At 32.6% G+C, this 144,179-nt stretch overlaps 8 protein-coding genes across 14 annotated transcripts; 3 read left to right on the top strand and 5 right to left on the bottom strand.

Moving 5' to 3' along the window:
- The first annotated feature begins 4,541 nt into the window (after positions 1-4,541).
- Positions 4,542-10,103, top strand: LOC139490951 (putative inhibitor of apoptosis). The gene is made up of 3 exons (XM_071278104.1): positions 4,542-4,593; positions 6,270-6,892; positions 7,712-10,103. Exons 2-3 carry the CDS (start codon positions 6,295-6,297, stop codon positions 7,834-7,836), a joined length of 723 nt encoding a protein of 240 aa, XP_071134205.1. The 5' UTR covers positions 4,542-4,593; positions 6,270-6,294; the 3' UTR covers positions 7,837-10,103.
- Positions 10,104-21,839: 11,736 nt separating this feature from the next.
- On the bottom strand, positions 21,840-32,387 carry LOC139490950 (putative inhibitor of apoptosis). 2 transcript variants are annotated; one of them, XM_071278103.1, is made up of 3 exons: positions 32,229-32,387; positions 23,782-24,149; positions 21,840-22,589 (listed from the first exon to the last, which is right to left on the bottom strand). In XM_071278103.1, the coding sequence occupies exons 2-3, from the start codon at positions 24,146-24,148 to the stop codon at positions 22,462-22,464; spliced, it is 495 nt and encodes a 164-aa protein (XP_071134204.1). In that variant the 5' UTR covers position 24,149; positions 32,229-32,387; the 3' UTR covers positions 21,840-22,461. The 2 variants fall into 2 exon arrangements, with proteins under 2 accessions (XP_071134204.1, XP_071134203.1); XM_071278102.1 differs by lacking the exon at positions 32,229-32,387 and adding an exon at positions 24,715-24,840.
- Positions 32,388-33,151: 764 nt separating this feature from the next.
- On the bottom strand, positions 33,152-35,068 carry LOC139490949 (putative inhibitor of apoptosis). Its single transcript, XM_071278100.1, has 3 exons — positions 34,954-35,068; positions 34,307-34,725; positions 33,152-33,681 (listed from the first exon to the last, which is right to left on the bottom strand). The coding sequence occupies exons 2-3, from the start codon at positions 34,716-34,718 to the stop codon at positions 33,509-33,511; spliced, it is 585 nt and encodes a 194-aa protein (XP_071134201.1). The 5' UTR covers positions 34,719-34,725; positions 34,954-35,068; the 3' UTR covers positions 33,152-33,508.
- A 6,361-nt stretch (positions 35,069-41,429) lies between these two features.
- Positions 41,430-46,943, top strand: LOC139490948 (uncharacterized). The gene is made up of 3 exons (XM_071278099.1): positions 41,430-41,723; positions 42,556-42,735; positions 45,956-46,943. The coding sequence occupies exons 1-3, from the start codon at positions 41,486-41,488 to the stop codon at positions 46,150-46,152; spliced, it is 615 nt and encodes a 204-aa protein (XP_071134200.1). The 5' UTR covers positions 41,430-41,485; the 3' UTR covers positions 46,153-46,943.
- Positions 46,944-51,835: 4,892 nt separating this feature from the next.
- LOC139490946 (baculoviral IAP repeat-containing protein 7-B-like) lies at positions 51,836-70,232 on the bottom strand. 6 transcript variants are annotated; one of them, XM_071278093.1, is made up of 5 exons: positions 70,074-70,232; positions 60,433-60,929; positions 55,108-55,353; positions 54,515-54,619; positions 51,836-53,772 (listed from the first exon to the last, which is right to left on the bottom strand). In XM_071278093.1, the coding sequence occupies exons 2-5, from the start codon at positions 60,914-60,916 to the stop codon at positions 53,519-53,521; spliced, it is 1,089 nt and encodes a 362-aa protein (XP_071134194.1). In that variant the 5' UTR covers positions 60,917-60,929; positions 70,074-70,232; the 3' UTR covers positions 51,836-53,518. The 6 variants fall into 6 exon arrangements, with proteins under 6 accessions (XP_071134194.1, XP_071134197.1, XP_071134199.1 ...); XM_071278096.1 differs by having other exon boundaries at positions 70,099-70,210; XM_071278098.1 differs by lacking the exon at positions 70,074-70,232 and adding an exon at positions 69,940-69,960.
- A 7,811-nt stretch (positions 70,233-78,043) lies between these two features.
- On the bottom strand, positions 78,044-92,400 carry LOC139492714 (baculoviral IAP repeat-containing protein 7-B-like). The gene is made up of 9 exons (XM_071280867.1): positions 92,287-92,400; positions 86,661-87,183; positions 85,994-86,239; positions 85,534-85,644; positions 84,688-84,897; positions 82,566-82,599; positions 80,596-80,873; positions 80,136-80,246; positions 78,044-79,500 (listed from the first exon to the last, which is right to left on the bottom strand). Exons 2-9 carry the CDS (start codon positions 87,166-87,168, stop codon positions 79,289-79,291), a joined length of 1,710 nt encoding a protein of 569 aa, XP_071136968.1. The 5' UTR covers positions 87,169-87,183; positions 92,287-92,400; the 3' UTR covers positions 78,044-79,288.
- An 8,397-nt stretch (positions 92,401-100,797) lies between these two features.
- Positions 100,798-112,111, bottom strand: LOC139490945 (threonylcarbamoyl-AMP synthase-like). The gene is made up of 5 exons (XM_071278092.1): positions 111,864-112,111; positions 111,050-111,245; positions 108,083-108,317; positions 101,814-101,950; positions 100,798-101,241 (listed from the first exon to the last, which is right to left on the bottom strand). The coding sequence occupies exons 1-5, from the start codon at positions 111,955-111,957 to the stop codon at positions 101,178-101,180; spliced, it is 726 nt and encodes a 241-aa protein (XP_071134193.1). The 5' UTR covers positions 111,958-112,111; the 3' UTR covers positions 100,798-101,177.
- Positions 112,093-138,512, top strand: LOC139490944 (mitochondrial tRNA methylthiotransferase CDK5RAP1-like). The gene is made up of 12 exons (XM_071278091.1): positions 112,093-112,523; positions 113,824-113,927; positions 117,786-117,930; positions 119,410-119,538; positions 120,612-120,693; positions 121,378-121,498; positions 122,420-122,650; positions 126,235-126,388; positions 127,118-127,248; positions 129,583-129,732; positions 132,392-132,532; positions 138,331-138,512. Exons 1-12 carry the CDS (start codon positions 112,196-112,198, stop codon positions 138,448-138,450), a joined length of 1,836 nt encoding a protein of 611 aa, XP_071134192.1. The 5' UTR covers positions 112,093-112,195; the 3' UTR covers positions 138,451-138,512.
- The last annotated feature ends 5,667 nt before the right edge of the window (positions 138,513-144,179 follow it).

The following is a 144,179-nucleotide window of genomic DNA, read 5'->3' as shown; positions in this document are numbered from 1 at the left end:
GTTCTAGTATTATTGGAAAGGATGCAAGTTTGTACAAACTATCCGATGTGAATTTGTCATATTGAAATCTTGTTATGTTATTAATGATATATAACTTTTGACATGCAAAATTGAACTGCACATTGGAAAACAAAAGGAATTTAATTGCATGCAGTCGAAAAACAAGCAAGCTTGCCTCTTGAAAGAAAGAGAAGCAAATCCAAAGGAACATGCATGACCAAAATATGTAAATCACGTTACGAACATCCGATGCTTTTTGTGGCAGTAAGTGTCAACCGGGGCGAGAGTGCCAAAATAAGATTTAGAAACACAATTAAATTCAAAATTATTTGATTTCAATTGATTTATTGCTAACTTACTAGTATTCACTTTATTCATCGTGTATATTGTAATCATATACTTATTTGATAAATGCTTGTCTAAAGTCCAAATACATGTATGGTCCAGCTCGTACTATTTGTGTATGAGTAATATACTCGTACAGACTCAGTCCGACCGTATTCGTATGCTCGGATCCTAAGAGTAATATAATCGTACAGACTCAGTCCGACCGTACTGGTATGATCCGGGATCCTAGGAGTAATATACTCGTACAGTCCGACCGTACTCGTATCTTCGGATCCTAGGAGTAATATACTCGTACAGTCCGACCGTACTCGTATGATCGGATCCTATGAGTAATATACTCGTACAGTCCGACCGTTCTCGCGTTTGATCGGATCATAAGAGTAATATACTCGTACAGGCCGACCGTAATCGTATGATCTGATCCTATGAGTAATATACTCGAACAGTCCGACCTTACTCGTATGATCGGATCCTAAGAGTAATATACTCGTACAGACCGACCGTACTCGTATGATCGGATCCTATGAGTAATATACTCGAACAGTCCGACCGTACTCGTATGATCGGATCCTAAGAGTAATATACTCGTACAGTCCGACCGTACTCGTATGATCGGATCCTATGAGTAATATATACTCGTACAGTCCGACCGTACTTGTATGATCGGATCCTAAGAGTATCAGACGAGTACCGTCCACTGAAATACTTATATGGTCTGGAGCATTTACACCATATACGTCTCTGCTGAACCATATATAGTTTCTGACGGAAAATTCTTTGGCATATGATAATCATTCACTAAATCTGTAGATTCTAGATTCAAACCGGGGCCTGGCCGGTCTAGGGTTAGCCGATAAGATGACTATGGTACAGTATAAATCTAACCCTAACCTAAGTCTAACACAATAGACACAACCTACGGTGCAGCTCGGTGACATATAAACACAACCTACATATTTATTAGTCTTACTATTACCATAACTCTAACCCTTAACACAGTTAGATACAATAACATAGCCTACGGCGCTAGGCGGCATATTCACACAGCCTATGGTGCTAGAAGGCACATCAACACAGTCTACGGCGGTAGATTGCATATTTATTACAGTCTTACTGTTGCCTTAATTCTGACCCTAACCTTGGTCTGACAATGACACAATTACATAGTCTACGGCGCTAGGCGGCATATACACACAGCCTATGGCGCTAGAAGGCACATCAACACAGTCTACGGCGCTAGATGACATATTCAATACAGTCTTTTTATTACCCCAACTCTAACCCTTGACTTAGTATGACACAAAAACATAGCCTACGACGTTATGCGGCATATTGACACAGCCTACGGCGCTAGTCGAAACACTGACAAAGCCTATGGCCTAAGAGGGCATAATCAATACAGATTTACTATTACGGCCTAACTCTATCCCTAACCTTAGTCTAATACAATAACATACGCATACGGCGCTAGGCGGCGTATTGACACAGCCTTCGGCGCTAGAAGGCATATTTAATACAGTCTTACTATTACTCTAACTTTAATCCTAACCTAAGTCTGCTACAATAACATAGCCTACGGCGATAGGCGGCATATTGACACAACCTACGAATCTGGAAGCCGTATGTATTACAGTCTTACTGTCACCCTAACTCTAACCTTAACCTTAGTCTGACACAATAATACAGACTTCGGTGCTAGGCAATAAATTGACACAGCCTACGGTGCTAGAAGGCACATCAACATAGTCTACCGGACACTAGATGGCATATATTTAATACAGCTATAAAAAAAAGATTTGTATAGGCGCAATTAAGCCGGCATATATTTACGTACTACAGCACAAGCAGGCACATTGAACTCTCTTTCCTTTAATATTCATTTGATAATAATTTTTGAAATAATTTTCATGTTGGTTTACTCATTTCAGTTTCTTCATTTTAATGTTCTATATATACTACCGTCATAAACTGGCTACTATAATACACATGTTTGTCACATACATACGTTTCTCTCCTGAAACTGTTGCTATAAACCTTCTTCAAACTTGAATTAATGTTAAAAATGTTTTATCAGTGTTAAAAGTCTTTGAAACAGCAAATTCCTATGCTTCAACTTTTGTATATTTTTCAATTGTGTGTACATTTTATGTTCACTACACTATTCTCCGTACCCATTCTGACATGTATTATTTTCATAGAGTTTATCTCCATCAGTGCTGAAGTGGGAAATACAGTAAAACAACTTATTTTGTTTAATTTTTATAAATAAAATTTATTAAAGGGGCACTAGCTGTCAAATTCATGGTCACCGATTTGACTCAAATTCTCATATTTGATTTATAACAATGTAAAACATTTATCCAAACTATCAAAAGTCTAAAATAAACAGTTTACAGAGCATGGGGTAGATAATATATAGGTTTGTTTTGTATGTATTTTAGTCCAGACGCCATCTATTTAACTATCGATTTGACCTCAGATTACCATATAAGCGATTTAAACATAAATAAGGATATGAATAGATTAAATCAACACGTGCAATTGGATTTTTATAGGTCTGTTTGATTTTATTTTAAAGATTAAAAATAGATGTTTCTCATTGTTTTTAACCGTATAAGAATGATTTTATGTGCATCGAATTAGTAATCAAATGATTTACCGTAGTTTCACTTTCATTGTTGACATTCTTTTTCTTTAAATAACCAGTACACGTACAATGCATGCGTTGTCAATCTCTAGCTAGGGGTTAAATTGAAGTTCACGTGAATACGGATTTAAAGAGGTCGACTCATTCACTTGCAAGTGGATAACTAATTATCAATGTTTCTTAGCGCAATTTGACAAAATTAAACCTTTTTGGCTGCAAAAAGCGAATTGTTATTTTACTATTTCACTTTCATTATTGATTGAACAAAAAAATCAAACTTTAGATTTTTTATATATCTCGTAGCTAGTGCCCCTTTAAGAAGTTACAATTAACAAATTGGAGTTGATTGATTCGACATATGACGTTCAATAGTTATCGATCGTATCTAGCGTTACAATCGAGTCTTCATGAAAACACATTGAGTTGATTGATTCGACCTATGACGTTCAATCGTTATCGATCGTATCGATCGTTACGATCGAGTCTTCATCAAAACACATTGAGTTGATTGATTCGAAATATGACGTTCAATCGTTATCGATCGTATCGATCGTTACGGTCGAGTCTTCATCAAAACACCTTGAGTTGATTGATTCAACATATGACGTGCAATCGTTATCGATCGTTACGATCGAGTCTTCATCAAAACACATTGAGTTGATTAATTCGACATATGACGTTCAATCGTTATCGATCGTATCGATCGTTACGATCGAATCTTCGTCATAACACATATGCATTGAGTTGATTGAATTGACAAACAATGTTCAATCGTTATCGATCGTATCAATCGTTACGATCGAGTATCCATTATTAATAAATTGAGTTGATTGAATCGACAAACAATGTTTAATCGCTATCGATCGTATCTATCATTAAAGATTTGTGGAATAAATCGATCGTTAATGTGTCTATTCAATTCATTCTTTTTAATTGAATTGAATTAAAACCTGAGGGAAAAATCAACTCTTGTCGAATCAATCGATTGTCGAATACTGTACCTCAATGGATAAGATTTGTATTTGTGTATGCCGACTGATTGTACACACAGACATAATACTGTGTGACGTAAAGATATAATATGTCCGACTTTATAATGGAGATTGAGGTTATGGAGGACATGTAGGAGAATATTCATGATCATTTTATTAAAAAGCAATGACTAGCTAAATAAAAACTATGAACGGTCTGCATTTTATATGTCTCTGCTCCTACATGGCAGTCTTGATTGCGTACTACGGAAGCCTTTAAGGGCCATGCTAATTTACTTTTTACAATTTGATATAAGGGACAACACTTTCAAACTTCAAAATATTCTATCCACACTGATCTGTGTCCACACTTATTTTATTATAAATATTTATAATGTTAATGGTAACCACTCGTAGACTAGTCATTCACCATTCGTCTCAACTCGGCCGATTCCGTACCCTCATCTATGAAGATAGAAGGAGAGTAGCGGATTCTACCGAGGATTGCCGAATCGTCATTCACGAGAGTTGTCGAGAATATAACGATTGCGAAAGTTCCCAATTCTAAAAATAACGCCTTGTAATTACCCTATCCTTTCCGCCACTCGTGACACGCCGAGTAAGCAGGTATGTAAAATATCTATATAATTAAATGATTTAAATATTATTTATTTTGTCATGAAAAGTTTAAAACTTTGAAAAATGCCTTTATTTAACCTTTAACTTTCACTGGGTAAGATTTGGATTTCTGTTACATGACTTACTTTCGACTGAGACTTCTAACTATCTGTTATAGATTAGTCTCAGCTTTCGACAGAGACATACAACCCTTTCGATTAGTTTACCCTGAGAACAGTATATCTATATCATGGTTTAGGCATAAATTAGGGTTCTTAAGTCCAGTTACTGTGTACATGGTGTAAAGCAAAATGTTGTCCCCAAAGCCAATAGTCCATGACTTTGTATCATGACACTTTGTCCCCGTTTATAATATTGTCCAGTCTGGGACTTTCTAGAATTTTGTTCTTTAACCAATCTGGGAATAGGATATGTCTTTTTTAAATTTTAAACTTATATGTTCCTGGTTTATACATTCTGTGTGTATTGCAACTTCTTTAGAAAGAATTTGTCTCATGAAAGAGAGGTTTAATGATATCAGAGACATATAATACAATTGTATTATATGTCTCTGATAATATCATTAAACTGTTTTATTTGAATGATTATTTCTGTTACAAACCTGCATAATCATAGACATACATGTATAATATGATAAATGCAAATCTACACATGTTATTGAATAAAAATTGTATAATGTATGTCTTTGCATGGCAACATTTCAGTCAGGTTTAGTTCTTCCAGTGAATAAATACTTCATCTGTTGATATATTATATATAATATATGTGCATTAGTCATGAGGAGAACCACCAAGAGAACCACTATTACATGTAGGGATAATCTTATAAGATCTGTATCTAGTTCTACATGATCTCCCCTTGATTGTTGTGATATGAAGTCCCTCATTGCTGTGCACTGGTCATGAGGAGAACTACTACAAAATAAGAAACTATGTTTCTGGTTCTGTTATTTTCTGTTATCATGGTTATTAAATTTTATATCTTTATTTTCTTTTTAATTTTTTTTTTAATTTTTTTTTTTATAAAACCGAACCTAATTTTACAACTAAATGCTTCTGTAATAATTCTGTAATAATTCCTACATTTCTCATATCATCACTTTATTTCTAAGTGTGTATTATAATAATCATGATAAACATTGTATTATCTTGTCCGACAAAGGCCTATCATTGGTAAAATAAAATGATGGCTAATACATGTATCTATACTGTGAACATTTTATCAGAGACATATATAATACAATTGTAGCATATATTTCTCTGGTTTTATGAATAGCTATTTGAAAGATGTGCATTATTTATGTCAAATAAGAAAAAAAAATACAAATTGTGAAGTCCCTGTTACAATGTATTAAGAAACTTGTTTGCTTTTCGCAGCTATTTTTGCTCAATAGGCGCAATTTAATTTGGGTACTGACTACTGTGACATTATGAAGCAGGAGGTCCTTGCTAGAACAAGAACCTTCAGCCGGAGAAATGGCCATTTAGAGTTCAAACTCTCAACCTTTATAGGCAGGCCAATGATTGTTTGTCTGTTTGTCTAATTCATTTTTAGCCATGGTGTTGTCAGTTTATTTTCGATTTATGAGTTTGACTGTCCCTCTGGTATCTTTCCTCCCTCTTAAAATCGAAAATACTCATTTTTTTTAATTTTTATTTGCATAGTTGAAAAGATTGTAATCCATCCAGAATGCTTTCAACAATGAACAGACTGAATATACATGATCACCATAGGGGATATGATGAGGTACCACAGCATCCTTTAGACAGATTAGAACCTTTGAGAAATAGTGAAACAAGAAGAAAAAACACTTTTGATAGATGGCCAAGAGATGCATTAATCAGTTGTAATGATTTGATTAAAGATGGATTTTATTACTTGGGAGTGAGTGATAAAGTTCAGTGTGCATTCTGTGGGGGAGTATTAAGTGGGTGGCAGAGAGGTGATAGTGTTCATGATGAACATAAAAGACATTTTGGGCAGTGTCCAAAGGTGAGGGATGATATTGTGAGTGATGATGAAAATGACCTTGAGACTGATGGTAGGGGATATTTTGATGAGAGTGACAAAGAAGATTATACACAGCAAGATTCACATGTTTATGAACCACATAATTTTGGATGTCAGAATGAACAAACAGATCTGGTGGAAAAATCTAAACCTGTGCCAAAGGTTTATAATTCAAAATATTCATTGTATAGTCAAAGATTGGAAAGTTATGTAAATTGGCCAATTGATCATCATCTAAAACCTGATGAACTAGCATCTGCAGGACTATATTACAAAGGTTTGTTTGATGTAAAGATATAAAAATATCATAACCTTTCCCTGGTTGGAATAAAATTGAGAATGGAAATGGGGAATGTGTCAAAGAGACAACAACCCGACCAAATAAAAAACAACAGCAGAGGGTCACCAACAGGTCTTCAATGTAGGGAGAAATTCCCGCACCCGGAGGCGTCCTTCAGATGGCCCCAAAACAAATATATACTAGTCCAGTGATAATGAACGCCATACTAATTTCCAAATTGTACACAAGAAACTAAAATTAAAATAATACAAGACTACATGAATCATCCTGTCTGTTAAATGTGCAGCTTTAGATTTCTGAATGCAATGTATGTGATGTCATGACATCAACAGTTTAAGCTTTATATTATTGGTCATTGTTAGTTGGATTACTACTAAGAGCAATTCTCTGTTAAGCCACCAACCATTATACATGTTATATATGGTCATGATGATCATGGATCACGAAAAATATAAAAAAAAAAAAAAAATCTGTAGAAAAACGGATCACAATAGCGAAATTGCGCTGATTACAAAGAACAAAAATAACCCATCAGGCACCTCATCATACTTTCATCACCTGTATGTTTATGAATCAAAATGCAAAGGTATACATTTTATGGACCAAAAAAAAGCAAGTCAATTAAATATTTTCAATTTGTTTTAAAGATTTGATCCATGCTAAATTTAGCATTTTATTTTATATTTTGTTGTTACTGTAAAAAATGTTTGCGTAAATTTATTAGACAGTATGTATATATAGTTCACCTTGAAATCTAGAATAATAATAAATTTACTGTTCTTAATATGTTTTAAGGATCAGGGGATAAGTGCCAATGTTTCCTGTGCGGCGGCATACTAGAAGAATGGGATAAGGGAGACATACCAACAGTAGAGCACAAGAAATGGTTTGCAAAGTGTTATAATAGCATTGACGATTAGTGAAGAAATCTGTTACAACTAAGTCTCATAAATTTACAATAATAACATCACTTTTGGAATTATTATTATTGTAGGTTTATGAAAACCACTGATTTTTATGTCCAATGAAGTATAAATTTTCTATAATCATGTATTACTATACTTTGGCAAATTTATGAATTCAAATGTTCATGAAAAATTCATAAAAGTAAGAATCCACAGTTAAAGGTTGACATTTTAAAGTACAGAATTTTTGATCAGTGTTCTTAAAAAGAAATGGAGTAACCTGACTAACCCCCTCTTTTTCAGAAATATTAAATAATTAAGATAAAGCAGGGCAGAAATATTAAACACATTTTGAAATGTTAACAGTTAAGAAGCAAAAAGGTGAAAAATAAGTTCTATATATACTCCTGGGCAGAAAATGCTCTAAATTTTCAGTATCCCCAGAATTAACATGTCAATTATTGGACATAGTTTGTACTTGCAAGCAATTTTAAATGAGGATTGTAAACACTTAAGTCCTTGAAATACAAATGCTCACTAGTATAAAAGTACCAGATATGGTAAAACATAAGACTGCTTTTAGCTGTAACATCAATTAATAGACTTTTCCTAACAGCATTTCCATATCAACACTTAAATTTATCAAGCCCAATACATTCTGTTTTTGTCTATATCTCATGGAAATAGTTTCCTTTTTTTTTGTTTAATCAGACCTCTTTCATTTAAGACAAACTTGCAAAGTCTGTCCTCTGGAAGGTTATCCTTTTAAAGTATGCAGTTTTTTGGACAGGTATTATAGTAATTCTTTCTCATCCCAGATCACAAAGTAGAGTCAGTGGACAGAGGGATATTCAGTTCAGTAATCATGACAATTTTAGCTGGGATGGGCAATCATTGATAATTGACATATTCATGATATTGGTTACTGATAACAATATCTAGAACACACATTTAATGTTATATATTATCCTCATAACTGAGTTCTGTTTTGAAAGTTTACAGTTAAAATCTCCATGTTCCCAGATGACACTTAAAGATTATAAGTTCAAAATGTTTTCCCTTATGCCTTTTAAAAAGATGCATACATGGAAATGAGACTTCCGTGATCTATTTATTTTAAAAAACCGAGGTAATAATACTAAATGTTTTCATTTTTCTCCTCTATGTTAAAGTCATCTGGAGTCTAGGTGATTTTTGGAATTAACTGCATTTTAGTTAATGGAAGTTACATTTCTTAGGATTGAATATCAAATTCCATTTGGATGTGACAGAGTGTGAAATCCATAGTAACATCTGTACTGATCTTCTGGCAATTTAGCAATAAAATAGGAGACAGTCATTAATAAAAGTTGTTTGAAAAATCTCCTTTAACACATTGAGCAAGTTATTCATAAGTACTGAGAAAAGTGTAGGTTATAAAACATAACCAAATTCCTGTTCAAAGTTCAAACAAGGTAGATTAAAGTTGTCAGACCAAACCCTATTTTTTCATTACAGCTAATGTTCTTTACTAGTCACTTCACCCCTTTATATACCCCTTATCCAATAATTTTCATAATTAATTCAAAGAACATGTCATGCAACACCATATGATGCCATCGATAAATTCAAAAAGGCTCCGAAGAGTTGCTTTAGGAGAAAGAAAAAAGCACACATACCTTGCAAAGTGAAAAAATTATCTTGGATGCATCAATCCATACATAAGGGACCATTGTTTCCTCCAAGTACTATATATATGTTGTTGTAGGATTTTGAGGATATTTATTTTCAAAGTTCTTGAAAAAAGTTTGTAAGCATTTGACAACAAAATGATACCTCTGTAATCAAGGTTGTAAACAGAAACAGGTTTTATGTAGATGATTTGTACATCCCCTATGCAAATCTGCTGGTTTCAGTACAGAGTCAAATATAAAGGTAAGCAGATCATATAAAGTTTTTACCAATGTATCACAGCCATATTTTAGTAAGTTTTAATACTATCATCAAAGGTGTGTGCTTTTCTCTAATTTAATCCAACGTAATATATTTATTGTCGAAAGAGACTTCTAATTAAATTAAGCATAAACAATTAACAATATGTCATCAGTTCCTAAAATTAGAAAGAATGTAAAGATATGACAAAAGACAACCGCTGATAAGATTCCTGAAATTAGACATGCATATATTTGAGGGGCCTGAAAGGGGGGTTTCTCATCACAATTCACAAGCTGATTTTTTTGTCACTCATCATGATTCACAGAAAATAAATTTCCATGATGACGGATCACGAAAATATAGAAAAACCAAAATTGTAGAAAACTGATCACGATAGCGAAAATACAACGTTCACGAAGAACAAAAAAAAGCCCATCAGGCCCCTCATATTTGTTTTTAAGTGTCAGTTCATTAGTTGTATTTGATGGTTGTAGTGTGTTCTTATAAGGTTTGGGACTATATTTACACTTCTATCATAGTGGTTAAGTACATTTAATGTTCCCAAATGTATTCAGCCACTTTTGGCATCTAAAGGAGGCTCATGGGTATAAGATTTTCAGAAAAAAATTAAACATTAATTTTTCATTACAAATTTTATTTATTACCTTGAGTAGTTGTTACTTTTTATCATATGGTACAAAAATAATTCCAAAAAATTAGTTCGTGTTGGCCCCAGGTGACTTTTAAAATGTAGATATCATTGAAAAAGCTCCACATTATCTCCCTTTGGTGCAAAAATGCCATTTTTTGGCATTAAAATTGAAATATCTTTTTTAACTCATCGGTGACGTATATTTTTTAATCGTTGTTTTCGAATAAGTTGTACATAATATTTATCTTATATAAACATGATAAACCTAGACTCTACATAGATTTTTTTCTGTCTGTAGCTAATAAACATAGTATTGTTTTTTTCCTCACATTATAATATATTAACCTTAATTATATATCAGGTAAGTCAATTTATCTTTATATAGTGCCTGCATTTCTTTAATGAAATCATTATAATTTCCATCTTTGCTAGCAAAGGGTTGAAGAGGAGGGAGCTGGATTCACTCACTCTGATTGTTACCCTTGGCTAGCAAAGATGAGTCATTTCCAACTAATTTGTTATGGCTTATTATGTAAATTTTTTACAATCATATGCATGTGATAATGTCATGTGTTTGCTGATAATTTTATGAAAGTGATAATTGTGTTGATAATTGTGTCAGATTTTGTCTAATTTTTCGTACAACATTAAATTGCAACATTAAAAGTAAAGACATCACACAATTTTTTTGAATGTATATTTATTCATTAACAGGTGTATATCTATTCATGATCGGATGTATATCTATTCATTAGGTATATTTCTACAAGAAATTGTTGTTGATGTAAAGGTTATACACATTTTTTTCCAGTCCTTTTTGTAAGCTTTCACAAATGTTTAAAGCAACAGTTAATACCGTTAAGGAAAAAATGAATGCTTGATCTGAAGTCCTAGTATTTCAGATTTATACTATTGTTTTTAGATCAATATGATATAGGTCAAAGTTTAGGACTCAAAGTATGTTCTGCTGATCATAACTTCTTTTAAAAAAAATATAGCATTGAATTTTTGCATTTTTTTTTTACATCTGTATAAAGATTTTGACATGAAGCCATAACTGAAATGAAGTTCATTTGAAATTTTTAAAATCCTGAACATCAACACATAATGTTAAATCATTTGATTAAGGAAATATCAATATTCTAGAATCCTGTTAAATTATGTTTTTAGAAATATTTAATAGAAATAGCTCAGCATTGTTAAACTATATCTGTGTATTTCAGTGTGATACATTTACTTGTGTAAAATTAAAAGAAGGTCATTGTAGATATCCTACCTTGTATAGAAATAAAAGAATTCAATTGGTTGTTCAATGTCACATGCTGACCGTTTATAATACTGAATGTTATAAGATCTGTCAAATATTCAAAGCAAGTAAAAGATTAACAGATACTCATGTTTTTTCATACTATTAGATTGTAGGTGGGATATTAATATTAAAATTACACAGTTAATAAGTGACCTAATATGGTATAGATATAGTCAAAACTTTTTATATGGAGTATCAATCTATGCACTCACTAAATATAACATTAAAAGGCTGTTTTGTACCGTATAAGGTCTTGTGGGGAATTGTGTAATATATTAGTTATGAGACATTCAAAACTAGTTAGCTTCAAGCAAAAAATTTAGATAACATGCCCCAGGGGAAATCTTCAAAGTATTTCAGATCTTTATGTACAGCAACATTATTTTCTTTCTCAATTTACATTTTCAAGAGAAAGAAGTATTTGGTATCCTCATTTATATTAATTTTCAATGTAGTAAAACATAAAAATTGCTGAGTTTCAGTCAATATACATATAGTAGTGGGAGAGGCAAAAGGTTAGAAATAATAGAATTGGTCCATGGTATAACACCTATTTGTGAAATACAAAAATCTAGAACTGCATATTTCATCCAATTAAAAGGTCCGTTGAAAAAGGTTAAATCCAAAGCACATAAAGATGACATGTTATGCAAATATTTGGCCTTTGAACCTTTCTTTATTTTGTGTTTTATCCTTCAATCACAACACAAAATGTACTTTGTCAGAAAATTTAGATACAAAATGGTTACTATATGTATAAAAGAAGATGAGGGATTAAGTTCTGTTGTTTCCTTTTAAGGATTTTCCCTGGGTATTTTATCGCAAAAAAATCATGATGTGAAATATTATATTTAATATTTGATCTTTAGACCTATTGATAACCTGAAAGGTATATATATATATATATATGTTAATTACTGAATTTGTTTTATTTATATTTTTTTCTGTTTTATTTTTTTGTTTTGATTAAATATATTAGATTAATATTTATTTTTCTTATTATTGCCATAATTTGACAAAACTAAATGGGAAAGGTTACATGATATTATAAGAATAACTAGATGTGTTATGATTGCCAATGAGACCAGAACCGATCAGAGTTCAAATGAAATTGACATAAGTAATTGCAGGCTACTATTCATCTTTCAACAATGAGAAGAACTACACAGTATAGTTGGCTATGAAAGGCCCTGACATGAGATACATGATCACGAAAAAAAAAATAACTAATGGTATAATTTTTTACAAAACTACTTTCGAAAAAATATATATGGCATATATGAACCAAAGACAACCACTGAAGTACAGACTTCTGACATATTTGAGAGGGTTCATGGTCTTTTCAGGATGTTGCATAGTTGAATCCCTGAATCTATATCTTTTTATTTTTACCGAAAGGGTAAACTGAGTATTTATAAGTGATCCTCATGGACAACTCAAGCAGAAAATGCAAGATTCTACCAGTTTTGTACACTTCCGCTAAATTATGGTTTTGTATTTTGTATTTAAAACCAAAATTTCTTTGAGGTTACTTTGCAAATATTTGACATAATTGTGGTTCTTAGGTCTTATTTCTTTAATATAATGGTCTGACCTTTGAATATTTCAACACAACAACTGTCACACCCACATAATGCTATCTATATAATAATGTCATTCCATTTGAGATTACCTTTTAATAAAAGCTATGTGTTGGAAGATTGCCATGCACAGTATATTTCATATTTTTTATCACTCCTGTGGTAAACATTAGTTTGTTTACACAAAGTTGACTGTTGCACCCTATTTTGACTACCGAATAAGACTTTTTACCGGATTTGTTATCACATAAGCAACACGACGGTTGCCACATGTTGAGCAGGATCTGCTTACCCTTCCGGAGCACCTGAGATCACCCCTAGTTTTTGGTTAGGTTCGTGTTGTTTATTCTTTAGTCTTATATGTTGTATCACGTGTACTGTTGTTTATCTGTTTGTCTTTTTCATTTTTAGCCATGGCGTTGTCAGTTTATTTTCGATTTATGAGTTTGACTGTCCCTCTGGTATCTTTCGTCCCTCTTCTTTCACATTTTTACCTATTATGTCTCTTTGTTTTGTTCACACATCGTTAACAATATAATGGAATTTCATGCGACTGCAAGTGTGAAGTTAAGCTTGCTATAAAACTAGGCTTTATCCAACATTATGTACATAAAAAATGCCAGGAATATAACAGTTGTTATCTATTCGTTTTTATGTGTTTGAGCTTTTGATTAATGTACTTTCCGTTTTGAATTTTCCTCAGAGTTCGATATTTTTGTGATTTTACTTTTTAAGTACCCTAATTAGTCCCTTATAGATAAATATTTCTATTTGTCATTGGGATGACTGAGTCTTATGTAGACTAAACGCGCGTCTGGCGTACTAAATTATAATCCTGGTACTTTTGATAACTATTTACACCACTGGGTCGATGCCACTGCTGGTGGACGTTTCGTCCCCGAGGGTATCACCAGCCCAGTAGTCAACACTTCGGTGTTGACATGAATATCAATAATGTGGTCATTTTTATAAATTTCCTATTTACAAAACTTTGAATTATTCGTAAACCTAAGGATTTTCTTATCCCAGACATAGATTACCTTAGCCGTATTTGGCACAACTTTTTGGAATTTTGGATCCTCAATGCTCTTCAACTTTGTACTTGTTTGTCATTATAAATATTTCGATATGAGCGTCACTGATGAGTCTTATGTAGACGAAACGCGCGTCTGGCGTACTAAATTATAATCCTGGTACTTTTGATAACTATTGCAAGCAAACATTTTTTTCCTCATATGAAAAAATAAGGCGAAAGATACCAAAGGAATATCTAAACTCATAAATTGAAAGTAAACTTACAAATCATAAAAAAATAATACCAAAAAGGCAAACGGAATCAATAAAACACCGCATACAAAACTGCAGACTAAGCAAAACGAAACCCCATTAAAATCTGAGGAGTACCTCTGGCGCTCCACATGTGAAACCCGCCATGATATCCAGTAAAGCATTATAAATAACAAAAATACCGAACTCAAAGTCAATTAAAAAAAGGGGAGGTCCATGAAAACTGTCAAAACAAAATCAGCCGAACGGAACGTTAATACCCTAAAAACTTGTTGACATCGACTATTAAATTCAGTCTAAAGAAGTTATAAAAGTAGAAGAAAAATTCCAGACGTTGTTGTACAACAGCAGATAATTATAGATTATCGTGGATCATCTCATCAAGATTAATTTTTTCTCGACTGTGCCGGTACGGCGAAAGTGATAAAAACAATCGAGTTGAGATGACTAATGATGATCTGTTTATTGTTATATACATATGACGACGTTGTCAATTATTTCATTGACAACGTCACATGTGCCCTAACTCAGGCTTAGTTTCTAGAGATATTTTGTTTGTACGGCACTGTACGATGCTAGAAAAAGGTAATTATCACTCAGAAAGATCTAAGGAAAATTTCGATAATACAATCTGACCACTTTTTGTCGAGCCTGCAATTTTTGTTGCAGAAAGCTCGACATAGGGATAGTGATCCGGCGGCGGCGTTAGCTCACTTCTTAAAAACTTTATATTTTAGAAAGTGGAAGACCTAGATGCTTCATACTTTTTATATAGATGCTGCATGTTACGAAGTTTCCGTCAGTCACATGTCCAATGTTCCTTGACCTCATTTTCATGGTTCAGTGGTCAAAGTTAAGTTTTTGAGTTTTTTTTTTTTTTTTTTTTATCAAATACTATATGCCATAGGTCAACTATATTTGGTGTATGGAAATATTTTATGATCTTTATGTCAGTCGCGCAGGTTTTATTTGACCGTGACCTCATTTTCACAGTTCACTGCACAGTGTTAAGTTTTTGTGTTTTGGTCTATTTTTCTTAAACTATAAGGAATGGGTCATCTATATATGTTGTATAGAAGCATTGTTAGCTGTACATGTCTGCCTGGCATGGTTCAACTGACCTTGATCTCATTTTCAAGGTTCATTGATCTTTGTTTAGTTATCTTGATTAATGTTAAGTTTATGTGACAGTTGTAATAAAGCTTAGCTTTAAGCTTAGCTTTATACTTAGGACTATCAACATAATATCAATGATTAGTATAGAAGGCGAGACATTTCAGCGTGTGCACTCTTGTCTGCTATTGCTCTAGTTACTTGAAGTTATGTTTTGAGTTTGGTAAATAAAACTTCAACTACATTATTGTTCTCATATCAAACGATTTTCAGAAAATTTAATTTACAATAACTGAAATTGCAGAACTTTCTGACACTTCATTATCACTGTTTATGTATTCGAAATTCCCTAAGGCTTAATTAAAAAAAAATAGTTGGAACTATTGTGGTTTTGTGTTTGCCCTTTAATGTAATTGATCTAACCGTGAATAATTCAACAACGTATTTGTTACACCCTTATAAAGTTTTCCAATGTGTCAGTAGGTCCGAGGTATGTGTTGGCAGATTGACATGCACAGTGCATAATATATTGTTTGTTTGGTTAAAATTCCTGTTGAAGAAATGTTTCTGCTAGTCCCTTTCGTATTTAATTCAAAGTAATATAGAAAACAGGGGTGGAAGATACCAAAGCGATGTTTAAACTCGTAAGAATAAACAATTGACAACATCATGGAAAATAACGACAAACAAAAAGTAAAATAAAAAAAACAAAAAATACAATGGAAATTCAAAGAAAAGTTCTTTAGAAAATGAGTAGATCAAACGCTCTAACACCATCAAACGAATTCAAAACAACTTTCATATCCATGACTTGGTGCAGATATTTCTTTATGTTAAAATGATTGATTAAACCTTGTTTTATATATAACACACAATAGACAAAGTACATAAGTTACATATTTACCGGATGTGTTATTACATAAGCAACACGACGGGTTCCACATGTGGAGCTTGATCTGCTTACCCTTCCGGATCACCTGAGATCACTCCTAGATTTTGGTGGGATTCGTATTGCCTAGTCTTCATTTTTCTATGATATTTCATGTAATCAATGTTTGTCTGTTTGTCTTTTTCATTTTAGCCATGGCGTTGTCAGTTTATTTTCGATTTATGAGCTTGACTGTCCCTCTGGTATCTTTCGTCCCTCTTTTAAGATAAACAAAAATAATACAAAAAAAGCCGTAGCACAATAATACAATATCGGTATGTATAAGTCACGAACAAAATATATATTATTAAAAATTCTGGATACTATCAAATGATCATAAACAAGCTTCTGTCCAAGTTCGGCAGAAATCCAGTATCGTTTAAGAAAGTTATTAAAAATTCAAAAACTTTAACCACAGAGTTAATATTTGTGGATAACACCGACGACGACTGAATGTAGGATCGCTATGTCTCGCTTTTTCGACTAAAGTCGAAGGCTCGACGAAAATGAATTTAACAGTTTAGGTATATGATGTACAAAAACGTAAAAACCCAAACAACAAAACCCAACACAAAAAACTAAAGACTGAATAACATAACCCCCACCAAATACCGAGGAATATTTCTGAAGACGTGACAGCATAAGTAGATTGTCCTCTACATGTGACACCCATCGTGTTACCCATGTAAATTCAACCGCCAATCAAATCTACTTTCCAAAGAAGTTCAAAGAATGATGATTCCAGTTGTAAAAGAGCAGATAATGCCAGATCCTATACTTAATGTAAGCTGTAGTTCCTTGAAATTAGGTTTTGTAGTTGGTTTATAAAACTACTTTGTGGTTATAAGATTTACAGAAAATTTGATTTATAATTATTTAAACTGTAGAAGTTTTTATCATATCAGTAATCCTTAATCAATAACTCCGAACTTCCTTTTGTTTTAACATTGAAATATTATATTTTACATGATGACCCGATAGTACTTCCATGGTTTAATTACAAATACTTGGAATTACAGTGGTTCTTTTTTTCTTTGTTATCTAATGTAATTGATCTGATCATGACCTGTGAATTGTACAACAAAATATTTGTAACATCCATACTATGTCATTCTGTAGGATGATGCTCTCAGCTAAGCAAACGTTTTGATAGTCACACACTTCTGTTACATAATTATCAGAAAAAGTAATACTTTCTAAGATATCGTACATTCTTAAACATAATAAAAAATCAGGATTTGAATCTAGCAATGTCGAACATCTAATTAATAACATTAACGGTACCAATGTTCCTGCAACAGATGCGCATTTCGACAATACATTTAGTAATGAAAGTGCAATGGTAAAAAGGGGTATACAAAAATCAACATTGAACTAACAAGAGAGAGAGGCAGAATATATAACTACTGACATATCTGTGGTCATCTGTAACAGAGAAATTTCATAAAGGTCAATCAGCTCATTATGGTGTCCTTAAACTTTTCGAAGAAATGACTTTAAATTCATGACTCGGAAGACTTCTCTATTGATATTTCAGCACTCCATTATTGTTTTTCTGAGACTATGATTTTCTATTATGTAATACCCATCAATACCTTCAGGTAAATAGTCCACATGCAGGCGCTGTGGGAATGTTGCTACAAAAAAACGGAAAATTCGTATTTTGGAAGTTGAAACCATCCCTTTTTTCGAAGTTTTGTTCTCAACATAACATATTTGTCAATTTCTAGACGTAAGTCAAGACATGAGACAGACTTATCTGTATCCGTTATATCTTTTATATGAAGTTCGATGACATGGATGCGTTCAACACAGTCATCATTAATTTGGATTATGTAGTAAAAAGATATCATCTACATAGCGGAACGGAATTTAATGGAGAGTTTTATGTTCATTCATCTCAAGCTCATGTGTGAGTGTATCTCATATGATAAAAGGAAAACGTCGACAAGAAGAGTACAATAAGATCCCATAGGAAAGCCGATTAATTTTTGGAGAACTAGTCCTCTAAACGCGACAATTTATAAAAAATAACGAGACTGTTGATGTTGTCAGATTTTTTGGTGATTTTATTTGTTTTAATCAAAGTTGTTTTTTTTCTCACAAAGTATGATTTATCCTTACCAAAAAACAAGCTATTTGTGTATACGCTGGCCACTATCTTTTTATCAAACAAAATTTAGACGAGTTATTATTTCAAGTTGTCAAAGTTTCAAATTGAATATACTGGTGTGAACAATAGAGATATCTAATGTCTTACGAAATTGCAAGGGGAATGAGATGCATATTAATATATACATATTATGAATTTTGAGGTCTTTTGGAAAATGTATGTGCTATATTTAGACCCCTCGACTAAGACATAATATGTTTTGCATGCACTCGTATAAAAATTGCGGTTTTTATTCAACACAATCATAGGTTTGAACGTTGTTTTTAATTAAGACTTGTACTCCAATTGATCTTTTTTTAGTATCTCAATCTGAACCAAACCGTCACTCAGTAAGCATTTTTACAGCAACTTTGAAGGGGGTCTCATTGGGGGGTTCCAATCCCGGATCCCGCTTATTGTTTTGTACGTAAGCAATTCTCACTTTTTTGTCATTTCCCGGGTCCCGCTAGACCTCTTTTCCCTTTTTAACGACACAATAATTTGACTTTCACGTGGCACGCTTACAAAACAGACAATCCCGCGTCACACTTAGACCCCAATGAGACCCACTTTGAAGCTCGTCTTTAATTGTGTATTAATTGATCGATGTTGCTAGTGTGGAATGAGGTTTCGTGGAGCACTTGAAAGACCAAGCATTTTAATGACACTTAGATACAATGAAAAAACCAAAGGATCATGCACAGAACAAGACAATTTTTATTTTTAGTTTTTTCTCTATTATATATATCGTAGGTGTACAATGTGCATTTACCAAATGAATTGTCATTATCTTATATCGATATTAGCAATGTCGTCTTTGATGATAGTTGTTGCACGAGAGTTTCCATAGTCTCATTTAGGTTTTTTGTTTTATCGACCTTACAGCTTTAACCAATTTGCAAAGAGCATCTATGCAATTTTTTACGCGTTAGGAAAATTGCCTGGCATACTTTTTGACTGCATTGATTTATGTTTTAAATTTGTGTTTCCAATTTATGGATATAAGCTCCTAGTATTCAAGCCCTTTTGGCCAACATATTTGGAAGATAAGTTTTGCTGACTATGTTCAGATACGGAGTGTAACGTGGTTAGCCAGATTATATATGAATAGGGAACAAGCACATATGCAGTTTTGAGGAGTTCACTTGAATTCGTCATTATCCAGATAATTCATCACTAGTTTATAATTCAAAATTGTAACGACAAAAGGTGTGGTATAAAATGATAGGACTATATTGATCTTCAAAATAGAGAGGTATTTCTGATTGAACTGATTTATGGTGAAGGATATCGAATAAATTGAAGGCACCAAGAAGTTTGTTGGCAAATGAAAGTATTAGAATAGATCATTTCTCCGTAACATTTTTCCCAATGCAAAATGGTAAATTTTTACACGCTAGCTATGAGTCTGTATTTGCTTGAACGTTAAGGGGGAAGGTATTGTGGAGTTGCAACAGGGATTTCCACAAATAAGTTGTTAGGAGAAGGACATCTCGTAAGGAGTGGCGAATTTAGCTTCATGTGAATACAATGAATACCCATTGGCTTTTGTGTAAATGGTCATCAGTGGAAACACTCATTAATATATGCACTAATGATCATTGCGACGAGGAGCAGAGTCGAAAATATTCCTATCAATTACAGAGCTACCAGAAGGACTAGATAAAATACATATATCACTATTTATTTTTCATTACAACTAACTGTTGTTGCCGTTCTAATTGTCTAAATAAACTCGTCATAGATACCAGGATTAAATTTTGTACTTACGCCAGACATGCGTTTCGTCTACAAAAGATAAAGTGACACTCGAATCCAAAAAAGTTTATAAGGCCAAACAAATTACGAAGTTGAAGACCATTGAGGACCAAAATTACTAAAAGTTATGGCAAATACAGCTAAGGTAATCTATTCCTGAGGTAGAAACCCTTAGTATTGCAAAAATTCAATCTTTAAAATTGAGAATGGAAATGGGGAATGTGCCAAAGAGACAACAACCCGACCAAATAAAAAACAACAGCAGAGGATCACCAACAGGTCTTCAATGTATCGAGAAATTCCTTCAGCTGGCCCCTAAACAAATATATACTAGTCCAGTGATAATGAACGCCATACTAATTTCCAAATTGTACACAAGAAACTAAAATTAAAATAATACAAGACTAACAAAGGCCAGAGGCTCCTGACTTGGGACAGGCGCAAAAATGCGGCGGGGTTAAACATGTTTGTGAGATCTCAACCCTCCCCCTATACCTCTAACCAATGTAGAAAAGTAAACGCATAACAATACGTACATTAAAATTCAGTTCAAGAGAAGTCCGAGTCTGATGTCAGAAGATGTAACCAAAGAAAATAAACAAATTGACAATAATACATAAATAACAACAGACTACTAGCAGTTAACTGACATGACAGCTCCAGACTTCAATTAAACTGACTGAAAGATTATGATTTCATCATATGAACATCAGGCACAATCCTTCCCGTTAGGGGTTTAGTATCATACCATCATAACATATATGAGAAGAACATAACCCGTGTCATGCCAACAACTGTTTTTAGAATAAATGTGTTTAGTTCCGATCCAAAGACCTTATCAGTGACTCAATATTAACGCCAAAATATGCAATTGTTAATGACTTGACAACAGTATCGTAATTATATCACTTCTTAATAAGTCTATTCAAAGGTTTTGAAAGTTTCTGAGGTGAATACTGACACATTTGTGCTTTATAAAGAATATTTCCATAAAAAATTGGATGTTTAAACTAGTTCTTTCCGCTACTGCTCTCAAATCAACCATTTATTTTATATATCTGAAACTTAAAAAGAAATCTCTTAAAAAATAGTTATCCCTTCACACATTGATAAAAAAGCCATAGTAGTTTACCGCTGCTCAATAGTCATATTTGGATTTAGCAAAAACAGATTAACAAACTAAAAAAAACGTGGGAAACACGTGAACTATTAGTTGTGTTTTTTTTATCTTTGAATACATCTTGAGAAGTATGACTTTTTGTCATAATATTCTTGTTTTTTTCCTTAAAAAGCAAAGATGTAAACAATCATTAATAACAACAATATGCAACACATGGCTTGATGGCTTGTAAATTACTAAAAATGTTGTACAAATGTATGATAAACGGATCGCTGACATTTTTGAATTCAACTTGTCATGTAAAAATTCAATTTGTTCACTGTACACAGAATTACATGATTGTCTTTCTTGAATATGCAAATACTTTACTTGTTAAAATGTACATAGCGAATTATAAAGACCATAATTCTAAGAAGTAAAGATTTATGATAACTTTACATTGAATTTAGTCTTTTAAAGATTAAAGTTGATAATTCAAAGATTAATGTTGATAATTACAAGATTACAGATGATAATTCAACGATTTAAGTTGACACTCTCAAGAGTTGATAATTTCAAGACTACAGTTGGAAATTCCAAGTTAAAAATTGATAATCTTAAGATTAAAGTGGACAATTTAAAAAAATAAATAGAAAAAGGATGGCCCTAATACGCTTCCTTTATTTCGACTTTTCAGTTGCTAGAAATTTTTTAATATAAATATTTCATAATTAAACACAATAAGAAAAAGTAAAATTAACAAAATTGATAAAAGCCGAATATGCTAGATTGCAACAATGATAAAACCTGAAACGTCGTTTCCTATGATTGTTAAAAAGTCATTACGGTTAAGCCTTTATTTGACTAAGTGGACAGTCCGGATATATTCTCGTATGTTCTTTTGATGGTACATCACCAGCTTCCCAATCACAGACACACCCATCACACATGAAACATTTACATATGTCACGTTTGCCTGAAAGGACGGAAATAAAGAAATCATTAATAATAATCTAATAAGGTAATAGTTTACTTTCCATTTACTTAGGCGCTTACATTTTGTGAATGTACCTTACCTAATGAAGCTATAGAAGTGCATTGTTCAACGCATTTCTTTTTTACGTTGTTTTCTCCAGTGAATCAGTTATTACAGTGTACCGTTTGCCATTTGTTTTTCATTCCTGATATTTTTTCTGTATATAACTCGGATGAAACTGTATACATCCAAAGATGTAATAACTGCAGTGTTTCCGTTAGTTTATTATTCAATAATTTAGTATTGATATTACTTAACTGTCATAAGTGACAATCACGAATTTATCAAGACAGTTCAGCCACTTACACACACACATATATATAGACGAGTTGTATATACATTAATATGTACACAGCCATGTATCGCCATCATTGATGGCGATCCGATGGATACATCTGTTGTAGAGTTGTCACTGACTCAGACGTACTTAAAAATATAATTATTTTCTGTGACTGTATATTACATTAATTTGTAGGATCCTTTACTATAGATAATTTAGCTGATCTGTAACCATAACATCTTCATGCCTTATATATCATGTACTGTAGTACGCCGCTAGATTAAAACTGACGAGGAAAGGTAACACGCGGCCAGCGAAAGCTCTTGAGAGCCCAGGTGGTCGTGTGGTCTGGCGGAACGGCTGCAGTGCAGGCGATTTGGTGTCACGATATCACAGTAGCATGGGTTCGAATCCCGGCGATGGAAGAACCAAAAATTTGCGAAAGCAAATTTGCTGTCGCAAATTTTTGGTTCTTCCCTCGCCGGGATTCGAATATATAAATATATTGAAAAAAATTAAACGGCACTATTCCTCATTATAGTTCCAACAGCCTGAGTCACTTTTGACCTGAGATTCATTTGACTATTCTTTATGTCTCTTCTTATAGCTCACAACGTTTCTTTTTATTTAATACCTCTGAATTTAAAACGTTAAGGTCTTAGTGTTTCTAATGAAGGTAGTACGATATTTATAAGGTTTTATTTTCATTTGTAAAATAATCCAATATACATTTTGAAGAACTAGATGATTCGATGTGAACTGTTAGGTTAATTACATCGAGAATGACTATTGCATTTGTATTAATGATTATTGTATGTCTATTTAAATCAGTTCATAGTTATAATACTTCACCTGTATAATACAAACCAGCTGAAGCTAAGTCAATTGGACAGAGTGATAGATTCGATGGACAGTTTCGAAATGAAGCAAGTCTTTCTTCATAATTTGCATACTTGCAAACTTTTCGACATTGTCCAAAATTAACAGCATGCAGTTTATGAACGTCATCGTCAGGTCTCCATCCACTCAGAACACCCCCACAAAATGCACATTGCACCATATCAGGTGATCCCATGTAATAAAATCCATCGTCACACAGTTCCTTTGGAGATACATTCTGATTGGACCATTGTTGAAAAGTGTTCATTCTCAGTTCATAGTTCTCTCTCATTGGTCGCAGTCTTTCTAATGGATGCTGTGGAATTTCATCATAGCCCATCCTGTAGTGAATTTAGAAGTATATTAAAGGCTTATTTTTGCAATTAATTAACATGTTAAATGTGTACAAAAAGAAGAAAAAGCAATTATTGAAAATATGCGTGACACATTGCCTAATGGAAGCATTATTTATGAATATAATTGGATCTTTAATAAGTAGAAAAAAGTATACAATTCTCTGATTTCGTTGTAAAAATTAAGTTTCTACATTCAAATTTGTTTCGAAGAATTATAATGTGTATAAAGGACTGATGAGAACTTGATTCTATTTTGAATCATTAACCTTACAAGATAGATAATGTATAATGTAAATAAGTAGATATAGGAAGATGTAGTATGAGTGCCAATGCCAATAATATCAATATTTGTAAAAGTATATGTTAGAAAATCTGTTTAAATATCAAATAGTTTTCAAATATTCTATATATATTATAAGATGTGGTAGGAGTGCCAATGAGACAACAAAATGGACAATGCATGATAGGTTATTTATATAGATATAGAAAAATATATAAGCATACATTTGCTTTAACAAATTGTAAGTAAAAGAAAAGTAGATTAACCTACCTATTATGTAGGATTAAGTTATTCCTTCTCGTGAGACAGTTATGTGACTGAATACAGCTTTCAATAAACATTAAGTTTCTATGCGGAAGGTTTAAATTTAATATAGGTCACATACCAACTGATTATATTTTGAGTGGCTCTGTTAAACTTGTAAATGTTTTTATAAAATTCAACATTTTTGTGGTAAACATTTTCAAAAACAATAGAACCAAATTGAAAGTAGATATCAAAGGTACCAGGATTATAATTCAGCACGCCAGACGCCCGTTGCGTCTACATAAGACTCATCAGTGACGCCCATATCAAAATATTTATAAAGCCAAACAAGTACAAAGTTGAAGAGCATTGACGACATAAAATTCCAAAAAGTGCCAATATGGTCAAAGCAATATATGCCTGGGATAAGAAAATCCTTAGTGTTTCAACAAATTCAAAGTTTTGTAAGCAGGAAATTTATAAAATGACCACATTATTGATAATCATGTCAACACCGAAGTGTTGACTACTGGGCTGGTGATACCATCGGGGACGAAACGTCCACCAGCAGTGTCATCGACCCAGTGGTGTAAATGGTTATCAAAGGTACCAGGATTATAATTTACTACGCCAGACGCGCGTTTCGTCTACATGAACGTGTTGCTCAAATTGCATGCCATGCAATATTTCCTCTTACTTTTAAAGCTATTAACAGTTATTGACTTGGTTCCCTTAAATTGTTACATTTGGTTTACGAATATTCGCTGCTATATTTCAAAATGAAAAGCTTTTTTTACAGACTGCTATAAAAGAGGGACGAAAGATATCACAGGGACAGTCAAACTCATAAATCGAAAATAAACTGACATGGCTAAAAATGAAAAAGACAAACAGACAACAATAGTACGACACATGACACAATATAGAAAAAAAAGCAACACGAACCCCACAAAAAGACTAGAGGTGATATCAGGTGTTCCGGAAGGGTAAGCAGAGCCTGCTTCACATGTGGCACTTGTCGTGTTGCTCATGTTATAACCAATCCGGTAAATAGTCAAATTCGGTAAGTCACATTCATGAAAGGGAAGGGGATTGAAGTTACAACGAAAGAAACATATCTGATCCTTTGTGAAACGGTCATTCCATAACGGTCAACCAACTCGTGATGGTGTCCGTAAATTTACAAACTTCACCATTTGGAACTCTTGGTTTAATAGCTTTCTTGAAAGCAGCAACCCTCTACCAAGGACATCATGATAGGAAATGCAATCACGAAAATATCGTATCAGTTGGGAGATATATACCCCGTATGCAGGAGCGGCTGGAATGTTGCTACTTAGAAATGGAAATTTCACAATTGGAAAGCTGAAATCATCTCTTTTGTCGTACAGTTTGTTTTCAACGGACCCTCATTATCAATTTCTAGATGTAAGTGAAGATATGAGGCCGACTTTACTGTATGTGTTGTATCCTTTATCTATAGTTGTTCGATGGGATAGATGCGTTCAACATAATCACCAAATTTTGAATTATATAGTGAAGGAACATCATCTATAAAGCGGAAAGTAGAGTTAAAGGATATTGCTACCTTCTTATCTTTCTTCCTAAGAAGTTCCTGTATGAAGTCAGCCTCATACTGATAAAGAAATAAGTCAGCAAGAAGAGTTGCACAATTGATTCCCATTAGAATGCCGACAGTCTGTTGAAAATATGTTGTCAATCAAGAAATCAAGCATCTTGAAGCATGTTCGAATCAGAGTAATCTTTTACAAAGAAGGATTTATCCCTCCCTAAGACAAGATACTTGTATCTATGTTGACTTTTAATTTTTCTGAAACAAAGCAATACCAACTCTTTCAATTTGTCTTTTAGTTTGAAATGTGAAATACTTGTGTAAAGTGTAGAAAAGGCAAATGTTTTAATACTGTTAGAAGATGAAAGTGAGTTAGATTGTATGTACTCTAAAACATTTTTGGAATTGTTTAGTATCTACACCTGATTCACGCCACCTTTGAAATAGGCAGTTTTACAATAACTTTGAAGCCCGTCTTTGATTGTTGATAAAAAAGATGTTGATAATTTAGATAGAGGTTTCGTGGAGCACTTGGAAGATCCAACAATATACTGTTGTTTGTAAGGACACTTGTGTAATTTAGGTATCCAATACAGTGATGGAAGATCCAGTTCTTCATCTTTGGTTGAAATTCAAAAAGAAACATAGATAAAGGCAACAGTAGTATACCGCTGTTCAAACTCATAAATCCATGGACAAAAAACAAAATCGGGGTAACAAACTAAAACTGAGGGAAACGCATAAATATAAGAGGAGAACAACGACACAACACTACAATGTAACTAACACACACAGAAACGGACCAAGCATCAGACAAAATCCCACGAGAATAACAAATATAACATCAAAACCAAATACATGAATTTGGGATAGACAAGTACCGTGACACGTCTTATCGCAATGTCAATTTACACTCAAAAATAAGAGAAAACAAACGACGCAACGTTAAATTGTAACACACCCAGAAACGAACTATAATATAACAATGGAGAAACGAACTATAATATAACAATGGCCATATTCCTGACTTGGTACAGGACATTTTTAAAGGAAAAAATGGTGGGTTGAACCTGGTTTTGTGGCATGCCAAACCTCGCACTTTAATGGCAATGTTAAATATAACATAGAAATGACAACATAATACAAATGAATAGGAAAACGTATTAGACAAAGAAACACTTGATTAATGAATAACAAAAAGCATCAGGTTTAAAATTTAATACGCCAAAAACGCGCCTCGTGCACACAAGACTCACCAGTGACGTCGAGACATAAAAGATCGAAAGCGAAAAAAAGTACAAAGTTGTACAGCACTGAAGATCAAAAGTTGAAAAAGGTTGTGTCAAATACGGCTAAGTTTTTATGCTTGGGATAAGAACATCCTTATTATTTAGAACAATTAATGCTATTGCAAACAGTAAATTTTATAAAATGAATATAACAGATATACATAATGAAACTGAAGTATTAACTCATTACATAAAACAAACACGAATACATAATGAATGACCTACACAGAATAGACAGATTATGTTGACCGAAATTAAATCTAATAAATGACGGCGGTGATTAATTTTTGTTTCCATAACACATAAATATAATAGAAAAGACGTCAACACATTTGACAAAATCCGATGAGAATTACAAATATAACATTAAACATTTAAACTAAATACATGATTTTGGGATAGACAAGTACCGTAACACGTCTTATAGTATGCGAATTCACACTCAGCAAAACAGTCACAATCGGGAATAAGTCACGTTTGGTAATTAAAAGATTAGACGACATAATGACAAACCACAATCTACCATGTGGTAAAAATGTCCTTAGCTAATTTGGTTAACACACATCGTATGGATCCACTAATTCGTGATGGTTTCCATAAAATTTACGGAGTGTCAATTTTAATCTGTCCTCCTCATAACTTTGTTGGAGAAGATTCTGCGTAAGTAGCACACTCCTGTATATGAAGTCCGTATAGTGTGAACAAGCACGTGAATAACGTTTCAATTGTGATATGTTAACACCATACGAAGGGGCAGATGGTATGTTACTGCTGAGAAATGGGAAATTGATAATTGGGAAGTTGAAATCGTCCCGTTTGTCATAGATTTTCGTGTGAAGTCGTCCATCTACGTCAATATTGAGGAAAAGATCAAGGTATGAAGCAGTCCTTCTAGTATCAGTAGTATCCTTAATTTCAAGTTCACTGGGATATATGAGATGTAAGTTTTGGCTGAAGTATGGGTTATTCAATGATAGAACATCATCAATATATCGGAAAGTAAAATTAAAGAATTTCGCAAGGTGCTTTTTCTTTTTGTCTTTTAGAAGGTTTTGAATGAATTCTGCTTCATACGAGTACAAAAACAAATCAGCCAGCAGGGGTGCACAATAAGTACCCATTGGAATACCGATTGTCTGTTGAAATATAAATCCTCCAAACTCAACAAATATATTGTCGATCAAAAAGTCCAGCATTTTGATAATATCATCTTCAGTATATTTTCTGGAAGATTCAGTGTGATTCTTCACAAAATATGAATTATTGTAACCCAAAACAAGAAATTAGAACAGACCTATGATTATCCAGGATTTCCTCTTTGGTAAGTGTCGTGAGGGTATATGTTGAGTTTCCATTTGAATTGTCAATACCTAATTCGTTTATCAAGCAGTTAATGTAATGAGTTTTACACACAAAAACGATGTTGTTTGTGGCTTTATTTGCGGGGACAACAACATATTTGTCATGGAGATAGGATAAGTGTTATTCAACATCTGGGTCTTTAAGGTTGACGTAACTTGTGCATTGATAGACCCATTCAGTTTCTTAATTCTGATTTGTATCAACGACCTCACTGCCTTAATCCATTTGGAAAGATTGTCTACGTCTTCGTTCTCGCGCTTAGCCCATTGCCTGGCATAATCATTGACTGAATCCATCAAAATTTTGAAGTTGTATTTCCAATTGATAGATTTAGGCTCACGATATTTCGGAACTTTCGATAACACATTTCGCAGGGAGGTGTTATTGACAATGTTGAAGTCACGGTAATAACGTGTCCAGTCGGATTATATGTGAATTGGAATCTAGCACAAGTGCAATCAGGAGGTTTAGATTTGAACTCGTCAATATTTAGATGCTGCAAAACGTGTTTGTTATTGAAAATTTTAGTTGCAATAGGTTTGGAATGGGTATAAGAAACGATTGACACAGAATGATCTTTAAAATAAGGAGATATTTTCGATTGAACTAATTTATGATGAAGGATATCGTCTAAGTTGACGCCACCTTTATTGGCAAAGGGAAGATTAAGAAAAGATCTTTTCTCTTTTTCATCTTTTTCAAAAGGGAACGGTTTGAAAAGTCTGTGACTTGCAATATCCAAAATTATATCTGTATGTTTGTATTGGTTTGAATGAGAGTTTGTAACAGTGGTTTCCAAAGATATATTGAACAGAGAATGACGTTTTGAAAGGGCTAATGAATAAAGTTTCGTGCGAATGTGATAAATACTTAACGGCTGTTGTATAAATGGCAGCAAGTCATTAATAGAGACATCATGCTGAGTAGGTGTTGTATAATGACGATGACCATGACTGCATCTACGTCGAAGAGTAGAGTTGAAAATATTCATCACATTCAACGAGCTACACGAAGGACTAGATAGAATACCAATACCATCAGTTTTGTCATTATAAACATATGGTGTCGCAGTTATAAATTGATATTATATGAACAAATGAACAAAAAATACACGAACAAATTGTGAAAAATTACAAGGATTCTATAAGATTTTCAAAGATGGCATTTTAAAATATATGTAATCAAATTATGGAACGAAAAGTAGGGTTAGTGGAAAAAATATAGAATGGCACTGCATGAATGAAACCAGATGATTCCAAAAACCTGGAAAAAATTCTAAAACAAGAGAACCAAACATCCTTAATAGTGACCTAGGAATATTTCTATATTTTGTATGGATTGTTAAACTGTAGTTACTAACATCACGTCTATTTATATTCATATGAAACATTTGACAATAAAATCGGTGTTCATACTTATTATTGGTTCAACATTTAGAAAAAGGAAACTCAGCAATTCTCTGATTTCGATGTACCAAGTCCTGCAGTCTCAAATGTTACGTAATTCAAATTCGATGCGCATTAACTAGTTCTAATTAGTTTAATTTGCATCGGAATATTTTACGTCCGAACGTAAATTTGATATGAATCACAATGCGATTTAAATTCGCTTAAATGTCAGCTCGACGTTATATTGGTATATCCTGATAAGATATGGCATTTATCAGAATAATTCTTTTCTTTTCTCATTTCAATAACAGGGCTACGGTTCCCAGAACATCTAGTTTCCCTCTATTTTTGCACAAACCATCGTTAAACGAAATAGTCGTTTGATTGATCTTTAAAACATCTTCTTTAGGGAACGACCATTTGATTGTTATGGAGGGGACCAAATTTGAAATTTTGAAGCCAGTATCTCATAAGGCTGTTATATTTTTAATCTTCGATTTTTTCAGCTTTTGTTTTTATTCTGCATGCATCCCGAGATCTTATAAAAAAGAAGATGTGGCATGATTGCTAATGAGACAAATATCCACAAATGACCAAAATGACACAGACATTGACAACTATAGGTTACCGTACGGCCTTCAACAATGAGCAAAGCCCATACCGCATAGTCAGCTATAAAAGGCCCCGATAAGACAATGTAAAAGAATTCAAAAGAGTAAACTAACGGCCTTATTTATGTAAAAAAATAAACAAAAAACAAATATGTAACACATAAACAAACGACAACCACTGAATTACAGGCTCCTGACTTAGGACATGCACATACACAAATAATGTGGCGGGGTTAAACATGTTAGCGGGATCCCAACCCTCCCCTAACCTGGGACAGTGGTATTACAGTACAACATAAGAAAGAACTTACATATCCATGCTACCTCATTTTATACTAAATTTTTGTTCCTAAATAAAGGCAACATCAGTATACCGCTGTTCAAAATTCATAAATCGATAGAGAAAAAAACAAATCCGGGTTACAAACTAAAACTTAGGGAAACGTATCAAATATAAGATAACTACGACACAACAGTGACACAACACCGAAACGTAACACACAGAGAAACGAGTGAGTCTATGAGTCCCAGATAACCTTGCATCAATAGCATTATCCGCAAAGCACTCGATAAGACCGAATGTCCTCATTAACTACCATTTGCTATCCTTTGTAAATCATTGTCGGATAAGTCGGATTTGTCGGCATGTACGCATTTGACCTCATGACTATAATGACGACATTATATATATTGTTTTCGCTGAAGATATTTCTTAGTTTTACATTTTTAATTCTAAAGAATACAGATATGCTGATAATATTCCTTTAATTTGTCCATTTAAAACACTTGTTCGGGTAATTCGAAATACAACATAGAGAGTAAGTTAAATTTGGAATCGAAGATAATTAACTAATTCGTATAAACAAAACGCATTTCTAATGTGAATTTAATAATGCGAATTAGCCAATTCGAATTTAATTTAAAAAAGAAAAGTGTGTGAACGTGATACGCGAATTTGATATACAATCGATTCGAATTTAATGTACGTGTGAACGAGGCATTATATTGATTGTAAATTTTCTCGGAATGGCATCAGCATAAAAAAGTGACATTCTGAAATTGTGCTTTTTAGGGGCACAACTAATTTGGAATATAAGAAAGCTTAAACAAGCCTTTGAAAACAAAATGTTTTAATATCTTGTGCAGAAAAGTGTACACGTAACACATACACACATAGTAAAAAAAAAGAAAAAGAAGGAGTACATGATACATTTATTATTTAGATAATTCCTGTACTGGTAGAAAAAAAGTTTATATACACTTATTTGCTTGCATAATATAATATTGTAAATAATAGAAAAGTAAAGTAGCTTACCTACTATGTAGGACTAATATATTCCTCCCATTAACCAGTTATATCGCTGTTTATAGCATTACATTTATTAAATAACGGATAAAGGAGTTTATCAGCGGAAGATTTATTTTCATTTAGTACTTAAACCAACAGATTTTGTTAAGGGTATCTTTGCTATCTGTTAGGTTTATTTGTAACGTCCTACATTATTGTCGTGAAAATATTCACTAATATTGAACTTAGTCATAACTCTAATTTTAAACTGAGCCAATTTTCTGATGGATTTTCATTAAGCTATTGACTTGGTTCCCTAAACTATTTGAATAGGTTTGTCAGGGACATTGCATTATGTCCATTTTGGTTTGCATTGTTGAACTGTAGTTTTTATTATCACGTCTATTGATATTTGTAAATAATTGTCTTCTCTTTATATATTTTTAAAAAAGATAAAAAATAAACTGAAATTTCCTAACTTTGACTTTTTATACATTAATAAATAGTAGTATTTTTTGAATGAACAAAAAATTAATGCACTATAAGGTCAACAGTCAGACCCTGGTGTTTAGATGTTGTCGTTTATTTGTTTGGTTCATTAGTATTTTTCGTTATTATATAGATAAATCCGTTGCGTTTTCTGTTTGAATTGTTTTACACTAGTATCTTTTTGGCCCTTTATAGCTTGCTGTTGAGCCTATGTTCCGTGTTGAAGCCAAAACTTTGACTTGGATAGAGAATTGGAACTCATTCCACATCTTCCTATTTATATTGGTTGTTGTTCACAAAGCTAGAACAATCTCTTGTTGTGTGTTATGTATTCTTGACTCAATTTTCCCACCCTCTAGCCGTTATATCCTTATCTCTCATCACATAGTAGAAGTCTACATTATATACAATTTTGTGTTATCCTCATTTTGGTCTTTTTGCAAGACTTATATATCTATTTAGTATCTTATCCTAAACGTTGATAACGTAATAAAGAAAAAAGCCACATTGGTTGAAATCTGCAAATATATAATACTTATTTTAAAAGTGTTTTATAATTATATTTATGTAATAAAACAGCTTGTTTGGACGTATTGCTCCAAAGATATGCAATCCTTATTATTTAACTTCAGTCTTTTTCTGGTGGCATATTTGATCCAAAGTTATGCAAGTTCCATAAATTATGTCCTTCCTGCTGATGCAATATTCTCCTCTTGCAAGCGATGCTTATAGCTAGAACACACTTTTGTGCAAATATACATGTCTATTTATGTGGGAATGCTAACCACAACTTACAGACATTTTGTGTCCTCTATCATTTAATTTTGTCTTTCAAAACCAATTGGACATATAAAGGAAACGCTGCTTTCAGATCTTTGACTTAGTGGGCACTTCGGAAACAATTGTTTGTGTTCTTTTTCAGGTATATCACTATCTTCCCATTCTGTTATGTGTCCTCCACACATGTAACATACACATATATCATGTTCTCCTAAAAAATATACACTCTTATATATCAGTATATACTTATTCAGTGAGGTGAATGTATAATGTTTCCCTGTTTTATATAGATAAGACTGTTGATATAACTGTTAAAATTGATTTACACAAGTCAGTTTGGGGCCCTAAATAGCTTACTGTTCGATGCGAGTCAACTTCCGTGCTGAAGACCTCACTTTGGCCTAAAATTGTTTACTTTTTACGCAATGAGACTTCGATAGAGTTGTCTCATTGGCAATTACACCACATTTTATTTCTATTGAATATTAATAACGCATGTATTCAATATGAAATGTTGCTCTAGAAATAAGGAATAAAAAAATAAATCAAGTTTTTTTTCGAAAAATCAAATGACTTACTGACAATGTATTAAAGTTGATCTGATTTCAGCAAAGCGATGATTAAATGATTTTATCCTGACATGGAATATAAGTCATTAAAGAAACTAGTCATATGCCAGAACGTGACGCGTTTCGTCTACATAATATTCGTACGCAATATTGGAACGAATAATAACGAAATGGAACATGTTGAAGAGAGAAACGACAAAATATTCTAGATTGTTGATTCAAATCCATACCAAGACCGACAGGCTTTATGCACCAAAAACAACTCACCTTTATAAAACAAGCCTGCAGCGGCTAGATCTACCGGATCCTGTTTGAGACTCTGTGGCCAGTTGTTGTATGTAGAAAGTCTGTCATTATACGCTGCATATCTGGTATGTTTCACCATACGGACTACTATACAATGTCCATAATGAGTAGCATGTTTGATATGAACATTATCGCCACAGTTCCAACCACTCAGAACACCCCCACAGAAAGCACATTGAACCTTATCACCTATACCCATGTAATAAAATCCATTATCACACAGGTCTTTTGTATTTATACTGGGATTGGACCATAGCTCAAAAGTACCTATTCTTAGTTCGTAGTCTTCTCTCAATGGTCCAAGTCTGTCTAACGGATGCTGTGGTAATTCATCACGACCAGGTGTTCTTGGCATGAGAGAAACTGCACACATTATAGTTCTAAAATACAATAAAAAGGTTTTCAGTTCTTTAATACAAAGATACACAGTAAACATTATTTTATACACGTATTTTGTATATACAACCGTTTTGGCTATAATTCTGAATACTGTTAAATTAGGACATAACATTGAGGATGTTATAAGAAAGTTAAAACAGAATATCAACTTAAAAGATTCTTCTATTTGCACATTTTATTTTTAGAATGCTGCATTACGTAACACTTACCTATTGATTTTAGTTCTCTGTGTGATCAGTTTTGAACAGTAAAAGCAATCTTGATTTTAAGAAATGATCGCTTTTCTATATACAAAATTCCTCAAATTTATAAAACGGCATTGCCACCTTTCAAAATTTCAAAAGTATTTTCTATAGGTAGAAATATACAAATTCCCATTCTAGTGTCAATTAAACCGTACAAGGTTTCAATTGGCCAGGTATTTATGTAAAAAGGTGTTTCCCAATAATTTCAGAATTGAAATTTTTAAGCTTAATTAACCTATTTGACAAAAATAGTAACACCTTAAAAAAAAGGAGCTATTAATATTAATTTAAAATGCATTATTGAAAAACTTAATTAAATTAATTTGGTGATTTGAATTTCACTTAATATAAATAGTTAGACTATATTCTCGACCGTTTTAGTTTTTACATCCGGGTTCGCTGTCAGCTTAAAATATCTTCAGTATCATGTTCTCAAAATAAGTACATCAGTTTCAATATGACATTTCATGATTTTTAAATTATACAGGTTGAACGTTGATTATGATGTCGTTCAGTACGAAACACGCTTCTGGTGTGATGAAACGTAAGTATCGTTGATAGGTTTTTACAACCACCGTGTTCATGGTGTTTGCGCTTCTTTTATTCACTAGAATGCAATATTGTCATCGGTATAATCATTTTCTGTAAATCAACCTCATAAAATAGTAAATTCATTTGAATCTGAAACTGAAAATTTTTCTACCCCCAGGCATAGATGACTTATGCAAGAATTGACACAACGTTTAGGATATTGTAGGTGTAAATGCTCTTCCTACGGGCCGCCGAATGGGACTCTTGGGGTTTTGTACAAAATTTATTTCTGTCATAACAAAATCATTTTTGTCTTACAAAAATATGTGATACAGACTTGTTTTATGAGAACTTCAATTTTGTGATGACAAATTTCATTTTTGTAGTGAAAATTCATTTTTGTCATGACAAAATTCATTTTTGTAGTGAAAATTTATTTTTGTCATGACAAAATTCATTTTTGTAGACAAAATTCCTTTTTGTAGACAAAATTCATTTTTGTTGCCAAATTCATTTTTGTCATGACAAAAGTAAATTTTGTCAAAAAAGGTATGCAAATATAAACTTATTTGCATACAAAATTGACTACCTGATATGGAAATTAAAACACAAAAGTCAATTGTGTGAGACAAGATTCAATTTTGTGAGACAAACAAAATTCAATTTTGTCTCACAAAAGTCAATTTTGTGACGACAAAAGTAAAATTTTGTCTCACAAAAGTAAATTTTGTCTCATAAAAGTCGATTATGTATGCAAATTAGTTCACAGAATCCAAACTTAACTAATTTGCATACACAATTGACTTTTGTCGCCCAACTTTCAAATTAGGTAACAAAAGTCAAGTCTGTGATACAAAAATGAATTTTGTCATGACAAAAGTAACTTTTGTCCACTGAAAGATAATTTTGTATGACAAAATTTTAAATTTGTAGTATGCTACAAATTTTGTTAAACTGAACTCATTTTTGTTGAACAAACCTCGCGCCCCGTACTTCCAACTTCAATGTTGAAAATTCAAAAGGTCAATTATTGAATATATATCACAGAGCGAAACCGATGCTTTCTGAGTGTAGATTTTAAGTTGAAGTCATGTTCTGTTCAGTGGCATATCAGCTACTTGTATCAATGAGATAAGTCCTTGATAATATAAGTCTTCATACTATATATGGATAAGTAACAGTGGTAACTGATAAATTAAATATATTGCGTATTGAAACAAAAAATGGAATGAAGTTACTTATTCGTGGTTAGATTATCGCGATACTTTCTATATTCCTATCTCATAAATAGGGTGCATCTAAGCAATCCCTAAATAATATACACCTTTCACCCCTCCGGAGCCCCTGAAATCACCCCTAGTTTTTGATAGGGTTTGTGTTACTTATTCTTTAGTTTTCTATGTTTTGTCATGTGTACTATTGTTTGTCTGTTTGTCCTTTTCGTTTTTAGCCATGGCGTTGTCAGTTTATTTTCGATTTATGAGTTTGACTGTCCCTCTGGTATAATTCGTCCCTCTTTCACAAATGCTACTGCTGAAATGTTGTAAATAAAGTTGAAAAGCAAACAAAGGAAAAATGAAAGAACTTTGTTGGTTGTTAAATATTATTTGTAACATACCCTTTATGTCAGTTTGAATGGTTCTGCGAAAATATGAAGCAGACCTTACTGTATTTATTGTACCTAATGTCAGGTAAAAAATAGTTGTGACCATCAGTAGTCATCAACTTTTAATTATTGAGTAGAATGAGAACTTGTTTATAGTTAACGTATCATGTTAAGCGTCTTATTATACTTGTCATACTTGTGTCCGATCCTTACACACATATTTGATATTATATATATAGTGTTGTATTTGTCGAAATGCGCATCTGGTGCGGTAAAATTGGTACCGCTAATGTTATTGTATTCAGATGTGTCTAGTATGGGCCACATACTTAATTTGTAAAGTATGTCAATTGCGCAATTCCAGGGATGAACTATATTAATGAGTAATAAATTTTTATCAACTGATTAGATAAACATAACTAGATATAACTAGATATACATTGTATATTGCTATGGCAACTCATTATCCCTAATCCTATATATATCGATACTATTTATTTGTAGTTTGGTATTGCATATTAAGTTCGTGCGGGTTTTTTTTTTGGTATTTTGTGGCTGCTGTTTTTGTTGTGTTTCGTAAAGATCTTTTCAACTAATGTCTACTGGTTTTTACAGTTTGGTTTTATTTGGTACTAGGTTATCCCAGGTTAGGGAAGAGTTGAGCACTCACAAAAATGTGTTTCATGCCTTATTCTTGATGTTCATATTCCAATCTTAGGTCAGAATCCTATTGTTCAGTAATTGTCGTTAGTTCATCTCTGACGAATTAGGCTTTGTTAAAGGTTTTGTTATAAATTTGGTCATTAGTTTTCTTGTTCGAATTTATTCACATTTTTCATGTCGGGTCTTTAAGTATCTTTTAAACATCGACATGGATTAAACGCGACAAATGCACTGTGACGCAAAAAGTATTTTTTTTAACATTACCGTTTGCTCAGTCAGAAACATATAATATTAAATGTTATCATATATATCTACCACTTTGTCTAAGTGCAAATAAAGCAAACCAATTATTTGCATACATTCAATTTGTACGATAGATGGTTGATTATAAGATAACACATTTTGTAAATTGGACCGCAAATATAGTCTTCTTGATTCACTGTGTCAATATTGTTATTATTAAACAAATTAGTCATCATATAGCAACGACTATCAAATAAACTCATCCTAGATACCAGGGTTGATTTTATTTTTCGTCAGACGCGCGTTCCGTCTACAAAAGACTTATCAGTGACGCTTGAATAAAAAACCGTTATAAAGTACGAAGTTGAAGAGCATTAATTGAGAACCAAAAATTCCTAAAAGTTTTGCCAAATACAGCTAAGGTAATCTATTTTTAAGGTAGAAAAGCCTTAGTATTTAAAAAAATTGTAAAGTTTTGTAAACAGTTAATTTGTATTCGATATTTTTACAGGAAATATTTGTATTTTTATTCATGTTTAATTCTTAATTTTGGATTTTTATTTGTTAATGGAATTATAGAGGAGGGGTAGTCGATATTCGAATAGAATATTATACATTGTATTTCCATAATCTTTAATCTTGGATGCAATAGATCTCCAACATCTTATAAAATGTACAGGTAAATGAACTGGATTGCTAGGGATATAGACAAGTCGAGATGCTGGTATAAACAAGTAGAAAGTGCTTTTCCTTGCTCCTGTCTTCATTTTCAAATGCCCACACATATTGAAAATTAAATTTTAATGCATTTGTAATACAGAGTCGCATTTATTAATTATCAGAATTGAAAAGTTTTGATTCAAATCCTTTAAACGTTTAGAAAATGTGATATTAATGGTAGATATTTGTAAAATTCGAGTACAACTGGTCAAGACCTTGAGCAAACCAGAGCTTCAAATATGACAGAAATTGTTGTCGACTATATATTTGCATTTTGAAGACCTGTTTATGTTTTTGATTTAGGTGTTGTGTAGATTTCATTTTCATTACTTCACTCGAAAGGTAGTCGGATATTTGTCGCTTGAGTTTCCATTCAAACCAGTAATTACGCATTAAGGATGTACTTAGGTCAGAGTTTGTGAAATTAAAAAAATCAAGAATTTAAAATTTATACTATAAGTCAGAATAGCATTAGTTAAGAAAGAAAATCAACTAAAAATATCGATAGGTCATGGAGCTCCTTTTTGAGATATCTGATTTTAAGAATGTGGCGGGGAAAATCTGACTCTGACTTTTACCTTATATTGCATTGGAATTATTTAGGTCTCAAATCAAAAGAAAACAAGAATGTGTCCTCAGTACACGAATGCCCCACTCGCATTTTCATTTTCTATGTTCAGTGGACCGTGACATTGGGATAAAAACTCTAATTTGGCATTAAAATTGAAAAGATCATATCATAGGGAACATGTGTACTAAGTTTGAAGTTGATTGGACTTCAACTTCATAAAAAACTACCTTGACCAAAAACTTTAACCTGAAGCGGGACAGACGGACGGACGAACGGACGGACGAACGGACGCACAGACCAGAAAACATAATGCCCATCTACTATCGTAGATGGGGCATAAAAAATCAAAAATCTTCTTAAAATTTGGCAAATGCTGTTAAGTCTTATATGAAAAGATAAATGGGTGTTATGGGGCAAAATATTTCACATTGTATTGTATGGAAAAAAACCAAGGAGTACGAACATTTGACACAAATTCCAAAACCTCACCTACGTACATCCTTAAGATTAAAAAATAATAAGAAGCAGTGCTGACTATTTTTCCTGTAATATCTTGTTCTATGACTTTAACATCTGTTGACTTTCGTATAGTGTTCCGATTTGATCACTGTAAATGCGGGATTGCAGCTTGTTTTCCAAATAAGGTTTGGTGATGTTTAACGCGGTATTGAAGCTAGTAAATCAGAAATGGATTTGTTGACAGTTATCTCGGTATATGTGTCATATTCCTTTTTGATATTATTACCGCTGAGTCATTACTATATTGAAGAGAATCAGTTCCAAATATGTTGACTTCCACAGATACAGTTAATAATATTAGATTGTCGTTGAATGATCTTCAATGCCTAGTTTAGAGAATTATCATCAATCCATGTATAGTTCTTCATATTTGGGTATTAATATTGATTCACTCATAGGATCTCTGCATCGGAAATAACCATATTCATTCTAAACCTAGTTTTTTTGCATGATACGGGTTTGTTCTTTTCATATATTTTATGATGGTATTATAATAAACCCAGACGAGATGTATTGTGCTTGGTTTTCGCATGATGAAGACATAATCTATCAATCAGTTAAATGCGGTCTGGAGCTGGCATGTCAGTAAATAAACTCATCATAGATACCAGGATTTAAATTTAATCTACTAAAGACTCATCAGTGACGCTCGAATCAAAAAGGTTAAAAAGGCCAAATAAAGTACGAAGTTGAAGAGCATTGAGGACCACAAATTTTTCCAAGTTATTCCAAATACAGCTAAGGTAATCTGTTGCAGAGGTAGAATAGACTTAATATTTCAGAATTTTTATAAACAGTTATTTCATAATTACGACCATATCAATGATAATTCATGTCAACACAGAAGAGCTGACTTCTGGGCTTGAGATACCATCAGGAAATAAAAACTCTACACAGTGGTGGTTAATACACTCATCATAGATACCAAACTTAAATTTTGTATTTGCACCAGACGCGCGTTTCGTCTATAAAAGACTCATCAGTGAGGCACGAGTCAAAAATTTAAAAAAAGCAGAGTAAAGTACGAAGTTGGAGAGCATTGAAAATAAAAAATTCCTAACAGTTTTACCAAATACAGCGAAGGTAATCTATTCCTGAGGTGGAAAAGCCTTAGTATTCAAAAAATTCAAAGGTTTAATTTAATTTAATTAAAAAAGTTAATTTATAGTTACGACCATCAGATCAATGATAATTCATGTCAACACAGAAGTGTGGACTATTGGGCTGGTGATACCCCCGGGAAATAAAAACTCCACCAGCAGATGCATCGAACCAGTGGTTGTAAATAAACTCATTATAGATACGAGGATTAAACTGCTAGTAGTCCTTTGTTAATCAATGTATCATGTAATTTTGTTTAGTTCCTTTTGTTACCTTTTCTGACATCAGACTCGAACTTCTTCGCATTTTGATGCTGATTTTGAGAGTTCGCGGTAAACGTGAATCATTTGAAAATTGCTTACTAAGCATTGTAATTTTAATCAAAATATAGTTTTTGTATCAATCGACTTTGTCCCGAGCTCCTCATGTTATAAATAGTCATATGCAAATGATAATATTGACATAACCTGATAAAGCCTAAGTAATCTAAGTATATAAATAATACAATATATCCTCTATCGTCTGACCGGTTTTACAACAAAATGGAACTATATCGTAATTTGTTTATTTGTTCGGCTATTCTAACAGTTTCTGCAATTCTAACGCATGGTTTAGCTATGGGACTACCGTACTGGATATACAGGCGAGTCAGTGTTAAAATTGCAAATATATCAGTAGATGCTCTTGCTTATGAAGGATTATTTAAAGCATGCAGAGAGTATGATGATAAAATACATATAGTAGAACATAAACATAAACATATTAAAGAGTGTATAAATAGTAAGTATCGTTATGGATTACAAGTTGATATGTTTTATATTTGTTCATTTCATGGTTGGCAGGTTCTTTAATATTTGAGCTTTATATCATAACAAAAATACGTTTTCTTCATTGAAATGGTAAAAATAGAAATAATAGTGGGTTTTTTTCATGTTATTCGTACATTCTGATTAGTATAACTATTTAATCAGATTAATAAACAATTAATTTATATGTCAAGGAAAAAAAGAATGGCACTAATAATGAGGAAACACTCTATTAAATAAATGATGACAGAATCCATGCTACTGGGTTAGTTTAAAAAAAACATAATGCAAACTTACAAGTTTTAAAGAACTTCTACGGCAAATAAATATATATACTGTGGATTCATTATTATTCGTTGGATACCAATTTTCGTGGGTTTCGTGGGTACAGGTGAACCACGAATTCAAATGTTCAATGAATAAAATATTTTTTAAAAGGCTATGTATATAGAGATTGGCAAATCCACGAAATCAAATATCCACGAATATGCAACCTTTCAGCAATCATCGAAATTTGATACCCACGAAAATAAATGAATCCACAGTATACATGTATCTATCATCTTCATGTTGTGATTTGTTTTTTAAAACAACACGTTATACATGTAATACGTCCGGAGCTCTTTTCTGTATTTTCCTTCATCAGGAACGCCCTAAGCTTAATATTTATAAGCAAATGATGTATAAAACCGACACAGTTGAAGTGCTTTAAAACAAAAAAATGACCTTAAATAAAAGTCAAATCCTTCAGATGGAGCGAAAGATTTGTATTGAATTTATGTCAAATATTAATATGAAAATTTCAGCACCTGATAGAAACTGGCTACTTCAAGCGCCTAACAAAGACTGGATAATTCCAGAAAGGTATTTGGTTTCATTCGCAATGGGTGGTCTTGCTATGACCTTCTTCTCAGATATACTTATAGCATCTGGTTTACGTAGCAGGAGACACATATTTGGATCCAGCATAAGCAATTTATCAGCAGGTGAGATATAATTATTTAAGAATTGAATGCTCTTTTTTGTAAATTTATTGGGGTGTAAAAGCGTTGACCGAAGTACATTTTGTATGAAGCGCGGAAGCGCTTCATACTAAAAATGTGCGCACGGTCAACGCTTTTACAACCCTATAAAGTTACAAAAAAAGCATTCAATACTTATAATTACATTTTTACCTATAGGATCATGAAAACACGCCTTTTATCAAGTTTTTATTTCATTTACCTGTGCACTTTATTGTGGGACCTCGTGTCATCATGAATGAAAAGTTTTATTGTGTGATACAACTGCTTAAGGAATAACACGTGATATACAGTTAGCCAATCAGAATAACGTATTATAGTGAAACATACATTTAATGTAATTATAAGTCTTTAGTTTTCTATGTTGTTTCTTGCGTACTTGTATTTGTCTGTTTGTCTTTTTTTCATTTTTAGCCATGGCGTTGTCAGTTTATTTTCGATTTATGAGTTTGACTGTTCTTCTGATATATTTCGCCCCTATTTTATAAGTCAACAGAACACCTATATCTTTGGAGGCACTAATGCTTTATGTTTTGTCAGTTGTTTTGTTGTGTTGACGTCCTTTTATTATTCATGTGACTGTCTTTGACCTTTGAAATTGTTTTGTACCAATTCGGTATATATTTAGCTCCTAGATATAATATAACTATGTTATTTTTTATTTTTTTCTTAAAAGGCCTGGAGTCTGGAGTAACAAGAAGTTTGAAGGCTTGACCAAGTTTTTATTATATCTAATTTGATGATTGTTTTTAAACAAGATATATATATATATATAACGTTCGGCCTTCCCTACGACTTTGTCACCCTGTTCAGTCACACCATATTCCTCATATCTAATCTTTTAGACGAGATCAGGCATTATCAGCGACGTCACAATGTGTGAGACGAAGTTATCACCGACGTCACAATGTGAGAGGAGATGTTATCAATCTTGTTTTCGTGAAGCGTAAAATTCTCTTATGGAGGGCGAAAAAGACCAGTAATAGAACGATAATCAGATGATCGTGTTTTCTTCTATAGATATCGTCAAATATTAGCCGCTCGACACAATGTAAAGCTTTTTTGATCGTTCGCTACGCTCACTAGCCAAAAAGGTTCACATCGTGGCTTGCAGTTGATATTTGACGGTATCAATGTGTAAAAGAAACGATAAGCTATACCTATCAAGCTTGCTTTCGTCAAGCGTAAAACTGTTTTAATTAGGGAGGGGAAAACGACCAGTAATAAAACTGTTCAGATATCACAATGTGGAGCTTTTTGTCTCCTTGGTTACGCTCACTCACCAAAAAGGTTCACATTGTGGCTCGCAGCTGATATTTTACGATATTAATGGGTATAATCTATATATAGTTTAGATAGATGAAGTAAAAAATACATTGAGATAACTCAACGTTTATGTCATCACTGCTTATCACATGGATCAAATTCTATTGAAGATGAGACCCATTTTACAGTAAATTGTCCATTATATAATGAACAGAGGAAATTATTATTTGATATTGTTATCACTTTTTGTACTAATTTTAAAGAACTACCTAATGATAAGAAATATTTCTGGCTGTTCACAAATGAGCATTTATCAACTCTCATGTGACTAGGAAATTACATTATTAAAGGTTTAGAAATAAGATCCAGATGTAAACAAAATATATGAACTATTATAATATTTTATTGTTGCAAGAAAATAGTTATTTAAAACACATGTTGTGTTAGGCTCTGATCCTGTCCATAACGTTATTGTATGGTATTAGTTTTCTGTTTTGCTTTTTCCAATCGTATTGTATTGTAAAATGATGCCCTTTATGGGTTCTTGATTAGATTAATAAAATTCTTATCTTATCTTGTCTTATAGTCTATAATCTAATATACGTAGCGCGTGTATCCACATTACCTGATAAACTGGGATCCATGCGGCATGGTAACACCATTTTTTTTTTATTATTTCTGACCGAAATGACGTTTGATTCAAGGTTCCCAACATCATGTTTGATTTTATACATGTGTATACTCGTAACTGTTGACACTTATTATATCTAATGGTGAATGTCCGAAATATAATTCTTACGCAAGAACTCGAAATGATTCACATCCATTTTAAAACATCAGGCGAGTAACTAAATTGTTTTCTCACCTGTAAAAGATACAACATTAATAGATTTATCTAAGAGTTGAATGTTTCTTTTTGTAACTTTATTGGGGTGTAAAAGCGTTGACCGAAGTACATTTTGTATGAAGCGTGGAACCGCTTCATTCTAAAAATGTGCGCACGGTCAACGCTTGTACAACCCTATGAAGTTTCAAAAAGAAGCATTCAATACTTATAATTACATTTTTTAGCTAGGATCCTGAAAACACGATTTTTATCAAGTTTTTATTTAATTTACCTATGCACTTTATTGTGGGACATCGTGTCATCATGTATGATTAATTTTATTGTGTAATGCAATTGCTTAAGGAATAACGTGAGACTGTAGTGTAGCCAATCAGAATAACGTATTATAATGAAACATACATCTATTGTAATTATTTGCGAATATAAGTTATAACCAGAGGTATCTATGCTAATCTAACAATATAAAGATACGTTATTTGTTGATTATTTTTAAACAATATAAGAACCTTATCGTACGTATATTGATCCTTTGTGTAGCCCTTTTGATTAGTTCGCTCATGCTTACTCATAAAGATCCCATTTCGATCACTTGATGGATATAGGACAACATTGAAAATCAGTGAACTCTCTTCTATGTGAAGGATTATTGTATTTTTACAGTAAAATAAAAGATATCAATAGGACGGTATAAAAGAGAAAAAAATATCAAAATTTTGAATTTTAAATCTTTAGATTAAGAAAACCAAATGTTTTCACTATTGTTAAAGTTAAAATAACATGCATATCTTAATTGTTTCATATCAGAACATTTTCTAATGTATATAAATGTTTGTAAATAAAGGCAACAGTAGTATACCGCTGTTCAAAACTCATAAATCCAGGGACAAAAAACAACATCGGGGTAACAAACTAAAACCGAGGGAAACCCTAAATCATTCAATTTCCCTTTGACTCGAAGAAATATTTTCTAAGTCATTAAAATTAATATATAATGTATATATATTACAAATGTATGGCGAGTCACATGACATCTAAAAAATCACAATTACATATGCTTTTTTTACATTTCAGTTCTGTTGCTTTTAACCGTTCTTGTTGTATACGGAATGCAATCAGATTCGTCAGCATACTATGTGGCGTTTGACTGTGAGATAATATCGCTAATTCTGTCATTCTTCAGTAGTTTGTGTCGATTTACAATCTGCAGAGGAGAAAAAAATGGACCGTATGAGCGAATAAAGGAAAAGTCATTTCGGGTAAATTCGTAGTCATATATAAATATACTTCAGAATCATCATCACGAACAATGTCAAGTTGGACCAATTCAATCCTGATTTCAAAACCGTTATCATATGCAAGTTCATAAGTTTGTTATACAAATATGTTGCAGTGGACTTACAGGATGCAAAACAATGGGAACAGCGTCTTCAGTGGAACGTTTTTGTATAACTAAATCTGGTTCTTTTTGAATGGTTTTGCTACATTTAACAGTAATGGCGCACATGATGTATATATGTGTAGTTAATGTAATGCCTTCCCCTCTATGTGTTCATATATTGTATATTGAGATGTATTTGTTATCTTTTTTTTTAATTGGTCATTAATATACAAGAATTGCTTTATATATTAATTTGTTTGAGTTTGCCTGTTCGGCTCGGAGTTTGAATAATGCCTTGGATCAAGTTGAATTGTACGTTTAAAAACAGATCTAATCAATGTATCATGGAACTGATTTACTAGAACAGAAAAAAAAACACTTATTGTATCAGCTGAACAAACAAAAGAGTAGTAAATGTGCCAGCTAAATAAGACGCAGAGGGACAAATACATTCAATTGACAGACAAATTTAAAACATATATAATTTCTTGGATATAATTTATAGTATATTATACATGTCATGTACAGTTCTAAATCATTTTATCTGTAACTGATAAATATTTCACAGTTTTGTCAAAATGGTTCGACATTTCTGCCAAAAAATATGACAGTTGTTGTCCATTCGTTTGACATGTTTGAAATTTTGATTTTGCCATTTGATTAGGGACATTCCGTTTTGAATTTTCCTCAGAGTTTGGTATTTTTGTGATTTTTCTTTTCGGTACATTTATTTTTGTAATTCGAATGCTTGGATGTATTCCAAATTTTATCTGTTCCAATAGCAATACAAATGTCAAAACGGTAGTGTGGGGTGTTGCAGAGTCATTTTTACACAAAGTGTTTGCCTTAACTTTTTAAACCTAAAATGAACAGAACATCTATCACATGATTATGTTTTAAGAGACAAAACATTTAGAAACACGAAAGACAAGCTCAGTGCACTTTACATGAAAAAAATATGTTTTATGAACATGCAATTAACGAATCTAACTCGCTGTTGTTATAAAACTTTCTCATCTGTACTTGGATAACGCTAATTTGCTTTCACGGTAAGATGACATTTGCAGTTTGAACCGTATTAGAGTATGACTATATTGACTCCTTGACAGCGAGAGACTGCAATTCAAAGAACATTTCTTCGAATGCCAATAAGATTTTAACCAATCGACCATTTTTATTTACAAAACTCAACTAAAATATAACAAGGTTATTAGTTTTCTTATTGTAACAGGTTCGTGATATTCTGATATATACAAGAGGGGCGCAATAGATATGCATGGTATAATCCATTGCATTTAAAATTATAACTACCCATTTATAGATTAATAGTTGATTGCTTTGCATCCAGTGCCTAAAATTTTATACGCATTCTCAGGAATTAAAAAAAAGCCCAGTTCATATGTACGTAGGTCTGCTAAAAGATAGACGACATATATCAAATGCAACGCGGCGAAATCCCAGTTACCATTGGTACAGTAGTCGAAGTGTGGATTTCCCACAGTTCTCTGAAGTAGAATCATAGCTAATTTAGGGATTAGCCTATTAGTAATTCAAAAAATCATTGCTCTTTATATTTTTCATAATATGATGTAAATAGAGGCAACAGCAGTAAACCGGTGTTCAAAAGTCATAAATCGATTGAAAAATCAAAGTGCTTGAAAGCAATGAGCGGTAAAGTTTGCTTCAATTTATCAATGGAAAGTAAACTTAAACACTGCATTGGTTGTTGATTTAATAGCTGTTCTAGACAAAGGAAGATAACTTTTTATAGATGAGGTTAACAATGACATAATTTATATTTTTTAGAACAGATATTATAAATTCCCTGCACCTTGCAAATGTTGTGTAATTTTCTTGACAAGTGAAACATCATTTTGTGCCTTGAATTCTAGTATCTGAGCTGTCTCAGGATATATTACATCGATAAAATTCTGCCAAAGGTTCATGCATGGATAGTATGTATATGTTATGGTCAAAGCACTATACTAGTATTTTGTGTATCAAAAAAGGTGGTGATCAGTCAGTCCCATCAGGTTTTGATTGCATTTTATGCAATCTTTACCTAAAAACCATCTCCGGGCCACAAACCAAAACCGGGGTAACACTAACACATCAACCATTAGTTGAACAACAGGAATACTGTAGTGCAACAAAAGCAAACACCAAACACAAACTTACCACTTAACAACAACATATACACTCCTGACACGGTACATGACATTCTACGAAATAATGGCGGGCCGTACACGGCCTAACGGCCAGTATAACATCCCGCCTATATGTAGTGGTTAGTGCATCGGACTACTAACACAAATGTTCCTGGTTTGATTCCCGCTCCTGGATGAACATTTCAGGGACTGAATTTTGGCTCTCCCTTGACACCATTTGCGAGTATGGTCTTCAGGAAAGATGCTAGACCGTCGGAAGGGGACAATAAAATGGCTGACCCGTGTTAAGAGAGAGACATATATCTCTTGCATGTTGAAGACACCCTTGTAGATTTAAAAAAAAGCGCAGGCTAATACCGCTTTAAGACAGCACTCGCAAAGTGGAAAGGGATTAATATAAGTTGCAAAACTTGTTTTCCAATCCACTATAAATAAATATGTTTAAACTAAACTAAAATCCTATATGACACTGCCAAAAAAAAAATTTATAGCCAAAATTACAACACTACTTGACAGCACAAACACACACAAGAACATCCATCACAGAGGAAACGCACAAAATAACAATATAATTGTCGACACAAAAGTCAAACCGCAGAACAACAATGAACCACCTCCATCATAGACAGATACCAGAGGACATCCCACACAGTGACACACGCACTTTAAATACGTAACGAAAATGCAATGATCTCGAAATTTATACAATTATTTTATCAATACCAGTCCATACTATGTTCATGTCAATAATGGTACTGAAAGGCTATTTTATAATGATTTGGACTACAAACGATAAGCCAAAACAAATTATCAATACGAAACCATAACAGAAACATCAACAATTCACATGAATGCTGGATGTAAAAAAATACCATGACACGTCGTATAGCTATGCAAATTTACACTGAATTACACTCATATTCGGGAATAGGTCACGTTCGGCAATTAGCAGATAGACGACATAGATATTAAACCACGATTTTAGACGTGGTAAAAATGTCATAAGCCAGTTTAGAAATAGATCAACAAATTCGTGAGTGTCCAAAATTTACGGAGTGTCATTTTTAATCTTTCCCCTTCATAACTCTGTTGTGGCAGTTTCTGCGGACGGAGCACACTCCTGCATATGAAAGCAGTATATTGTGAACATATGCGAGCATAACGTATCAATTGAGATATGTAAACATCATACTTAAAGTAGAGGGGATGATACTGCTGAGAAGTGGGAAATTGATAATTTGGAAGTTGATTTAAAACATTTAAAACACCAGCAACAGTCAGGCATTTTTCAATCATTGAGTTGGATTGTGGCCTATGTTTTTACAAACTTGGGTTAATATGATAACCCTGGTAAATGATCAATTTAAAATTTCCATCGATTTAATTCTTGTAGATCTTATCTAGCTGATCATTTTGCAGTTAAAAGCTTTATAATTTAGAAGGTGGAAGACCTGGATGCTTCGTACTTTGTATATAGATGCCTCATGTTACGAAGTTTCCGTCTGTCACATGTCCATAGTCTTTGACGTCATTTTCATGGTTCAGTGACTACTTGGAAAAATGTTAATTTCTTTCTTATTATGAGTAATAGGATAACTATATTTGGTATGTGCGTACCTTGCAAGGTCCTCATGCCCGTCTGACAGTTTTCACATGACCTCGACCTCATTTCATGGATCAGTGAACAAGGTTAAGTTTTGGTGGTCAAGTCCATATCTCAAATACTATAAGCAATATGTCTAGTATATTCGGTGTATGGAAGGACTGCAAGGTGTACATGTCCAACTGGCAGGTGTAATCTAACCTTGATCTCCTTTTCATAGTTCAGTGGTCAAAGTCTGGCGTAAATATAAAATTTTATTCCTGGTATCTATGATGAGTTTATTTAAGTTTATGAGGTTTTTTTTTTCTTTTTCTAAAACTGTATGCAATAGGTCAACTCCATGTATATTGGGTCTATGAAAATATCTTAAGATGTATGTCAGTCTTGCAGGTTTTATTTGACCTTGATCTCATTTTCAAGGTTCATTAGTTATAGTTAAGTTTTTGTACTTTGGTTTGTTTTTCTTATACTGTATTCCATAGGTCTAGTGTATTTGATGTATGGAATGATTGTAAGGTGTACATGTCTAGCTGGCAGGTGTCATCTGACCTAGACCTCATTTTCATAGTTCAGTGGTCAAAGTTAAGTTTTTGAGTCTAGGTCTTTTTTTCTAATACCATAAGCAATAGGTCAACTATATTTGTTGATGGAAGAATACTTAGCTGGTCATGTCTGCCTTGCATTGTTCATCTGACCTTGACCTGAGACATTTTCACGGTCCATTGGTCAATGTTTAGTTTTCTTGGTTAAGTCTGCTTTTTAGAAACTATAAGCAATAGGTCAACTATATTTAGTATATTTAATTATTGTAAGGTGAACATGTATTTCTTGTTTGTTTTATATGACCTTGACCTCATTTTCGTGGATCATGTTAAGTTTATGTGATAGGGTAGTCAAGCTTTATATTTAGGACTTTTAACACAATATCAATGATTACACAGCTACTTTTCCATAGGTACTATTTCTGTACTAAAAATCTGTAGTACTGGAAATCTACTTTTCATATTCAGTACTATTTTGTTACTTTAAAATTATTGTAATATTTAGGTACCTGTATTTTACAGTACTGTATTTGTACTTGAAATTTAGGTACTACAGATTTTTGGTTACTACTGTTACATTTTAAGCATTTTGAAAGTTTTTCTATTCTAAATCTCTTAGAGAAAATTGTGATCACTGTTGGTATTATTTCTGTACCAAAATATTTAGTACAAATCAAGTACTGTAAAATACAAGTACCTAAATATTACAATAATTTTAAAGTAAAGAAATAGTACTAAATATTAAAAGTAAATTTCCAGTAATACATATTTTTAGTGCAGAAATAGTACCTATGAAAAAGTAGCTGTGTAGTAAAGAAGGGGATACATTTCATCGTGTGCACTCTTGTTTTAATTGCATGTATATTTAAAGTTCTTTCTTAACAGTAGTACTCTGTAGTAGTTTTCAAGATAATAGCCAACAAAATAAATTGTTAAATAGAAGAATTTGATCTGATATGTTTCTCTATGTTAGTTTTATATGTCACATATAAGGCAAAAAACTTCGGATTTGTTCTTTTCATAGTTAGTTACCAAATCTGCTGGTCCAGGATTAAATTTTTACAGAAGATGCACAATGTTGATCTTGGTGAAGTTGGGTCCTATTTACTTCAGCAGTTTCAGAGATGAAGGTTTTAAAAAACTTTAACCAAGAGAACTAATCACAGATAGCAGCAGACACTTAATGATAACAGCAATACACTGATGCAAAGTGATGGCAATAAGTCATAAGGTCAAGATATGCGTATAAAACAAAACACATTTTATGAATGCACAATTTCTATTCAGGTGTTTATTACAATAATATAATTGTGTATAAAACTTACATATTTTGATTAAGGCTTAATATAAATAAGCACTACAGAAAATATAATTATATATTATATTATATATTTCATACATTTGAATGGTTTTACACTTGTAATTTTGGGGCCCTTTATAGCTTGTTGTTCGGTGTGAGCCAATGCTCCGTGTTGAAGGCCGTACATTGACCTTTGATGGTTTACTCTTATAAATTGTTATTTGTATGGAGAGTTGTCTCATTGGCACTCACACCACATCTTCCTATATCTATTCAGGCCATTATTATAGATGACTGAATATCAGCCTTCCTAGACAAAATTTTGAAATGATATGGCAAATTGTTGTACAGAGATCTAATGATGATGCATCCATTGAGTCATTCTTGTGATATCATTTTTATTTTGTTTTATACTAAAATTGATACTTTCCTAAATCAGTGGATAAGTATTATAAGTATTATTACTTTTCTGTATCCTACAAGATTTAATTCAGGGTAGAAAATAAGATTTCAATGCTTAACTTACTTTTTGTAAAGCTGAAATCTTTTTCATGACATTTAACTGAATAGCTTATAGATTATAAAACATCATTACTAACAGAAATAAGTTCTATCACAAACACAGGCGCGGATCCAGAGGGGGGGGTTCCGGGGGTTGGAACCCCCCCCCTTTTTTTGGACGATCAATGCATTTGAATGGGGACATGTAATTGGAACCCCCCCTTTGTCCTGGGTTAGGAACCCCCCCTTTTTAAAATGGCTGAATCCGCCCCTGAAACACAAGGCAAATGGAAGACAAAATCCTTAGGAGCTAGATATATTCCTTTTGATTAAAAATATTAAACAAGATAACAGGTACAAAAATAATGAAACCATAGCTTGATTGATTTATTGTTCAGAAGTGAAATATTTAAAATTGCCTCCTAAACACTGCTCCTACTTCAGTGGGTTTTTTTTTTAGACAAAAAAAGTAATTAAAGAATTGACTATTACAATGGAAAGTAATAAAGTACTGTTAATTATCATTGTAATGCCCTTTGATTATTTATTTATGAGTTGACTAAATGAGATCATAGTTCTAGATTTTGTTTGTGATATATATAGTGAGTTTCTATGATAAAATTATTTCTCGAGAGTAGCAACAAAATAGCTAAAATTTCACACTTCTTCAATAAAAACTAAATAAAGCATTAAATTTTTTCCAATATTTTGTTTTGTTTCTGGCTTACATTTTGATCAGAAAATAAGGACAAGAATTGTACATAATAAGTTAATGTCACTTTATATACAATAAACAATATAAAATAAGATGGTTTAAAATCATAAGAAAGCTAAAACAAGGTGAAATATGCATAGAAGTTCTGCAAATACCATTACTTTTCATATCATGATCCATTAACAAAGGCTGTCATTCCAATAAATAGGTGGATGAAATAACCATCCCAACAATATGTAATAGTTGATATCAAATAAAGTAACTAATAATTGGTTGTAATACAGTAAGAATTTATATTTTACTCATTTATGTGTTTATACTTTCTAATAAATATGAAAGACTTCTATCATAAATCAACTATTTAATGTAACATATTTGCACTACCAAACTTTTTTTAAAGGATAAACATAATTAATTAATTATATCATTAGGCAAAATACAGTGGTTGAATTGCTTTGATTTGGCCCCTACAGATTGGACATTCTCTCACCCTCAACTTATTGCTACAAGTTTGACAACAACACACATGTTTACATGGTAAAAATAAAACTTCTACAGGATTGTCAAGGCATATTTTACATTGGAATCTCTCATCTGTATTCCAATTAGCCTGAATGGTACTCTTCTGTGTCTTGTAGTCTGGTCTTTTACCTTTAGATTTCTGATCTTGAACAGGGGTTTCTGTAAGTATAATCATAACAGTATATAAGACAGGCATATGAATTTGATAATGGCTTAAACTGAATGATAGTTGACCTTTTTCTGATTGTTTTCTCAAACAAGTTCTTATTACTGGTACTTTAAGTTGCCAAATAACTATATGTACTTTAAGATTGTTTAGGGCTGTGCTGAAGGCCTCAGTGAGACTAAGAGATGAAGAACAGCATTAAAAGCACTATGTTTTTTGTGTGTTTTGTTGTGCATATACTGATTTTGTGTCATGGATACATCACTTCCATTTTCATTTATTTAATTTAGTTGTTTTGCCAAAGACTATAGGAAACTGTAATTTGTTGAACAAGTTATCGCTTTGAATATTATTTACAATGCATTTAAATGTACACTCAACAGTACAATGCCTACAGTGAAAATTTGACACACACTACAATTCCAGATAGGTTGTTTTAACCAGTCCACAAAATATTTGTAAGGTGTGTATGTCCATCTGACTGGGGTCACATGACCTTGACCAAACTTTCATTGTTCAATGATCAACACACAGTAGTTGTCTTTTGTGAGATGTAAAGAGTTAAACACAGCTATTAACCATGCAAAGGTAAGACATAGATAAAGGCAGATGTGGTGTGAGTGCCAATGAGACAACTCTCCATCCAAATAACAATTTAAAAAAGTAAACCATTATAGGTTAAAGTATGGCCTTCAACATTGAAATTACGAGGAAGTTCCTCTCTTAAGGGCTGACCTTGTGTGTAACCTGTTGCACCTTGGACAGGTGTTTGTGTATCCTGGGTGACTCTTAATTGTTCTAATTCATCCACAAGGTCTTCATAACTCTCAGGGCATGGAACTACAAATACATAAAAACTACAGTAATATACAACAAATCACCAAGTTAACTGTAAACCATTTATATTTCAACATCAGATTATGGGTAAAATACAAATACCCATCATTAGATTCTTCTTGAATGTTGAACATACTATAAAAAGTTTAAACTGTGTACAGATCTTTTAATAAAATAATATGAATGATCCCATGCAGTAATTAACACCAAATAAAATAGCTGGTAAATTATAATGTAAATTAATTATGAATTTTCTATGAAAATACATGAATGGATAAGGATTTGTTTCTCCCTTCAATCATCAATAGGTAACTCTTTAATTTTTTTCTTGAGATCCCCCATCCCTTTCTAATGCAAAAATAAAAAAATAAGTGTCAAAAATTCCTTCTATTTCTAGCTAATACAGCTAAATGTAAGGAAAAAAACTCAAAAGTTTATATACCAAAATTTCTAATGTTTAACTGAGAATGATCACAAAGGACATGTCTTACATCCATTTTGTATCACATATTCTTTATGAATATTCAGTAGGTCTTCAGTATATCCATTTTCCCTTGCTATTATACGATACTGTTCAATTCTCTGCCTTTTTAATGCTTGTTGACAATCTTGACCATTCTCCGTAATAAACGGACAAGCTGAGAACCAGCGTTTGTGTTCTTCCCAGGGTACATCAGGATCTTCCCAGTACCGTAATAACCCACCACAATGGAAACACTTCACAGAATCTCCAGTTCCTAAAGAAAAAAAGAAAACAATTATTTTACAAATTTCAACTGTGAGTAACTCTCAATAGAGACACACATGTAAAATCTTACCAACTAGAGAGAAGATAAATTTTAGTCTGACTTGGCATTTGAAATTTCTTTCAAATAATTATAACTAGAGGCTCTAAAGAGCCTGTGTCGCTCACCTTGGTCTATGTGAATATTAAACAATGGACACAGATGGATTCATGACAAAATTGTGTTTTGGTGATGGTGATGTGTTTATAGATCTTACTTTACTAAACATTCTTGCTGCTTACAATTATCTCTATCTATAACAGTACTTTCTGTGGAAAATGTTATTGAAAATCTTCAAATTTTAAGAAAATTGTTAAAAATTGACTATGAAGGGCAATAACTCCTTAGGGGGTCAATTGACTATTTTGGTCATAGTGACTTATTTTTAGTTCTTACTTTGCTGTACATTATTGCTGTTTACAGTTTATCTCTATCTATAATAATATTCAAGATAACAAAAAAACAGCAAAATTTCCTCAAAATTATCAATTCAGGGGCAGCAACCTAACAACCGATTATCTGATTCATCTGAATATTCCAGGGCAGATAGATCGTGACCTGATCAACAATTTTACTTCCTGTCAGATTTGCTCTAATTGCTTTGGTTTTTGAGTTATAAGCCAAAAACTGCATTTTACCCCCATGTTCTATTTTTAGCCATGGCGGCAATCTTGGTTTGTTGGCCGAGTTACCGGACACATTTTTTCAACTAGATACCCCAATGATGATTATGGCTAAGTTTGGTTAAATTTGGCCCAGTAGTTTCAGAGGAGAAGATTATTTAAAAGATTACTGTGATTTACCAAAAATGGTTAAAAATTGACTATAAAAGGCAATAACTCCTAAAGTGGTCAACTGACCATTTTGGTCATGATGACTTATTTGTAGATCTTACTTTGCTGAACATTATTGCTCTTTACAGTTTATCTCTATCTATAATAATATTCAAGATAATAACCAAAAACAGCAAAATTTCCTTAAAATTACCATTTCAGGGGCAGCAACCCAACAACGGAATGTCTGATTCATCTGAAAATTACAGGGCAGATAGATCTTGACCTGATGAATAATTTAACTCCATGTCAGATTTGCTCTAAATGCTTTGGTTTTTGAGTATAAGCCAAAAACTGCATTTTACCCCTATGTTCTATTTTTAGCCATGGCAGCCATCTTGGTTGGTTGGGCGGGGCACCAGACACATTTTTTTAACTAGATACCCCAAAGATGATTATGGCTAAGTTTGGTTAAATTTGGCCCAGTAGTTTCAGAGGAGAAGATTTTTCTAAAAGATTACTGAGATTTACGAAAAATGGTTAAAAATTGACTATAAAGGGCAATAACTCCTAAAGTATTCAACTGACCATTTTGGTCATGTTGACTTATTTGTAGATCTTACTTTGCTGAACATTATTACTGTTTACAGTTTATCTCTATCTATAATAATATTCAAGATAATAACCAAAAACAGCAAAATTTCCTTAAAATTACCATTTCAGGGGCAGCAACCCAACAACGAAATGTCCGATTCATCTGAAAATTTCAGGGCAGATAGATCTTGACCTGATGAACAATATTACCTCAGTCAGATTTGCTCTAAATGCTTTGGTTTTTGAGTTATAAGCCAAAAACTGCATTTTACCCCTATGTTCTATTTTTAGCCATGGCGGCCATCTCGGTTGGTTGGCCGGGTCACCGGACACATTTTTTTAAACTAGATACCCCAAGGATGATTGTGGCCAAGTTTGGTTAAATTTGGCCCAGTAGTTTCAGAGGAGAAGATTTTTGTAAAAGTTAACGCAGGACGACGACGGACGACGGACGCCAAGTGATGAGAAAAGCTCACTTGGCCTTTCGGCCAGGTGAGCTAAAAATTACTTACGATTATTACCTATAAATTGACAAATTTTGCATAATTTTATAGACACTCTTTTCTCAATGTTTCAGATTTTTTTGTCATTGTAAAATAACAGAGTTTTTTTCATGGCAAATCATAATCATAGATTATAACAGCCCCTAAAAGTCTGGTGAACTAGAAAGAAATTTGTAAACATTGAAAGAAAGTTTTAAGAACTCAGTAAATTAATTTGCTACAAATTTCAACCAAAAATTAAGAGTTGGGACTATTGATAAAGATCTCATCTCAGACATGTAGTTAGAGGTAGAGATCAAAACAAACATTTACAAGATTGTCCAACTGTGTATATATTGCTTAGCATAAGATATTGCTTTCATACTGGATATACAAATGTTACATCATGTATGATATGCTTCTCATCAACTATAAAATTTCAATTCAAATCATAAAGATATTCTTCATATATATGTGCATGCACATGTACTCAATAATGAAACCTCAGGTTTAAAAAACTAGAGGCTCTGAAGAGCCTGTGTCGCTCACCTTGGTCTATGTGAATATTAAACAATGGACACAGATGGATTCATGACAAAATTGTATTTTGGTGATGGTGATGTGTTTGTAGATCTTACTTTACTAAACATTCTTGCTGCTTACAATTATCTCTATCTATAAAGGCAACAGTAGTATACCGCTGTTCAAAACTCATAAATCCATGGACAAAAAACAAAATCGGGATAACAAACTAAAACCGAGGGAAACGCATTAAATATAAGAGGAGAACAACGACATAACACTAAAATGTAACACATATAGACAAAATCCCACGAGAATAACAAATATAACATATATATATAACATCAAAACCAAATACATGAATTTGGGATAGACAAGTACCGTGACACGTCTTATCGCAATGTGAATTTACACTCAAAAATAAGAGAAAACAAACGACACAACGTTATAATGTAATACACACAGAAACGAACTATAATATAACAATGACCATATTCCTGACTTGGTACAGGGCATTTTATAACAGTACTTTCTGTGGAAAATGTTATTGAAAATCTTCAAATTTTAAGAAAATTGTTAAAAATTGACTATGAAGGGCAATGACTCCTTAGGGGGTCAATTGACTATTTTGGTCATAGTGACTTATTTTTAGTTCTTAGTTTGCTGTACATTATTGCTGTTTACAGTTTATCTCTATCTATAATAATATTCAAGATAACAAAAAAAACAGCAAAATTTCCTCAAAATTACCATTTCAGGGGCAGTAACCAAACAACGGAATGTCCGATTCATCTGAAAATTTCAGGGCAGATAGATCTTGACCTGATGAAAAATTTTACCACATGTCAGATTTGCTCTTAATGCTTTGGTTTTTGAGTTATAAGCCAAAAACTGCATTTTACCCCCATGTTCTATTTTTAGCCATGGCGGCCATCTTGGTTTGTTGGCCGTCTTACCGGACACATTTTTTTAACTAGATACCCCAATTATGGCTAAGTTTGGTTAAATTTGGCCCAGTAGTTTCAGAGGAGAAGATTTTTCTAAAAGATTATTAAGATTTATGAAAAATGGTTAAAAATTGACTATAAAGGGCAATAACTCCTAAAGTGGTCAACTGACCATTTTGGTCATTTGACTTATTTGTAGATCTTACTTTGCTGAACATTATTGCTGTTCACAGTTTATCTCTATCTATAATAATATTCAAGATAATAACCAAAAACAGCAAAATTTCCTTAAAATTACCATTTCAGGGGCAGTAACCAAACAACGGAATGTCCGATTCATCTGAAAATTTCAGGGCAGATAGATCTTGACCTGATGAAAAATTTTACCACATGTCAGATTTGCTCTTAATGCTTTGGTTTTTGAGTTATAAGCCAAAAACTGCATTTTACCCCTATGTTCTATTTTTAGCCATGGCGGCCATCTTGGTTTGTTGACTGGGTCACCAGACACATTTTTAAAACTAGATACCCCAATGAAGATTATGGCCAAGTTTGGTTAAATTTGGCCCAGTAGTTTCAGAGAAGAAGATTTTTCTAAAAGATTACTAAGATTTACGAAAAATGGTTAAAAATTGACTATAAAGGGCAATAACTCCTAAAGTGGTCAACTGACCATTTTGGTATGTTGACTTATTTGTAGATCTTACTTTGCTGAACATTATTGCTGTTTACAGTTTATCTCTATCTATAATGATATTCAAGATAATAACCAAAAACAGCAAAATTTCCTTAAAATTATCAATTCAGGGGCAGCAACCCAACAACAGTTTGTTCGATTCATCTGAAAATTTCAGGGCAGATAGATTTTGACCTGATGAACAATTTTACCACTTGTCAGATTTGCTCTAAATGCTTTGGTTTTTGAGTTATAAGCCAAAAAAGGCATTTTACCCCTATGTTCTATTTTTAGCCATGGCGGACATCTTGGTTGGTTTGCCGGGTCACGCCACACATTTTTTAAACTATATACCCCAATGATGATTGTGGCCAAGTTTGGATTAATTTGTCCCAATAGTTTCAGAGGAGAAGATTTTTGTAAAAGATAACTAAGATTTACGAAAAATGGTTAAAAATTGACTATAAAGGGCAATAACTCCTAAAGGGGTCAACTGACCATTTCGGTCACGTTGACTTATTTGTAAATCTTACTTTGCTGAACATTATTTCTGTTTACAGTTTGTCTCTATCTATAATAATATTCAAGATAATAACCAAAAACAGCAAAATTTCCTTAAAATTATCAATTCAGGGGCAGCAATCCAACAACGGGTTGTCAGATTCATCTGAAAATTTCAGGGCAGATAGATCTTGACCTGATAAACAATTTTACACCATGTCAGATTTGCTCTAAATGCTTTGGTTTTTGAGTTATAAGCCAAAAACTGCATTTTACCCCTATGTTCTATTTTTAGCCATGGCGGCCATCTTGGTTGGTTGGCCATTCACGCCACACATTTTTTAAACTAGATATCCCAATGATGATTGTGGCCAAGTTTGATTTAATTTGGCTCAGTAGTTTCAGAGGAGAAGATTTTTGTAAAAGTTAACGACGACGGACAACGACGACGGAAGACGCCGGACGCCGGACGCAAAGTGATGGGAAAAGCTCACTTGGCCCTTCGGGCCAGGTGAGCTAAAAAGAAGATATTTTACCTAAATAGAAAAATCCAGCACAAGCTAAATCTTCAGGTGTTTGTTTTTTATCTGATGGCCATCCGTTGAACGACTTCAATCTAATTTCCCTGTTTTTATATTCAGAATGTTTTGGATTGATGGGTCTATTGTTTGATCTAACATCCTCTTGGTGTGGAATATTTCCAGCAGTTTCAGGATTAACGATCATTGGACATTGAGGAGCGTGTTTCTTATGTTCAGCTACAACGCTGTCCCCACGCAACCATTTTTTAAGAATAATATTACAGAAAACACACTTCACCCTGTCACTTCCACCAAGGTAACAAAATCCATTTTTGGCTAAGGAATATTTATCTACATTTGCAGTCGCAGGCCAATTGTCAAATGTTTCAAGTCTATAATGTTCATAACGTAAATAATCTTCTGGTCCCCTGTTTACATGATCATCACTGCTGTTGTTAGGAAATCCATCAACAAAATCTTCTGCTTCCTGCTCAGGCATGATATGTTATTCTCTTAAAATAGAAATAGAAACAAAACATCAGTGAAAGTGAACAACAAATAAAAATATATTAACTCCTGTGTTTCATTCCCACAATTGCAGAATAGTGAAATTCAGGCTCTGTCTATATTGGAATCATCAACCCAAACTGTCAAAAATGTTGACAAAACTTTTCCGGGAAAGCTTTTATCCAGTCTGACCGAAGCCTGTCCACACTATCCACAAATGCAAGTGGATAGCTACATGTATAGTGGAAGATTACTTCACTCAGCATGGCTTTAATCATTGGTAAATACAGACTACAAATTTAAAAGTTCAACAAAAAAAATAATTTCAAATAGGCTTACAATGAAATTTTTGCAGAACCAGGAAATTAAGTATCCATGAAAATAAGTGAATCAACAGTACTTTCTTTCCTTTGGTCTTTCTATCATTTGTTTATTGTTGTAATCACCTCATTCATGTACCTAGGTTATATCATGGTGGCCAGATTTTATTAGTGAAGGAGGCTGGTGTACCTGGAGAGGAGCAACAAACTTTAGCAGGATAACTGGCCATTTTGAAGCACTACTATATGTTTGTGGATATTTAATTTCATGGTTTTGTCAAAGTCTGCATACAAGCCTGTAGAAAATTTGTCGTTCAGTGAACATTAAATTTCATGGTATACTAGTTTACCCACGAAATCCACAAAAACTGAAAACCAATGAATAATGAATTTTGGAAGCACCAGCAGTGATTAATGCAAGGGGGAGGAGGGGTTAGAGGGTGTAGGCCCCTTGTGATTAGAAAATACATAATTTTCTAGCACAAAATCTTCCTAGAAAGATGCACATCTACATAGAATGTTTTAATTTTCTGCAAACATTCAAGAAATTCTGTTGTGTTGTTTAAGAAAAGGTGAAACAACAAGAACATGACTGACAAGTATATGGATCAAATACATTATAACCTACACAACTTTGTTGTGTGGGGTATAATTAAAATAATATGTCCTGTAAAGGGGTGTATTAAAAGGTTAGACAGCTCCAATGGAGAATGTAACAAACTAGGTTAAACAAAAATGTGTCCATAGTACACAGATGCCTCACTGCACTATAATTTTCTATGTTCAGTCAATCCGTGGACCGTAAAATTGGGGTAAAAACTCTAATTTGGCATTAAAATTAGAAAGATCATATCATAGGGAACATGTGTACTAAGTTTCAAGTTGATTGGACTTCAACTTCATCAAAATCTACCTTGACCAAAAACTTTAACCTGAAGCGGGACAGACTGGCAGATGAACAGACAGACGAACAGACGCACAGACTAGAAAACATAATGCCCATAAATGGGGCATAATAAAAACAATTAACAAGGGGTAAAATAATTAAGTAAATTCAATACACAATACATTTATATATATATTCCTTCAAATTTTTTTTAAAGTCTTCTCCTTTATACATGTTATACAAAACAAATTGTATTTCAAACCTTAATCATGGTCACGTAAAAATTATTTCATATAATTTCCACAACAAATTTTGCTTACTTACTTATAAATATGCTTAATAATCAAACTTTAAAGGAAATAAATTTGTTTCTCTTTCCTCATAATCTTACAATAGTTGATGTTGATTCAAGATTTGTCGTAAAATTTAGAATTTAACTAATGGTTTTCCTGTTGTCCTTTTATCACCTTATGTAATGTACTTATACTACTACATTTAAATTTAACTGGTTACTCATTTTAAAACTGCCATTTTAAGTAGATGATGCCTCCATTTAAATATACAAAATAAATGAACTCTACCATGAAAACAATCCACATGTATGCTCCCCTTAATTTCACCCTATAAATAAAAGGCAATACAAAGGCAGTGATAAAATAAACAATTTCATTAGGGTGACCCAGATATATTTAATACTTTACGATAAATACTTTTTGAAGGTCTGCAAATATGGTACATTATACAGTTATCAATGCATTTAATTCATTCATACTACATGTATATGTGTCTGATATCAAGCTAATCAAAGTAACAGACCCAGGCCTGTAACTGTGTACATAAAACAAATGTATGTACAGTACACCTTCATTTCTGTAGTTTAATAATGCACATACATTTTGTAGTTCTTAAGTACTAATTAGACTGAAGACCTATGTTTGTAAACTTCTGCATCAATTGATCTCTAGTTGAGAATTGTCTCATTAGCAATCATACCTCATCTTTTTTTTTATATATATAGATCAACTATTCCATATATTTTTTTACATTAATATCCATATGCATCCATTTCTTTTTGGATATAAATAACTATTCTATAATTCACAGTATTTTGAAAACATGAAGTACATGTAACTATTTTTAAACAACACAAAAAAATGTATCATAACCACTTTTTGTTGAATTTTCATATTTCTAAATCTAAAAATTATAGTCATACTCATTTATAAGTTAAAGTTGATCTGTTTAACATGTTTAACTGAAGATTTAAATAATTGACATTCTTTTATAGAACTTCATTCAACATTTCAATCATAGATCGACCTACCTTTTGAAACAATTAAAATTGAATTGACCCAGATCGATACAAAATTGTATACCTAGACATACATATGTCATGAATGTAAAATAGTTTTATTGTTTACTTTAAGAGTACAAAAATGTAAGTTGAAGGTCAACTTAAGACAAACCTGATATATTGTACATGTATGTGTTTCCTATCCTTACGTTGACACCTACAACAGCTTAGTTACCTACTTGTATTTACTCATATGATAGATCAGATGTAAACATGATAAACCTTTGACGTATATACCCTTCCTTAAGTCAACTTCCTTCCAAAATAAATAAGGTATAACAAAGTACAGGTTTTGACTTTGAAAATAATACATTTATCGTATCATTCAGGGGCAGATCAAATCATTTTCAAAAGGGGGTTACCAATCCAGAATACAAAGGGGGGGGTTACAACCCTATGTCTCCATTCATATGCGATTGTCCAAAAAGAGAGGGTTTCAACCCAAGGAACCTCCCCCCCTGGATCTGCCACTGTGATTTTTTAAAGAAACATTCTCCATTTACATCATCAGAATATAAGGTATAGTATTTATTTAAGGTAGCACAATACAAAGATTTTATAACTCCAACTCCCAAGTTTTAAAATGCTGTAACTTTCTTAATAATGCTTGAAAATTTATAAAAGGGGTAGTTTTGGATAGCTAACAGATTACTCTTTCAAACAAATGCAATGTTAGTATTATGCAACAATTATGTAACCAATTATAATGTTAACTGTGTCTAAAATATTTTTCACCAAATTTCCACTTTCAAATGAAATTAGCTTCTGCATAGGCATCCCTAGAGGGTTGATTTTATTATATGTTGTTCCTACATGTCCTATGGTCATTATCTACAAAAGGGTGTCTCAGATTTCAGATAGAATGTATAGAACAAATTTTACACCTAATTGAACATTATCTTCTTTTATGTGGTTAGGATGTTTACACTAATTAGAGATTTATGAGAGAATGGAATACAATAGGGACAATCTGAGACACCCTTTTGAAGCCCATGATGTGTTGATTAAGATTCCGTTAAAATTTTCTGTATAGTTAAAGAGATGATAGAGCTAAATTCATTCAAGTGAACTTACCCAGATTTTGCCACTAATTACATAATAATTGATTACATAATGATTGCATAATAAATATATTGCATTCATTTAAAAGATTAATCTTTTATCTACACATATATACCTCTTTTATTATTTTCAATGCATTCATAAGAAAGTTACAGCATTTCAAAGGTTAGTGATTGGAAGTAAAAAAATCTTTGTATTGTGCTACCTTAAGTCACATGAAGTTGAACTGGCTTAACTGGTCGACTGTCTGGAGTCTGATACCTTTTGATCAACTGAACATATGAGTTATATGTTGTACTGACACTTTATGTTAAGTTATATCCCCTTGATTATGTACCGCCAGCTAGTGCTTAAAACACCCAGAATCAATCGTCATCACAGGACACAGGTCAATCAATCAATCAATCAATCTTGATTTCACTCTATAGTATACCTACATAAACATGATCTAGAAGCCTTCTGTTCATTATTAGTCCAAGATTACTCTGACATCAAACGGCTGTTTTGCCAGACAATCTGGGGCTGTCCCACTGCCCTGGCTTGTCTAGCAAAACAGCAGTTTGATGTCAGAGTTAGTAAGGTTTGATGTCAGAGTTAGTAATCTCTCGTAATCGGTCTAGTTCATTATGTATTAAGGATTCACATTGGACAGCAGAATCAAAATTATATACTTTCAATGTCATAGGCAGATCCAGGGGGATTGTGGGAAAAATTTGGTTGATTATATAGGGAATCACTGAAGCATGACTGGAGCCCCCCACCCCCTCTTTAGGTCAGTCAGCGGGCCCCCCTTACAAAAAGTTCTGGAACCGCCACTGAATGTCATATCAGATGAAGAACCACCTCAGTCTCCTTATGGTAGTGAGCTCAATTTGAGTGTGCAAGATTGTGGGTTAGGCTTGATTTGGTCAATCCAAAGACTTCAAAAATAGCTTATTCTGTACTAAGCATACAGCATTAGGAGAGCAAACAAACACTTGTCATTTGAACTTTGATAAACGCCTAAAAAAGTGTACACAACAACTCCAAATACAAAAAAGGTAACTATAAATGTAATTATTTAGAAATATTTCGGATAACAGATATCCTTTGTCAGTCAGATTCTGATGTTAAATGAATCATCTTTAAGTCTTCTTAGATTAAACTTTTACTAAATCTTGAAATTTATACAATAAAAAAGTCAAACCGAACATCAGTTAAGACGCTTGCATCATTCTAAAAATTTGTTAAACATGACATAGGTTATATGGCTTATTACACCAGAGAGTTCAAATACAAATAATAATGTGCGATTTGAACCAGCACAATTCTAAAACTTTATCGGGAACGACAATTATGATGGTCTAACATGTATAAGCATGATAACGTCTGTAAAATTACCAAATAGACAGCACTGAACAATCTAAATTTTAAAATATTTGAAATTGACAGAGTAAAGTAGCTACAACAGAGTCTGAATATTTAAACATCGCGAACAAACGGCCGTTAAAATGTAATAATAATTTTTGACTAAGTATAACTAGAAGAACGTGGCTTGGTACTTATACATCCCTCAAAAAAATTAAGCAATTTAAATTGGTATCTTCAACAAATTTATTTAATAAATGGAAAAGGTTAAGAAAACTGTAATAATAAGTTATATAACCTAAATGTGAAGCACTACACGGAGTCAAACTACATCTTTTCATTTATCCCATTTGGTGCCAAAGTTATTAATTTTCTTATCCAAAATCTTTCCAGAGCAAGTCTATCCTCCTAAGACCAAGCAGAGTTGTGGTCAATGATTTTAATGGTCAGTCAATTGAGATCTGCCTTAGTGTGGCCAGGGGATCTCAAATGTTGACTGAGAGGGAGGTCTGACTTGCATTGGTAGTCGCTACGATGGGCGTTCATTCGTTTGTGAAACGGCTGTTCTGACTCGCCAACATACTGTTTACCACATTTACACTGTAAGAGATACACAACAATTGAAGTCTTGCAATTAACATTGCAAAATATGGTGTATTCTGTGCCAGTGGAGTGACTGTTAAAAGTCTGGGTATCCAGTATTTGTTTGCAAGTCAGACATCGTTTGTTTCCGTAACCCTTGCAAGAGTCCATAGATGAAGAGCCTGCTTGAGAGGATAAATAAGCTCTCACCAGCAAGTCTTTAAGGCTTTTGGGCCTACAGAAAGCCAGTACAGGTGGCTCGGGAAAGATCTTGGATAGTTTAAAATGTTTTTCGATCTCTTTCCAATTTTCGCGGATTAGGTGAGATAAGTTGTCAAATTTTGGATGGTAAGTCAACACAAAAGGCACCCTCTTGTTGACCTTTTTGTATATATATATACCTTATGATTATTTCATACACCATCTATAGTAGACATCGATGCGAGTTTCTAAGAAACAAATCTTACATTTGTACCACGAAAACTCAATGTTGACCACTTAAACCATGAAAATGGTCAAGGTCAGGTCATAATCTGCCTGATGGACATGAACACCTTTAAAAAATCCATACACCAAAAACAGTTGACCTTTTGTAAATTTTATAGTTTCTTAGAAACAGATATAGATCGAGACATAACCCAAAAAATATATTTTGAACAAATGAATCATGAAAATAAGTCAAGGTCAGATTAACTTTGGTAAATTTTGTACATGAGTACATTCTCAAATTCATTCAATAAACAAATATGTATTGCTTATAGTACAATTTGAAATACAGACTTGAACAAAAAAGCTTAGGGGGAGGGTTGGGATCCCACTAACATGTTTAACCCACCACATTGTTTATGTATGTGCCTGTCCCAAGTCAGGAGCCTGTAATTCAGTGGTTGTTGTTTGTTTATGTGTTACATATTTGTTTTTCGTTCATTTTTTTATATAAATAAAGCCGTAAATTTTTTTGTTTGAATTGTTTTACATTGTCATATCGGGGCCTATTATAGCTGACTATGCAGTATGGGCTTTGCTCATTGTTGAAGGCTGTACAGTGACCTATAGTTGTTAATGTCTGTGTCATTTTGGTCTCTAGTGGACAGTTTTCTCATTGGCAATCATACCACATCTTCTTTTTTATATTAGCCTTGATCAATCATTCATGATATGAGCTGAAGGTCAGGTGAACTTAGGCAGATTTAAGGGGGGCAGGGGACCCAGCCCATCATTTTTAGAGAAAAAATGATTACATGTACATAGAGAATCACTGAAGCATGACTGGAGTGGGCCTCTCTTAGGCAGTCAGTGAGCCCCACGTATGAAAATTTTTGGATCCACTGGTGAACCTTAACAGATAAACATGCAGACCTTGCAGAGATACAAAATATAATGGCCAACACTGACTGAATGTCTAAGTAATCATACAATGTATGCAGTAATGTTACATGTCATGTACATGTATAATCCATTGGTTACAAGTGATTTTGGCAAATTTTAAATATTGTCATATATTACTAACTTATGTTACTTTTCAGTGCTCTATCTAAGACTTAAGAGTAGAAGGGAAGAGTTTTAAGATGAAGAGCACGTAACACATCGCTGTTTCCTGTCTGAAATGGGGCATTGTTTTGTGCCATTTTGATCATCATCAGTTCTTAATTAATTTAAAATCAAGTATTTGACAATTTTCTGAACTACAATGTAACAGTTCTTTTAGATTGTAAAAAAGCTATATTTACATGTAATAGGTTTCAATATTCCTGCAGATGTCAGTATAATTGTAATCTCCTAGTTATAGCAGTAAAATTATTAAAGGGGCAAAATTGAAAAAAAATAAAAAAAACATAATTAGGAGGGGACATGTACATGTAGCAAGTCTAGGTTAAAACTAATATTAATTAATAGTTACTTCTAAAAAAATAAATGGGAAAGGTGTCAAAAAGGACAAAGATAATGCCCCAGCTAGCATATAACCTTATAAAGGGATATAACTCAAGAACTGTAAAAGTGAAGCTGCCAAAAATTGAACTTAAACTGAGTTTAGAGGTAATAAGCATTATATACACATTTCATTAAATTAGTTGAGACAAACTTAAGTTAAGAGAACAGAAACTAAAAAAATTCTTCAATTTTTCCACTTGTAAAGGGGCATAACCCTAAAATGGTAATCAAAGTGCTTGTAATCACTGAATGGTAAAGATTGCTTTAATTTATCAGTTGGTACTAAGTAAAGTGAATATTACATTGTATATTGTATACATGTAGCATTGATTTAAGTTGATTCAACTACTATTCTGGACAAAGAAAGTTAACTTCAATTTTCAAAGAAGATTTCATAAAGCATTGGTTTTATGTAATTCAACAACCATTCTGGACTAAGAAAGATAACTCCAATTTATTGACTTGAAACTACAAAAATGCTTGTTTTTGGTCCCTTTTTGGCCTTGTATTCCTAGACTGTTTGCCCCATAACCCTTAAAATATATCTCAACCTTCTACTTATGGTATTAAACATTGTGGTACAATTTCAGAACAATTGCAATACTTAAGCTCTTACACAACTTATTGTCCTGACACTAGATAAATGCTTGTTTTGGCCCCTTTGGGCCCCTAATTCCTAAGGGAGCTACCATTTGATTTTTATGGGGGGGGGCTAGGATGAAAAATTTTGTCCTGCATTTTTTTTTTAGCTGTAATCTCTGTCCTGCCTTTTTTTTTCACTCTGTTCGGTCCTGCCTTTTTTTTAAAAAGTTTATCCTGACTTTTTTTTACCTAAATTGTCGTCCTGACTTTTTTTTTTTTGCAAGTGTCTCATCCCACATCCTGACTTTTTTTTCACTCAAAACTCCTGTCCTGCCTATTTTTTTCAAATTTCATCCTAGACCCCCATAAAAATCAAATGGTAGCTCCCTAAATCTTAGAGACCATAACCCCCAAAATCAATCCCAAGCTTCCTTTTGTGGTTATAAACATTGTGTTAAAATTTTAATGATTTCTGTTTACTTATAATATTAAAAGTAATAATCCGGAAACCATCCGTCTTCAGACGACGCTGACGACGACGTGATACCAATATACGACTGCAAAATTTTTTGCGGTCGTATAAAAATGTACTTTGAAAATATGACATTTTTGCAGATCTATCTAAGAGGGTTTAAACATTTTGTTGGAGCCCAACCACAGGCACTTGTTTCTATCCATGGGAAGGTCTCTTTCCATGGATAGAAATAAGAGCCTGTGCATCCAACCCTTACAATTATCAATACATGTTTTACTATTATTTAAACAGTATTACGAAAGCATGAAATCATGAGAACAGCCACTGTCATAGAAACTAAGTAGTAATGCATTAAAACATGTATTAGTGATCATTAGTAAACTAAATTATAATATACAGACCAACTGCTGGACCCAGCTAAATTTACACCCAAGCAACGTTGCTTCACTGCAATCTTATCAAAACTTATACTTACAATGAGTAAAGAATTGGGAAATTACATAATGTATTGTTTGAAGAGAAACTAAACATAAGAGGTGGCCGCAGTAGGGAAAATACCTAAAATTTACATGTTAGCCACTGTTGGAGGCGGTAGGGGATTTGTCTTACCATTGTTATCACATTCTCTTCATACCTCTATAAACCAGCACACCTAGTGCATATTACAATTCATTCACGTGTTCTAGTTTGTCTCGAATGTCAAATACGAAATTCCAAATTAAAAAAAAAACTTGTTTGAGTTTTATTTGTTTGGTATATGTTAAGACCGAAATTAAAGGTAACGCTTATTTCCAGTGCAACGAACCATAATATAGTATCTATAAATAGTAAAAAAAAATATTAGACTGGGTCAATATTTATATATTTATGTTACAATTGTTCAAATACCAGTAAGATTCATATTTTTTAAAGGGTTCAATTTCTTAACGACTGGAAAATGTATGACCTGAAATATACATCCTCTATTCAAAATCAGCCAGAGACATATATGTATATATATATATACATGATATATAAAAGTCTATAAAAAAGACCAACCAGCAAATTTACTATGTACCGGATCGTCTAGAATAGGCGATACTATGCAGATAAGGAAAAAAATATATCAGTCTAAAGATTTGCACAACGGTACTGATATAAGATGTTATACGATTTATTAACAACATTTTCGTATAATAACATCTTATATCAGTACCGTTGTGAAAATCTTTAGACTGATATATATATATGACTTCTCTTGAACTGAATTTTAATGTGCGTATTGTTATGCGTTTACTTTTCTGCATTGGCTAGAGGTATAGGGGGAGGGTTGAGATCTCATAAACATGTTTAATCCCGCCTCATTTTTGCGCCTGTCCTAAGTCAGGAGCCTCTGGCCTTTGTTAATCTTGTATTATTTTTAATTTTAGTTTCTTGTGTACAATTTGGAGTTTAGTATGGCGTTCATTATCACTGAACTAGTATATATATTTGTTATTGGGCCAGCTGAAGGACACCTCCGGGTGCGGGAATTTCTCGCTGCATTGAAGACCTGTTGGTGACCTTCTGCTGTTGTCTTCTCTATGGTCGGGTTGTTGTCTCTTTGACACATTCCCCATTTCCATTCTCAATTTTATTTATATATATATATAGAATGTATTATATGTCTCTGATACAGCCAAGATAGCCAGTAAAATTAAGGCTTTCCTATCGTGGTCGGATGCAGCCATTTGGCCTTTTCACGTTTCCTTTCACTTTCCGCATTATAGTGGCAAGGATCCGGTTTATCAATTAATTAACATTTCAAATGATTTTGGGAAGGCTTTAGATAGCGGTAAAGAAATAAGGGTAGTATTCTGTGATATAAGTAAAGCGTTTGATCGAGTCTGGCATAAGGGACTGCTATTTAAACTTCAACAAGCGGGTATATCAGGTTCTTTACTAAGGTGGTTTGAAAATTATCTTACAAACAGAGTCGACCAGCGGGTGGATATAAACGGTTCATGTTCCGAATGGTTACCTGTTAATGCAGGCGTCCCACAAGGGTCCATTCTAGGCCCTCTCCTTTTTTTGTTATTTATAAATGATATTGTAGAAGACATTCAGGCTCAAATTAAGCTATTCGCAGATGACACTTCATTATATATTATGGTTGACAATCCAACAGAAACAGCTACAATTTTAAATGACGATCTAGATAAGATTTATAATTGGTCAAAAAAATGGCTTGTGAATTTTAATGCCCAAAAAACTGAAAGTATGATAATTTCAAAAAAAGTAAATAGACCCTTTCATCCTCCATTAAATATGAATACCCAAGAGCTACAAACAGTTAGCAAACACAAACATCTAGGTGTCTTTTTTTCTAACAACGGATCCTGGAACGACCATATTGAATATATAGTTTCTAAATCTTACAAAAGAATAAATATAATGAGAAAAATGAAAAATGTTCTTGATAGATTTTCACTTGAAAAAGTTTACATATCATTTGTTCGCCCAATTCTCGAATATGCCGATGTCGTTTGGGACTCCCAAAATCAGAATTTGATTGCTAAACTTGAAAATATCCAGCTTGACACAGCGCGTATCGTCACGGGGGGTACTAAACTTACCAGTATAAACAATTTATATATTGAAACTCGATGGGAAAAATTATCTGAAAGACGACGCAATCATAGACTAATTCATTATCACAAAATTTTGAATAATAAAACTCCAGAGTATTTAAGAGACTTATTGTCTGATTCAGTAGGAAGTAGGCATGATCATAATACAAGACAAAGAAATAATATTACCCAAGTCAACACACGGACCCGTTTATATTCTGAATATTTCATCCCTGCAACAACAAAACTATGGAACACTCTTAACTTAAACATAAGAAAATGTGAATCTCTATCATTATTCAAAAAACAAATAAGTACCCAAAATAGTAAGGTCCCAACGTATTATTATATAGGACATCTTGAATTCTCACCTTTTCGTTCGTAATTTAGTAGACTCTCCAAATTGTCGTTGTGGTGATGTAGAAACAAATACTCACTTTCTGTTATCTTGTCCTATATACATTAATTTAAGACATGAACTATTAGATTCTATTTCAGTTCTTCCTGTCCAAGTAAACACAAAAACTTTGCTTTTTGGATCAACGGTACTCTCAGATGAGCAAAATAGTATTTTATTCAGTTTGGTGCAAAAATATATTATTAAAAGTAAACGTTTTAACCCTTGATGTTAATGCCTCATCGCTCAATAGGAACCCAAGCATTTCACACTGTATAAATTACAATTATTCACGTTTATTTATTATTATTTTTATTTTATTTTTCTCATGATTTTTTTTTCTTTCTTTTTCATATTCATATATTTATTACAGAGCATGCCAGTATTTATATTTATGTATTGTTCAATAAGTGTATTATGTCTGTAAAGAGAGACAGATTTGTAAAAACAAATTGCTTGTTTCTGAATCCCTAATATTATTTCATTGTATAATATGTTTAATGTTGATTTATCTGAATAAATATTGTTTAAACTAAGGATCCGGTGCAAAATATAGTTAGTATGCATTTTGTGTCCGGACACATGAACACAACGACAAATTACAAATATTGAATATAGTAATTCAGTTTAAAGGCTTGATATAATACAAATGACCAAATGACAAATGACACAAATGAAAATTGCAATCAGATAAAATTTTCTTAATTATAAATTATACTTTAAAAAATGGAAAACAACACGTTTTATAATTTATTGCGTCCGAAGCGCTTTTCTGGATTTGCCTTCATCAGGAACGCTCAAAGCCAAACATTTGAAATCCGAAGATGTATAAGTACCGAAAATTTAAATTCGTTTTGCATTGTCATGATTGTGTATAGATGTTCCAGACCATATGAGTATTTGGACCGTACGCGTACGGTCCGGACCGTATACGTATACTCGTACGGTCCGACCATACGCGTACGGTCGGACCGTATGAGTATACGCGTACGGTCCAGCTGATCATACGTTTTGGGATCATATGGGTTAAATTTAAACAAACATTTATCAAAATCTTTATTTTTAGTTAAACAAATTGTTATTATTACAAAATAGATGGCCGATGATAAAGTGAATAAGCGAACAATTGAAATTAAATATTTGCTTAATTGTATATCCGTGAATTCTATTTTGTTACTCTGGCAGAAGGTGACACTTGCTTCTATTAAGAACGTCGTATTTTTTACATTTACATGTTTTGTTAATGCATGCTCCTTTGCGTATGCATTTCTTTTGTAAAGTTCATAAATATTCTAAAACAATTGTCCTCCCACATTATGTTTACTTCCGATAACTTCAATTTCAATGAACATACTGAGTTGCAATTAATGAATTACCGGCCTGCAAAATACAGAGAGATTAACAGATTAAATAAGCGTGATCTTTTTAAATAGTTAAAATATTAAGTTTTTATGTCAAATGCTGTTGAACTTTTTATATTAATTGGAGATATAAGTCATGTTGATCTGTTATATACATTTGCATCTAATAAGCTTGACCAACTTCTTAATATCAGTCAGACCGTACGCGTACGGTCCGACCGTATGCGTATTTTGAAAAAGTACGCATACGGTCCAGACCGTACGCGTACGGTCCAAATACTCATACGGTCTGGAACATAGACACCGGACACATCCATCTAGAACACCAATACTAATATTTCATATTCAAATAATTCCTGGAAAATGATGTGCATTATTCAAGAAATAGACACAAAATGCATGCTAACAATATTTTGCACCGAAAATAGGACATATCTAGAGAAATTGGGAAATCTATTTCATTTCCCGTTTTCGCGTTTTCGCTTTTGCGCTTCCCCGATCATTTTGCTTTCTTGATTTCTCGATTTCGCTTTCTTGATTTCTCGATTTTCCTATTTCCTGATTTTTTTATTTCTCCGACCGGTTTTGCATCTCTCGATTTCTCGATTTTAGCGAAAACGCGAAAAGGTGAAATGGCCGCATCCAGACCGTATATCCTTCATATATATATAGCAAAAGAATCAGAACGTAAAAAGATGAGACTGACGAAATGTATGATAATATGTTAAAAAGAAGCAAATACAGAACAGTTGTATTTTGAAATATTACTAAATCTTGAGAAAACTTGAGGATATAACGCCATACTTTATGAATAACTACACTGCTGAACGCAATGGCCGGGAAAAATCTATACAAATTCCTGGAAATCAAGTGATTCAAACTGTAACATAAAGAATTTTGTGTGTGTTTGTTTGTGTTGGGGTTGGGAGGCGGAATTGTAGGATTTCACTGTTGATAAGTGCACATTAGATATCGAATGAAAGAGGGAGTAGCAACATAGCACCCGAGCTGAGCATGAAATGCGTATGCTTAGATGTTCAATTGTGGAGGAAGTAACAGCACTCTATATAAAGAGACCACTTTTCTAAGCATAAAGAATCTTGCTGCATTTTTTAATTTAATTATTCAGCCTTCTCTATTTGAGTGTTATGTTATTTATATAAGTAATCTGCTTTTCTTATTTTTAAGAATAAGAATAAGAATTTTATCAGTCTAAAATCAAAACAATAGGATTGTTACTAAAATACAAAACAAACACAAAAACAAACAAACAGACAGACAGACAGACAGACAGGCATCTTAATTACAAAACGATAGACATTAAACACTACAAACATGTATCTTCAGAGTTGCCGCCCTTAACTAAAAAATGATCTGGGTAACTTTGTTTTCTACAGACTAAGGTAATAGTTTAGATAAGATCAGGGGAAAATATCTTACAGACGTTATGATTGAACGTTCTTTTTTACTTGATATTTCAAAGTATAGATAATCCAGGTTTTCTATACACATTTATATCGTAAAATATCAGCAGCGAGCCACATTTGTGATTTTTTTTGGCGAGTGAGCGCATCGAACGAACAAAAAAACTTCTTATTGTGTCGAACGGCCGATATTTTTTGATTTTCGTATGAAGAAAACCCGATTATCTGTTTATTGTTCTATTAATTTACTGGTCTTTCCCCTCCCTAAGACAGTTTTACGCTTCACGAAAGCAAGCTTAATATTATAACGTCTAAAATTTAAACAACTTAAAAGTCTTAGTCTTTATTACGATTTTGTTTCATTTTATATGTATAAGTAGCTAGTGCAACTCACATTTAGCTGCATAGAAACGATATAAAAAGCACATTTATCTCAGAGAAAAGTTCAAGATACTAAAAGCGAAAACGTTTGATTAAAATAATTCATGATTATAAATCTTAGATTTAAAAGTTTCTTCCGCCTCTCTTTTATGTTATCCAAGTCTTCAGAAATGAATTGCGGTTGAATTATTAAAATTAAAATGGAAGTAGAGAATATGTCAAAAAGACAACAACCCGATCAAAGAGAAGACAACAGCGGAAGGCCACAAATAGGTCCTCAACGCAGCGAGAAAACCCCGTACACGGATTTACTAAACCAGTTACAAGTAAGATGTTTTGACTGTGCAAGATACTATAACAAACAATCTTATCATATAAGACACTACCAAACAATCTTATCAAACAGAAGTTTTCTTATGATCCATTGGAAAATTTTGTTGAAGATTTATAAGCTGCATCTCGTATTAAACCTTCTGTAATGAAAAAGGGACACAGGATAGATATACTTACTGGACCTTCGATGAGATTATTAAAGCTTTAAATTTCCTCATTGACATCTATGTACGTTTCGGCAATACTGTTTATCGACATTTTAACACATGACATGGTTTCTTAATTACTGTGCTATAATCTGAATAATGCACAGCTAAGGTGTGCATTAACTACCTCAAATATACTGCACAATTCAAATCTATTCTTACCTTTAAGGGCGTTTCCTGGATTCTGAAAGGGGTGTTACATGTACTCTATAAAATAAAAAAACATCATCGGTTGTAGCGAGACTAAAAATGTTACGTTGTCCAATTTAAGGATGAACAACCTATTCGCCCCCACTCCCCCCAAAAAAAATTAAAAAAAAATTCGCCATCTGACTTGAAGTTAAAACAACGTAGTTTCAAAATAAGAAAAAAAATATTGTTGGTGTTTTAATGTCACTTTTAATCGCAACATTTCGGCTATTTCGTGGCGCCCGTTTTTATTGGTAGAGAGAGCCGGAGTGCCCGGAAAAAACCACACACCTTTGATAGGAAAACTGACAGTCATACTCTATTAATATTGGACTCGAAAAAACCCGCACGGGCGGAGTTCGCCATCAAACCCTCAGTGTTGACTGTCTAGTCTAATGATTACAGTAGAAAAACTACTTGGACTTCTTGACAAACGAGGGTTCTGATGAAAAAATGAAAGGGTTCTCCTTCTTTTTTTTATTATCTAGACTGGGACATAATTTATTTTTTATTTTGTGTACACAATGTAATTTAAAATCTTAAATCAGTGTTTTAAAGGCAGAACAGATAATTATATAACGATTTTTTGTAGTTTCTGCCAAAAAAAGAAATCATGTATTTAAGAATATTCAAATAAATGAAATCTGATTTGAATAAGTTTTAGACTCAATGAATTCATTACGATTTTTGGCATATGTAAACCTATAAAGGGACTTTATCAAATTTAAATTTGGGGGTCCGGGGGGGGGGGGGGGGAGGGGGTTAAAGATTGGAAAGAGAATCGTTGTTTCTGTTATCTAACATTTTAAATTTATGTACTAACATATTGATCGGTTCATCGTTCTCTAAGCATATCACTAATTAAGGGAAAAAAAAGCAATTAATCTTTACTCAATAACACCGATTTGAAAGTACAATATGTCAAAGTATTAATCGTCACTGATTGCAAAAAAAAATATTATGATTAAATTTAACAGAAACGATATATATAGAAAAACATACAAATAAATCGTAAATAATGTAACAATTTAGGAAGAAGTCTAAATATAAAAAAAAATAAAACAATTTAAAACTTACCAACCTCTACTATAGTAAGGCTCATTACCCCCTTTCTATACTCTCCAATAAACTTTCCTAGGAGCCGTGGATTGCGGATTAAATCCAATATACCGACTTGCTTGGTCAATAACTATAACTTGCAGGTATTCCTATGTGCTCCAATTGTACCTCTTAAATAGCAGATCGACTTGTTCATGTTCTGTTATGAGCCAGGAGCACTGTGCTTCAGTAATTGTGGCTTATTCATGCCAGTCGTTTTTTTTATTTTTGTAAATTATTTTATTTTAAATAAGGGTGTTAATTTTCTTATTTGGAGTTAAACTTTTTTATGTTGAGGCTTTATAGCCGAGTAAACGGTATGCTTTTTTTTTGTGCTCATTGTTGAAGACCTAGAACGGTTGTCTATAATTGATTATATTCACTTCATTTGAATTCTGATGGGTAGTTGTATCATTGACAATCATACCACATATCCTTATTTTTATATAAGTAATGTAGGCACGTTTTTTTTTTACATCTTACTTAAGACAAATAAAGTATAGTCGACAAACAATACTTCCTTCAGTGATTGTTGATCGCAGGCTAATTAATTTTCGGGTTGGTTGCCGAAATTAACAGGAATATATGATTAACAATCAACATAAAATTATAGTTTTTATTATCCTAGTCCAGAAAACACAATGCCTTTAAATGGACATAAAAATTTAACATTACTATATTAACTCTGATCACCATAAACATTATTAATTATGTTCTATAAGCATTACAAATATAGCGATCTTCAAATTTTTATGAGCTACAAGGTTACAAAATTCAATTCGTGCAACATTTATTATCTTCTAGAAAACTAAGGATATAGGTTATCCATCTAGGACACAAAATTAGTAAATGCATACCAAAAAAAATCAAAGAAACAGCGGTTATACTGCTGCTCATTAGAATCATATTCAAAACAGTGTGGCTGTGGCCATTGATTGACGACCTAAATTATCCCATTGACTGGGACAGATTAGGTGAAGGTTTGTCTGTAACGACCACTGCTCACTATGTACTTGTTAAAGATACCAAAACTGTGGAGTCACCAAAGGTTCTCAACACCTAAAAAAAGTAATTCTAAAAAACTAATCAGGAATAATAAGATGTTTTGATTTATATCAATAATATAAATCAAAACATAAAGGTTATTCCTGATTAATTTTTCGAATTATTCTATTATTTAAGGCGTTTAAATAAAAGAAACTTTGGGAACCCCACAGTTTAAATTCTATAATAAGTAAGTAGTGAGCAGTGGTCGTTACAGACAAACGTTCACCTATATATATATATAATCTGTCACAGTCAAAGGGATAATTTAGGTTGTCAATCAATGGCCACACTGTTTTGAATATGATTCTATCTTAAAGTCACAGTGAGGCCTTCTACATGGAACAGAAAAAAAGAAAAAAAACACTACATGCCTAAGACGGCCCCTAGCACGGGCTTGAGCAGAATTCGTTGCAAAAATAATTTAAAAAGACTGTGTACTTTGTTAGGTGCAACACTAACAAATCAGGCCTGATAAAAAAGAACACACTAGATAAGAGTAGTACATATTCAAAAACAAAATAGTTCTGTATATACATGTAATGTTAATAATAAATCCTTTTGCTTATAAAAAGATTTAGCTAACGAATGAATATAAATGGTATTAACTAAACAGAGTCTCAAAAAAATACACACAAGAGTTAATTAAAATGTTAATATAGTGTAAAATCGTACAGTCCATTTTCTCAAAACCAAAGAAACTGAATTTAACACTAAAATGAGGTATACTAAAGCTACACGTAACTCCAATAAATGAAACAGTATAGTATAGACTATATGTATATCAGAAATATATAACAATTTTATGGAAAGAAAAGCTGCAGTTTCCCTCTGATGACTTCTCTACAAACAGGGCAGTTGGATAACTTATCACCACACTCCTTACAGCAACATACATGTTTACATGGATAAAAAATAACCTCTAGCGTATTTTTATAACAAACTTTACATAAATAACGCTCGTTCTGATCTTCCACATCGGTTCTACCAGCTGCATGTTGTGGATTTACTTCATCTATAAAAGAATAAAATATTAAAAAAAAAATGAATGTTGTTTAAGTTGTTACAGATAATAACACTAACGTAGGCAATTATAATAGTCATTCGTATAATAAAATCTTTTTACAAAATTATTTCAAATTCATTCTACGTTTTCTACTAAATATGCTTTTCAGGAGTTGTTGTTTGTTGATGTGGTTCATATAAGTGTTTCTCTTACTCGTTTTTTTATTTATATAGATTAAACCGCTGGTTTTCCAGTATGTGTTACAGTAGTACTTTTTGGGGCCCTTTATAGCTTGTTGTTCGATGTGACTCAAGGCTCCGTATAAAGACCATACTTTGACCTATAATGGTTTACTTTTACAAATTGCGACCTGGATGGAGAGTTGTCTAATAGGCACTCATATCACATCTTCTCAGATCTATTTTCACCTTTTTCATATTTATATATCTATTGCAAAAATCATTTTTATGTTTTGGCCAATAAGTGGTTGCATGTTCCTGAATCATTGAGATATTTTTTTATCATTTTTATGTGATGATTTATCGGAATAAACATTGTTTAAACTAATGACATGTATATATTGCATCAGCAAATATCACGACGTATAGAAAATAAAAATATATTGAAAAACAAACAATACTTACTACTTGTTTCTGCAGCACTACTTGCTACACTAGGGGCAGAAATAGGAGCTTGCCTTTGCCTAAACTGGTCAAGTTGATTTACAAATTCTCTGTAATCCTCTGGGTGTGTAACTGAAAAACAAAATATTTATATCTATAGCTTCTGGCAACATCTTAATAAGGAACCTGATATTCAGTGGCTATCCGAACATTTGACTTTTCGTTTATTGTTGCAATATATTTCCACTGTTAATAGTGCTAATTGATTTTGTTGGTATAGCATCAAGACAAAAACAAATTAGTTCAAAGGAGTAAAACATTGTAGGTGAAAAACTGTACTATATAAATTATAAAAAAAATGACATGAATGGTACAATACTAATATAACATATGAGATTTCGCTGGCGTCTGACGGTCCTTTTTATGACTTGCTGGTGGCATCGGTCCAAAGCAGTCTCGTACTAGTTCGTAATATACTAACTTTCATTGTCATCAATGTATTGTCTGTATCCATTTATCTCATCATCAGAATAGCCGTTTGACAAGGCAATTCCACTAATGGTTCTCCGAAGATGGCGCCCAATATCTCCGTGACATGAGGGGTCGTGTTCTACGACAAACAGACAAAGAGGAAACCATTTCATGTGTTCTGTCCATACTTCATCTTTTTCTTCCCAGTGCCTCAACATTCCTCCACAATAGAAACATTTGACAGCATCGCCTTGACCTATGATAGAAAAAAAAACAATTTTATAACGTCTTCATGGTTTAATTTTCCCGTAGAGGGTAAACAAATGAGTTTACCAATTAAAATGTGGTAGAATGAAAAAAAAGTCCAAACTTATTTAATACCCAGCTCTCTATGATCTTGTTTCATTTTATATGTATAAGTAGCTAGTGCAACTCACATTTAGCTGCATAGAAACGATATAAAAAGCACATTTATCTCAGAGAAAAGTTCAAGATACTAAAAGCGAAAACGTTTGATTAAAATAATTCATGATTATAAATCTTAGATTTAAAAGTTTCTTCCGCCTCTCTTTTATGTTATCCAAGTCTTCAGAAATGAATTGCGGTTGAATTATTAAAATTAAAATGGAAGTAGAGAATATGTCAAAAAGACAACAACCCGATCAAAGAGAAGACAACAGCGGAAGGCCACAAATAGGTCCTCAACGCAGCGAGAAAACCCCGTACACGGATTTACTAAACCAGTTACAAGTAAGATGTTTTGACTGTGCAAGATACTATAACAAACAATCTTATCATATAAGACACTACCAAACAATCTTATCAAACAGAAGTTTTCTTATGATCCATTGGAAAATTTTGTTGAAGATTTATAAGCTGCATCTCGTATTAAACCTTCTGTAATGAAAAAGGGACACAGGATAGATATACTTACTGGACCTTCGATGAGATTATTAAAGCTTTAAATTTCCTCATTGACATCTATGTACGTTTCGGCAATACTGTTTATCGACATTTTAACACATGACATGGTTTCTTAATTACTGTGCTATAATCTGAATAATGCACAGCTAAGGTGTGCATTAACTACCTCAAATATACTGCACAGCTCAAATCTATTCTTACCTTTAAGGGCGTTTCCTGGATTCTGAAAGGGGTGTTACATGTACTCTATAAAATAAAAAAACATCATCGGTTGTAGCGAGACTAAAAATGTTACGTTGTCCAATTTAAGGATGAACAACCTATTCGCCCCCACTCCCCCCAAAAAAAATTAAAAAAAAATTCGCCATCTGACTTGAAGTTAAAACAACGTAGTTTCAAAATAAGAAAAAAAATATTGTTGGTGTTTTAATGTCACTTTTAATCGCAACATTTCGGCTATTTCGTGGCGCCCGTTTTTATTGGTAGAGAGAGCCGGAGTGCCCGGAAAAAACCACACACCTTTGATAGGAAAACTGACAGTCATACTCTATTAATATTGGACTCGAAAAAACCCGCACGGGCGGAGTTCGCCATCAAACCCTCAGTGTTGACTGTCTAGTCTAGTGATTACAGTAGAAAAACTACTTGGACTTCTTGACAAACGAGGGTTCTGATGAAAAAATGAAAGGGTTCTCCTTCTTTTTTTTATTATCTAGACTGGGACATAATTTATTTTTTATTTTGTGTACACAATGTAATTTAAAATCTTAAATCAGTGTTTTAAAGGCAGAACAGATAATTATATAACGATTTTTTGTAGTTTCTGCCAAAAAAAGAAATCATGAATTTAAGAATATTCAAATAAATGAAATCTGATTTGAATAAGTTTTAGACTCAATGAAATTCATTACGATTTTTGGCATATGTAAACCTATAAAGGGACTTTATCAAATTTAAATTTGGGGGTCGGGGGGGGGGGGGGGGGGGGGAGGGGGTTAAAGATTGGAAAGAGAATCGTTGTTTCTGTTATCTAACATTTTAAATTTATGTACTAACATATTGATCGGTTCATCGTTCTCTAAGCATATCACTAATTAAGGAAAAAAAAGCAATTAATCTTTACTCAATAACACCGATTTGAAAGTACAATATGTCAAAGTATTAATCGTCACTGATTGCAAAAAAAAATATTATGATTAAATTTAACAGAAACGATATATATAGAAAAACATACAAATAAATCGTAAATAATGTAACAATTTAGGAAGAAGTCTAAATATAAAAAAAAATAAAACAATTTAAAACTTACCAACCTCTACTATAGTAAGGCTCATTACCCCCTTTCTATACTCTCCAATAAACTTTCCTAGGAGCCGTGGATTGCGGATTAAATCCAATATACCGACTTGCTTGGTCAATAACTATAACTTGCAGGTATTCCTATGTGCTCCAATTGTACCTCTTAAATAGCAGATCGACTTGTTCATGTTCTGTTATGAGCCAGGAGCACTGTGCTTCAGTAATTGTGGCTTATTCATGCCAGTCGTTTTTTTTATTTTTGTAAATTATTTTATTTTAAATAAGGGTGTTAATTTTCTTATTTGGAGTTAAACTTTTTTATGTTGAGGCTTTATAGCCGAGTAAACGGTATGCTTTTTTTTGTGCTCATTGTTGAAGACCTAGAACGGTTGTCTATAATTGATTATATTCACTTCATTTGAATTCTGATGGGTAGTTGTATCATTGACAATCATACCACATATCCTTATTTTTATATAAGTAATGTAGGCACGTTTTTTTTTTACATCTTACTTAAGACAAATAAAGTATAGTCGACAAACAATACTTCCTTCAGTGATTGTTGATCGCAGGCTAATTAATTTTCGGGTTGGTTGCCGAAATTAACAGGAATATATGATTAACAATCAACATAAAATTATAGTTTTTATTATCCTAGTCCAGAAAACACAATGCCTTTAAATGGACATAAAAATTTAACATTACTATATTAACTCTGATCACCATAAACATTATTAATTATGTTCTATAAGCATTACAAATATAGCGATCTTCAAATTTTTATGAGCTACAAGGTTACAAAATTCAATTCGTGCAACATTTATTATCTTCTAGAAAACTAAGGATATAGGTTATCCATCAAGGACACAAAATTAGTAAATGCATACCAAAAAAAATCAAAGAAACAGCGGTTATACTGCTGCTCATTAGAATCATATTCAAAACAGTGTGGCTGTGGCCATTGATTGACGACCTAAATTATCCCATTGACTGGGACAGATTAGGTGAAGGTTTGTCTGTAACGACCACTGCTCACTATGTACTTGTTAAAGATACCAAAACTGTGGAGTCACCAAAGGTTCTCAACACCTAAAAAAAGTAATTCTAAAAAACTAATCAGGAATAATAAGATGTTTTGATTTATATCAATAATATAAATCAAAACATAAAGGTTATTCCTGATTAATTTTTCGAATTATTTTATTATTTAAGGCGTTTAAATAAAAGAAACTTTGGGAACCCCACAGTTTAAATTCTATAATAAGTAAGTAGTGAGCAGTGGTCGTTACAGACAAACGTTCACCTATATATATATATAATCTGTCACAGTCAAAGGGATAATTTAGGTTGTCAATCAATGGCCACACTGTTTTGAATATGATTCTATCTTAAAGTCACAGTGAGGCCTTCTACATGGAACAGAAAAAAAGAAAAAAAACACTACATGCCTAAGACGGCCCCTAGCACGGGCTTGAGCAGAATTCGTTGCAAAAATAATTTAAAAAGACTGTGTACTTTGTTAGGTGCAACACTAACAAATCAGGCCTGATAAAAAAGAACACACTAGATAAGAGTAGTACATATTCAAAAACAAAATAGTTCTGTATATACATGTAATGTTAATAATAAATCCTTTTGCTTATAAAAAGATTTAGCTAACGAATGAATATAAATGGTATTAACTAAACAGAGTCTCAAAAAAATACACACAAGAGTTAATTAAAATGTTAATATAGTGTAAAATCGTACAGTCCATTTTCTCAAAACCAAAGAAACTGAATTTAACACTAAAATGAGGTATACTAAAGCTACACGTAACTCCAATAAATGAAACAGTATAGTATAGACTATATGTATATCAGAAATATATAACAATTTTATGGAAAGAAAAGCTGCAGTTTCCCTCTGATGACTTCTCTACAAACAGGGCAGTTGGATAACTTATCACCACACTCCTTACAGCAACATACATGTTTACATGGATAAAAAATAACCTCTAGCGTATTTTTATAACAAACTTTACATAAATAACGCTCGTTCTGATCTTCCACATCGGTTCTACCAGCTGCATGTTGTGGATTTACTTCATCTATAAAAGAATAAAATATTAAAAAAAAAATGAATGTTGTTTAAGTTGTTACAGATAATAACACTAACGTAGGCAATTATAATAGTCATTCGTATAATAAAATCTTTTTACAAAATTATTTCAAATTCATTCTACGTTTTCTACTAAATATGCTTTTCAGGAGTTGTTGTTTGTTGATGTGGTTCATATAAGTGTTTCTCTTACTCGTTTTTTTATTTATATAGATTAAACCGCTGGTTTTCCAGTATGTGTTACAGTAGTACTTTTTGGGGCCCTTTATAGCTTGTTGTTCGATGTGACTCAAGGCTCCGTATAAAGACCATACTTTGACCTATAATGGTTTACTTTTACAAATTGCGACCTGGATGGAGAGTTGTCTAATAGGCACTCATATCACATCTTCTCAGATCTATTTTCACCTTTTTCATATTTATATATCTATTGCAAAAATCATTTTTATGTTTTGGCCAATAAGTGGTTGCATGTTCCTGAATCATTGAGATATTTTTTTTATCATTTTTATGTGATGATTTATCGGAATAAACATTGTTTAAACTAATGACATGTATATATTGCATCAGCAAATATCACGACGTATAGAAAATAAAAATATATTGAAAAACAAACAATACTTACTACTTGTTTCTGCAGCACTACTTGCTACACTAGGGGCAGAAATAGGAGCTTGCCTTTGCCTAAACTGGTCAAGTTGATTTACAAATTCTCTGTACTCCTCTGGGTGTGTAACTGAAAAACAAAATATTTATATCTATAGCTTCTGGCAACATCTTAATAAGGAACCTGATATTCAGTGGCTATCCGAACATTTGACTTTTCGTTTATTGTTGCAATATATTTCCACTGTTAATAGTGCTAATTGATTTTGTTGGTATAGCATCAAGACAAAAACAAATTAGTTCAAAGGAGTAAAACATTGTAGGTGAAAAACTGTACTATATAAATTATAAAAAAAATGACATGAATGGTACAATACTAATATAACATATGAGATTTCGCTGGCGTCTGACGGTCCTTTTTATGACTTGCTGGTGGCATCGGTCCAAAGCAGTCTCGTACTAGTTCGTAATATACTAACTTTCATTGTCATCAATGTATTGTCTGTATCCATTTATCTCATCATCAGAATAGCCGTTTGACAAGGCAATTCCACTAATGGTTCTCCGAAGATGGCGCCCAATATCTCCGTGACATGAGGGGTCGTGTTCTACGACAAACAGACAAAGAGGAAACCATTTCATGTGTTCTGTCCATACTTCATCTTTTTCTTCCCAGTGCCTCAACATTCCTCCACAATAGAAACATTTGACAGCATCGCCTTGACCTATGATAGAAAAAAAAACAATTTTATAACGTCTTCATGGTTTAATTTTCCCGTAGAGGGTAAACAAATGAGTTTACCAATTAAAATGTGGTAGAATGAAAAAAAAGTCCAAACTTATTTAATACCCAGCTCTCTATGATCTTGTTGAAAGTTGTGGCGGTTTAGTTTACGCTGAAAATTGAAGAAGCTTCATCGCAGGCAAAAGTAAGTAAGTTATATGAGAACTTATATAGCATCATTGGTAAAAGCATTTGTCCCTTGGAGTTTGTTTCAAACACTTTTAAATCACACAATAAGAATCGAGTAACTAATCAGTCATATCTAACATTTGTAAAGGAAGCCAGGATGAACATTCCAGATTATTTAAACCTGATTAAAGTACCAAAGAGAATGAAAATATTATGTTATATAACAATTTTACCGAGGTAGAAAAACCCTGCATCTGCCAGTTCACCAGGTGTTGGTCTCTTGTCTGGGTGAGGCCAATTATAAAAAGACTGGAATCTCACCTCCCGTTCTCTATACTCTCTATGGCAGGGACCATGGTGGTGACGATTGATACTATCTAACCTCCTAAACGGAAGTGGAAAATTGCCCGAATGTGTAGGATCATTTACATAAGGACATTGCGGACCATGTTTTCGATGTTCCTCCTGGATATCATCTCCTGGTTCCCATTTCTTCAGAATTATTTTGCAAAAGTCACACTGAACCCTGTCGTCAGTGCCATCACCAATGTAATAAAAGCCATTGGCTGCCAATTGGTTTTTATCTACGTTGGCAGACTGTGGCCATCTATCGAAAGAGCCCAGGCGATATCTCTCGTATTTCATATGGTCAACGTTCTGCTGTCCAGTGCCATGATCGTGACCACAGTCGTGTGTATCGCCACCCCCATCGAGTGAGTCCGCACTTTCAAGAATAGTCATTTGGATATTATATTCCTAAAACATACAACACAAGTTTATCTCAAATGACAAAACACATCAAACGAAAGGACAATTGTCATATTCCTGACTTGGTACAGGCATTTTCAAATGTAGAAAATGGTGGATTGAACCTGGTTTTATTTCGCTAAACCTCTCACTTGTACATGTATGAAAGCGCTCTCTTCCCAAGAGACCAAATGACATAAAAAAAAAGTATAACTTTAGGTCACCGTACGGCCTTCAATAATGAGCGAAGTATATATTATTTTGTTTTGGTTTTAAATAATCCCTCCTTTGTTTACAGCTCTTAACCAATAACCCATCTTAATTTGTATAAGGTTAACATAATTATGGTTAATTAAATGCATATAATATGAATAGAATAGAATAGAATAGAATAGAATATTTTTATTTCCCAAATTACAGGGCCCATAAAGGGCATAAAATCAGATACAATTGATTTACATAATTGGTAACAACAACAATAGAGGCATATACATATATATTTGGAATATAAGCATTGGTCAGAATCAAGCTAAAAACCACATACATTGTATATATTGTGAATAAAAGGATAATAAAATTACATTATACATGTATATGTATTTATTCTCAAATTATTTACTTGACTTAGTGTCAGTGTTCATACCTGATCTCCTTAATTCAAAACAGTCACAAATATAACAGCCCAGTTTTTCCATAATAGTAACATTTTCTTGAGTCAAGAGCCATAAAAATTTAGAAGATTTATTTAAATTTATAAAATTACAACAATTGTTGAATACATGAGATAGGGTATATACACTAGGCAGCACCGAATCAAACGACTGATCAAAATACATGTAAGGGTCAACTATGCAACATATTTGTTAACCTTTTAATCATAATGTATGCTTATACTTTCCAATATATGCACATAGTTTTTCTATATATGCACATACTTTTTCTCTATATGCACATAGTTTACTTTATATGCACATAGTTTACTTTATATGCACATAGTTTTTCTATATATGCACATAGTTTTTCTATATATGCACATAGTTTTACTATATATGCATATACTTTTTCTCTATACGCACATACTTGTTCTCTATATGCACATAATTTACTTTATATGCACATAGTTTTTCTCTATATGCACATCTGTTACTTATTCGTTTTTAATGCGCGGAGTATACGGTTGCACTTTGAATTAAATCGTTTTTCAATTGTGTTCATGTCTCTGGTGGTAACAATGTGTTCTTACAGATGAAATGACCCTATAAGCGCGATTGCAACCGTTCCAGTGCTCGGTTAATACCCTGTTACTTATTCACTTATAATACGTTTGTTGTACGTTGCACCTTTTAAAAAAGGATTTTCAATTGTGTCCGTGTCTTTGATGGTAACAATGTGTTTTAAAAAATGAAATTACCCTATTAGCGCGCATGTACCCGTTCCAGCGCTCGGTTAATACCCTGTTACCTATTCACTTATAATACGTTTGTTGTACGTAGAACCTTTTAGAAAAGGATTTTCAATTAAGTTCATATCTCTGGTGGTAATAATGTTTTCTAAGAGATGAAATGACCCTATTAGCGCGCATGCACCAGTTCCAGCGCTCTGTTAATACCATGTTACCTATTCATTTTTAATACGTTTGTTGTACGTTGCACCTTTTAGAAAAGGATTTTCAATTTTGTCCATGTCTCTTGTGGTAACAATGTGTTCTTAGAGATGAAATTATCCTATTAGCACGCAAGTACCCGTTCCAGCGCTCGGTAAATAACCTGTTACCTGTTATATAAAATTAAAGTATTTACATGTTTCTGCTTTTGCACATATTTTCCTTGGAGAACCCTGACAAATATGGTTGAAAATCAAATATGATGAATAAAAGATAAAAATTTGCTCTTCTTAATGAACATTTATCATTGTCATAGAAAATTGTAGATTAAAGCAATGTCCCTATTTTTTGGTGGCAGCTTTGTGACAAGTACAGCTTTCTCTTAAATGTTAAAATTTACTATTCTAATAAATTCAAACTCTGAATGTTTACACTGCCATTACACATGGAATATTTAAACAAAATCATCCAAAACGTACAAACAAAAATAAGTCTGAACATACATGTACTACACTACACATAAAAAGTATTACAAGGGTCGTTTTCAAAAAATATCGAATTTTCAGTACACCCATGCTAACTTTTTTTTTATTTCTAATGGAAATTTCAGTTGTAATGGTTTAAATGAAAGCTTGTCAGATTTGTGATTCAGAACATTAATAATAAACACACCTTACATCTATTTTGATAAGATTAAACTGCATTTAAGACCCATTTTGGGGGTATTTGTCTGCGTACAGTGTCAGAAAATCACATTTCAAATGATTTTTTTGCGATTTTCTGATCGGCTTTATATCTGCAAAAGGGACTTTTTAAGAACGTTAAATATTACTTTAACGAAAAATCGTAGCTTCTATATCATTGTATGTAACATATTATCTACAAACTAAATCGAATCTGCGTACAGGAGGTTCATGTCTTTTCTGTTACCGCTACTTAAATCAGCCGTTAAATTATTCTCCCTATGAATATTGAATCAGTCAGTGTTGATCTCAAAAGTACAAAGTAATCTTTACATTTAAAACGCCTCGTTTCTTGAACGACAGTGTAGAGAAAAGAAATTTCAAGACATTTAGTGAAAAAAATATAGCGTACTTTTTTTCATGTCTATGCTGTTACCACCAATTTTGATAAAATACACCAACAGTATACTTGTAAAAAGTGCAATAACGTGTTGGAAACCAAATTCACAATAGAAAAACATAATCACTTCACCAAAGGGAGTAGTTATTTCGCAACAGCAATCAAAAACGAAGAAATTTGTCTATCCTGTTATGTCTATCCTGTTACTATGGTTACAATAACAGGATAGACAATTGTAGACAAAAACGTCGTTAATTTTTTTTATCTTAACATATAGGTGCAAAACGAATGAAATATTTCGTTTTTTGAAGTCATCTTAAGGTTATAACGTCTTAATTTTCCCAATTAAGCATTCGCAGGTGCAATACTGATATCGGTAACAGGATAGACAAAAAGGTAACAGGATAGACTTTTATGTAGTAATATATCAGAAACGTACGTTCCTGTTACCAATGAAATATAGAGAAAAGTAAACTAACTTATGAGGGATTTACTTGATGTTGGGTTTATTTGAAAGGGTGAAAAAATGCCGAACAATATAAATTGCTATCTTAGACTTGCATTACTGGTGGTAATTTTTACAACCTTTGAAAACCAATTTTTAGAGGCATTTTTCAGTACAACTTGGAAAATTGGCAAATAATCTATCATATTACAGAATGAATATATATAGAGGTTTATTCTCTTGAAACCCATATAATTGTCTACTTAAAACAAGCTTAACATTTTATCTAAACCTTTTCTTAATAACCCAAAATTTCTTTTGAAAATGGTAACAGGATAGACAAAATAATGTACCACCGATCAAAAAATGTTTCAACATATTCTTGTATGACATCATTAAGATTGCATCTTTTAATATGTTGTTCTTAAAGTACTGTTTGTTTTGATTTGTTTATGTAGAGGGTTGTTTGAATAAGTAACTTTTAATATTTTTTTCAATTTCAAAATTCGACATTTTTTGAAAATGACCCAAAAACGTATTATAAGCGAATAAGTAACGAATAGGTAACAGGGTATTAACCGAGCGCTGGAACGGGTACATACGCAGTAATAGGGTTATTTCATCTCTAAGAACACATTGTTACCATCTGAGACATGGACATAATTGAAAATCCTTTTCTAAAAGGTGCAATGTACAACAAACGTATTATAAGTGAATAGGTAACGAATAGGTAACAAATAGGTAACAGGGTATTAACCGAGCGCTGGAACGGGTACATATACGCGCTAATAGGGTCATTCAATCTCTAAGATCACATTGTTACCACCAGAGACATGAACACAATTGAAAATCCTTTTCTAAAAGGTGCAACGTACAACAAACGTATTATAAGTGAATAGGTAACGAATATGTAACAGGGTATTAACCGAGCGCTGGAACGGGTACATGCGCGCTAATAGGGTCATTTCATCTCTAAGAACACATTGTTACACCAAGAGACATGGGCACAATTGAATTTTTTTTAAAAGGTGCAACGTACAACAAACGTATTATAAGTGAATAAGTAACAGGGTATTAACCGAGCACTGGAACGGTTGCAATCGCGCTTATAGGGTCATTTCATCTGTAAGAACACATTGTTACCACCAGAGACATGAACACAATTGAAAAACGATTTAATTCAAAGTGCAACCGTATACTCCGCGCATTAAAAACGAATAAGTAACAGATGTGCATATAGAGAAAAACTATGTGCATATAAAGTAAACTATGTGCATATAGAGAACAAGTATGTGCGTATAGAGAAAAAGTATGTGCATATATAGTAAAACTATGTGTATATATAGAAAAACTATGTGCATATATAGAAAAACTATGTGCATATAAAGTAAACTATGTGCATATAAAGTAAACTATGTGCATATAGAGAAAAAGTATGTGCATATATAGTAAAACTATGTGCATATATAGAAAAACTATGTGCATATATAGAAAAACTATGTGCATATAAAGTAAACTATGTGCATATAAAGTAAACTATGTGCATATATAGAAAAACTATGTGCATATATTGAAAAGTATAAGCGTATCTAAAAACAAGTACACATAAGGCAGCTACGGCGTTCCATAATAATGCATTATTAAAATCACACTGTATTAATTAGTGTTCATTTATAAGATGCAAAGAACTAGTTAAGTTTTCATTAGCAGGTGCTTGACTATTTGAACGAAAATATTAGTCAAACAGAAACTCTGGAAATATTTTCTGCCGTTAAAAATCTTGTATCAGGGGCACGTAAAAATTAGTAAATCTTGCCATGGATAGAAAACAAGTGCCCGTGATTTGTATGCACTGTCACTCGTAGCATTGGGAAAAGCTGGAAACTGCCTATGAGTATCATACAATATACATGATATAACAAATTCATTATGTACTATATATGTGTGTATGTAAATGCACATAATGCTTATGTATACATACTTATGACCGTAGGTTTACCAGTTATTACTTCCTGGATCAGTCATTTATGCAAATATGTGTACAACAAAAGGCGGTAAATATGATTTAAACAGATAACTATGCCGGTATAGTAAATATTTTGTGTCATCAGGGCCGTAACTACATTGAGGCATGTTTTAAATTTCAAAAAAATAAATAAATAATAAAATAAAAAAACTAAAACAAAACATTGTCTTCATATCAAATTGTTTTCACTGAACGTGTCTTGCAAGAAGCAAGTTCTCTTTACTCTCTGATGTCGCCCTTGCATATTTTTCGTAATCCATGTTTCTATTTTACTTTTGGTTTTCAGAGTTGATGGTCTATTGTTTGTACTTCTGTGTCCCGGGTTTGTCTTTTGTTCATTTATTGTCCTACTTAATGACTAGTCTGAGTGTTGATTTTATTTTGTAAACGTGTCACACTATGTAATGTTTCATGTCCACCAGTGTCCAGACATTATGCGAGAAAATATTTTAAGAATATACGATGCTACTGGACACAGAAAAAAGTGGTCGTTTCTGCATGGAGAATTGAACTTGATATCAAAGAATACGAAAGTGCCTTTCTTGTAAATAAAACCATACCCAATTTTTCTTAGTATGGATTGCAAAATTAGGTATTTTATGTAGGTGAGATATGCACAGAAGTGATAGATATGTATTATAAATATAGAAAATTGAATATCTTGGACAACAAAATTAAAAAAAATAACTGTATCATATATTCAAGCGCCTGTGGATAAAACTAGAAAGCTGACATGGTTTAAATTAAATTTCCCGGTATTAAATCATTTGTTGAAAAAAAAAACATCAATGTATTGCCATATGACCTTTTACATTCAAGGGTTAGATTTGCATTAAGTCGTGTTTAGACCCTTTAACAGAAAATAAAGGAATATGAAGTACACGTGCACGGGAGCTAATCGAACACAATGTCAATGTATAGAAAAATACAAATGATCAATGGTCAAAGTTTTTATTCCTGTTCTTCATCTTGATAGTTGCTGGAGGGTCTTCAATAATGAAAGAATCATAAATACCGTAAAACAAGGTCAATATGGTCCCTAGTGTCGACTTGAGCAGTACTAGTATTTAACGTATATTACTGCACTAATGTATAAATATATTTAAATCTAGTCATAAAAAATCTCAAGTCAGCACAATACAAGACAAAAACAGACAGAGAGATCCGGTATTAAAGATTATGAGAATTACGATTTTTGCTTTATCCTACATATCGGTCTTTTAATGTTTTGAATTTCCCTTAAACTTTCAAGTCTCAAATTACTATGAATCTATGTTTTTGCTTTGAGACCAGAATATTGTCGAAAAAATAGCTAAAAATGATTTGCGTTTCCATGTAAGAAACGCTCAGAATGCACGATTTTGCGTTATTTTTCTCAGAGCTTCTGGGCGGCCCCCAGACCCCTCGCCAAAAATATATTTTGCCTCAGCCTTAAAAGGGGCTAGTTACGGCCCTGGTCATATTAATGATTTTAATGCCTGATTTCACAACTGTAAATGTTTGCGTCCGTATGGTACTATGGGGGCGTTGGCATCGAAGTTCATCAGCGACAGGCCCTAGTTTTCAATGAGTCCCATCTTCTTCTTAGTCCTACAGAGTTTTCGAAATTAGTACACTTCGATACTTGTTAATGTCATATAAACATATAATTGTATTTGACAAAGAATAAAAAACAAAATTAAACAAAGGAATTATACATTTTAATTGATAATAAACGAATACATAAAAGAAATGAGATTATATAATGACTTTTAATCTTTGAAGAGTTTTTTAAGAGTTTTGTTGTAGTTTGGTTTCAAATTTAAGATTTCCGTGAAAGCATTTTTTCACGGAGATTTGTATATTATCTAAATAAGTAATGTCACAGAACAAGCAGACGACAATGAAGAGAAATGCGATGACTGCCAATAAGAGAAGTGTGATTCCACCTAAGATCATAGGATGAGGATGTAAACAACTACACAGGTTCAGATGCTGTGCACCGGCGTTAGTCTTACTAAAGATATGTTTAACTAGATATAAAAGGATGATATCTTGATAATTGCTTTGTGCACTGCGAGATATATACGCACCCAAATACTTTTATTAAATTTAAACATGTCGTTTATCTTGGGAGTTTTTCTTAATTACAAGTGTGAATGCCATTTATTCGTCTATTTCAGAAAGTATCATCCATGGTGTGTTGGGGGACATGCAGTTATCCTATGGCAATATTGGAACAGTGCAGCAAAGTTTTGACTACCTAAAAAAATGATAAGGGCATCCTGACACAGTAATTGGTTTTTTTTACCGAGTCAGATGTCTCTGTTGCATCATAATAAAACATTGAAGGAACTGACTTATTTCCCAACTTGCCTGTGTTTGTTATGACGTTTTAGACTTCGATGAACGTATTTCTCTATGCAGTGGCGGATCCAGGGGGAGGGTTCCGGGGGTTGGAACCCCCTTTTTTTTTTACGATCAATGCATTTGAATGGGGACATATAGTTGGACCCCCCTTTTTGTCCTGGGTTGGGACCACCCATTTTTTAAATGGCTGGATCTGCCCCTGCTATGTATACTGTTTAAAATCTGGGATTTCGTTACCAAAAATCCTTCAACTAAATTCTTCCATAAATACAAAGACTTCGTGTTGAGACATTTTCCCATACTCGTAGAAACCAAACAGAATATTACATCCTAATTTTGACGGTAATTTTGTCTACAAAGCTCATAAAGTTATGAATATAATTATATTGATTTCTTTATCAATAAACTAGAATAAAACTTAGAATAAATGGATATTCTGTTATGTGAAAACTTTTTTTTATTTTTAAGTTGAAATTTGCTCGGTAAGGACGAGACTCCTCGGTCGGTACTTTGTGTCTTTTGTTATCTACATTTTTGCTCCATGACAGTCTGACGAGAATAGCCCTTTTAAACTGATTTTTGTAAATGTTGTACTGTTGCACAATTGTACCAGGTTGAAGGAATGGGGGGAGCGCCTGAAAACGCGTATCCCCACTATATTATGTATGTTTCTGTCTTAAGTAATGTGCCTGTTATTCAACGGTAGTCATTGGGTGTTGTCTGTCAATTTGGTTTGCTTTCATCGTTTTATATTAATCATAAATCAGGATGATGGTATGGATGGTCGGTACTTCTTTTGTGTATTCTTTATTTTTCGATCATCATTCGTTATCGTCAAAAATAAAGGCTAGACATTGTTATTTTCTGCTTTAATTTTTGCTGTTATTCTTTTTAATTTTATCAACCCACAATTCTCTATTCCTTATTTCTTTGCCCATTTTTCTCTATCTGCTCATTATTCTCTATCTTTAAAACCCATGCAAACGGCACGACCTCGACTATGGGTTTTTCCGTTTGACATTTTGTCATGACGGGCCGGCCATTGATTTTGATTCTCATAGCTTACTTTATTTTGTCGTACCGTGATCTATAGTTTCTTGCTTCCTCTTCACCTTGTCTTTTATGAATTGTTGCCAATAATATCACACATCTTTATTCCTGTATGATATAAATTTTCAGCCATATCCACTTTGCAGAGCCAACATATTGGATTAGGTAGGAAATATTTCTTAGTGGACGTTTTGTAAATTCCTTTTCAGTGTTACGTTTTATGGTGTAGAAATAGTTTCCCCAAAAACAAAGGCACTGCTAATGATGTTAGTACCACTAGGTCGATTACCAGACATTTCAAGTTAAAAGGGGATGTCCAACCCAGGTTCCCATTCAAAAGCATTGGTCGTCAAAAAGGGGTCCAACTCCTGGATCTAATGGATCCGCCACTGATAACTCTGCTTTTAAATGTACTATTAACAAGGTGTGATAAACTCACGAAGGTATCATGAGCCCCAGTATCCAGTACTCCACTACTGGCATGATTAATTGATTTTTGATTAGATAAATTGAGTATTTTTAGGCTAAGAATTCATTAATTCTGTATAAATACAACATTTCATATTATAACAATCATTATATTATTAGGAATACAAGTAAAATGCATATCTTGATTAACGATATTATAGTTTTTTTTCGCCAGGAAGTATATAGCCTTCCCTCAAGCTATTGTCAAAATGGACATTCGAATGGACATTTCCAGGAAGTATGAACTGATATGTAGTTGTATATGATTTAAAAATCATTTTGAACATCAGACAATACAAGGGAATCTTTGAGGTAAGTTACAGGAACTGTTTAATATTCCTTATAATATTTAAAAAAAAAATCAAATATTTTTGAAAATACATTAAGAAAATTACCCCAAAAATGTAGATTTAAATTAACTTTTCAATTTGAACATTATGTTAATGTCTACATATCTAAAATAGGCAAAAAATACTTAAACATATTTGTAGAACTATATTTATTGTTCGTTCTTCAAATCCCGGGGTATTGAATGATGGTCTTGAATATGAGCTACTGACATGATGCATGTTCTGTTTATATGAAACAATTAAATCTTTTGCATTTGTATTGAGTAAATTACGTCATTTCACTGAAACCATTATTTAATGTAACTTCTGAAACTTCAGGCTTTTTGCTTATTGTAGACGTTATTTAACTTTCTATAGTAGTTTTAATTATGGAACACAATTTTCTTTGTGGTCATCTGAAATAAGTAGAGTACATAACTGATCATCCGATTTGATTGAGTGTGTAGGCAAAGAGCTGAACCGTAAAGTCATTATTAGGTCAGGTATACTATCCTCCTTCCAGAGTAGCTCAGTCCAACAGACATATAGATTGGTTATCTGCCGGACTAGACATCCTTCAGCTGCCCCCTAAACAAATATGTATATAGTTCAGTGATTATGGACGTCATACTCAACTCCGAATTATACACAAGAAACTAAAATAAAAATCATACAAGACTAACAAAGGCCAGAGGCTCTTGACTTGAGACAGGCGCAAAATTGCGGCGGAGTTAATCATGTTTATGAGATGAAAAGCCAAATTGAACGCGGCAATAAAAGATAAAAAATAAAACAAGAATGTTCAGTAAAGTCAGCTCTACAAAAAAGTCACCGACACAAAAACAAAGAATTTTGTCATGAATGTTACTCTTGTCCTGCATTGGTCCTGCACGGCAGCACATAGAACAAGATGAGCGACACAGACACATGCAGGCACTTGTCTCAGAATTCCCCCCTATATACCTATATATAACATAAGCATTGTTATATTAAGGTATATAGGAATTATTTTTTCTGAGACAAGTGCCTGTGGACCGCTCTTAAAGAGTTTGACCTAGCTTCAGGACTGTTTAAATAAAATTTCTTCCCAGCATTATTTTATCTTTTAATACAAGATGTATTTTTTTTTAGATAATGTTCATAGATTTTTCATTTCAGTAACAGAGTAAACATGAGTCTGAGGACAATTTTGGAAAGATTGGCTCTATACAGTGTGGCTTCAATGCTTTTTATAGATTCAATGATCAAATTGTTTCCAAAATTAATTCCAGAAAGAACAGCTGTTTTGGTAAATGCTTATTTTAATCGTCTAGACAACATGTAGATAGAGAAAAAAAATAACAATTTTAATTTTTAAACACCATTGCTAGTCTGTTATATTTGGTGTATATATCTGACATGCGGCAGCGAACTTTTCAAATGACAGTGCAATCAAATTTGATTCATTGCATAGAGTTCAATTCTTGCTCATTATATTTTGAAATTTGTATGTTCAGAAATACCATAGACACACATTTGTAAATCAACATTATTTTTATCTGATGTTTAGAGAATTTTCAAGTTAAACTTTTTGTCTGAATGTAAAAACCTTTGCTACATCACAATTTTTTTCATTGTTTCTTATAAGAACAAAATCACAAAATACTAAAGTAAATTTGATGGCAAATAACATGACATCAAAAATTATGTACTGTATATAACTTTTTTTTTTCTTTTAACTTTTTCAAACATATACAGTATTTCTTTCAAAGACTGATATTTCAAACCCATTTTTTTTCATTTTTACAATCACTGTTTCTTTTTAAAAATCCTGTGTTTAATTTTTGAAGAAATCCTATTAATACCTTTATGAAAGACAATAATACAATTATTAATAATACTTACATGTTTGTAAACTGGTTTTAGTTTCATTTTTATATTTTTTATTTTCCAGGATAGGCGATTTGATGAGTACAGTGTAGTATGTATTACATCTATGTTTGGATATATGCCTAATCCATTCATTTACAAAATTTGTGTTGGATCATTTGAAATTTGTTCAGCTATTGGACTACTGTTTAAAGATATACGACAAATGGCTTGTATCATCCTGGGAATCATAATGGTTGGCGCTATACACACATACATAAACTTGAAGGAGTACAGCGAGACCCTTTTCCCAGCTATTGTTTTTCTCACATTGTGTTACATATATGGAATGACAAATAGAACATCTGTATCAGAAAACACAGAAACAGAAAAAGAGAAAGAGGACTAATGGACAGATTTAAATAACTTATTGTGGTTGTATTTTACAATAAATTTATTTAATTTCTTAGCTACCTCTTTTTTTATAATAATTATATCAAATAAAAATAATATTTGCATGTGGGTCAGGGACTCTGTATATTATATTGTACTAATGAGGCAATCTAGTTATAATGTAGTGATCTCTTCAAAGGCAAAATAAACATGGTTTTGCTAGCTATGGGAAGATTTAAACTGAGGTGCCCCTGGAAAGGTTTTTATTTTACATGACAAATATATATTAATGAGGTGCTATTTTATCAAGATTATAGAGTTGTATTCCAATGGGGCATAAATTTCATCATCCTTTATAATATCTGCTAAAATCTAATTTGAAGACGAATTATAGTGAAAATTTTATCAACAGATGTATAAGAAAAATTCAAGTTGAGGAACTTCCCCCAAACTCAATCCTGGCCTTCCCTTTGAGGTATGGAACCTTGTAGTATAATATTAGAATGATCCATACACTTAAACACAAGTTATTGTCTGGAAACTACAAAATGCTTGTTTTTTGCCCATTATTTGGATTACCTGGAAACTCAATCCTGGTACAATTTCAGAGTGATCTATAATTTTACATACCAGCAATTGTCTGGAAACTACACAAATGCTTATTTTTAGTGGTATTGAACCTTCTGGGAAAATTTATTAGAGAGCCATTCATTTAAACTAAAGTGATTGTCCGGAAACCAAATGTGTATTCAGATGACACTGACGCCACCGACATGATACTAAAACCAAATGTGTCTTCAGACGACACTGATGCCACCGACATCATACCTATAAATGACGCAAACATTTTGTTTGCAGTCATATAAATACTTAATTTAGGATGAGGAGGAACTCTTTTTAGGAGTTATCAACAGAGTTCAGACATTTTTGAAGTTTTGGAGATCTTGTATTGCTGTTTTCAAGATAATACACAAAACAAAACAAAAACAGAAAAAAAGGTATACACCGACATTCTGAGCATTTTTGCTCTAAACAGATTTCCTGTATTTGTTAAGTCTTCCAAAAACAATTAATGCATTTTACCCTTATGTTCTATTCTTAGCCATTAAAGTAAAAAAAAATATGTATACTAGATATGTTAAGCACATATCACTCTATGCTTAGTTGAAATTGGTTCAGTAATTTCAAGTAAATAGATCTTTGAAAAAGTATTTGATAGACAAGAAAGTTAGCCAACACTGCAACAGTTGTCATTTAAGGCTATAACTCCTTAAGAGGTCAACCAAGTGTACCAGCTGTATAGGTAGTTTTGTAGTCCTTGTACTTTTGATTATATTTGCTGTTTGCAGTTTCTATGTATCTATTATAGTTTTTGAGATAATAGGTAAAAACATGCACATTAGTCATATACATCTTTAAGAGCAACAACTCTGTAAGGATAATTTTGGTTGGGACAGAAATAAGATAGATTATGACATTGTACACCCCTGTCTGATTTTCTCTATTTTTAAATATGAGATAAAACAAGTAATACCATTATGTTCTATTTTCAGCCACATAAACCATGTTTGTTGACAAATAGGGGAAATAATCACCAAGTTTGTGCTTTTTCACTTTTCGATTAAGCTGAGGTCATTCACCAAAAGTTTGTCAGATGATGGTTCAATACTTTCAGAAACGATATTTGAGAAAGTTTACAATGATGAAAGACCCTGTTTCAAAACCTTAAGCATATACATGTATGATTTATTCTATAATAGATTTATTGATTTATTGCTGGTTTTGAAAACACTTGGCTATGACATTGCAGCCAAATTTTATTGGTCAGTGAGCCAGAGTATCTATAGAAGGTTTACCAACCTGCAACAATGAAAATGGCAGCCCTAGTTAATATTGTCTGACTGAAACATACCTTGCCAATTGCAGGGTTTGAACCCACAACCTCAATGTTGACAGGCTAGTGATTACTGAAAACAAACCCAGATCACTCAGCCCATTTAAAACAGAAAATAGTTTCATAAAACAAAACTTAAATATGACCGTTTATTATTGCATTTCAAAGATGTTCAGTGGTTATACAAAAAAATAAATAAGTTAGATATGGTAAATACATCAGAAAATATTTTAAAGACAGTTTTCAAGAAAAGTTCCTGATATATCAGTATATGTACTTTTCAAGAATACACAACAAGTACATGTACTACAATATCTTTTTCACAGTGTCCAAGTCAGTTTTTGAACCGTCTACATACACATAGGATACAGATTCATTATCCACCACAAAAAACTGCTCACATTCATAGTCAAGGTTGCATCTGCAAGCTATACAATACATCACAGAATTGTGCCCACTGCCCAATACACTTCTATAAATTAGGATTATTTCTAGAATCTAAAGTATTGTCTTTGTCATGAAGTATTATCGTCTGTTAATCCATAACTACTCAGTACCTGTACTGTATTTTTCAGGGAACTGAAACATAAAACAAATGGTTAATTACATTACTTTTGAGAGAGTTTGCAATTGAAATACAAAATTATGACATTTTCATTAATAAAGACTTTTGTGATACCCATATAGGTCAGCAGTTGAAATGAGGATATCACCAACAACGTATCAAATATGGATATTAGTAATAAGATTTTTTTCTGGTAAAATTTTTTGGTAATTGTTAAAATGTATCTTCCTCATGCATAGCTCAGATTCCATGTCTGGATTTTGACTTTACTTTTTGTTCTTTTTGGTATATCAGATCTACAACATTTGCATTAGGTTTTTAAAGTTTCAAACAGTTTGGCATCAAACATCACCATGATCACTGAAAAGACATTCATTGTCATAATGCACATCAGGTGCAGTAAAATTCTTACCATTTATGTTATTGCAATGTAGAAAGTATATTTTTATGAAAAAATATAGTACCCTTTCTCGTTTTTTAAAGGACACGCATTTTATAACCAGAATTTTCTATTTTTGAAAACAATTGACTTGGGAAAGGTTTCATTTCAGTTGCAATAGTTTTATACATATAACTTTTCTTTTACCTGCCATCCCTTATTATTTTGTATACTCCTTTCTTAGATAAATCTACCACCGTTGACCCCTGTCTGGAGTGGAATGTATCACCAAGCATACCATCATCAAATATCTTATCCAGTTTAGGCCACAAATTCTCAAATTCCTGAAAAGAAAAATGCATTGGTAATTTAATTTAAACAATTGGCAGGAAAAGTAAATATAAGGAACTACATTAAAGTATGTGCACATCAGATTATATAAAATCAAAATCTTTTACCAATATATATTTGGAGTTCATAAATCATATACTTTTAATAGATTTTCTGTCATAAGGGTGGAAACCCTGAAAAGGGAAAAACATATAAATAACAAGAATGTGTCCCCAGTACACGGATGCCCCACTCAGACTATCATTTACTATGTTCAGTGGACCGTGAAATTGGAGTCAAAACTCTTATTTGGCATTACAATTAGAAAGATCATATCATAAGGAACATGTGTACTAAGTTTCAAGTTGATTGGACTTCAACTTCATCAAAAACTACCTTAACCAAAAACTTTAACCTGAAGCGGGACGAACGGATGCACGGAAGAACGGACGAACGAACAGACCAGAAAACATAATGCCCTCTACTATCGTAGGTGGGGCATAAAAATATAAGAATCGGCATTAATTGGCATGTTCAATTTTAAAAGCAAGTTAACTACAGGAGAGTCTGCATTAACAGACATGCCCTTTATAGCGTGCTATTGGGTGTGAGCCAAGGCTATGTGTTGACTTTTTATTCATTGTGACTTGGATTTAGAGTTGTCTCATTGGAACTTATTCAATATCTTCTTATATATATATATGTACTTTTCAAAGTGTTTTCTCACCTTAAGCAGTTCTAAAAAGCTTTTTAAGTAAATAAAATCAAAAGTATGTCTGTCATCAATTTACCATTACCATGATTACATTTTACTAGTAAATATTGATATCTGAAAATGTTACATTGGACGATTATCATCTATCAATTTTTGAAACTTGTTTCTTATCCAGCTGAGAAACTGAGCAGGCAGCAGTCCTTTTGCGCAAATTACTGTTTTTTCAGGGGTATCATTTGCACTGAATTTTGTTTTCCAAATGTATCAATTGCACCAATATTTTAATGATTACCTGTTTACATTTCTATCATAAATATTAACTAGAGGCTCTAAAGAGCCTGTGTCGCTCACCTTGGTCAATGTGAATATTAAACAATGGACACAGATGGATTCATGACAAAATTGTGTTTTGGTGATGGTGATGTGTTTGTAGATCTTACTTTACTAAACATTCTTGCTGCTTACAATTATCTCTATCTATAACAGTACTTTCTGTGGAAAATGTTATTGAAAATCTTCAAATTTTAAGAAAATTGTTAAAAATTGACTATGAAGGGCAATAACTCCTTAGGGGGTCAATTGACTATTTTGGTCATAGTGACTTATTTTTAGTTCTTACTTTGCTGTACATTATTGCTGTTTACAGTTTATCTCTATCTATAATAATATTCAAGATAACAAAAAAAACAGCAAAATTTCCTCAAAATTACCAATTCAGGGGCAGCAACCTAACAACCAATTATCCAATTCATCTGAAAATTCCAGGGCAGATAGATCGTGACCTGATCAACAATTTTACTTCCTGTCAGATTTGCTCTTAATGCTTTGGTTTTTGAGTTATAAGCCAAAAACTGCATTTTACCCCTATGTTCTATTTTTAGCCATGGCGGCCATCTTGGTTGGTTGGACGGGTCACGCCACACATTTTTTAAACTAGATACCCCAATGATGATTGTGGCCAAGTTTGGATTAATTTGTCCCAGTAGTTTCAGAGGAGAAGATTTTTGTAAAAGATAACTAAGATTTACGAAAAATGGTTGAAAATGGACTAAAAAGGGCAATAACTCCTAAAGGGGTCAACTGACCATTTTGGTCCCTTGACTTATTTGTAAATCTTACTTTGCTGAACATTATTGCTGTTTACAGTTTATCTCTATCTATAATAATATTCAAGATAATAACCAAAAACAGCAAAATTTCCTAAAAATGATCAATTCAGGGGCAGCAACCCAACAACCGGGTGTTTTCGATTCATCTGAAAATTTCAGGCAGATAGATCTTGACCTGATGAACAAACTGCATTTTACCCCTATGTTCTATTTTTAGCCATGGCGGCCATCTTGGTTGGTTGGCCGGGTCACTGGACACATTTTTAGCTCACCTGGCCCGAAGGGCCAAGTGAGCTTTTCCCATCACTTTGCGTCCGGCGTCCGTCGTCCTGCGTCCGTCGTCCGTCGTCGTCCTGCGTCCGTCGTCGTTAACTTTTACAAAAATCTTCTCCTCTGAAACTACTGGGCCAAATCAAACCAAACTTGGCCACAATCATCATTGGGGTATCTAGTTTAAAAAATGTGTGGCGTGACCCGGTCAACCAACCAAGATGGCCGCCACGGCTAAAAATAGAACATAGGGGTAAAATGCAGTTTTTGGCTTATAACTCAAAAACCAAAGCATTTAGAGCAAATCTGACATGGGGTAAAAATGTTTATCAGGTCAAGATCTATCTGCCCTGAAATTTTCAGATGAATCGGTCAATCGGTTGTTGGGTTGCTGCCCCTGAATTGGTAATTTTGAAGAAATTTTGCTGTTTTTGGTTATTATCTTGAATATTATTATAGTTAGAGATAAACTGTAAACAGCAATAATGTTCAGCAAAGTAAGATCTACAAATAAGTCAACATGACCAAAATGGTCAGTTGACCCGTTTAGGAGTTATTGCCCTTTATAGTCAATTTTTAACCATTTTTCGTTAATTAAAGTAATCTTTTACAAAAATCTTCTCCTCTGAAACTACTTGGCCAAATTAATCCAAACTTGGCCACAATCATCTTTGGGGTATCTAGTTTAAAAAATGTGTGGCGTGACCTGGTCAACAAACCAAGATGGCCGCCACGGCTAAAAATAGAACAAAGGGGTAAAATGCAGTTTTTGGCTTATAACTCAAAAACCAAAGCATTTTGAGGAAATCTGACAGGGATAAAAATGTTTATCAGGTCAAGATCTATCTGCCCTAAAATTTTCAGATGAATCGGTCAATCGGTTGTTGGGTTGCTGCCCCTGAATTGGTAATTTTGAGGAAATTTTGCTGTTTTTGGTTATTATCTTGAATATTATTATAGATAGAGATAAACTGTAAACAGCAATAATGTTCAGCAAAGTAAGATCTACAAATAAGTCGACATGACCAAAATGGTCAGTTGACCCGTTTAGGAGTTATTGCCCTTTATAGTCAATTTTTAACCATTTTTCGTAAATTAAAGTAATCTTTTACAAAAATCTTCTCCTCTGAAACTACTTGGCCAAATTAATCCAAACTTGGCCACAATCATCTTTGGGGTATCTAGTTTAAAAAATGTGTGGCGTGACCTGGTCAACCAACCAAGATGGCCGCCACCGCTAAAAATAGAACATAGGGGTAAAATGCAGTTTTTGGCTTATAACTCAAAAACCAAAGCATTTTGAGGAAATCTGACATGGGATAAAAATGTTTATCAGGTCAAGAACTATCTGCCCTGAAATTTTCAGATGAATCGGTCAATCGGTTGTTGGGTTGCTGCCCCTGAATTGGTAATTTTGAGGAAATTTTGCTGTTTTTGGTTATTATCTTGAATATTATTATAGATAGAGATAAATTGTAAACAGCAATAATGTTCAGCAAAGTAAGATCTACAAATAAGTCAACATGACCAAAATGGTCAGTTGACCCCTTTAGGAGTTATTGCCCTTTATAGTCAATCTTTAACCATTTTTCATAAATCTAAGTAATCTTTTACAAAATCTCCACTGAAACTACTAGGCCACAATCATCTTTGGGGTATCTAGTTTGAAAAATGTGTCCGATGACCTGGCCATTCAACCAAGATGGCCGCCACGGCTAAAAATAGAACATAGGGGTAAAATGCAGTTTTTTGCTTTTAACTATGAAACCAAAGCATCTAGAGCAAATCTGACAAGAAGATAAATTGTTAATCAAGTCAATATCTATCTGCCCTGAATTTTTCAGATGAATTGGACAACTGGTTGTTGGGTTGCTGCCCTCCAATTGGTAATTTTTAAAGAAATTTTGCCGTTTTTGGTTATCTTGAATACTATTATAGATAGCGATAAACTGTAAACAGCAATAATGTTCAGCAAAGTAAGATCTACAAATAAGTCAACATGACCTAAATGGTCAATTGACCCCTTAAGGAGTTATTGCCCTTTATAGTCAATTTTTAACAATTTTCATTAATTTGGTAAATTTATGTAAATTTTTACCAAATATAGTTCTCTGTTACAAATGGGCAAAGTTCATGATAGATATAATTGTAAGAAGCAAAATCGTTCAGTAAAGTAAGAACTTCAAACACATCACCATCACCAAAATACAATTTTGTCATGAATCCATTTGTGTCCTTTGTTTAATATGCACATAGACCAAGGTGAGCGACACAGGCTCTTTAGAGCCTCTAGTTTTAACTAGATACGCCAATGATGATTATGGCCAAGTTTGGTTAAATTTGGCCCAGTAGTTTCAGAGAAGAAGATTTTTCTAAAAGATTACTAAGATTTAAGAAAAATTGTTAAAAATTGACTATAAAGGGCAATAACTCCTAAAGTGGTCAACTGACCATTTTGGTCATGGTGACTTATTTGTAGATCTTACTTTGCTGAACATTATTGCTGTTTACAGTTTATCTCTATCTATAATAATATTCAAGATAATAACCAAAAACAGCAAAATTTCCTTAAAATTATCAATTCAGGGGCAGCAACCCAACAACGGGTTGTTCGATTCATCTGAAAATTTCAGGGCAGATTGATCTTGACCTGATCAACAATTTTACTCCATGTCAGATTTGCTCTAAATGCTCTGGTTTTTGAGTTATAAGCCAAAAGCTGCATTTTCCCCTATGTTCTATTTTTAGCCATGGCGGCCATCTTGGTTGGTTGGACGGGTCACGCCACACATTTTTTAAACTAGATACCCCAATGATGATTGTGGCCAAGTTTGGATTAATTTGTCCCAATAGTTTCAGAGGAGAAGATTTTTGTAAAAGATAACTAAGATTTACGAAAAATGGTTAAAAATGGACTAAAAAGGGCAATAACTCCTAAAGGGGTCAACTGACCATTTCGGTCCCGTTGACTTATTTGTAAATCTTACTTTGCTGAACATTAATGCTGTTAACAGTTTATCTCTATCTATAATAATATTCAAGATAATAACCAAAAACAGCAAAATTTACTTAAAATTATCAATTGAGGGGCAGCAACCCAACAACGGGTTGTCCGATTCATCTGAAAATTTAAGGGCAGATAGATCTTGACCTGATGAACAATATTTATGCCTGTCAGATTTGCTCTAAATTATTTGGTTTTTGAATTATAACCCAAAAACTGCATTTTACCCCTATGTTCTATTTTTAGCCATGGTGGCCATCTTGGTTGGTTGGCCAAGTCACGCCACACATTTTTAAAACTAGATACCCCAATGATGATTGTGGCCAAGTTTGGATTAATTTGTCCCAGTAGTTTCAGAGGAGAAGATTTTTGTAAAAGTTAACGATGACGGACGACGACGACGGACACCGGACGACGACGGACGCAAAGTGATGGGAAAAGCTCACTTGGCCCTTCGGGCCAGGTGAGCTAATAATTAATCTATATGTATTCTTATTTTTGGCTTAAAAAAGTATCATATTTTTGGAGATATTTCACTATGAAGATGAGCATCTGGAGAGAAATGACTTAAAATGCATTAGACAGTCAATGTACAGAGAGAGAATAAAACTTATTGCTTTGCTGAACGTTTAATAAAGATATACCAATAAAGAAGAAAATAGAGGCTTTTGCTGATTATGGTTTAGCCACATGTGGTGATGACACAGTGCTTTGTTCCCACCATGCGTATGGTTTTTTTCATTATTAGGAATTATTATGAACTGTTTTATGCATTTCAACCTGAAATGTTTGTGTTTTTGAACAAAGTAACAAGCTTCTACGTTTCAGAAAGGAAACATTTGCCGTGTAAACTGCCGGTTCCAAGTCCGAATAAAGGAGTAGGAAAGTCATTTTTCTTCTAATTTGCGCAATCATATGTTTTATTTTTGGCGCAAATGATACTATGTAATTTTAAAACATGTGGCGCAAAAGGACGCTTTTCTGGCGCAAACGGATCTCTCCCATCCAGCAGTACTTGAATATATTATTATAAACATGTAACACTAACCTCCACCCTCAAAGTACTTTGTGCTGAACTTATATTAGCACTAGTAAGAGCCAGAGGTTCCTGACAGCTTCTGGCAACTTCCCTGATGAATTCATGGTCTGGTATCCTAATACCAACAAGAGATGTTTTGGGATTTAGTTCAGGATTAAGGTCTGTTGTCCTGTTGAGCACAACTGTCACTGGTCCTGGCAATAACTTGGCTAGTAAAGCTTGAGGTACTGTTACTTGGCCCCATCTTTAATGAAAAACACATTTCTGACACAAGGCAATTTACTTAATTTGTTATTCTTGATATGACAAAACAAATATTTTAAAGCATGTTTATCACATCTTCTCCATTTATTTGGTAAGTTTTAGCTTTTGATTTTGCTATTTGATTACAGACTTTAGGCTTTGAATTTTCCTCAGGGTTCAATATTTTTGTCATTTTACTTTTTCTCCATATTTCCCCCATTTCATTATAATTCAAAACATTTTATTTATTGGTTAAAATACTGCTATGCATGGAGGGACAAATAAAGAAATACTTTCGTTGCTAATTTTCACCTCTATTAATGTATAACAAATATGGGATTGAACATGTTGAAACAAAACCACATTAATTGACCTTTGACCTGTACATGTTGACCCAAAAATGTATAAACTACTTCCAAATGCTTATTTTTGACAAACATGTATGTAATCTAAAACCAGATGCTCCACAGGGCACAGCTTTATACGACCGCAGAGTTCGAACCCTGAACATTGGGGCAAGTATGGACACAACATTCAAGCTTGATACAGCTCTGAATTTGGATTGTGATTAAATAGTTGACACAACACAGGTGTCTGACACATAATGAATGTGGTCTAAGAACTTAAACTTGAAAACTTTAAATTTTAAATTGGACATTACCTATTATGGTCCAATATCCAAAATCTAAATACATGGTTAGATTCAGCATATCAAAGAAGCCCAAGAATTCAATTTTTGATGAAATCAAATAAAGTTCAATTTTGGACCCTTTAGACCTCAATGTGGACCAATCTGATAACCGGGCCCAAACATCAAAAATCTAAATACATGGTTAGATTAAGCATATATCAAAGAACCCCATATATACAAATTTTGTTGAAATCAAACAAAGTTTAATTTTGGACCGCAATTTGGACCAACTTGAAAACTGGGCCTATAATCAAAAATCTAAATACAGGTTTAGATTCAGCATATCAAAGAAGCACAAGGATTCAATTTTTGTTGATATCAAACACAGTTTAGTTTTGGAACACGATTTGGACCAACTTGAAAACTGGACCCATAATAAAAATTATAAATACATGTTTAGATACAGCATATCAAAGAACCCCAAGGATTCAATTTCTGTTGAAATCAAACAAATTTTAATTTTGGACCACGATTTGGACCAACTTGAAAACTGGGCCCATAATAAAAAATCTAAGTTCATGTTTAGATTCAGCATATCAAAAAAACCCAAGAATTCAATTTTTGTTGAAATCAAACAAAAAAAAAGTTTAATTTTGGACCCCAATTTGGACCAACTTGAAAACTGGGCCAATAATCAAAAATCTAAGTACATGTTTAGATTCAGCATATCAAAGAACCCCAAGAATTCAATTTTTGTTAAAATCAAACTTAGTTTAATTTTGGACCCTTTGGACCTTAATGTAGACCAATTTGAAAATGGGACCAAAAATTAAGAATCTACATACACAGTTAGATTCGGCATATCAAAGAACCCCAATTATTCAATTTTTGATGAATTCAAACAAAGTTTAATTTTGGACCCTTTGGGCCCCTTATTCCTAAACTGTTGGGACCAAATCTCCCAAAATCAATCCCAACCTTCCTTTTATGGTCATAAACCTTGTGTTTAAATTTCATAGATTTCTATTTACTTATACTTAAGTGATGGTGCGAAAACCAAGAAAACTGCTTATTTGGGCCCCTTTGTTGGCCCCTAATTCCTAAACTGTTGGCACCTCAACTCCCAAAAACAATCACAACCTTCCTTTAATGGTCATAAACCTTGTGTCAAAATTTCATAGATTTCTGTTTACTTATACTAAAGTAATTGTGTGAAAACCAAGGAAAATGATTATTTTGGCCCCTAATTCCTAAACTGTTGGGACCCCAACTCCCAAAATCAATCCCAACCTTCCTTTAGTGGTCATAAACCTTGTGTCAAAATTTCATTGATTTCTATTTACTTAAACTAAAGTTATAGTGCGAAAACCAAGAAAATGCTTATTTGGGCCCTTTTTTGCCCCTAATTCCCAAACTGTTGGGACCAAAACTTCCAAAATCAATCCCAATCTTCCTTTTATGGTCATAAACCTTGTGTTTAAATTTCATAGATTTCTATTCACTTATACTAAAGTTATAGTGCGAAAACCAAAAGTCTTCAGACGCCACCGCCGACTACGGACGACAACGCCAACGTGATACCAATATACGACCAAAAAATTTTCAATTTTTGCGGTCGTATAAAAACTGTATTACAAACATTAACATTCAGCATAATACTGTTTGGTAACTTTTTTTTAAAAGGGACCTTGGTGGCTGTGGACACCCATTTCAATATGCTACTTCCTGCATATTATATTTTCTATATATGTACATGTATATACATACACTGTACATTTCAATCCAATCAAACAAGGGATATTCCAGTAACATCCAAAATCTATTTTTTTAACAGTTTTTTAGGGGAAGGGGAAACTTAAACATGTTAAAGATTATTGAACATTTCTTTGTAGAAGTCAACTTTGCTGTCTATGGATAAAATTGTTTGATTCATATGTTCTTGAATAAGTGATTAAATTAAACAAATGAAACAAGCAAATTATCTGATGTACATTTGTACATGTAACATATTTCAATGCATGGTAACTGAAATTATACATGTTATAAGAGCCAACAAACTATTAAAATGGCACTTCAATGATAATTCTAAATGAAAGATTTACCTATACACATCAGATATGTCAGCCACACTTATTGCTACAGGTTTGTTGTAGTCTCTGTTCTTTACACTATACAGTCTATCAACAGCTTCAGAATTCTGTACAAGGCCTGCTACACCATATATTGTATCTGTAGGAACAGCTATAATGTTCCCAGCTTTTAGACTGTTAACTGCTACAGAAACAAGTTCGTGTAGTTCTGTTAATAAAACATACAAAGACATAAATTAATAAGTAATGTACTAAAGACTAAAAATTTCAATTATCATGATTACATGGATTATATACATGATATATATACAATTCAAAATCCCCTAAAATTGTGAAACCTTATACCTGAATACAATAGTTTAAAATTCCATTTTGTCAAAAATATAATGGTGTCATTCCATTCCATTGTATTGTATACATGTATCATGTATTAGTCCGAATACATGTAATTATGACGTTTGGCAAGGCTTTTATTTTTCTGGGACGAGAAAAAAGTCTTGCCAGATGTCATAGTCATAGGAAAGCGTCCCAGGAAAAAAAATTAAAATAGCCTTGCCAGACATCATAATTATTTGGACTTATCATGTAAATTAAATTAAGAAGATGTGGTATAGTGCCGTAAATGTCAATGAGACAACTTGCCAACCAAGTCACAATGATACCCATCAATTGACAATTGTGTTTTAACAGTTTAAGATGAGGATTTCCCCCAACCTGGTGTCATGGACTGGAGAAGGCAAACTTATCACATCCAGCATGTACCAATCATTATTTTTTTTTAAATCTGTCAACTTTATACTACTGTCATGACTGTCAGAATAATTACCATTTTCAGAAACTTTAACAATCTTGTTCATGGTTGAAATGTATGGCCTGCTGACTGATAACAATTTCACAAAGGTCTGAAATCTTGTAATCATAAGTTGTTTTGCATAATAAAAACCATTGTACAGTGAAATGTCTATCAGTGTCTCAATATTGCATCATTTGTGTTATTTCTAAAGGAACACACGTGTTTGTTTACATTTTTTCAAGGTCGATAAATTTCTTTGCACACCATTCAAGTGCAGTAACAGTTCAAACGTTTATGTGACCACAACAAATAGATAAAAAATTTCGGATTTTATCGATCAAATTTGAAGAAAGATCCGAAGTTGCATGAAAATGGCAATAAGAAATGGACAGATTTGTCTTTCACAAATTTTAAACCTTAAATCAAACTCAGCTCGCAGAAATTTGTTTTGCATCTTAAAAAGAAGAATAGTTTCACATAGTTCTGAAGCTAACACCACAAAAACTACTTCAAATGTCAACGAAGAACTTAAAAATGATCACAAAAAAACAATTTTGAAATCCGGACCTTCCTTGGAACATTTTATTGCAAATCATACCAGTGTTTCTCAGAATGTACAGACAACTGGAGCAACTACAGTTGCTTTACCATCTTATATCAGCAAGTCTACTTTGGATGGACAAAATCGAAAAGGCATGCATGCTCTAAACAGCTAAACATGATGCTAAAGCCTATAAAATGATCTGAAGAATTTTATGAATCTTACAAAATTTGAGTACTTGTCCATACCTGCCAACATTTTAACATGCCCATGAGGGTATTCCAAGCAAGTTGGCTCTCATAATCCTACAAAACTTTTAAAAGAACATTCAAATTTATTTTAATGATTTTTTTTGTATCCTTTCAATTTTTTGGACGTAACTCTTGCCATTGTGGATTTGTAAATACAAGTTTTGATAATTCTTATATTACTCATATGTAAACTGAGCAATGAAAAAAATGCACCATAATAAACCTATTTATCGACCTAACTGTAAAAACATGGAATTTCAGTGTAGAATTATTGAATTTTGAACATGAGCAGACGCGAGTACCACAAATATATATTTAAAACTGTAAATTATTTCCTTACAACAAAGAACACAATGAAATATCTTTTTGATACTCGCGTCCGCTCATAGTTAAAAATTGCTCAAACGACGCAAACACTTCATTTTCATAATATTTACGTTTTTCAAGAGAAAGAGAGGGGTATATAATAATTTTCACGCACAAAGACTTTAAAACCAAATTAGACTTTCGACCCCAATTTCACGGTCCACTGAACATAGAAAATGAAAGAGTGAGTTTCAGGTTAAAGTTTTTGGTCAAGGTAGTTTTTGATGAAGTTGAAGTCCAATCAACTTGTAACTCAGTACACATGTTCCCTATAGTATGATCTTTCTAATTTTAATACCAAATTAGATTTTTTACCCAATTTCACATTCCATTGAACATGTTGAACATGGAAAATGATAGTGCGAGTGGGGCATCCATGTACTTTGGACACATTCTTGTTTTGTAACATGTAAAGGAGAAATCTATGTGATGCAGAAGTTAGACTTTAAAAAATAGACAAATGAAACTTTAAAATGATAAATATTACATGACACACATTCAATTTATTTGGAATAAATTTTGGCCTAGTCAGTTACATGTATATGTTTTGTGGTTTCTATGAAAAGATTTTGTATATGAAGATGGAGTATTTTTTCATTGTTTATTTTTACTTTCCGTTTATTTTGATGTACATGAATGTCAAATGACATTGTATAATTTTCTACTTTCAGTTTTTCTTTGATGTACATGGATGCCAGATGATATTGTATATTTCTACTTTCAGTTTACTTTGATGTACATTTTACATGGACGCCAGATGATATTGTATATTTCTACTTTCAGTTTACTTTGATGTACATGGATGCCAGATGATATTGTATATTTCTACTTTCAGTTTACTTTGATGTACATGGATGCCAGATGAATGTTAATGATGTAGAGATATCATGGTCAGTGTTGAAAAACAGTGGGTACACAAGGACTACAGAGCTAGGGCAGGTAAATATCCAATAGTCAAAACTATTTAAGATTGGTTTTTGATTAACAATAAATTCTGATTTATAAGAAGAGTTGTTTAAGGCGAAGTGTACGTAATTAAACTACACAATGGATTTTTTTTTAATTTTACATGTAGATTTTCGGAAAATAAAATAAAAAAAGGGGGTAACCGTTTTCGTTTTTGAGATACGAGCTGTTGAAGTTAACAGCATCATACACCAAAATTACAAAGGATATATAGGGAAAATCGTGAAATTCGGCAGGAATTGTTACATTTCCAAGATTTTCTATTATATTAGACAATCGATTTTTTTTAAAATTTATGAGACGATTCTAAAATGTCTGAGGAATCGATTGGTGCAAAGAAAGTCCTTAGCAACCGTGCTACTTTTCAAGCTATACCCTGGTAAAGTTGAATTTTGCGTGTAAAAAAACAAAAAAACAACGACAACGTTATTGACGCCGCTGCAACAGTTACGACGCTTCATATAGTTATACTTGTATGAAATATATACCGTTTTGTTGGAGTTCATATTGCTCGGTCTTTAGTTCTTTATGTTACGTTTTGTGTACTATTGTATTGTATTTGTCTATTACATTCGGGTGCATGCGGAAATCGCCAAGCTAGAAAACGGTTGACATTTTCTTCATTATGAACTAGAACTATTTTCGACCTTGGTGCCTTATTTTTGTTAAAATTTAAACACTGCGACGTGTTTTTAAAATCTTTGTTCCCATAAAACTTCATTTCATTAAGGTCTGTTCTCAGAATATCAGCCATCTGTCTGGCACAGGATTACAAATCAATATTTAAGTAAATTTAAGTTGTGTGGTAATTTTTAGTACATTTGGGTAAATTAATCTTATCTTTGTGCCGCATAAGCATCTCTATAATGCAACACATCCCTGAGCCACGATATTATATATTTTATGCATTGCATGATCTTCTTTTTATCACAACCCAGACCGGCTAGTAACCGTTGTATAACTTTACACGTCTGAAGACGAATATTTGCGTGAAACATTTTTGTATGATTTTTATTTCTGGAAATCAATCTGAAATCTACAACAGTCCTTTTCCGAAAGTCGGGCTGGACCTTTACTTAAATGTGCATTCGGGATTTACACAAATTGTAACCCGAATAATTCAGTCGTATTATTCAGCTGATGTACGAATGCTACATTTCTCGTGTGGGAGAAAATCGGACACGGAAAGGGCTTGAATTATTCGAGTTACTCAAATTGAAACTCTGGAATATATTTCTAACTGTTCGGAATTCGCGGAAACAAATGATTGTTTTTCGCATTACGGTATTGAATCAATATGAGTCAGAGCTACCAATTATTTCTTTTAACAAATTCGAATACCAGTCAGTTTATATGACCTCAGTTTGAAATAGGGGCGGCAATTCATTCATTTTATCCAATCAATTGGAGGGGGGGGGGGGTCAACATTGACAGTAAAAAAAGCCTTGAAATATTCGATAAAAACGTTGAATGTAAATTATATGAACTCCAAAGTCTCATATTATAAGACTAGTAAACCACAGTCTTCTCAATTCTTGTATGATCATGTCTATTGTACTAGGTGAAAACCTAGAGCTAACCGAGTGCGAGATCCTCATGGATAATCATCGAGGTCGTTAAACACCCCTTGCAGTTTTAAAACTTGGGTTAAATTTAAAAAAAAATCGAAATGTAATAGTCTGAACACATTTCACCTCTCATTTCACTAAATATTAAATTGCAGTTACAAGTATCACAAAACTTCCCTGACCTCTTTTCTTTAACCATAATAGAGAGAGGAGGGAAGGAGGGATCCAGATCCCGAAATCCCGGCCTTAAAATCACGAAATCCCGAGGTCCCGAATTTGAAAAAAATTTAATCCGAAAGGGTCAATTCCGAAATCCCGAGCTTAAAAACACTCGATCCCGGAGTTCCAATAAAGGTCCTACCCTCCCCCTCCCCCCCCCCCCCCCCCCGTAATTCTATATTCTATTCATTCATAATCTTGAATTGAGACTTGATACTTCAAAATTACATTCTCTAATTTTGAATACTGCACACAGGCACAATAAAAGAAAACAGATTTCGCTATATATCTCTTCGAAATTGGAATTTGTGAAAGAAGACATGTTTATGCTCTTATATTATACTAGATTATGGAGTGTGTGTCCGAGCGAGAACTTCTCTATATTTCCTTTCTCAATTTTATGACATGTTATATTTTATCTTACATGTGTACTTTCAATTTCAATATGGTTCTAAATTTAGATTTAGTTTTCCCATAAATTGCGGACAGAATAGAAGACACCCTGTTTATTTTCTGCACATGTAGAAAAAGTTGAAAACTGGGAGTTAAATGAAATAATTTTTACTTCTTTTAAGATAAATGTTAGAGTGAGACAATTTTTAAGTTACTGAGTAATTTTGGGGGCATAATTTGTTTATTTTTTGTTTGTTTTCCGTCTTTGTTCTTCCTACTTGTTAAGTGTTGCACGGTCCGTGTTGCACTAGCTGTCAAATTATTCTCTTGGTATCGTCTGATATCTTATATGAATATAAATCATGTCCTTAAATTTTCAATTGCACAAAGTAAGAACATTTCAACGTCTATTTAAACAATTAAATTCACACGTCTTTCATTAATTATTTGTAACCTATTTTTTTTAAAACTTTACGTTGAGTGCTGTGTTTTTCGTTCAAGACTACGGCTTTTTAAAACGATATTGTTGGGTCAATTCAGGTTTTATTTTAATTAATTTGATATCAATAGAAGAAAAAATGTTACATGTTTATTTGTTTATTTGTTTATAATTTTGTTGTGAGGCGTTTTTTCTTTCTGATGATATCATAAACACTAAATGCCTTCTCCTACACGTCTAAAACCAAAAAAAAACAACAGTGTTTTTAAGTCAGACTGCACACAGAACAACGTACAGAATGCTGTGATTTCTAGTTGGAGTTAATTAGATAATTTCTATGAGGTTTAAGACAGCACGTGCTTGTTGGATTCATTATAGACCGCAGAAAGCCTAGTTTCTCTTTCGTGTGTCCTTTCTTGGAGTAAGGGAGATAACTTGCGTAACTAACGACGAACGTTTTTAATCCTGTATTCCGCTAGAGGCGTGCAATTACGTACACTTCGCCTTAAGTAGTTTTTTCATGCATGAAATCTCCCAAAGATGATGGAAATAAATCTTGACTTTAAAAAAAAAAAATAGAATTTTGAAATTGCACATTTCTCTGCTTCTGTAGTATGGACTAATTTAGTATTTGGTTATGAAGTTAATAATGAGGAGTCAAACCTTGTAATTGATTTTCAGAGGTGCTGCTGTTTTTCAACTTTTAATTTAGGATTTCTATTTATCTGGTTATGTTAGACTTAAAGAAAAGGTTATGAAAACATGAAATAAAGTATTTTTTACCCTAGACATCACATTATATAGAGTTATGATGCCATGAAAAAGGTTTTTTTAAGTGTTTTCTTGAATAAACATAGAATTTTGGCCTGCAAGAATAGCGCACCTAGTACCAACTTTTGTCATTTGTTTTTAGAAAATAATAATTTTGCCTTTTTTGTCTGTTAAATCTAAGGTGATATTCATCTAATTTCAAGGATATTACAGTTAAAACTTAATTAATAGTTTTAGTCAAAATCACTTTTGATTTGTATTATTTCTTTTTTGTATGCTGAAACTTACTCCTTCATTTTATCCTAGCTATATAGTTTGGGGTTCATATAATCAGGGCTGTACAAAAACAACTTACTGAAATGAGATGTTTTGTACACTTATTTGAGATGATGGCCTAAACTATTTTGGAGGATTGCCTTTATTATCTCTTTTTCATTCAAGGCAGATGTAATACTCATGATGACATGTTCTATTAGAGATGGTGCCGAACAAAAGATATGGAGGAAATTGAATATTCTCAAACAGTATAAAAAGAAAAGACAGAGAAATTCAGAAAATTTACCACCATTAAAAATTGGTATTTTAGGTAGGTAGAAATTTTATTTCAATGAATGAGCAAATTATAGGTTTATATCAAAATATTACTTCATAATTTGCTGGAAATGCATTTTACCAAAAAGTACATGTACCAAGATTTGAATAAAGATGTATCAGTACAATCAGACAGTCCTTCAAAATATTAAAGGATATCAAAACTCATAAGTTGTCAACAAATCTAGACTAATAAAGAATACTGAATATCAAACTATGATCCAAAACTAGATGAGATTTAGATATATTCAACCATTGATCAGAAATGATATTTATGTTAAGGTGTCCAATAATATCAAGAAGATTACAGAAGGAGGCTATGAAGTATGGTTTTGTTTTAAAATAGAATTGTCAAACTTATCCCTTTATATGGTACATTGTATATTAATGCACTACATATATATGGAAGTGTTTAACGACCTTGACTGGCTATACAGCCCTCTCATAGTCGGTACCACTACATCAGATCCATACATGTAACTTATAAGTCAAGCAGAATGTGATAGCCTGCCATTTAGGTCAAGCATCCAGTACAATATACTTTCGAATTTTAAACTCTCAAATTGTCAAAGGAGTAGGTCCAGTAAGACCCCTTTTTGGCCCCAAAATATTGCAGTTTTACAAAATTCATAAAATTTAAACTTTTAGTTATTTATTGGAAAGTTAAATGCCTCTGCTACATAAATATAGCCTGATATTGACAATACAATGCACATATATATATCGGGTACTAGCATCATTAAGTCATGCTAAATTACTGAAATCTTCACAACTTTAGCATTTTAGTTACATTTTAGACGGTTTCCATCTTAAATGAAAGTGGCCGCATTTGTGTTCATTCTTAATATTGAAATGTAAGTTGTATTTGATGATAATACATAACATATATAAATGTTGAGGATGAACACAGATGTGACCACTTTCCTTTTTGACAAAAACCATCTGAAATGTGACATTTTTTTGGCATATTTAATAGATTTTTCATATTTAAGCTTGAATCAGAGTGTTTGTAATGACTAAATTAGTTAAAATCTTTCACATAAACTAATTAAATCAACTGAAATAGAAACTTAAGTGTTTAAAAAGTGTCCAAAATCTTTCATAAGATGAACCTGAAATTTGAGGCCAAAATCGGCCCTTACCGGACCTACTCCTTTTGTTGTTGGACATCTTTTAATGAAATATCACATGAATGATAATGAACCATTAACATCAATCCTATTCATATGTATATTTATACTGTAAATTCAGAAATTATTGTGATGATATTATTAATGCTAAAAGGAGATGTGATTGGTATTGTAATAATAAGAACTTGCATTCTAACATCTAATACATGTATATGTATGCAGATTTTCTTGAAATCACAGTTATTATTCTCACCGTTTTTTCATTCTCTAAAAATCACAATGATATCTGAATTTACAGGTTTTGTGTTAATAATTTTATTTTTGTCTTCTATTATATCCCCTAGGCTGTATGGCAGAAAGGTTAAAGTCCAAGATTTTGGAACAAGAGAAAATGGTGGATTTGGTGTGTGGTCCTGATGCCTATAAAGATTTACCAAGAATGTTAGCTGTCACTGAGTCAGGGCAAACTGCAGGTATATATACTAGTTATGCTTATAAAGATTTACCAAGAATGTTAGCTGTCACTGAGTCAGGACAGACTGCAGGTATATATACTAGTTATGCTTATAAAGATTTACCAAGAATGTAAGCTGTCACTGAGTCAGGACAGACTGCAGGTATATATACTAGTTATGCTTATAAAGATTTACCAAGAATGTTAGCTGTCACTGAGTCAGGACAGACTGCAGGTATACTAGTTATGCTTATTATCAATGATTATAGTACAAAAATGTATGTTTATCAGGTCATCTTTGGTAAGATTCAAAACATCCAACTCTAATGTCCAAAAGAAATTAATATATGAAAATAGGCAGATTTGATATGATTACAAACAAGACAACTATCCACCAGGCCTTGAAGGCATAAAACTTCGCTCAGTGCTCGGAGCACAAAAATCATGCTCGAAACATGAAATCAAGCAATTTGATTGGTTGATTTTCAAGTCTGAGTACAAAAATCATGCTTGAAAGTTTTATGACTGTGAGGCCAGAGTTCAAATGAAGTGGATATATGCCATTATAGGTCACTGCACAGCCTTAATCAATTAGGAAAAACCATACTCAAAAGTATGTTTTGTAGCTGTATAAATAAAAACTAATGTAGACCTACTTTACTTTTATATTAAAGATGAAGATTATCTTTAGGTTATTTTTAATATATATATGTGTCTGGAAGAATTATAATGGAAATTGAAAAGGGTATTAAAGTAATATGACTGTCCATTAATACAGTTGAACCTAAAGTAATTTGACTGTCCATTAGTACAGTTGAACCTGGGTTATAAAGATATCTTTATAATGAGTGCAATTTATAAGTGAAAAACAGTTGAAAACAACTTTTGCACAAACTATCATGAGTGAAAGGAGATGTGGATTATGATATAAAGAAACAGCATCACAACAACACAAAAATCAGAAAATACTATTATTAAAGTAAATATAAATTTTTCATGATCAAAAATTGTCTATACTTACTGTAAATCCAGCTCATAATTTATCCTCATATTGTTTTTAATTTTGAAAAGGATTATATTGTATTTTTTCAGTCAATGTTCTGTTGTCTCTTGATGAGACTTATGCTGATGTTATGCCTGTCAGACTTAATGAGAATTCACCATCTGCTTTTGTGTAAGTACTTAACTAAATTGTAAACATTTCGTTATCATCTAGTATTTTTCGATACAGCGCTAATTTATTTTTATCCTTTAAATCTATTCATGCATATCAAGCTGGAATTATAGAATTTTACAGGATTTATAACATACTTTATACCAGTTTTCTAAAAAAAAAAAAAAAAAAAAAACAACCAAAAAAAAAAAAACCACTTGCATGTGACCTTTAATAAAAAGTTGGGGAAAATGTTGCAAATAAGGAAAAAAATAATTCTTCCTACATATTTCATTGTATTTCAAGCATTAATCCCTGATACTTCACTGAAAGATTGCACAATGCTGTTATAGAAATATTCTTTTGTAAACTGATTCTAATTTGTCATTGTTGATTTTTGAAGGGAAAAAGAAAATGTGATATGCTTACAAATGAGAGAACTAACTATCCAACAGAGGCTAATTGACACAAATGTAAGCAATTTTAGGCAACCATACAGCCTTCACTAATGAGAAAAACATTTAACATAATAAGATCCTTATAATTATAGGACATAAATGTAAAACAAGGAACCAAAGCAATAAAAGAAAAGAGAGTGACCAACAACAAGCACTAATTACAAGCCCTTGACTTCTGACAATTTTTGAATTTGACAAGGCTGAAACTTGATAGGTTAATCTGATAATTGTAAAACTTTGTTTTCAGGTCAATAATGAGAGGGTGTGATAACATGTGTTCGTACTGTATTGTACCATTTACCCGTGGAAGAGAGAGGAGTAGACCAATTTCTTCTATTTTAGATGAAGTCAGAATGTTGTCTGATCAGGTATAAAATTACTTTGTTGTATTTTAATGATCAATATCTATAATATAAATATTACAATTTGTGGAAGCTTTTGTTTGATATAATTGCAAAAACAAATAGTTGTCCTATCAAGTTGTGTTTTTATTTGCAAAAAAAAAATATGTTGATTACCAATTTCATGGTTGAATTTTAAAAATTGGGATTTCATGATAAAAAATGACTTCGTTCTGGTCAAAGACGTAAAGTAAAACATGTTCAAAATGTTACATTTTGTATTATTCAATATATCAGAGGACTGAACTTCGAGTTTACTAAGTGGTACATTTTTTATTTTGATTAATGAGATCAATGAGTTACATAATTGCTATGAGTATAAAAAGGAGATATTAAATGATTGCCAATAGATAAACTTTTCTTCAAAGACGAATGAACAGGACTGAGTAGCTTATCATTTGATGAATTGTGTATTCTCTTATCAAATTATTCTGTTAGTCACAAATTAGTCACTAGACATGAGTCTGGCACAAATACAAAATTTCAGTCCTGGTATGAGTTTATATAAAACTTTAAAAATACTGAAAAATAAATATTAAGTATCCTGTCAAATACCTGTAGTGACACTAAGCAGGTAAAGTATTCATTTCTAAACTCAGTTTAAAAGAAGTCATAGTTAGATGCAAGAACAAAAGAAACTTAGCAAAATGACAATGATACATAAATTAACAAAGGACTACCATGACTGCTAGCAGTAACTGACATGCCAGCTCAAGACCTCAATTAAACTGATTGAAAGATAATGACTTTATCATATGAATATTAAGCACAATCCTTGTCTTGTTAAATGTGGGATTAGTTTCAAACTAGTTTCATACTCGTTTATTCATATAAAATCAGAAAGTTTTCCAATGAGAAGTAACATAAAAATACATTTTCTATGTACAGGGAATAAAAGAAGTAACATTACTTGGACAGAATGTCAATAGTTATAGAGATACATCTGATTCTACGATTCATAACAGTATTGATACCAAACTGACTCCTGGCTTCAAAACAGTATATAAACCTAAGACGGGAGGAAGGAGGTTTTCAGATTTACTAGATAAAGTCTCACAGATAGATCCAGAGATGAGAATTAGGTTCACATCACCACACCCAAAAGATTTCCCTGATGAGGTAAGTTAGGTTCATTCTCATTTATCCAACTTTTTAAAATTATAGGTAGTACAGGTAAAAAAAAAAGTTGGATAGATGAGATCAAAGGTAATTAAGAACAAAGGGTTTTTCAATTAGAGTTTGGGTTAAATGACAGGTAAAAAATAAGACTGAAAATTATACCAGGATTAAATTTTCTGTAGTGTTTAGCATAGCATGTTAAAATGTGCAACTGACATTTAGTTAATGTAATGTAAATCATTTGAAAGTATTTTAAAGTTTTTTAACCGTTAATAAATGGGAATTGGACAGAAAACTATGAGTTGCACTTTTATTCATGAAGAGATTTGTCAATGAGATAGAGCTTGTTTTGTGTAATAGATCCTTTTCGTTCATTTTTTTTCTGTTCTTCTGACCAAATGATCCAAATGGGACAAAATATAAGTTAATTACGTATTACTTCACAAAGACTGAACTGAACAAAATTCACACAACATATATATTTATAAACAAAAGCAAAAGCAATTCAAGCACAATGGTTATAAAATGTAATTAGAGGAAAAACAAATGCGTGGATAGGCTGATAGAACACAGTGCGTTGTCATAGAAGGGGATAAGTCTGACTTCATAAATGTAGCGTCCGGAGTCCCACAGGGATCTGTACTAGGACCAAGCCTCTTCCTCTTTTACATCAATGACATGCCGGAAGACGTTTCATCAACAGTGAGGCTATTTGCAGATGACACCATTGCGTACCTCACTGTATCATCAGAAAGCAACATCCTACAAGAAGACCTAAATAAGCTAGCAATATGGGAAGAAAAATGGATGATGCAGTTCCATCCTGATAAATGTGTTCTTCTGCCAAATATCTAGGAGTCACCAAGACATCTGATCTAAAGTGGGGTGCTCATAAAAATAACATCTGTCCGAAAGCGAATAGGACAATAGGATTCCTAAAACGATATTTAAACATAGCTAACAGTGAGATCAAGGAAAAGGCATTTACAGCTTTAGTAAGACCAACAGTTGAATATACGAGTTCATTTTGGGATCCTCACCTACAAAAAGACAAGCATAAACTATTTAGGATTTCATTTAAATGTTTAACAGTATTTCGTTTTTATTCTTTTTTAAACTTATATAAAACTTATATTGGTAAATCTTTCAATATATTTTTCTTTTAAAGATTTTAAATAGGATTTCATAAAAAGGTTTAATAGTATTTCATTTCTTTTCATTTACAAAACATCATATGGAACTTTTATTGGCATACAAAAATCAAATAAAATAAAAATTCATTTCTAATTTGTCTTACAAAAAGTAATATTGGCAAACAAATCTAATAAAAAAGATAAATAAAAACATTATTTTTTTTAAGAAAACACATTAATTTCTTTTTTTGTACTGTAACGTTACCAATTGACTGGTTGTTGTATTTTTTTTTCTATTCTATTATTTTCACCATTAGAATATATGTTTTTGTACTTCCTATGTTCCTACGCTCTAACAAGTAATGTTAATTGTAAGTTGAATCAGGGTATAATTCCATTTTTTCTATAAATGAACTATATCATATACTTAAAAGAAAAAGAAAATAAAAAAATGGGGTCACTGTTCTGTTCCAACCAAGGTGGCCGCCACAGCTAAAAATAGAACATAGGGGTAAAATGCAGTTTTTGGCTTATAACTCAAAAACCAAAGCATTAAGAGCTAATCTGAAATGGAATAAAATTGATTATCAGGTCAAGATCTATCTGCCCTGAAATTTTTAGATGAATCGGACAACCCTTTGTTGGGTTGCTGGCCCTGAATTAGTAATTGTAAGGAAATTTTGCTCTTTTGGTTATTATCTTGAATATTATTATAGATAGAGATAAACTATAAACAGCAATAATGTTCAGCAAAGTAAGATTTACAAATAAATCAACATGACTGAAATGGTCAGTTGACCCCTTTAGGAGTTATTGCCCTTTATAGTCAATTTTTAACCATTTTTCGTAAATCTTACTAATCTTTTTCAAAAATCTTCTCCTCTGAAACTACTTGGCCAAATTAATCCAAACTTGGCCACAATCATCTTTTGGGTGAGTAGTTTGAAAAATGTGTCCGATGACCCGGCCATCCAACCAAGATGGCCGCCATGGCTAAAAATAGAACATGGGGTAAAATGCAGTTTTTGGCTTATAACTCAAAACCCAAAGCATTTAGAGCAAATCTGACAGGGGTCAAATTGTTTATCAGGTCAACATTTATCTGCTCAGAAATTTTTAGATGAATCGGACAACCCGTTGTTGGGTTGCTGACCCTGAATTGTTAGTTTTAAGGAAATTTTGCTGTTTTTGGTCATTATCTTGAATATTATTATTGATAGAGATAAACTGTAAACAACAATAATGTTCAGCAAAGTAAGATATACAAATAAGTCAACATGATTGAAATGGTCAATTGACCCCCTTAGGAGTTATTATTCTTTATAGTCAATTTTTAACAATTTTCATAAAATTTGTTAATTTTTACTAACATTTTCCACTGAAACTAATGGGCCAAGTTCATTATAGATAGAGATAATTTTAAGCAGCAAGAATGTTCAGTAAAGTAAGATGTACAAACACATCACCATCACCAAAACACAATTTTGTCATGAATCCATCTGCTTCCTTTAATATTCACATAGACCAAGGTGAGTGACACAGGCTCTTTAGAGCCTCTAGTTGGACTTGTTAAGTTTGCAAGCGCACACTAAACAGTAACAGGATAGTCATCCTAATGACAGTGGTCACTTAGTGGTAGAAGTATAAGTACTTTCATAAAATGTTTATATAAAAATATTACTGATTTGTGGGTTTCTTCTGTATAAATGATGAAACATTTATTTACTATTTAAAGTATACTAAATTTTAATTAAAAGTAAAATGTAACAAGTGTACTATCGCCTATTATATATATATATATTTTAAATAATATAAAAACATACAGGAACAAATTTACTGTCAAATTTTAGAAAGACACCTTATTATTACTAAACAAACAACCCAATAATTAACAAAAATAAAAAGTTGGCTAAATGAGAATACCTTATTTTAAAAAGTTGGATAAATGAGAAGACACCGTTAGTTATTATTGTATTCAATATTTGTAAATATGAGTTCAATTTTAGTTTGTGGTGAGGTTTGAGTTGTTCATTCTAAATAGTCTTGTAATGTTAAGTAGACTTGTTTTCTTGGCTTGACTTTTGTATTTGAAATTAAGTAAATTTGATTAAGCACTCTTCAATCTCATTCAACAATATTTATATTGATGTTTAATAATTCCCTTTTTAATAGTTAGGAATTTTGATCCACTAAGGGTTATGTAATAGACTACAATTTCGAACACAGGGATTTTTAAAGTAATTCAGCCTCCTCTATCGGCTAATATTGATCCGCCTCATTACCAGTTTAACATATTTAAAGCCTACCAAAAAGGTTAATTTTATTTCTATGCCCCTAACGTTAATAAAAATTATTTGAATTATTTAAAGTTCTGATAAAATTTTAATTTTGTAAGTTCTAATAGATTTTTTAATTGTTATAAGTTCTGATAATTAGTAGAATATTTTGTAGGTTTTAGATTTAATTAAAGAAAGGTCAAATATATGTAATCAGATACACCTACCTGCTCAGAGTGGAAGTAGTGAAGTTTTACAGAGAATGAGACGTGGCTATACAAGAGAGGCCTACCTTGACCTTGTCTATCATATCAGACATAGGATACCAGGTAATAAGGATAGGTGTTTTAGATCAATACATCCAGTCTTAACCAAAACACTTTGTACATTTACCTTATCTGATATTTAGCTCTTAATTTGATTTTCCATCTTTCTGAATACAACAATTGTTTTGACTTTTTTTTTGACATATTTATGATTTATGGTGTATATTTGAAAAGTGATGAGTCATGCATATTGTTTGTGTTTTTTTCTGTTTAACTATTTTTTTTAAATTCAGGTCGTTCTACCTAATTTTTTTTAGAATTCAAGCCCTTTGTCAGTTATTTGGGGGAATTATATACTTGGTGTGGAGTTTTTGGTGTAGACTTATAGACTGAAGATGTCAGATCTGTTCAGCATTGTTCTTATACTTGATTAGTGTATATGTGGTATATATATTAATTTTCAAAGAAGTTGGTAAAAATATACGGCATAGATGGGTTGTTTCTGGAAATAGCAGCATCAACAATTATAAAGTTTATAATTAGGTGACTTTAAGGGGAACCTATTATAGGTCAATGATATTTGTTAGGAAGTTAGGATCTCTTTAATAGTAATTTTGAATATTACTTGCTTATGATGTATAGATGACCATATCATTTCTGCTGGAGTTAATCTTTATCAGCATGATCAGAGTTCTACCCTTTTTCAAACACCAGTGGAATAGGGATAATCTACATTTTACTATAACAATACAATCCTTAAAATTGATTTTTTTATTTTTTTTTTAATTTTAGATGTGTATTTATCCAGTGATTTTATTGCTGGTTTTTGTGAAGAAACAGAGTTGGAACATGAAGATACAGTCTCGTTAATGAAGGAAGTAAAATATCATGTGGTCTATTCTTTCCCTTATAGTATGAGACAGGTTAGTATTAATATCATTTGACTTTTAGTTTTCTCGAGCCTGTGACTTTTGTCACAGAAAGCTCAACATAGGGATAATGATCCAGCCTTGCTGCTATGGCGGTGTTAGCTAACTTTTTAAAAGCTTTATATTTTAGAAGGTGGAAGACCTGGATGCTTCATACTTTGCAACTATATAGAAGCCTTATGTAACGAAGTTTCTGCCTGTCATATGACCAGTGTCCTTGACCTCATTTTCATGGTTCAGTGACTATTTGAAAAAAGTTAAGATTTTTTTGTAATGTTAATTTCTCTGTTATTGTGAGTAATAGGTATGTATTTACCTTGCAAGGGCCTCATGCCTGTTAAACATTTTTCACTTGAACCTCATTTCATGGATTTGTGAACAAGGTTAAGTTTTGGTGGTCAAGTCCATATCTCTGATACTATAAAGCAATAGGTCTAGTATATTTGGTGTATGGAAGGATTGTAAGGTGTACTTGTGAAACAGGCTGGTGTCTTCTGACCTTGACCTCATTTTAATGGTTCAGTGGTCATAGTTAAGATTTGTGTTTGACGGAAATAGAACTTTTTTCAGGATAGATAACTCTGGAATTTTATCCATGACTCATGAGACTCTAATTGTAATTTTTTATGTGTCCAGATTATTAATAGACATAGTAATGAGGATGGTAAAACTGGCAGCATTTAGTTTAAAATTATGTGACAAGTTTAATCTATGGCTCTTGATTATTTTCATTTTAGTCTATTTTTATGCTCTAACTGTTGAGTTAAGTTATCAGTTCTCTGTATTATTCATGATAGGTCAACACTTATTGTTATATAGATTACACAAAATCTTCATATTGAAATAATTTTTTGGTATGGAATATGTGTCTCATAAGACTTTTATCTCATTAATATGCTCTTTGAACAGGTAAACTTATAACAATAAGGGCTGTTGATTGGTCAGCCAGAGACCTAACTTAATAATGTAATTTGAAAATTTTATTTGGTTTTAACAAACAAATAATTAAAGCAGTTATAAATTTTGAAATTCAGTGGTGTAACTCTATAATTATTTTAAATAACTGGTTTCAGTTATAATGAAATATATGGCTGGTTTAAGATTTTTTATACCCCACCTAAGATAATAGAGGTGCATTATATTTTTTTATGCCCCACCTACGATAGTAGAGGGGCATTATGTTTTCTGGTCTGTGCGTCCGTTCGTTCGTCCGTCTGTCCCGCTTCAGGTTAAAGTTTTTGGTCAAGGTAGTTTTTGATGAAGTTGAAGTCCAATCGACTTCAAACTTAGTATACATGTTCCCTATGATATGATTTTTTTAATTTTAAATGCCAAATTAGAGGGTTTACCCCAATTTCACGGTCAACTGAACATAGAAAATTATAGTGCGAGTGGGGCATTCGTGTACTGAGGACACATTCTTGTTTTTACTTGTTCTTCTGTCAGTCTGTCCATTAGTCTGTCTGTCCCACTTCAGGTTGAAGTTTTGCTCAAGGTAGTTTATGATGAATTTGAAAGTCCAATCAACTTGAACTTATTACACATGTTCCCTATGATATGATCTCTTCAATTTTAATGCAAAATTTAGAGTTTTGACCCGACTTTCATGGTCCACTGAACACAGCAAATGATAGTTTGAGTGGGGAATCAGTGGACTATGGATACATTCTTGATTTAATTACACCCGACTGCTGGCAGTGGCGGATCCAGGGGGAGGGTTCCGGGGGTTGGAACCCCCCCTTTTTTTTTGGACGATCAATGCATTTGAATGGGGACATATAGTTGGAACCCCCCCTTTGTCCTGGGTTGGGACCCCCCCCCCCCCCCCCCCCCCCCCTTTTTCAAATGGCTGGATCCGCCACTGGCTGGTAATTATTCACAAGAAGGAAAAAGGATTTTAGATACCTTGATTTGTTATGAGAATAATACAGACTTGATTTTTTTAAAAACACACATGACAGCATCAGTTGAGCAAGATATACTAAATAACCTGTTACACATTTGTTTAAAAAGAAACCTTCTTTTCAGCACATTCAGACTCTTTTTAGGATTTATAAATCAGATACTGTCAATTCTGAAATTAATGCATTTATTTAATATTAAGATTTTGTCATTTTAGACTAAAATGAGATTATAATTTTTTTCAATATTGAGAAAAATCCTGTTTAATTCATATAAAAAATTTCAAAACGATAATTAAAATTATTGCGATTAAATCTTGTCGCATTTTTTGCAAAAATAAAAACATCACAATAATTTCTGAGTTTACAGATAAAAATGAAGGTCATTGACATTTTGTTACCAAAGCTTTTCAATTTTTCTCTGTAGAAGACAAGTGCCTACCATAGACTTAAAGACAATGTACCAGATGATGTGAAGAGCAGACGACACTTACAATTGAGAGATTTGTTTAGACAAGAGGCATTGAAGTTAAATCTAAAAGAAATTGGCAGCACTCAGTTAATTTTGATTGAAGGGGTAATGTTCTTTGAATTTTATTAATTTTACACAGAACTGTTGAGCAATTGTGTTGTAAATTTTTCAAGGTAATTTCTTACAAGGTAGATCAGGTGGAAAAAAAGATATAATGAATTTAAAAGCATTTTTTTACTCAAACATATAAATTTGTTGGAAAGTCTTCTCATCTATAAGAAAAACTTTCTAAATTAAATCATTTATAAATTGGAAACATTTAAAGTGCCTTCTTTTGATGTGTTCTTATGGTGCCCATCATACATTGATTACCATATAGAGAACCTAATGGTAACAAATGATACTGATTGTTAAAGAAATAAACAAAGACAGTGACAATTGTTAAAAGAAATTTCTGGAGAAACTGATACTATTTGACACATCTCTACAAGGTAAATCCAGAAAAGAACTTAGAAAGTATGAAACTGATAACATGTTGTTTTTATAAAACCGCAAAATTTGAAAAATTTTTCGTCGTATATTGCTATCACGTTGGCGTCGTCGTCGTCGTCGTCGTCGTCGTCGTCGTCGTCCGAATACTTTTAGTTTTCGCACTCTAACTTTAGTAAAAGTGAATGGAAATCTATGAAATTTTAACACAAGGTTTATGACCACAAAAGGAAGGTTGGTATTGATTTTGGGAGTTTTGGTCCCAACATTTTAGGAATTAGGGGCCAAAAAGGGCCCAAATAAGCATTTTCTTGGTTTTCGCACTATAACTTTTGTTTAAGTTAATAGAAATCTATGAAATTTTGACACAAGGTTTATGACCACAAAAGAACGGTTGGGATTGATTTGGGGAGTTTTGGTTTCAACAGTTTAGGAATTAGGGGCCAAAAAAGGGCCCAAATAAGCATTATTCTTGGTTTTCGCACAATAACTTTAGTTTAAGTAAATAGAAATCAATGAAATTTAAACGCAAGGTTTATGACCATAAAAGGAAGGTTGGTATTGATTTTGGGAGTTTTGGTCCCAACAGAATAAGGGGCCCAAAGGGTCCAAAATTAAACTTTGTTTGATTTCATCAAAATTGAATAATTGGGGTTCTTTGATATGCCGAATCTAACTGTCATGACTGTGTATGTAGATTCTTAACTTTTGGTCCCGTTTTCAAATTGGTCTACATTAAGGTCCAAAGGGTCCAAAATTAAACTTAGTTTGATTTTGACAAATAATGAATCAGTTAGGTTCTTTGATATGCTGAATCTAAATATGTACTTAGATTCTTGATTATTGGCCCAGTTTTTAAGTTGGTCCAAATTGGGGTCCAAAATTAAACTTTGTTTGATTTCATCAAAAATTGAATAAATGGGGTTCTTTGATATACCAAATCTAACTGTGTATGTAGATTCTTCATTTTTGGTCCTGTTTTCAAATTGGTCTACACTAAAGTCCAAAGGGTCCAAAATTAAACTTTAGTCTGATTTTAACAAAAATTGAAATCTTGGGGTTCTTTGATATGCTGAATCCAAAAATGTACTTAGATTTTTTTATTATGGGCCCAGTTTTCAAGTTGGTCCAAATCAGGATCTAAAATTATTATATTAAGTATTGTGCAATAGCAAGTCTTTTCATTTGCACAGTATTGCGCAATGGCAAGAAATATCTAATTGCACAATATTGTGAAATAGCAAAATTTTTTTTAATTAGAGTTATCTTTCTTTGTCCAGAATAGTAAGCAAGATTTTTTTTTAATTGGAGTTATCTTTCTTTGTCCAGAATCAACTTAAATCTTTGTTATATACAATATACAATGTATATTCACTTTTTACTACCAACTGATAAATTAAAATAATCTTTACAATTCAGTGATAACAAGCAGTTTTTTTACATCTTAATATTTTATGATGTATTTAAATGAGTAGGTATTGTTGCAAACTCCATTAGAAATTTTAATTGAGATTAGTTTTGGAATAAGGGAAAGGGGGATGTGATTAAAAAAATTGGGTTCAATTTTTCTCATTTGAAATTTCATAAATAAAAAAGAAAATTTCTTCAAACATTTTTTTGAGAGGATTAATATTCAACAGCATAGTAAATTGCTCTAAGAGAAAACAAAAATTTTAAGTTCATTAGAACACATTCATTCTGTGTCAGAAACCTATGCTGTGTCAACTATTTAATCACAATCCAAATTTAGAGCTGAATCCAGCTTGAATGTTGTGTCCATACTTGCCCCAACCGTTCAGGGTTCAACCTCTGCGGTCGTATAAAGCTACGCCCTGCGGAGCATCTGGTTATACTTTACAATACTTGTTGACTATTAGTCCCCCATGGTATCACCAGCTCAGTAGACAGTACTTCCATACTGACATGATTTACAAACTTTCTAAAATTGTCCGCTTATGAGTTAAAATTAAAAAAATTACCGAAACTGATGTTTCAACTCCCTCAGGCAAAGTTGACCTTAGATGAATTAGGCTATTTTTAGATACTTTTGGTAATAAGGCTCTTCAGCTGTTTCCGTTCTTTTATATCCTTGGCTTTTAAATGTCTGGCTGTGAATGTTTCTGATTAAGGTGTATCCAGAAAAGAACTTTGTATGAATTAAATTGATAAGTTGGTGTTTTCATTCTTTACAATAACAGACAAATTACAGAATTGTCCATTGTATCCCTAAGACCAAGAAAAGAATAAAATATTGATTTGTTGACAATTTTGACAGGAGAGTAAAAGATCACCATTAGATATGGCAGGAAGAAATGATGGCAATGTTAAAGTTATTGTCCCCAACACCAACATACCAGAGAGCTGTGCTGATATATCAACAAGAAAGATACAAAGAGGGGACTATGTTGTTGTCAAGGTAGGCTTATCTGTATTTTGTTTATACCAGGCTTAAATTAAAATATTGTTTGTTTGCAGTTTACCGACCGACCCTTGAAAATCCTCCTGACTGTGAAAATTTTATTGCTTTAAATTTGAAGAATTTTTTTTTAATACCTCTATTGACGCGATCCGGAACTTTGGGTCCTTTCCGGGATTGATTTAAAGTCTGGGTCAATTACGCATTTCAAGTTCGGTTTTTGGGATACGATTGCTGTCAAGCAATCTGTAGACTTTTACCGTTGACCCTATGATACACTCCCTCACGTCATTCGTTTTATTCTAAACATTCAGCAACATCTCAGATTCTTATGATTGTCTTGCTTTAAAAGGTAAAAACAAGCAAAACAATTGAACATAAACAACTTTCCTGTAATGTTTTACTCATAATCTTCATGTGTGATATTTTCCTTGACTTATATGCGTGTTTGTAACAATACGGAAAATCAGAATTAAACAGTATTTATATTTAGTGTTTTTATAAATTTAGAAACACGTCAGAGGGAATTCCCAAATTTTGATAACTTGCGAGAGTTCTCTGATCTTCTCTGAAAGCCGATCGATAATTCTATTTCTGTCACAAGAACTGAAGAGGAGTATTTCTATATTTTACCTTTATGAAACTGATATTTGATACTGTACTCTCATAAAGAAATGCAGAACCATTCGTCATATCATTTAATAAACGTTCTTGTTCCAAATCGCAAGTCGCGGATTGTTTATGTATTAATGCCCATGCGTGGTCTCACTAATTAGAGACAAAAAGAAATGTAGAGACAAAAAGCGTCAAGAAGCGACAAGAAGAATAATATTAGCAACAAGAAACTATTTAGCGACAAGAAAACATTTTTTTTATTTATATTACTTATTCGAAATAAATATTAAAAAAATATGCAAAAGAAAACAATTTCAACGACAGGAAAGTTAATTTTGATAGGGAAAAAAATGAAATTCAGTTGCTACATTTATTTACATGATATTTTATAAGGTATCACAGGAAGTATTACCTTTACCCTGTCGTTTTATGGTATTACTTTTACTTGTGTTTTAGAACAATAATATATTTTGTCTTTTTATTTGTTTTTAAAACTATTTTTGTACAATATATACTTAACTTGCAAAATGCATTATTTGTGCATAATTGTCCAGAAAATACATACACAAATTGTGAAATACAAATTAAGAACTGAAATCAAACAAGAGGAAAACATAATTAAAATGTGAATATTTTTCATCATTTTTATAGTGTATTGTCTCATTTATCATGTTTATGCATATAGATTGAAGATTAAAGGAAACTGATGACAATCTTGAGTTTTCAACAGGTGTTCACTATTCGGTACAATAATTGTATATTCTGGTAATTGATGAAGGTGTTAATGGATGTTATTGTAGCAATAAAACAAAGGACACACACCAAGTTTATCTCATTTGTTGCTCTTAATTGTGTATTACCTTAGAGTGAAGCCACAGCTAATGTTGGTCCTATCAGGAAAAAATAATTGTACAGTTAGGAAGGAAATAATATGTCATGTTTTTGTTTTTATTAAATCCTTCAAAAGGAAGGTGACAAATCTTTGTTTTTATTTTCATTTTATAGCGTTTACATTTCCTTTGCTCTTACACATGTTTAATTTCTTCATCTATCAATATGATAATAAAAAGTACACAATCTCTTCCTCGATTTTTTTTTTATTTCTTCATCTTTCAATGTAATCCTAAAAAAATATTTTGATGTATGTGATGACAAAATGTATTCTTGTCGCTAAATAGCTTCTTGTTGCTTTTTGTCACTTATATTATTTTTCTTCTTGTCGCTTCTTGACGCTTTTTGTCGCTAATTAGTGAGACCCCACATGGTGTAGTTTTCCTGATTTCAAGGGGTATCAGATTGAGTGTTTCCCCGCTTCATTGATTAATTTGAAACTCATGAGATTCTTTCTATGTCTGTCTGCGTATGGAGGGCTATTGTTGTTGCATAATTTTAAATCATATGCATAATTTAAATTAAAATAAATGTTTCATCGTAAAAATTACCTATAACACCCCTTCAGCAGAAATGGAATCTTCCATATTATCGTTTGGAGTTGTCTCCCTTTTCGAAGTATTCGTCAAGAAGAATTAACTCGTAAATGCCGATAAACGTCGTATTATATTAAGAACGATCTCAATGTAAACAGAGGAGTGTGTACGGAAAGGAGTCATGCCCTCTGACCCAAAGGGACTTCAATAATTAAAGAGTAAGAAATGGGGTTCCTCCTAAACTGGTCCGCCGTTCTATATATAGCTTCGCACCGAAGGTCAGTGTAGCGATAAGTGAACACAACAGGGGTCCAGTTTAGGGTTCCTCCTAGAATTACGGTGATAAGATATGGAAGCAAGTTAACTCGTACCACGGCATTGGAACCAAAAAAGTTAACTTGTACTACTGGGAAAGTGGGAAGTCGTACCATTCAGAAAAATATATTAAAAAATATGATGTTTTATGGGTTTCTGTTTGTAAACTTAATAGAAATAAAGTTGAATTACTTGAATTTTACACAGGAGTTAAATGAAAACTTAGACAAAAATAAAGAATGTTTTAAAGCATTAATGTTTTAACTGATCTTTCAAACTAGAACATAGGCGGATCCAGGCCCCCCCCCTTTTTCGTGGAAAAAATTTGGTTGATTATAAAGGGAATCATTGAAGCATGACTGGAGCGGGCCCCCTCTTAGGTTAGTCAGCAGGCTCCCCCTTAGGAAAAGTTCTGGATCCACCACTGTAGACCTTAATCCAGTTAATCCAGAGGAAAGTTAAAACATTGCATAACTGTACCTTATTAAAATTGAACATGTTGAATATATATATATATCCAATTTAAGTTAATTAAAGCTGTAATCCATGATCACAAATTGAATGCTATGTTTACAATTGTTGAAAGCCATGTGCTTTTTTTGCGGGGGAAAATGCGGACCCCCTTAACAGGAATCACTTACATTTCATTGTTACATTTATTTATAGACAGTACAAATAATTTTGGCAATCATTTGGACTAACTGCTAAGACTGAATCATTCATGAAAAATTTTCTTCGGGTGAAACTGTTTATACTTTAATTATCTACATCTGCCACAGTATTTTCTATCCAATATACAAGGAGCATTAGCTACAAATTGGTCATTGTACTTTCAAATTATATACATTTTACAGACTTAAGAGGTATTGGGTGAAAGTAACGTATATCATGTATATTCATCATTTAACATCATTTGAATGCATTTAAATAAGTTGGTACGAGTGAGCAATGGTACCAGTTTGCATTGGTACAAGTTTTTTTTAGTGGTACGAGTTTACAATGGTACAGGATAACTATAATTTGATAAAACACAATAAGTACATGGCTCATACACTTGTAACGGGGATTGGCTATTCCTTTAGTTGAGTGACTATTCAGATTGTTACATTTTGCATGTGCAGTTGAATTAGTTTAGAGAATAATACTATCCAGCTGTACCAGGGTTACCAGCCAAAAATGCTTGAGACTCACGCATGTTAATGCTTTTTTGCGGCAGTATTCTTGGATCTATTTTTTCCCTCTTTGATCTTTTCAATTTTGGCCAAATCTCCTGCATTTGTTTAATGAAAATTTGGCAGAACTGCTATACATGTGTCAATGAAAACTATGGCAATCGTATCCCTCAGAGCATTCTGCTCTTTGATTCTTAGCTTCCCGTCAAGCGTTCATGTGACCATTTAATGATAAAGCACATGGAAATTGTTTACAGGTATCCATGAAGTCACTGAGGAGTACTTTACGCTGTCATCTCGTGTCAATTTTAAGACAAATAACAAACAAAAAAGTTTATTAGTAAACTGTTTATACAGATTCAGGCACATGTAATGATGTGTGATGATATCATTGACGATGATGCAGCGTATATTCATAACTGACACGATAACCATTCTGTCTCAAACAAATCGGGTTCAGAATCTGTGGAGCCTGACTTTATGGAACCAATTTCAGTGGTAAAATAATTCGACAGCAGCTTGAAGTATGGCATATTTTCTACAAATCGTTGTGAAGACGACAAAGATGAAACCACTCCTCCGTGACTTAAATCTTCATGGATATCTGTAAACACGCCTGTACGGAGGAAGGGCTCATTTGAAATGTTAATGGATATAGATCATGCCAAATCAATAAGAAGCAACCCTAACTACTCAAAGATGTAGAGAAAATGAATGGTTAGCTTGAAAAATAAATATACTCTTTATTAAATCTATCTTCGATTGCAATGAGTATGCTCCTTTAGGATAAGGGGGGCTGCCCCACTCATTGCAATTATTCTCTTTCTTACAATATTAAATATACCCAAACTGTGTGGCCTGTGTGAATTCAATTAAAACATCTCCTTAGGAGCTATGCTGCCAATTTTTTTTATGCATTAAAAACATTTTAGTACAGACCATTTACTTTTAATGGGATGCTATGGATTTCACCCCAAACTTTATTAGATTTCTTTGGTTTTCATTAAAGCCTGGCAAAAATATAACCTTATCACATATAATTAAATATTGTTAGAAATATGAAAACAGTCGGATGTCTTAATACTTTTTTTTCAAGTTGCCTTTTTTCCAATTGAGGAAGATTCAATGGTTATTTTTTTTTTATTAAAAATACACTCTTTAATAATTGTCTTATAAATCTATAATATATACATTTTTCTGATGAAAATACTCTACTCATGAAAACATTCTAGTCAAGAAGCATACATGTCTGAATATATTTCTTTAACACAGTTCTAGTCATAATGGCATTCCTTGTTTATAAGTGTTCCAGTATTTAATAATTATATCATATTTTATGTCATAAATTGGATAAAGACACTATGTTAAAGTTTCAATTTTGGTTAAAAAGTTTTTTATCTGAAAATGCCTGTTCATTTGATGTTGGTTTTCAGCATGTCCAGTGTTTGTTGTTTTAAAATGTTTTTTCTTTTTCTTCACAAGAAACTTGGTTTAGTGTAACTGCTTGTTTAAACTGTATTTTGGCTGATAAAATAAAATATTTTTCGTACCTACCGACCCTTCAGTCTGAAGGTACAGTCGGAAAACAGCAATCAAACATATTTTTAAGGTTGGCCCCAACTCTACATGTGATAATGTTTTTTGGAGTGAAAAAGCTTTTTTTTGTATATTTTTTCACCTTACTTAAGGATCTGGTATTACTCTTATCAATTTTTTTACAGTAATAGTTTAATCTATTAATACTTCCTTAATGCTCTCTAACGTCATTCTTTATTTGGACTTTTTTTTAAAAACTTTTTTGATTCAAGCGTCACTGATGAGTCTTTTGTAGTTGAAATGCACATCTAGCGCAAATACAAAATTTCAATCCTGGTACCTATGATGAGTTTATTAATTCACCTGAGAAAATAAAACATTCATAAATGTAACTGATTGAATACAAATATTCTTTTGGCAGTTAAATGAGATTTTTGTATGAATGTAAAAAATAGTACATATATTAGTTTTGTGTCTAAAACATGCATAATGAAGAATACTCATTTTAAGTGAAAGTTGAAATAAGATACAGAGAAGGAATTTCTTAATAAAGATTAGCAAAAAAATCTTATGGAATTCAAGATTTGTTTTTAGATCAAAGGTTCAAAGAGCAGTATAATACACTTTATTGATGGAATAATACACAAAAAATATAAGTAATGTAGCATATGAAAAAAAAAGTGTCACTAGTGTTTCCTTGTAGTTTTATTGTTTTTTTGTTGTTTTTTTTCAGATTAGATCAGCTAATTCTCAAGTTTTACATGGAATACCTCTGTACCACACCTCTTTAACAGAATTTTATAACAAAGACAATCTAATTACGGAACAGTTGTGCCAATCATCAGCTTTATGAATGATATTGTTTACACCTTAATTTGTTCAGTAATACATGTAATAAAATTATGTTGAAAGGCATTTACATTTTTGTTTGAACATATGAATTAGAAAAGCTTATAGTCGCCGTCACGTAAAATTGGCACAATTTTTTGTGTCAAAATTTTGTTAAATATCAGCTGCATTCACTAGAGATGATGTTTTGTAATTAGCGGAAAAAAATCCAGTCCAAATATCTACTACTGTCCTACCCTTTATTGTGTTTGCATAGTATAATCCTGACCTTCACATTTTTATACGACCGCAAATTTTGAAAAAATTTTCGTCGTATATTGCTATCACGTTGGCGTCGTCGTCGTCGTCGTCGTCCGAATACTTTTAGTTTTCGCACTCTAACTTTAGTAAAAGTGAAAAGAAATCTATGAAGTTTTAACACAAGGTTTATGACCACAAAAGGAAGGTTGGGATTGATTTTGGGAGTTTTGGTCCCAACATTTTAGGAATTAGGGGCCAAAAAGGGCCTAAATAAGCATTTTCTTGGTTTTCGCACTATAACTTTAGTTTAAGTTAATAGAAACCTATGAAATGTTGACACAAGGTTTATGACCACAAAAGAAAGGTTGGGATTGATTTTGGGAATTTTGGTTCCAACAGTTTAGGAATTAGGGGCCAAAAAAGGGCCCAAATAAGCATTATTCTTGGTTTTCGCACAATAACTTTAGTATAAGTGAATAGATATCTATAAAATTTCAACACAAGGTGTATGACCACAAAAGGAAGGTTGGTATTGATTTTTGGAGTTTTGGTCCTAACAGTTTAGGAATAAGGGGCCCAAAGGGTCCAAAATTAAACTTTGTTTGATTTCATCAAAAATTAAATAATTGGGGTTCTTTGATATGCTGAATCTAACTGTGTATGTAGATTCTTAATTTTTGGTCCCGTTTTCAAATTGGTCTTCATTAAGGTCCAAAGGGTCCAAAATTAAACTAAGTTTGATTTTAACAAAAATTAAATTCTTGGGCTTCTTTGATATGCTGAATCTAAACGTGTACTTAGATTTTTGATTATGGGCCCAGTTTTCAAGTTGGTCCAAACAGGATTCAAAATTATTATATTAAGTATTGTGCAATAGCAAGAAATTTTCAATTGAACAGTATTCAGCAATAGCAAGAAATCTTCAATTGTACAGTATTGTGCAATAGCAAGAAATTTTCAATTGCACAGTATGGTTCAATAGCAAGAAATCTTCAATTGACAGTATTGCGCAATAGCAAGAAATATCTTATTGCACAATATTGTGAAATAGCAATCAATTTTCAGTTATTTGGAGTTATCTTTCTTTGTCCAGAATAGATATTTGTGCAATAGCAAGATATTTTCAAAATTTCTTTGAAAATTTGAGTTATCTTTCTTTGTCCAGAATAGTAGTTGAATCAACTTAAATCATTGTTTTATACAATATACAATGTATTTTCACTTTTACAACCAACTGATAAATTAAAACAATCTTTACCATTCAGTGATAAAAAGCACTTTTTTTACATTTTAATATTTTATGATGTATTTAAATGAGCAGTTATTGTTGCAAACTCCATTAGAAATTTGAATTGAGATCAGTTTTGGAATAAGGAAAAGGGGGATGTGAAAACAAAATTGGGGGGGGGGGGGGGGGGGGGGGTCAATTTTTCTCATTTCATATTTCATAAATAAAAAGAAAATTTCTTCAAACATTTTTTTGAGAGGATTAATATTCAACAGCATAGCGAATTTTTTTTTTAAAGTTCACTAGACCACATTCATTCTGTGTCACCAACCTATGCTGTGTCAACTATTTAATCACAATCCAAATTTAGAGCTGAATCCAGCTTGAATGTTGTGTCCATACTTTCCCCAACCATTCAGGGTTCAACCTCTGCGGTAGTATAAAGCTGCGCCCTGCGGAGCATCTGGTTCAAGATTATTTACATTGTAAAATCTAGATTTCTATGAGGATCCCTGATTTACATAACATTTGTTACTCTCCAGTGATATCATTGTCATTGATGATACAATTTCCCGTGCTTTTTGCATAAAGATGATGAAAATCTCCGAGAGACACAAGAAAATGGACAGCATGTGGAGTTCCACTGTAACACTTCCGGTAATAACAATGTCGGATTCCACCATACAAAATAATCTTGTGAAGGTCAGGATTATACAGTGCAAACACAATAAAAGGTAGGACACGTTTTTTTGGAAAGATATTTGATTCCGCTAAATGAAAAACGTCATCTTGAATGAATGCATTTGTTAATTTAATTTTTTTTAACCAAAAACATTTTGCCAATTTTATGTGACAGTGACTATAGTCAATCTCAATCTTACCAATGATGTAAGTGTAAATCTATCAACCAACTTTCTACAATCTGTTCCAATTAAACCTTCAACAGGGTCTTTGGTTAGTCTCTTTTATAACTTTGAGACATTCTCACCTATAATGACTGAGATATGTTTATCAAGCTGAAACCAAATTTTACTGAGATACTTTTGAAGTCCTGATTCTTAATTCCACCCAATAATGTTTATAAATCCACTTATCAACATTTGACAACCCATTGCCAGCTGAAACCAAATTTTGTTGAGATACTTGGTAGTTCTGGTTCTAAATTCTACCCAATAATGTTCAGAAATAGTGACCAGAAAGATGAATAGAATAAAACTATAAAATCACGGATTTGATGTATTGTTGTCCTACATGTGATTAGCTGAAACAATTTAATTTCCTATAAAACTCTGTACTAAATGGACTTCAAATTGGAATGAAAATCATTAGGTGGTGACCATTTAAAGTCAATGCAGTAGCAGATCTGGGTGTGTTTAGGGGGCAGTTAATGTCCCAGGTGTTGGAACCCTCCTTTTTTACAATCAATGCTTTTGAACTATCGAAATGGACATATTGTTAAACCCTTTATCCTGGGTTGGAACCACCTTTTAAAATTGGCTTTATCTACTCCTGTAAATGTGAGGTCGTCATCAAAAACCTGGTTATTTCTGTCCATATGCTAGTGCTGTAACAGATTTGGTGAAATGAGGTAAAAATCACTTTTGTTTCGACATGGTTTGTGTTAATTTCTGTGCTTATATACTTTTAAATATAAAATAGATATGATTCATAAGAGCAACTTGATAACATTGAAACTACTAAAATAACAATGTTTATTTTACTGTTTTAATATTGTTAGTAAAATAAACAACCCTTAAGAATTGAAGTGTCGGATAATCACAGTCAGATAGTGTTTTTGTTAACACAATTGTGCTTCTAGGACATTCAAAATGTATTTTACCACACCATTGTACACCTTTTACACATAAAAAATGCATTTTATAATTGTCCATCTTTTTCTGAAAAAAATATATTTGTCTTCTAAATGACATACAAAGGGCTATTAAAATAATTTTATAACAGTCTCATTCTGTATAATAGATTTTACGATATTTGTAAAGAAGTAACATTCTTGTGCAACATTTACCTTGTGAAAAGTAGCACCTTAATTTTTGGTATTGAAGATGTATGGCAGATAAACTTCTAATCCTGGATGAAACTATTACAACATAAATTTAAAATGTCTGTCACTTAATTCTTGTTGTTGTCCATTCGTTTGATGTGTTTTATCCTTTGGTTTTGCCATTTGATTAGGGACTTTCCGATTAGAATTTTCCTCAGAGTGCAGTATTTTTGTGATTTTACTTTTTGTTTCTGTAGAGGCAACTTGAATTAAAGATATAAACATAATTATCTGGCACAAGTTTTGGTTCATAAAAGTTGTTTTGATTTTTTACTTCATTTGACAAATGAACAATGTTTCTTTGGTAGCCAGTACAACATTTTTACTCTGACATCTGACAGCACCAGGCGAGACCTAAGGTTCTGTAGAACCACTCCTTTTATATTTTTTTTCTTGAACAAAACTGCTTCTTTTGGACATTGACGGTTTGACTATATCTGGTCACACTATTTGTGGTGAACTTATGATTAACTTTTTGTCGAGCTTGCAACTTTTATTGCAGAAAGCTCGACATAGGGATAGTGATCCGGCGGCGGCGGCGGCGGCGTTAGCTAACTTCTTAAAAGCTTTATATTTTAGAAGGTGGAAGACCTGGATGCTTCATACTTTGTATATAGATGCCCCATGTTACGAACTTTCTGTCAGTCACATGTCCAATGTCCTTGACCTAATTTTCATGGTTCAGTGACTACTTGAAAAAAAAGTTAAGATTTTTTGTAATGTTAAATTCTCTCTTATTATAAGTAATTGGAATACTATATTTGGTATGTGCATACCTTGCAAGGTCCTCTTGCCTGTCAGACAGTTTTCACTTGACCTCGACCTCATTTCATGGATCAGTGAACAAGATTAAGTTTTGGTAATCAAGTCCATATCTCAGATACCAAATAAGCAATAGGTCTAGTATATTCGGTGTATGGAAGGACTGTAAGGTGTACGTGTCCAACTGGCAGGTGTCATCTGACCTTAACCTCATTTTCATAGTTCAGTGGTTATATTTAGGTTTTTGTGTTTTGGTCTGTTTTTCTTATACTATATGCAATAGGTCTACTATATTTGTTGTATGGGATGATTGTAAGGTGTACATCTCTAGCTGACAGGTGTCATCTGACCTTGACCTTATTTTCATGGTTCAGTGGTCAAAGTTAAGTTTTTGAGTTTTGGTCTATTTTTCTAATACTATATGCAATAGGTCAACTATATTTAATGTATGGAAATATTTTAGTATCTATATGTCAGTCGCACAGGTTTTATTTGACCTTGACCTCATTTTCACGGTTCATTGCTAAGTGTTAAGTAATTGTGTTTTGGTCTGTTTTTCTTAATTCATAAGCAATAGGTCAATTATATTTGTTGTATGGAAGATTGCTAGCTGTACATGTCTACCTGGCATGGTTCATTTGACCTTGACCTCATTTTCATGGTTCATTGATCAATGTTTTGTCATGGGTAATGTTGAGTTTATTTGACAGTTGTAATAAAGCTTTATATTTAAGACTATCAACATAATATCAATGTTTAGTAAAGAAGGCGAGACATTTCAGCGTGCATGTGCACTCTTGTTAATTGATGTGTAGTGCCAATTGTAAGAAATTGTTCTTCAAACAGTGATTGGGGTTTTCATTTATATCATTGGTATATTAAGAAACTTGAGACAATCAATTCTTATTTAATACTTTATTCACATAAATAAAAGTTGACAAAGGTTGTTAAAGTAACAAACAAACAAACACACATCAAACATTAAGAATGCAAGCATAGCAAACAAAGTCTTTCTTTTATGTATTTCATTTTAGCAATGTGAGACATTATTATACACATAGTTACAAGTAACTGGAAAATATATTAATATAAACTAAAAACAAGTTATTGTACATGGTAGAGCAATGTATGCTAAAAAACAAGTTAAATTGACTAATAATATGTACGAATCAAAATAGTAAGTACAAATTCTCCGAAAATTCATTTGGCCCAAAAACAACCCAGAAGGTAATGTTGACCCCTCCTTCTCACATAACTATAACTGACGAAAAGATCGAGTTCAAGCTCCTTCACTTTCGGATCAAAATTACTCCACCAAACTACAAAAGTTTGGCTGAGTGAACTTGATTTACTGTAACAGCTCTAATCCAGTACAGTTATGTTGATTGCCAATTAACAAATGCATAAACTTATTTCCATACAATTCAATTGTTTTTTACTT

The sequence above is a fragment of the Mytilus edulis genome, chromosome 10 (assembly GCF_963676685.1).
Source record: "Mytilus edulis chromosome 10, xbMytEdul2.2, whole genome shotgun sequence".
NCBI lineage: Eukaryota > Metazoa > Mollusca > Bivalvia > Mytilida > Mytilidae > Mytilus > Mytilus edulis.
This window is presented reverse-complemented; position numbering and strand designations above follow the sequence as displayed.

Excerpts from the sequence above, each read along its gene's own strand:
- LOC139490950 (XM_071278102.1), bottom strand. The coding sequence starts at position 24,785 with ATGTTTATTGAAAGCTGTATTCAGTCACATAACTGTCTCACGAGAAGG. Across the intron at positions 24,150-24,714 it reads AACTTAATCCTACATAATAG|GATGGGCTATGATGAAATTC; the intron begins GTAGGTTAATCT and ends AATTCACTACAG. Across the intron at positions 22,590-23,781 it reads AGCTGGTTTGTATTATACAG|GCAAACGTGACATATGTAAA; the intron begins GTGAAGTATTAT and ends CCGTCCTTTCAG.
- LOC139490951 (XM_071278104.1), top strand. The coding sequence starts at position 6,295 with ATGCTTTCAACAATGAACAGACTGAATATACATGATCACCATAGGGGA. Across the intron at positions 6,893-7,711 it reads TGCAGGACTATATTACAAAG|GATCAGGGGATAAGTGCCAA; the intron begins GTTTGTTTGATG and ends ATATGTTTTAAG.
- LOC139492714 (XM_071280867.1), bottom strand. The coding sequence starts at position 87,168 with ATGACTATTCTTGAAAGTGCGGACTCACTCGATGGGGGTGGCGATACA. Across the intron at positions 85,645-85,993 it reads ATACATTGATGACAATGAAA|TTACACACCCAGAGGAGTAC; the intron begins GTTAGTATATTA and ends TTTGTTTTTCAG. Across the intron at positions 82,600-84,687 it reads ACTGCAGCTTTTCTTTCCAT|TGATATGCTTAGAGAACGAT; the intron begins AAAATTGTTATA and ends TTCCTTAATTAG.
- LOC139490944 (XM_071278091.1), top strand. The coding sequence starts at position 112,196 with ATGAAAATGGCAATAAGAAATGGACAGATTTGTCTTTCACAAATTTTA. Across the intron at positions 120,694-121,377 it reads AATTCACCATCTGCTTTTGT|GTCAATAATGAGAGGGTGTG; the intron begins GTAAGTACTTAA and ends CTTTGTTTTCAG. Across the intron at positions 132,533-138,330 it reads GGGACTATGTTGTTGTCAAG|ATTAGATCAGCTAATTCTCA; the intron begins GTAGGCTTATCT and ends GTTTTTTTTCAG.
- LOC139490948 (XM_071278099.1), top strand. The coding sequence starts at position 41,486 with ATGGAACTATATCGTAATTTGTTTATTTGTTCGGCTATTCTAACAGTT. Across the intron at positions 41,724-42,555 it reads TATTAAAGAGTGTATAAATA|CACCTGATAGAAACTGGCTA; the intron begins GTAAGTATCGTT and ends TGAAAATTTCAG. Across the intron at positions 42,736-45,955 it reads CATAAGCAATTTATCAGCAG|TTCTGTTGCTTTTAACCGTT; the intron begins GTGAGATATAAT and ends TTTACATTTCAG.
- LOC139490946 (XM_071278093.1), bottom strand. The coding sequence starts at position 60,916 with ATGCCTGAGCAGGAAGCAGAAGATTTTGTTGATGGATTTCCTAACAAC. Across the intron at positions 55,354-60,432 it reads TGCTGGATTTTTCTATTTAG|GAACTGGAGATTCTGTGAAG; the intron begins GTAAAATATCTT and ends TTTTTTCTTTAG. Across the intron at positions 53,773-54,514 it reads TGCAACAGGTTACACACAAG|AAACCCCTGTTCAAGATCAG; the intron begins GTCAGCCCTTAA and ends TTATACTTACAG.
- LOC139490949 (XM_071278100.1), bottom strand. The coding sequence starts at position 34,718 with ATGTGTGCAGTTTCTCTCATGCCAAGAACACCTGGTCGTGATGAATTA. Across the intron at positions 33,682-34,306 it reads TGCAGGCTTGTTTTATAAAG|GAGAACATGATATATGTGTA; the intron begins GTGAGTTGTTTT and ends TATATTTTTTAG.
- LOC139490945 (XM_071278092.1), bottom strand. The coding sequence starts at position 111,957 with ATGATTACAAGATTTCAGACCTTTGTGAAATTGTTATCAGTCAGCAGG. Across the intron at positions 101,951-108,082 it reads AAAGTACTTTGAGGGTGGAG|GAATTTGAGAATTTGTGGCC; the intron begins GTTAGTGTTACA and ends TTTTCTTTTCAG. Across the intron at positions 101,242-101,813 it reads AAAATAATAAGGGATGGCAG|TTCCCTGAAAAATACAGTAC; the intron begins GTAAAAGAAAAG and ends TTTATGTTTCAG.